Below are 144,179 nucleotides of genomic sequence, written 5' to 3' on the forward strand. Positions count from 1 at the left end.
CCTGGTGGAGGCTGCCCCTGCACTGCTGGGGGGTGGGGGTGGTGGGAGACATGAGTGGGGGCCTGGTGGAGGCTGCCCCTGGTGGCTGGGGGGTGGGGGTGGTGGGAGACATGGGTGGGGGCCTGGTGGAGGCTGCCCCTGCACTGCTGGGGGGTGGGGGTGGTGGGAGACATGAGTGGGGGCCTGGTGGAGGCTGCCCCTGGTGGCTGGGGGGTGGGGGTGGTGGGAGACATGGGTGGGGGCCTGGTGGAGGCTGCCCCTGCACTGCTGGGGGGTGGGGGTGCAGGGGGACATGAATGGGGGCCTGGTGGGGCTGCCCCTGCACTGCTGGGGGGTGGGGGTGGTGGGAGACATGAGTGGGGGCCTGGTGGAGGGTGCCCCTGCACTGCTGGGGTGGGGGTGGTGGGAGACATGAGTGGGGGCCTGGTGGAGGGTGCCCCTGGATGGTGGGGGGTGGGGGTGGTGGGAGACATGAGTGGGGGCCTGGTGGAGGCTGCCCCTGGTGGCTGGGGGGTGGGGGTGGTGGGAGACATGAGTGGGGGCCTGGTGGAGGCTGCCCCTGCACTGCTGGGGGGTGGGGGTGGTGGGAGACATGAGTGGGGGCCTGGTGGAGGGTGCCCCTGGATGCTGGGGGGTGGGGGTGCAGGGGGACATGAGTGGGGGCCTGGTGGTGCTGCCCCTGCACTGCTGGGGGGTGTGGGTGGTGGGAGACATGAGTGGGGGCCTGGTGGAGGGTGCCCCTGCACTGCTGGGGGGTGGGGGTGGTGGGAGACATGAGTGGGGGCCTGGTGGAGGCTGCCCATGGTGGCTGGGGGGTGGGGGTGGTGGGAGACATAAGTGGGGGCCTGGTGGAGGGTGCCCCTGCACTGCTGGGGGGTGGGGGTGGTGGGAGACATGAGTGGGGGCCTGGTGGAGGGTGCCCCTGGATGCTGGGGGGTGGGGGTTGTGGTAGACATGAGTGGGGGCCTGGTGGAGGGTGCCCCTGCACTGCTGGGGGGTGGGGGTGGTGGGAGACATGAGTGGGGGCCTGGTGGAGGGTGCCCCTGGATGCTGGGGGGTGGGGGTGGTGGTAGACATGAGTGGGGGCCTGGTGAAGGGTGCCCCTGGATGGTGGGGGTTGGGGGTGGTGGGAGACATGAGTGGGGGCCTGGTGGAGGGTGCCCCTGGATGCTGGTGGGTGGGGGTGGTGGGAGACATGAGTGGGGGCCTGGTGGAGGGTGCCCCTGGATGCTGGGGGGTGGGGGTGGTGGTAGACATGAGTGGGGGCCTAGTGGAGGGTGCCCCTGGATGGTGGGGGGTGGGGGTGGTGGGAGACATGAGTGGGGGTCTGGTGGAGGGTGCCCATGGATGGTGGGGGGTGGGGGTGGTGGGAGACAAGAGTGGGGGCCTGGTGGAGGGTGCCCCTGCACTGCTGGGGGGTGGGCGTGGTGGGAGACATGAGTGGGGTCCTGGTGGAGGGTGCCCCTGGATGCTGGGGGGTGGGGGTGGTGGTAGACATGAGTGGGGGCCTGGTGGAGGCTGCCCCTGCACTGCTGGGGGGTGGGGTGGTGGGAGACATGAGTGGGGGCCTGGTGGAGGCTGCCCATGGTGGCTGGGGGGTGGGGGTGGTGGGAGACATGAGTGGGGGCCTGGTGGAGGCTGCCCCTGCACTCCTGGGGGGTGGGGGTGGTGGGAGACATGAGTGGGGGCCTGGTGGAGGCTGCCCCTGGTGGCTGGGGGGTGGGGGTGGTGGGAGACATGAGTGGGGGCCTGGTGGAGGCTGCCCCTGGACTGCTGGGGGGTGGGGGTGGTGGGAGACATGAGTGGGGGCCTGGTGGAGGCTGCCCCTGGTGGCTGGGGGGTGGGGGTGGTGGGAGACATGAGTGGGGGCCTGGTGGAGGCTGCCCCTGCACAGCTGGGGGTGGGGGTGCAGGGGGACATGAGTGGGGGCCTGGTGGTGCTGTCCCTGCACTGCTGGGGGGTGGGGGTGGTGGGAGACATGAGTGGGGGCCTGGTGGAGGGTGCCCCTGCACTGCTGGGGGGTGGGGGTGGTGGGAGACATGAGTGGGGGCCTGGTGGAGGGTGCCCCTGGATGGTGGGGGGTGGGGGTGGTGGGAGACATGAGTGGGGGCCTGGTGGAGGCTGCCCCTGGTGGCTGGGGGGTGGGGGTGGTGGGAGACATGAGTGGGGGCCTGGTGGAGGCTGCCCCTGCACTGCTTGGGGGTGGGGGTGGTGGGAGACATGAGTGGGGGCCTGGTGGAGGGTGCCCCTGGATGCTGGGGGGTGGGGGTGCAGGGGGACATGAGTGGGGGCCTGGTGGTGCTGCCCCTGCACTGCTTGGGGGTGGGGGTGGTGGGAGACATGAGTGGGGGCCTGGTGGAGGGTGCCCCTGCACTGCTGGGGTGTGGGGGTGGTGGGAGACATGAGTGGGGGCCTGGTGGAGGCTGCCCATGGTGGCTGGGGGGTGGGGGTGGTGGGAGACATGAGTGGGGGCCTGGTGGAGGCTGCCCATGGTGGCTGGGGGGTGGGGGTGGTGGGAGACATGAGTGGGGGCCTGGTGGAGGGTGCCCCTGCACTGCTGGGGGGTGGGGGTGGTGGGAGACATGAGTGGGGGCCTGGTGGAGGGTGCCCCTGGATGCTGGGGGGTGGGGGTGGTGGTAGACATGAGTGGGGGCCTGGTGGAGGCTGCCCCTGCACTGCTGGGGGGTGGGGGTGGTGGGAGACATGAGTGGGGGCCTGGTGGAGGCTGCCCCTGGTGGCTGGGGGCTGGGGTTGGTGGGAGACATGAGTGGGGGCCTGGTGGAGGCTGCCCCTGCACTGCTGGGGGGTGGGGGTGGTGGGAGACATGAGTGGGGGCCTGGTGGAGGCTGCCCCTGGTGGCTGGGGGGTGGGGGTGGTGGGAGACATGGGTGGGGGCCTGGTGGAGGCTGCCCCTGCACTGCTGGGGGGTGGAGGTGCAGGGGGACATGAATGGGGGCCTGGTGGTGCTGCCCCTGCACTGCTGGGGGGTGGGGGTGGTGGGAGACATGAGTGGGGGCCTGGTGGAGGGTGCCCCTGCACTGCTGGGGGGTGGGGGTGGTGGGAGACATGAGTGGGGGCCTGGTGGAGGCTGCCCATGGTGGCTGGGGGGTGGGGGTGGTGGGAGACATGAGTGGGGTCCTGGTGGAGGGTGCCCCTGGATGCTGGGGGGTGGGGGTGCAGGGGGACATGAGTGGGGGCCTGGTGGTGCTGCCCCTGCACTGCTGGGGGGTGGGGGTTGTGGGAGACATGAGTGGGGGCCTGGTGGAGGGTGCCCCTGCACTGCTGGGGGGTGGGGGTGGTGGGAGACATGAGTGGGGGCCTGGTGGAGGGTGCCCCTGGATGGTGGGGGGTGGGGGTGGTGGGAGACATGAGTGGGGGCCTGGTGGAGGCTGCCCATGGTGGCTGGGCGGTGGGGGTGGTGGGAGACATGAGTGGGGGCCTGGTGGAGGGTGCCCCTGCACTGCTGGGGGGTGGGGGTGGTGGGAGACATGAGTGGGGGCCTGGTGGAGGGTGCCCCTGGATGCTGGGGGGTGGGGGTGGTGGTAGACATGAGTGGGGGCCTGGTGGAGGGTGCCCCTGCACTGCTGGGGGTGGGGGTGGTGGGAGACATGAGTGGGGGCCTGGTGGAGGGTGCCCCTGGATGCTGGGGGGTGGGGGTGGTGGTAGACATGAGTGGGGGCCTGGTGGAGGGTGCCCCTGGATGGTGGGGGGTGGGGGTGGTGGGAGACATGAGTGGGGGCCTGGTGGAGGCTGCCCCTGGTGGCTGGGGGGTGGGGGTGGTGGGAGACATGAGTGGGGGCCTGGTGGAGGCTGCCCCTGCACTTCTGGGGGGTGGGGGTGGTGGGAGACATGAGTGGGGGCCTGGTGGAGGGTGTCCCTGGATGCTGGGGGGTGGGGGTGGTGGGAGACATGAGTGGGGGCCTGGTGGAGGGTGCCCCTGGATGGTGGGGGGTGGGGGTGGTGGGAGACATGAGTGGGGGCCTGGTGGAGGCTGCCCCTGGTGGCTGGGGGGTGGGGGTGGTGGGTGACATGAGTGGGGGCCTGGTGGAGGCTGCCCCTGCACTGCTGGGGGGAGGGGGTGGTGGGAGACATGAGTGGGGGCCTGGTGGAGGGTGCCCCTGGATGCTGGGGGGTGGGGGTGCAGGGGGACATGAGTGGGGGCCTGGTGGTGCTGCCCCTGCACTGCTGGGGGGTGGGGGTGGTGGGAGACATGAGTGGGGGCCTGGTGGGGGATGCCCCTGCACTGCTGGGGGGTGGGGGTGGTGGGAGACATGCATTGTTGATCAGTAGTGCAAGGTGACATGTGGGTTGGCTGCGGGGCATGCCCATGGTGGATGGGCTGCCTGCGGGACATGAGCAGGGGTGCAGGGTAGTCCCCCGTGGTGTGGGCTGCCTGCAGGGGCCTTGGAGGTTGTCGAGCGTACACCTGGGAGGACCCACACAGCCAATTCACGTGTATTACTCCCCAGAACCCCTGGAATTCACATACCCTGCTGGAATCGCATGTGGAACTTCCCGCGCACCCATGGAATACACGTACCCTGCTCGCACTGGGCCAATCGCGTGTGGAACTTCCCGCGCACCCCTGAAATACACGTACCCTGCTGATATCGCGTGTGGAACTTCCCGCGCACCCATGTAATACACGTACCCTGCTCGCACTGGGCCAATCGCGTGTGGAACTTCCCGCGCACCCCTGAAATACACGTACCCTGCTGAAATCGCGTGTGGAACTTCCTGCGCACCCCTGAGATACACGTACCCTGCTGAAATCGCGTGTGGAACTTCCCGCGCACCCCTGAAATACACGTACCCTGCTCGCACTGGGCCAATCGCGTGTGGAACTTCCCGCGCACCCCTGGAATACACGTACCCTGCTGAAATTGCGTGTGGAACTTCCCGCGCACCCCTGAAATACATGTACCCTGCTCGCACTGGGCCAATCGCGTGTGGAACTTCCCGCGCACCCCTGGAATACACGTACCCTGCTGAAATCGCATGTGCAACTTCCCGCGCACCCCTGGAATACACGTACCCTGCTCGCACTGGGCCAATCGCGTGTGGAACTTCCCGCGCACCCCTGGAATACACGTACCCTGCTGAAATCGCGTGTGGAACTTCCCGCGCACCCCTGAAATACACGTACCCTGCTCGCACTGGGCCAATCGTGTGTGGAACTTCCCGTGCACCCCTGAAATACACGTTCCCCGCTTGGCGTTTGCTGTTTGCCAGCCCGGTGAACTGGTCCAGGGTTAGCGCAGCCCTTTGCGATGATTTAGCGATTTTTATGGCTTTTCCTTGCGCGAGGGCGTTCTTGGGGGCGTTACTGGCGCTGCTGCAGGGTCGCTGCGATTCTCTGCGCCACGGCTGGTTTGGGAGCCTAAAATCCATGAATACGCTGTGCGCGGAAATCGGTTTTAGCGCACGTTCCTGGCGCACACAATCGCACGCGGACCCTCTGCGCCAGCCGCTTGCGACACTTTTCGGCGAAATTCTATGAATTACCCTGTAAGTTGTTGAAGGGGTTTTGGTAGTGGATACAATTCCAAATTATTTGTGATAGCACGTGAAGGAGTATGGTTGTTGTCAAGTTTTGTAGTGCAGTAACTACAAAGTATTACGGGGTCAGTTATTTCGTATTTGTTTTCTGCTATAAGGTAGAGAGCTAATTCAAACCATTTAGAATCTATTTTGTATGATAGGTCTACAGTTTTTGTGCTACTTTTATAAAAAGTTCTGCGGCATCATACACACACATGGTTTGGTACTTCAGCTGATGTACTTTTATTCTGTATTTCATTCTGTAAGAGGGTTTCACTTCCAAAATATTTTTTCTGGATATAGTCAATTTCTTCTAGTAGGTGTTTTGCTGTACCATGTAGAAGAATGTTATTTAAATTGGCTAGTGCTAAAGCAGGACTTTTAGCATAGTACAGTTTATAAACTAGATTTCTTATACTTGAATGATGTGTCGATATCCTTTTGATATCATGGAAGGTGGTTTTGCAAGTAGGTCCTGTAATGCAGGCCAATGAATGTCCTTGTAGTCTTGTGTACTTGCATACTGGACAGGTATCCATATTTTGCAGTAGTTTAATTTTGATTTTGTCTTTGCTTGTCATATATTCATAAAGGAATTGGCGTAAAGACTTGAAAAATTGTTTGGGAATGTTACACATTGACGTGCATGGCCATTAGTACACTAGACGTTCTGAATCAGTTGAATGGAGTGGTAATTCTAAGTTTTCAGGGCATATTTTTGTAAGGAGTACTTCTTGTTCCATTATGGTATTATTAACTTTTTCATAACCTCGACCACTGCTATGTATGGCAATTGTATGTGTTTGCTTTTGTTTGTACGCTTCTTCATTAAAGTATTTTTCTGTGCTCATAGTGTGACTCCATTCACCTCTGCAGATACTTAAGAAGTTATTTCTGTTGACATTTCATTTATTGAGAAGTCTTTTTTGTAATTTAGTTATTAGTTTTGTTAGTGGTTTCATTTTGTTTAACACTAAAATAAATAACTTTCTTTTGAAAAGAATTGCATTAATTTCCTACGATAGGTTTGAAGCATTGAACCTGGTTTCTTTCCTGTTTTTATAAGATTTTGAAGGACTTTGTGACGAACATTTTGGCTAAAATACTTTTCTTGGTATGCTTACTTTGAACTGTATCAAGATTTAAAGAAGCAGTTTTATCTGTAGTGATAGCTGATTTTCGGTTTATTGTTTTTTGGTTTGCTTTACATTTTGATAGAGGAGGCAACATTTTTGAACTTGAAACTTTTTTTGTTTCACTAAATGACTGTATTAGCTGTTTTGTTTCAACTTTTTTTTACAAATTGTGCTAGAGATGGATGCTTATGTTGGACACTTTTATTTTCATTAGCTCTACTTCTGCGTTGCTTTCTATGGACTTGATTTTTGGTAGGCATTCTTTAGGGTATGTTGAAAAAAATAAAGAAGGTATGGGTTGGGGTGTTCTGCAATGTATATGTGGTGTGTGCATGAGTGTATGAGTAAGATGATAAAGATGTATGTAATGGTGTGTGATCGTGCATTGGGAACTACAACTAGTAGGGATGGGTATTATTGAATTAATGTGTTACTAAACTGGGGCTCAGAGGACAGAAAAAAGTAAGCTAGTGGTGTGGAGAACTATAAATAGTATATCTAATGCTATACAATTAAAACAGTTGTTTGTTCTATAACATCTAAATTCTAGCGGTTGAGTTGGGTCATTTGTGTGTTGAAAAATAGGAATTTTTGGGTCATTCTGTCTGTAAATCGCTGTTTAAGACATGGGGATTTTTGGACAGAATGGTTCAGAATCTCAATTTTTAGGCACAGAAATAGCATGAATTAACCTTAAAGTGTGTTTGAGTAATAATACAAATATTATGGTGATATTCTACCTACTTTTTTTGTAAAATGTTCTTAGTTGTTCTTTGTACTTCAAATTCGGCTGCTTCTTTTCAGGAGAATGGTCTTCACTGTAATTGTAAAAGAAACAAATTCGTAATTTTTTTTGTATATAGCACTGTTTTTCATTTTTAATTGGCATCCTCAGCGCCTTCCTCAAAACCATTAAAACTATCTTATTTACATAAGATATGTCGGACCAGTTGAATACATATGATATGTTCTTAAAGAACAAATTGTATTGCAATTACTAACTGTAGCAAACAAAATATCTTTACTATGTCTTGTGAAATTCATAATTTAGCACTGAATACCATTATTCCTGTAACTAAGCTCTTCCAAGTAATAGTGCCTCAATGTCATGGGCTGCTTGTCCTATGTAAATGTAAGTAATTAAATAAGTAAAGAAATAACACAAAAATATGTATTATTATTTGAGATTTGAATATAGAGTGTGCATGCAATTTTGTTTGACTATATGTAGTCTATATTTTTCATTTAAAAAATGTTAGTTTAACATGATTTGAGTGTGTGTGTGTACAAAGAAATTAAATAGTATAAAGGTTTGTAAGTGACAGTTGATTTTAGGAGATAAAAAAAGATAGTAGATTCATTTTACAGATTATACAAACTAAAAAAGTCAGTTAGAAAATGTGTTCATGTACTGTACAGAAAATATGCATACCTGTAGTTTGTGTTCATGCATATGGATATGCATGGAGCTGCAAGGAGAAATCTTGGAGACTTGTACAGTATTTCTTGTAGATGGTGCTTGCCAATGATATGACACTTGTACTCAAACAGATTCACAGTACATTTGCAGTGCTGTTCAATGATGATGCAGTTAGATGTAGAGGACTTGAATTTGATTGGTGGATGGTCATGTGACTTCTTAGCTACATCCAATGAGGGAATGGCACAGAGAGTGAAGTGGAAATGGTAGAAGGGCTGTTCATGTTTCGATATGTCCGCGGACATGGCGGTAGTTCGCGGACATCGGGTGTTACATACGGGGATTTTTGGGTTCAGAACGAGAATGAGCACTGAAAGGGATTGGTCAGGAAAGTTTAGTGTGTGTTTTGTGCCAGGAGAGAGTTTCTCAGATACTCTTTTTGCTGAGAGAAGAACATATAGCTATGGCTGTGTGTTTCAGAAAACAGATTGTTTGGATTTTGGAAGACTCGTGGCTACATTGGTTGAAGGTGCATGCAGAAACCTGTGAAGTAGCTGTAGATCTTGGATTCCCACATGTAGAAGTACACTGGCATGGAGTACGTGGAATGAAGTGGTTGAACTTGTTACCTCTCTGTGCTACTTTGGAGACAGAGCAACATCCAGATATAATTATAATTAATTGTGGAGGGAACAGTTTAGGACATATGTCTGGAATTTCTTTGCAATTTGTAATGAAAGAAGGACTTGGGAAGGTCATGGACATGTTTCCAAATTCTCAAGTAATTTTTTCACGGATTGCGCAGAGACACATGTGGCTTTGTTCTTCTTCATTTGGTCCACAAATGGAGAAAGCAAGGCGCAATGTCAATAAGGCTGTTTGTGCCTTTCTAAGAGATTTTGGCATGTCCTCTTTTCACAATGAAAATATTACATTTCGTAGTACATACGTTTTTTGCAGAGATGGAGTACATCTAACTTATGCTGGCAATCAGATTTTTCTAAGAAACATACAAAATGCATTGTGAACTTTTTTAGAATTACAGCATCCATTTTGAAGTAGGTGTTGAGTATTTATAATTTTTGAAACACAAACACCTCCCATAGGCTCTTTTCAGAGCCACCACTTCCGACCAGAGAAAATTGCACTGGTTATGATAGGGTAGCACCCCAAAATTTTAGATGTCCGCGCACTGTCCGCGGACTTCTTAAAAAAATACAAAGGGCCCTGCTTTATTTATTTTCTCTTCTATTTTTTAACTGTGAAAGGCGGTTCTGAAAAGAGCCTTATTTTTTTTTATTTTTGTTATTTTATATTTTTTATGTTTTTTTATACACGACACACTAGGAGAGGAGGGGAAAGGAGGGGAAAGGGGGGACTCCAACCACAGGGATAAGAAAGAGCAAGCTGATAGAGGAAGATGTAGAGTGGGTTTTATTTGGGTAGTGAGCAGGTCTTCTCGTGCTCTGAGACGATAGTCTCAAAAGCACTACGAAGTCGCTCCCCCCTGCAGAGTACTGTGTCGCAGTACATACACACAACTGTGACCCTCGAAAGGTAAGGGTCATCAGCATTATGTATGGCCCGTGAGGCAGCTTGAGGAAGACGCTGTCCCACAGAGGTGTTCCTTGTGGTGACAGGATCGGAAACGGAGGATGAAGTACAGGAAATTAACCTACTACGCTCCTCGCAAGGTACAACCTTGTGAACGGCTCCAGAGTGAAATGACTTGAGGTGTCGCTTCATGGTTGTGGCCCCTAAGCTGTACGAACCATGCCTCCCGCGACTGAGTACCATAGTGCAGGTGACTCGGTTTGCACGAGCCTTAGGACCATTCCCATGAATGGTAAATAACCGCCACACCCAAGACTCATGCCTAGTGCGGGTAGTAGGGATTTCCACTACCTCATTCTCGTCATCTTCTTCCTGCTCGGCATCCTCACTCCTGTTCCCCTCTTCAGGCCCTTGGGGAGGTGGTGGAGGGGGTAGGGGGTAGGGTTGATGCTGAAGCAGGTGCAGCACCAGGTGGCAGTAGTTCAGCCATGGAGGCCATCTCGATGATGGTGTAATCTGCAGGTGGCAGCAAAAATCGCTGTGTTCTGAAGAATAGCCAGAAACACAATGAGAATAATTTCTAGGGCGTGGTCTTTTATAGGGGTGCTGGTACGCGGTTCACAGACATGCGCGCTGTCCGTGGACAGATCGAACACAAAAAAAGGTTCAAAAGGTTTCAAAAAGTATGTAGAAACTCAGGATTAGTATGTGGGACTTGTGCTATGGTGAGTTTTTATTGAGAAGTATTGTGGATTACTTGAAAATGTACTTTTAAATTGTTCGGGGACACAAACAGTGTACGCATTCAGAACACACAATCAGAGTGGGCGCGGTCACATGATCGCTTTGCGAACATGTTCGCGAAGGAAGCGGCTGTCCGCAGGACACCAAATGCACAGACATTGATTTGCGCATGCGCGTTGATGTTCAACTGACACTGTTCAGGTCCTCACTTAATTCAAAGTGCATCACACGTCAAACGAACAGTTACAGACAGTTCTTAGAACAGTTTAACTACCTTGCGAACAATACAGACATACTTAGCGTCCTCAGGACACCTCAATTTTCATTTATTTACGAACATTTCAGAACACCGCTTGTATTCTTAGAACAGTTTCAACTTGCTAGCGAACAGTACGGACAGGTATACTGTTCTTCAGAACACCTCCATTTTTGTTTATTTACAAACATTTCAGGACACCCCTTGTGTTCTTAGAACACTTTCAAGTTGGTAGCGAACAATACGGACAGGTATAGTGTTCTTCAGGACACCTCCATTTTCATTTATTTACGAACATTTCAGGACACCACACGTGTTTTTAGAACAGTTTCAACTTGCTAGCGAACAATACAGACAGGTATTGTGTTCTTCAGGACACCCCCATTTTGTTTATTTACGAACATTTCAGGACATTGCGTGTGTTGTAGAACAGTTTCAAATTGCTAGCGAACACTACGGACAGGTATAGTGTTCTTCAGGACACCTCCATTTCCATTTATTTACGAACATTTCAGGACACCACTTGTGTTCTTAGAACAGTTTCAACTTGCTAGCGAACACTACGGACAGGTATAGTGTTCTTCAGGACACCGCCATTTTCGTTTATTTACGAACATTTCAGGACACTGCGTGTGTTGTGTTCTAGAACAGTTTCAACTTGCTAGCGAACAGTACGGACAGGTATAGTGTTCTTCAGGACACCTCCATTTTTATTTATTTACGAACATTTTAGAACAACCGCACTGTCCGCGGACACCTAAATTGTTTTTTTTATTTTTAAACTGAAACTAATTACAACACAATATAAAAATTTAACTTTATTTAACATATATCAACAATTTATGACGGAGAAGGTGAGGCAGAAACAGAAACAAAAACAGAAAAATTAGGGGTTTCAACATGATTGGCATCAGGTGAAGAAGGGATGGAAGTCTCATCAAAATGTTTTGGGTTATGGAGAGGGTTTGGGGTTAATTGACTGGGATATGGTGAGGGGGACAAGTACATGTGGGACAATGGTATGAGGTTTTTGTTTTAAAATGATCCTCAACAAATGTTTTCAAATTAGTAAAATTGGTCAACAATAAATCTATTTTTTCTTTTATGCTTTCAAGAGTGTTATCCGTAACAGTTTCTTCAGAGGTATTTTCTATTTTGTTATGCGCTGTACAAAAAAAAATATATATATTAAATATATATAAAATAATAATATAATTAAATGGTTTATATTGTAAAGTGTGTACCATTAGCTTCACTATCTTCTGACATTTCCTCATGTGGGAAATGCTCCTCTAGCCATTCCAGAGTACTAGACATTTCTGTAAGAAAAAAAAAAGATAACTTTTTTTAAATCTAATACAGAAAGTTTATAAATATATGAGTAAAATGAAGTACACTAACTATTTCAGGTAAGATATGTTCTGAGTACTCTGTAGGTCTGGTCTTGCTCTTAGTTGTGGAGTGTCTGTGAGGTAATTATGTTGGAAGCCAATTTATCTTCTTTTGGTATATTCCATTTTTAGAACATATTGTATTTAAATGAATGGTTAGTGTGTTACATATATGGGTTACATTTCTTATGTATTACTACATATAATATGTATGTGTGCTACTTTGTGAATTTTTTAAATGTTACTATGTTATGATATAACAATTAAACATACCCCCCAGAGTTTTTAGGTAGTGGTACTGTTGTCCGAACATGTCCGCGTGTAACCATAACGTCCCTTTAACAACGTTTTTTAACTGAATTTCATAGGTTTTTAGTAGCGCACCTTAACCATTATGTCCCTTTAACAACGTTTTTTACTGAATTTCATAAGTTTCTAGTAGCTCAACTTAACCATAACGCCCCTTTAACAAAGTTTTTTCATGGAATATATATAGATTTAGATAGCATGAATTTGATAGGTGTTTAGTAGGATTCCCTTAGTTTAAATACATGTAACATATAATATACTGAACCACCTGTCCTACGCTAGTGGTTCTGTTGTTCGCAGACCGTGTGCATGTCCGCAGACGGATTCGGTCAACATCAACACTATCCAAAAACTCAGGGGGTATCTTACATTGTTATATCATGCAAAAAAAAACACTGAACATGTTAAAAAAAGCAGCACATACATAAATTACATTCAATAGTAAATAGGAAGTGACACTGTATATGTAAGACACCAACAGTCCAATTGCATAGCATGTGCAACATAATGGAACATACCAAAAGAAAATAAATATGCCTCCAGCACAATTACCTCACAGAAACTGTACAGGAAAAATCAACAGCACACCTACGCAGCAGTAACAGCAAAACTAAAAAGACACTAGTAAGTACACTACATTAATTTTATATACTTATAAACTTTCTGTATTAGGTACACTAAAAGTAATTTTTTTTTGTTATGTAGACAGAAATGTCTAGTACTTTGGAATGACTGGAAGAACATTTTCCTCGGGATGAAATGAGTGAAAACTGTGATACTAATGGTAGACACTAGACCTATATAAATGAACCAATTAATAACCATTTCTTTATGTGTACTTAACATATTTTTTTAAACAGACCATACAGACATTAAACATAATACAGAAACAGCCACCATGGAAAATCATTTGCAGCGTGTGGAGCAAAAAATTGATCTATTAATGACAAATTTCATTCTTTTAAAAAACTTTGTGGAGGACCATATAAAGGAAAAAAATGAAATATCACAGTCCCACGTGTACCTGCACCCCTTATCCATATCCCAGCCAACCATCCCCAAAAACTCCCCAGCAAGAAAAACATTATGATGAGACTTCAATCCCTTCCTCTCATACTATCCAGCATGTACAAATCCCTAATTCCCCTGTATTTGTATCAGTTTGTGCTTCCCCCTCTCTTTCATAATTTCTATATTTTTTACAACAAAATGTGTGATATTACTATATTCCTCTGTGTCTTATTTTTTTTTAAAAAGGCAGTTAGAGTGTCTGCAGACAGCACAGGTGTCCGGGATGTTGGCAATTAACCAAAATGGGGGTGTCGTAAGGACACTATAACTGTTCGCACTGTTCGTAATCAAAATGGAGGTGTCCTTAGGACACAGAAGATGTCCGCCTATCCGCAATTTACTGAAATGGGGATGTCCTAAGGACACTATACCTGTTTGCACTGCCCGGAATCAAAATTGAGGTGTCCTTAGGACACACAAGATGTCCGCCTGTCTGCAATTAACTGAAAAGGGGATGTCCTAAGAACACTATACCTGTTCACACTGTTCGTAGTCAAAATGGGGGTGTCCGCAGAACACTAAATCCGTCCGCATGTCCGTAACTATTCAAATGAAGGTGTCCTAAAACCATTCCCCCTGTTCACATTGTCCGCAACCAGAATGTCTGTAGAACACATATCCCGGCCACCTGTCCGCAAAGTTGTGACACACATTTATTTTGTTCGGGGACCTGAACATTGTCTGTAGAACACCCGCGCGCATGTGTATCACACCTTTGGCTTCTACGAACATTGCGCAGGTCTGCAACTGTCCACTGCACGTGTGTCGCACTTTTAATTAGTTTGGGGACAGGAACACTGTCCGTAGAACACCTGCACACATGCGCACAACCGACCCTGCGCATTTGGTGTTCTACGGACAGCCATCCCATTCGCAAACCTGTCTGCGACGTCATCATGTGCCGGCACCCACGCTAATCGTGGGTCCTTATTCGCTAACACCGTCTAGCCTGTTCACACCTAAAAAGTGCTTTTTTGAGCAATCCAAGGTATTTTCCTGTGAAAGTTCACCCTTGCACATGTCCCAGACAATGTCCATAACAATCTACATACTTTTTGGAACTTTTTGAGCTCTTTTTGGTGTTCAAAGTTTTCATGGACAGCGTGGGTGTCCGTGAAGTGCCCCCCAGCACCCTTATAAAAGGCCACACCCCAGAGCTGCTCCTTATTCTGTTTTTGGGCTTCCAGGACAGAGACTGCTCCTTGATGCATTGTTGCATTGGACTGCTCTTGCTCTTTCCTGTGTGCAGACTGCTCACATACAGGTGGTTCCTGACGCCATTGAATATGGCAACCATGGCTGCTGCTGCTCCTGCTGCTCCTACTTCTGCCTCAGCACCACCCCCACCCCCTCCACCACCACCACCTCCGCTTGAGAATGCAGAAGAGAGTGATGAAGAGGATGACGAGGATGAGGTAGTGGAAGTCTCTACTACTAGTTCTCACCGTGAATCTTGGGTGTGGAGGTTGTTTGCCACTCTTGATAGAGTACAGAAAGCTCGTGCAAACAAGGTGCGCTGACTCAGTGCCAGTTGGTACTAAGTCATGGCAAACTGGGTTTATAGAGCTATGGTACTACCTCAATAAAGTGAAACCTAAGGTCGTTCCATGGTGGGGCTACTTGTAAGGTTGTACCTTGCGAGAAACGTTGTAGGTTGAGTTCCCCTGTAGGATCCTCTGTTTCCGCTCCTGCTACCACAAGAGACACTCCTGCAGGGCAGCACATCCCTCCAGCTGCCTTGCAGGCCATACGTGATGCTGATGCCCCTTACCTTTCAATGGTCACAGTATTGTGCATGTACTGCAATGCCGTACTCTGCAGGGGGAGAACCTTTGAAGTGCTTTCGAGACTGCGGTCCGGGAGCATGAGAAGGACTGCGACCTACCTGAATAAAGCCCACCCTACATCTTCCTCTCTCCACCTGCCCTTTCTTATCCCGAGGTTGGTATCCCTTCCTTACCCTCCTTTCCCTTCTTTTCCTTGTGTGTTGTGTTTAAAAAAAAACAAAAAAAATACAAAACAACAAAAAAACCAAAAAAGGATGGTTACAGAGCCGCCTTTCACAGTTTAAAAATAGAAGTGGCAAATAAATAGTGCAGGGCCCTGTGCATTTTTAGAAGCCCCTGGAAGTGCTGCCCTATCAGAACCATTGCACTTTTCTCTGGGAGGAAGTGGTGGCTTTGAAAAGAGCCTTTTTGTGGTGTTTTTTGTGTTTTGAAAACTTCAAATGATCAACACCTACTACAAAATGGATTTCTGTAGTTCCAAAAAGGGACAAAAGCATTTTGTATATTTTGCAGAAAAATCTGATTGCCAGCATAAGTAAAATGTACTCCATCTCTGCGAAAAATGTGTGTACTACGAAACATAATATTTTCATTGTGAAAAGAGGACATGGCAACATCTCTCAAAAAGGCACAAACAGCCTTGTTGACATTGCGCCTCGCTTTCTCCATTTGCGGACCAAATGAAGAAGAACGTAGCAATATTTGTCTATGTGCAATACAAGAAAAAATTACTTGGCACTTTGGAAACATATCCGTGACTGTCCAAGTGCTTCTTTCAAAGAGATTCCAGAGACAAGTCCTAAACTGTTCCCTCCACAATGAACAATAATAATGTCTGGATGACACTGTGTCACCAAAGTAGCACGAAGAGGTACCAAATCCAGCCACTTCATTCCACGCACTCCATGCCAGTGCACTTCCACATGAGGGAATCCAAGATGTGCAGCCACTCCACAGCGATCTGCATGCACCTCCAACCAATTCATCCACGAATCTCCCAAAAGCCAGACAATCTCCTTTCTGAAACACACAGCCATACATATCTGCTCTCCTCTCAGGAAAAATACTTTCTGACAAAGTTTCTCCTTACACATCACACCCAGTAAACCTTATTGACCAATCCATTTCTCTGCTAAGTCTCATTTGCATGCCTTTCAACCTCAAAATCCCTGTATGTAATATGCGCTGTAAATGGACAACCATGTTGTCTGTGGACAAAATAAAAATCTGAGAGAGGGGAATGAAAATGTAATAGTGTGCCCCATTTCTCCTTTGAGGTTGGCTCTGAAAAGAACCTTTTTTTGTTCTTTTTTTAAGATGCTTCAGAAACACCTTTCATTTTGTACTTTTGTTCCTTATTTTCCTCCAAATATCTTCACATTAGCTTCTCCAAAGCAATCCTTATGTTCCAAAACAGCATAGCATTTCCCATAAAAGATAAAGACATTCCATCTGATTTAAAGTAAACAACATTACCAGAATCAATGTTGATATTGTTGCAAAAGAACATGCCCACTCTAATCATAAAAGCAAACATGCCTTTGTTGATTAAACACCTAGCAACATTTTGCTGAGGACAAAAAACAGAACTATTGTCCCATAGTGCTCTGGGTACCAAACCAGACAAAATAAACTTGCCATTTGGAAGTACATTCATTACTGCCTGAACCAAGTTTTCCAGATCTTCTAGGGGCACTGACATAGCCCAAATGCAAAGCACCACAGTGCAGGACAACCACATGTTGTCTGTTAACACTAGCCATATCTTGACAAACTTCTAGCATTGTCTGCAAATTGAAACCAGGGACAGTGCTCCACACCACCTCCACTCCTTTTAAGTCAAAATTGTTAGCCACATTCCTACATTTAGCAAACTGCTCCAAACCATTCACAATATATCTCCAAGCACCAACACCCTGACTTTCTCCACCCCTGCCATCTTCACTACATACAGCCTCTCTCAATACAAAGCAGAACCTCAACACCTGATTGGCTAATCCCTACAGTCCCCTTTCCATGCTGTATTTGCTGAGAAACCCCGGATGTGGAACGCCCTGTCCGCCAACAGCTGTGGCTGTCTGTGGAGCGTGTGATACTGGGGCAGCCCTTCTATGTTTTCCACTTCACTCTCTGCACCATTCCATCATTGGCTACTGTTTAGTAGTTACACATCCATCCACCAATCACATCCAAGAACTCTTCATCTAACTCCATCATCACAGTTCAACACATTAGATGTACTGTTCATCGCTCTGACTACAATTGGGCTGTGATTGCAAAGCACCTACAGCAACTACTACAAAACTCTGCAACATTTCTACCTGCCAATTCATGCACATCCACATGCATGAACACAAACTACAGATATTAATATTTTCTGCACAGTACATGGACGCTCTTGTATAAATGCACATAAACAGAGTAACTGCCACTTACCCTGTATAGCCTGTAAAAACAGCTACTGTCATTTCTCCCATCTGCTATGATCAAGTGTCACTTGCAAACCTGTCTGCTCTCCAAATTTGTATTTATTCATATTACTAACTGTAAAGTGCAAACTATTATTTTGTTCATTCATTCCATCATTTGTGTAACCACTGCCACCTATTTATCCACATTTCAACCATAATAGCATTTCATGCATTATAGTGCATGGGATGTACGTACAATTTCCTTTCTATACATTCTGCATATTTAACATACATTCCATCATTTGTACTTCCTTTAGAAACGATTATAATAGTAATCAGACATAACACACACAGCTATCTAAGAAAGTGTCATTCATGTTAAAAGATGGGACAAATAACAGTATAATTATAGGAGAAGGCTTTCTAATGTGTTATACAATGACACACAGCCATGATGAGTACATGCATCTTTATTCATGCACACAGATAGCCAATATCATTTTAAAGGCTTTCAGCTGAAACAACACCACTGCCTCTACAACTCTTCTTCCAATCTAGACAGCTCTCTCATTCAAGGTGGTTGCCCATTCCATTTTAGAATTTACAACTGCATTCAACTATTCGCAGGTGCAGTCATGTCTATCACATCATGTACAACTATGTACAGTGTTGTAAAGCAAGACATACAACATCTCCCCCTTCCCTTCAGTCTGCAATGCAAGTACCAAATCCTTCATTGCAACCCTTACTTTATTTCAGACTCCTCCATTTCCAAGCACCATAGCATCACCCAGTAGTTTGGTAATCACCTGCTGAGTAATAAGCTGCTGAACCCATCAAATCCTTCAGATTTATTTCCCACACCTTCACAAATGCATACATTGCATGCTTTTCCCTACAGTTCCTGCCATTTACCCTGAACAAATAGCAAAAAAAGCACACAAATATTTCTTCTATCTCCTAACATCCAATAACACTGCCTAGCCAAGTGTGCTCTATGCACTTATTATTGTAATCACTTCTAAAGCACGTTCAACTAACAGATTCTAAGTAAAATATACAGAATGCACATAGGCAAAGGAAAGTGCATGTACATGCTATGCACAGTTATCAGAAAGCACTACTACTGCAAAAACAAAGGTATCCATGTCTACATTAACAACAGTGCTATTAACACAGATATTTATTAACTTCTTTCTTCCACAATTGCAGTGAAGACCTCTCTCCTGAAAAGCAGCAGCCTCTGAAGTACGAACCAGAACTCAGAAGTAACCTACTCTTTCCATCCAAAAAAGTAAGTGCAATACTGCCATAATGTTCTAAATGTTACTCAAACACTGTAGAATTCTAGTATTGTAGAATAAATAATTGTATTAACCCTGCAACATTAGATTCAGTGTTAGTGCTTCCCCTCAACAGCTGCATACTTTGTATTGTCATCTGAACACCAGTATAGTAACACACAAATACAAGAATGGCCTTTCCAACCTGAAGTAGCGGCCCATTGCACAATCACACACCTCTACATACATCCTTACATCATACTCAGACACTCAAGCACAAAACACACATACACTGCACAAGATCCCAACCCACACTTTTCTTTTTTCTCCAACAGACCCCAAAGAATGCCTACCAAAAACTAACTCTGTAGAAAGCAATGCAAAAGTAAACAAAATCAAAATGAGAGTCACCCGAATAAGCATCCAACTCTAGCAGAATTTGTACAAAAAGTTCAAACAAAACAGCTAATGCAGTCATTAAGAGAAACAAAACAAGCTTCCAGGACAAAAATGTGCCTCCTCTTTCAAAATGTTAAACGAAACAGAATGTGATTAACAAGACTGCAGCTACCACTAGTGCTAACACTTCACCTATACAAAAAAAATTCTGCCACAGAATCCTTCAGAACCTTATAAAAACAGGAGATAAATCATGCACAACCTTTAAAACCTAAGGTAGAAAATTAATCCTAGAAGCTCTCATAGACAGTGCAATCCTCAAAAGGAAATTATTTGTTTTAATTTTAAACAGAATGAAATCACTAACAAAACTAAGTACTAAACTACAAAAAAGACTTCTCAATAAAAGTAATATCAACAAAGATAGCTTCACAAACATCTGTGGAGGTGAATGGAGTCACACCACAAGCAAAGAACCATATTTCAATGAAGAAGCATACAAACAAAAGCAAATAAACCCAATTGCCATACATCTAGTGGACGAGGGTATGAAAACTTAATAATACCATTATGGAACAAGAAACGCTGCTCACAAAAATTCCCCAGAAAACTTAGTATCAACTCTCCATTCCACTGAACCAATATGTCCAGTCTACAAATGGCCGTGCACATCAATGTGTAACATAGCCAAAACATATTTCAAGTCTTTTCGTCAGTTCCTCAATCAGTATGTGAAAAGCAAAGACAAATTCAAAATTAAACTACTACAAATATGGACTCCTGTCCAGTGCGCAAATACACAGGACTACAAGGACATTCATTAGCCTGCATTTCTTGACCTATTTGCAAAAGCACCTTTCACCATATCAAAATGATATCAACACACAATTCAACTATAAGAAATCTGGTTCATAAACTGTGCTATGCCAAAAGTCCTGCTTTAGCACTTGCCAATTTAAATAACAATCTTCTACATGGTACATCCAAAGAAGTACTCAAAGAAATAGAGCATATCCAGAGAAAATATTTTGGAAGTGAAAGCCACTTACGAAATTCAATAGCTTTACAACAGACTAGCAACAACTTTACAGATGGCAACCTTCTACTACACACATACAAAAAAGTAGTACTAAAGTTTAAAAGAACATCTGTTGAAGTACCAAACCATGTGTGTGTGTGTGTTGCCGAAGGACCTTTTATAAAAATAGCACAAAAACTGTAGATATAAGATACAAAATAGAAGACAATGAAGATTCTATGTGGTTCCAATTAGCTCTCTATCTTATAGCAGAAAACAAATATGAAATACTGACTCCTTAATACTTTGCAGTTAATGCACTGCAAAACTTGACAACAACCAAACACCTTCACATGCTATCACAAATAACTTGGAATTATGCCCACTACCAAAATCCCTGCAACAACTTAACTTATATGAAAGCATCATAATTCAAACATTGCACCAATTTCAAGCAATAATACGCCTTCAACCAAAAACAGCAAAATGAACTCCCTCTGAATTAGTGAAAGGCATTTGTGGAAATGTAGTTTATTTGCCATTAGATCGCAAAGAAAATGTACACACTCTGGTAGTGCAACGTCCAATAGATCAATCTTTAATTATCTTAGTAAATGGCGTACCTACAAAAGACCAAAAAATGTGGCAACAACTTGTGGACTTACATAAAGTTAGACAAGCCCTGCAATACCTAAAAGACAACAATGAATACTACAAAGACATTGATATTGAGGAAAACCTGAGGGAAACCACTGAAATAATTCAAGACTCATCAGAAACTGGTCAATTTCAACTTCTAGATCCTGCTACAGAATCCAATATTTTAGACCATTATACAATTTACCCATTACACTCTAAAGACACTGTAGATGATGCACTGGAACCCAACCAAATGAGCGTAGCCAAAGGATCTCCAATCAGCATATGGGAAAAAAGTATAGAGTCACGTGCATTTCCTCTACTCTTTCCTACTGGAAAAGGAGGAGGGTATGATGATAGACCCACACAAATTACAGCATCAGAATACTGCTCTTTATGAATGTATTCTGAAGACCCCAGATTCAGAGGAATACATATTCCACCTTCTCTTTGAAAGTGAACTAGCAACTCTATGCTACAGAGTTGCACATACATTGAAATCAAGTACCCATTTTCAAAATATGTCAGCTACACAATTACTACAAAAAGTGCAAGAAGAAGATGAGGTTTTATATACAAGCTTTATAAATATTTTAGCAAACATGCATGGTACAAAAGAATACTGGTTCCGATGTCACGCAGATGTACACTGTATGATAACAAACCCTGGCCCACCCACTTGGTTTGTGACATTAAGTTGTGCAGAATATGCATGGGAAGATTTACACAAATTCCCATGCATAGCAAACAAAAACAAAACAAACATAGATATAAAAACACCAGGAGAACGCTGCTCTCTATATCCTGTAAATGTATCAAGATATTTCCATCATCGTTTCATTGCTATGCTACTCTTCATTTGTAATAAAACTGTTCCTCCCCTCGGAGAAGTGCAACACTTTTTTTTTGAGAAAAGAATACCAAGCCAGAGGAGCACTACACATCCACATGCTTTGGCGGATTAAAGATGCTCCTAAATTTGGTCAGGACAGTGATGCCACTGTTTTGCCGTTCATCCAAAAATATGTCACTTGTGAAACCCCTTCACAAACAAGATGCAGTGATCTTCGCGCAAAATATTTACAATTTCAAAGACACAAATGTGGGAAGTATTGTTGTCGCAAATATGAAAACAAAGGGAAATACTTCACCAAATGCCACTTTGGTTTCCCAAGACCAGTTTCAACAACAACAACTTCATGTCTTCAGTAGGACATAGGGCCTCATTACACGGACGGCGGTAAGGGTTAACGGTCACCGTTAATGGCAACGGTGACCATTAACCCTTACCGCCGTACTACGAGGTCCCTTTGCGGGTTGGAGGATTTAACGCCTGCTTCTTGCAGGCGTTAAAATCCAACCCGCTAAGGGACCTCGGAGCTAATTACGGCACCGCAAAATTGCGGTGGCGTAATTAGCGCCTTCCCCATTTCCATAGAGCCCTATGGGGCAGAAATGGGAATGGGGAAGGGCAATGGCGGAAAGGGGATTTACCGCCCTTCCAACCTTGGAATGGGGCGGTAAATCCCCTTTCCACCAAGGCGGTGCCGGTATTTTACCGGCATGAGCCATGGCGCTAATAGCGCCATGGCTCACCGCCTACCGTGTAATGAGGCCCTCAGTGTCAAAGTTAAATCACCTAACAACACATATTAAATAAAAATAACAGAAGAATCAAAATACATCAATGATTACAATGCAATCGTTGCCCTATGTAGATGCACGATATGTCACAGCCTACTTAATCAAAGCCAGAAAAAACAGAGCTTCAAGACCTCTGGGATGATATATCATCTGACAAAACACTACCACAGAAATTGTACAGCATAGGCATAAACATGCTCTCTCATAGAGAATGTGGCTGCTATGAAGCTGCAGACAGTTTAACCAGTACTGCCTTGTATGGAAAATCTGAACATATAGTATGGCTAAGTCTTGGTCCAGCTAAATCTTGAAAAAGAGTTCTCAAATCATACGAAGACATAGAAACAGTAGCCAAAAAGGATCCCAACAGCCAAGACATTTTGAAAAACAATTTACTAGACAAATTATAGCCAAACAGAAGTACCACTTTGGAAAACATGTGTCTATACCAGGTAGCCCAAAACTTCACATACAAAAATAATATTAAACCAGATGAAAAGAAAGGTAGATACAGAGTGGAAAATTGTAAAGGCAGCTTAGTGAAACTTACCAAACGAAGCTTAATTAATCATATCAAATTGTTATTAAAAACTCCTCAACATAAAGAACTGTATTACATGTCCCTGCTACAATTTTTTAAACCATGATGGAGAAAAGAAAAAGATTTGCTAGATACCTATGACTCCTATGAAGACACTTTCAAAGCAAATGAAAGCACTATAACAGACTTAAACTCTACACAGTACAAAACAATGTTGCACAATGAACAGAAACACGAGGAAGAACTCCAGGCCCAAATAGATGTGGACACTCCTGACAGTAGTCAACCTTCTGTAACAGGAAGCCAAGAATCACTTGGACAGCCACTAATTACAAATGAGGTAGAATTAGCCATGTTAGAAGTAGAAAACAACATGTGTCAGTATAAGCAATCTACAGAAGACTTTGCTGTACTAAAATCACAACTAAACAATGAGCAGCGTTTCATTTTCCAAAAAGTAACAGAACAAATTGAACATTGATGTGCAATATGGAAGTAAAAATGGTATCTGCCAAGACTATAAACCTATACTGCTATATGTGAGTGGTCAAGCTGGTTCAGGCAAAACGTTCTTAATCAAAATCATCAGCAAGTTTCTCCAACAATTGACAAACAACAAACTGTCAGCTGTTGTAACTACCCCCACAGGTTTAGCTGCCTACAACATAGGCGGTGTCACTTTACACCAATTACTCTTCCAGTCTAAGACCAAAACAAATTAGACTATTAAAAACTCTCCAGAAGCTGCAATGGAACTACGCAGAGTTTTCAAACAAATGAAAATGCTGCTACTAGTTGAGGTAAGCATGCTTTCCAATCTAATGTTAGCCTTCATTCACCTCAAATTACAAGAGGTACTGAAAACAGACTATGAAGAATTCTTTGGAGGAAAACACATTATAGTTTTCGGAGAGCTTCTTCAATTAACACCAGTTAAAGGTGAACCTATTTTTAAAACCTTAGGGCACAAACTATGCCTTGAAACTCTTGGCAGCATAGGAAATGTCAACCTTTGGCAACATTTCCAATACAGAGGATTAACTGAAAATATGTGTCAGTCTGCAGATCTCACATACGCCAACATTTTTAAAAGTATTAGAGTTGGTGTACTATCTCAAGAAGCAGAAGCTATATTAAAAACCAGGCACATCCATGTATTCTATGGCCATGACTCATGTGCTACTGATGTCATGGAACAATTAGCACACACAAATGTCAATTGAATGTCCTTGATGCCAACTCTTGCAAGCTGTTCAAAATGTAATGAAACAATGTTAAAAAAAGAAATGCAACCAATAGTTCAAATTTGCTCCACAGACAAACTGGACGTACATCGCATGACACTACCCATGTGTCAACAAGCCACGACAAGGCTAAAAATCTTGGAAAACTCTATTTCTAACACAGCTGGTTTGGAGAAAATATTAAAACTATCTTTAAACTGTAGACTAATTCTTAAATGTAACTTTGACGTGGACCAAGGACTAGTTAATGGAGCACTTGGTACTTTTCTTGGCTTTCAAACATACCCACGGGACAAAAACATTCAGTTTATCAATATTCTCTTTGACAAACTATCAGAAGTTATAAGGATAGGACGCTCAACAGCCCGCTTCTTTCATTTCAAAGACAGGTATGTACGCAGAGAACCATTTTCTCTAACTCTAACATACGCAGTTACCATTTACAAATCACATGGTCTTACTGTAGATAAAGCAATGATATATATTGGTAGCACAGTCTTTAAAGAAGGCATGAGCTATGTAGCACTATCACGCTTACGTACACTTCACAGGCTATTTCTAATTGAAGTAAATGCTGATATTCCTTACATTCTAGAATACAATAGACTGCATTCACTCTACACCGCCATCTAAAAACCTATCCTGTTCCGCAAAAAGCAAAACGTTGTAAAAGAAAACTACTTCAGAATCAAACTATGCAGGATCTCACAGCAATTTCTCCAAAGAAAGTAAAAGAATCTAATACTTCATCAAAGACCACAACCAAAGAAACAGTGTTTCTGGAATAAAGCAGGAATTGGAAGTACTGTGCTGGAATGGTCAAATTCACTATAATCACACAAGAAGATCCACAAGAATTTCTTATGTACTTACTACAAGTGCTAGAAAACAAAAACATACCTATAAATGAAATCTTCCAGATTTCATACATGTGAAAACATACATATTGCACAAGAAGTTGTTCCTAATGAACTCTTTGTATATTTATCCATACCTAACTGTGAATCCATTCCATTTCAGCAACTTGCACAAAATGGAAACCATAGCAGATTATGCACTACCTGCAATTTCGATAATCGCTCCACCTTACAAATACAGACACATAGTAAATGCGTAATAGTAATGCTTTTACGTTACAATGCAGATGGTACCAAAAACAACTGCAAGCTGACTGGATTCACACATGGTCAAGCATCACTTGGTAAGTAAACCTTCACAACAATAGGTATAATGTACTACACAGGAGCCACAAACAATGCAGGTCACTACACTGCATATATAAAAAAGAATTGTGGATGGTTCAAATGTAATGATACTACCATTACTCTAATCAGAGATTACCAGGAAATCTTGTAAACGCTTACTTAATATTCTTAAAACCAAAATGTAATAACTAATCTGTGTTTGAACATAAACAAAACTTCAAAACTATGAACAGTTAGAATACGCCAACAGGTATCTAACTGCCACATGATTCTGCAACAAGCAAACAGATAAATGAATACCACTTAAATGAAACAAGAAATAAAGAGTTAGAATACGCCAACAGGTATCAAACTGCCCCAAAAATCTGCAACAAACCAACAGATAGATGAACACCATGAGACAAGAAATAAACAGTTAGAATGTGCCAACAGGTATCTAACTGCCCCAAAAATCTGCAACAAGCCAACAGATGGATGAATACCACTAAAATGGAAAAAGAAATAAACAAATAGAATACACCGACTGCTATCTAATTGCAACAATGCTACCACCACTTCCAAATAAAAAAAAACATACAACTATTCAATTCCTCCCACTGAAACCAATGAAAGAAATATATTGTACCACATCATAGAAAGGTTTTACTTTAATCCAGCATGGATTTTTTTCCCACAGACCCAATGATTTAATAAACAAACACAGGAACTGAGCAAATTGCACTGTACACTGGTTTGAACTAAAGTACTTCTAAAGTACTAACTATGAGGGTCAACAACATACAGACATGTCTACTATGCAATGCAATAACTCATTATGAACTGCTAGGCTATTCTCCTATGAACAAGAGTACCAACAGCATCCCGTGGTACCCTTGTTCAGAGGAGAATTGCCTAGCATTTCGGTGCTGGACTGCCCCAGGGCAGGACAAAGACTGATATGTTTAGGATATTTCTCCTCTGTGAAAGATAGTGAGCTAAAGACTCTGGGAAAGGCTCTTGTAAACCAGGACTCATGTCTGGTAGAGAGTCTCCCAGGACCCCCCTTGTTATTTGCATCTGTCATAGATGTCCAGTAAAAAATATCATGCTTGCCCCATGGGCCCCCCAGTGCCATTTGCAAACTGTTTGGGAGTGGGTCAATGTGGGAGGATGACCTGGGAGAGGGGTCTTCGGGGAGTGAGGGTGAGACAACCAATGGTTAGATGCAGTATTCCTGCCTTTTTTGTACATCCAACCCCTCCTTATGTTTAGGTTCCAATGCCCCAACTCCCCCTTACCCTTTCTGCACAAACACTAGGCAGAGGAAGAGGGTGACTGAGAGTAACAAGACTCACTCTTATACATCGTACTGAACATGTTCTGCTAATCGGCTCAGGCAAAATCCGGCACTTGACTTCAAGTGCATACATCTGATTCCAATTTGCTCTCCTCACATGGATAAAAGGCGGATCCTAGAGACACACTCTGAGCAAGATAGAACGTGAGCATGAGCAGAACCTCCGGGGCAAAGGCGAACAGAGCAACGACCAGGGGACGAGAGCAGCAAGTCAAAAATCCCAAGAGTTCCCTACAGAAGGTCATTGCCTCCTCAAGATCCCAATATCGAAGACTGCATTGTGTTTCAAGGACGCCCACGACCCTCCTGGGTGAATGACAGAGTTGGGGAGGCAAAGCCAAGCCTGTGGTACTAGTCTTGACTTGTGGATTGAAAATCAAAAAAGCAAGCAAGAACTGCACACAGCCAGTGAGTACGCAGGCTACCTGAGAGACTTGTGTGTTCTAAGAAAGATTTACATTTGCAACAATATATTGCAAGTGTAGGCTGCACATGTGTGGGTGAGATGTGAGGAAAGGCAGACATGTGAATGAACCTTAAGATAAAGGCAGCTGTAGGATCAGTGACACTGAGTAATGGAATGATCCAGTGAAAAGGAGTAGCCCACTCGAAAGTCTCAGTGAAAGGTGCATTGTTTGAGGCGTTAAAAATGAATGAACTGTAAAAGCAAAAGTGAACAAAGTTAACCCCAAGAGGAAGGGAGAGAAAATGCTGAACATTGGATTCTGAGTCGAGGTGATCCTGCGGTGGTCTGTTAATTCAGCCACATTTACTCTGTGTCGAACACTGATTTTCTTTTTATATACATAGGTCCATTACACACTTTTTTGTACAAGACGTAGGTCAGGCATTTGGTTTTGTTTGCATAGACCATTTTGATTTGACACACACGACTAACACTGTTTTCTTTATTATTTGATGGTCAAGACTACTCCCATACTAGTTGTAGGGCCCAGAGCTCTTTTTCATCTTGTGGTGCTCTCTCCTGCATACCCACGATTTCAAGTAATGGGACTGCAGATTTCAGAGCTGGCAACTGTACCTGCTGAGTAACGGTTTCCATGCTCGGGGAATCTGCAAATGGCAAATATGCGACTTCTGTCGTATGCTCATTATCTGGCAAGGCACTCCATCTCAAAAATCATCTTGCCTTGTGTCTTAGGCATCGGACACCTTCCTTAGTGATAGGGCTGGATTGATGCTCAAACCTGCACCACTCTCTGCCTTCATCATCAGTGCCTGAGAGAAGCACCCTCTCCTTTTTAATGACCACTGCTTCCAAAACAATTTTAACAATAGTGCATGGTGCTATCTCCCGAGGAACAGCAGGTTGGATAAAATAAAAATTCAATTGATATCCGTCATGTCCAGTCTCTGACCCAAACCAACACAACCATCACTCCATAAAAGAACAAAGCGTAATGTACAGGCACCTCCTTATCATGCGGTCATTATAACATGCACGCAGAAGCACTGATTTTCTTACTGGATACAAATCTGGAGGCGAGCATACTATACCTTTCACTGTGAATTCAATCGTCATGTTCAATTTACTTAGGAAGTCTCTGCCCAAAAGATTCACTGGAGTCTCTGTGCAATACAACAATGGTGCAGCTACATTTTGTGTACCTACCTTAATACAGAGATCCTCTTTGTAAGAAATCTACAGAATAGCACCAAAGAATCTGTGTGCATCCCTCATTTTGCCTGATAAAGGGAACTTACCTTCCTTGATGCAAGATTTTGCAGCCTTTGCATCAATCAGAAATGAAAGGTTTGATCACCTATCGTTGCATCTATCTGGAGTTCCTCTTCCGGAACGACCTTAACAGACATGACTGGACAATATAGAGATGTCTGTGAACTGGCCCAATCCGGATATATTTTAGTACCTGAGAGAGGGAAAGGATTCCCTCTGAAAACACTCTCTCCAGTGTAATGAGTAGCCGTTTCTTGGGGTAAAGGATTATTTTCCCAAATCTGTACATTTGACTGCGCTGGCAAGGTTCATTGTAGCATATAAGTCTGTACAGCCTCAGATGCCAGGTTGTGTCCAACCCATACCTGAAGTGATTGCACAGAGCCTGGGGCATGTGCCATTGTTGGGGGTTGCATTTGCTGGGATGGAATATATGGGAACATACCTACTGGTCTATTTGGGTTAAAATACTGTGGCATACTCTGACAGTCTCTTGACACATGTCACATCCTCATGCATCACCAACACTGGACCCTGTACAGCCTTCCATATTTACCTTTATTGGCCCACTGCACCAAGTCCTCATTCCTCCAAACCCACCAAATGGCTCACCTCCTACTAGAAATCCTCCTCTTCCCCTTGGAAATCATCCCATATGCCATTGATCGAGAGCATACCCATCCATCAAACCCTGTGCCATACTTGGTTCAGTATGTCCTTGTTGTTCCAATTGTTCCTGCTGTCCATCTGTGAATATAGTAATTACTGCTGCATCTATACACATTTTAGCTGAAAGAAAAAGTAACACTTTTTTTTTCCTCCTCTTGTGCCTGTTCAGTACTCTCCTTTCCCTGTCTGTTTTTACAAAAAAGCACAATGTGAACCTACAATTCTGGCCAACCCTTGGCCACCATTCCCACCACATTGTCCAAACCATGTTGAACTTCTTTGGGAAGTCCATTTATTAATATGTGGTAGAAAATAGCTACATTTGTATCCCATGCTTCTCCCCTTTCTGCTCTTCACATTTTCTGAATCAACTTAATATGTGTGGCAGGGTCATCATCTAGCTTCATTGTTTTAGCCAGAATCAAATTTATGTCTGGTGTATCAGAATACATAACCTGCAGGGCTCCCCATACCCCTGCCCTATAATTAAATTAAAGGGTGACCCATCGTAGGTGTTTGTATTTAACTGGACTCCTGGATACCCTGCTTGCCTCCAAAGTTCATTTGATTGTTCCCCCATTAAAGGCATAAATAAGCTTTTCATGCCCCTGTGGCCAACATAACACCAGCAGTCTGTTTTAGCAATGTATAAATCCACGTCCATGCCCCTGCACTGAGTGAAGGGAGTGTCTTCATCAAATTATTCTGGTCCATGTTCGACCATGAGACATAATATGCTTTCCCTTGTCCCTTCTGGAGCAATGGAAATTGAGGCACTCTCATTTTTACTGGGGCTTTCCCTGTCTTTCCCTAACTGCTAATGTACAGCCATGCGGGAACCACAGCATGTCCTAAGAACCCATGGTGTGTTTTCTGTAGCTGCTGTTGGAGTAGGAGGTGGGGCACTGTTTTCCCTGCTTGGTGTCTGTTTCCCATTCCTACTCCGCGTTCTCTTCCCCTGAAATGACATCCGTAGGCCTTTCCATAGCATGGAATCATGATCTATGCTACCATGGTGTGCCAGTTCCCATTCCCTCTGTTCAAGTCCTGGACCTAAAGCAATACTTTCCTCTTCAAGTTCCACTTGTACATCTTTAATAACTGACCTATCAAACCTAAAAAGGACCTGTTCATACTTCCACCTCTCTCCACCTACATCTTCTACCTGCCTATTCCCTTCTTCCCACTCTATGCTTTTCTGCTGCTGCAACAGCGCTACCTCTTCCTCTTCCTCTGCTAATCTCAATGCTTCTTCAAGATTCCTCCACATTTGATTTCCTCTACCATTCGCAACCTATCCTCTAGTTTAGCGGTGGTGGGGCAGCACCATTTTTTTCTTTTTCACTATAAGCAACACTTCAGCTCCTCTTCCTGTTAATGGTGCTAGCCTCTCTCGCTAATCCATCCTTAATCTCTCTGCTAACCTAGCGGTTGGAGGAGTTATTCTTCTTTTGCCCCCCATTGGCAATATCTCTGTCGTCCTAAACATTGATGGAGTAACCATTCCAGTTTCCTGAGTATCCCATCTTTCAGAGACCCTAGCTGAAGGAGGCATTACACGTCTCTGTCTCACAACCACTGGAGTGGCCGATGGTGATTATGGGGGCTCGTACTCGGGTATTAGTATACCACTCTACAGGCAATAAAGGATGGCACCCTTATGGTGACTGGTGGAAGGAATCTCTGCACTGCTTCTTTTTTCTGTCCTTTTTCCACAATATTAGCACTGCGGACCTTTCCACACTTCTCTTAAATCCTCCATATTCCTAAAATATTTTGACATTTTTCTAACTTTGATCCCTTGTATCTAGTAACTAAAAAAGTATACATGTTCTCCAAAATTCCCCCTTAAAATAAATAACTCCATAAAATTGAAAATGAGTTCACTAATGCAATTATACCTCTGCATATATGTGATAAAGTCACTTTTGTAATTTCTATGTAGGAAAGGGTTTGGCATTACAAGACAGATGTATGATTGTCTAGTGCCGGTAGTGCAAACATAGTATTATAACGATCATGTACTAATAATAACTTGTCTTAGAATATATACACTTTGTGAAAAACATTTTCACAAAACCAATAACGGGTGCACTGTTGCAAATTATTATTATTATTATTATTATTATTATTATTATTATTATTATTATTATTATTATTATTATTAATTATATCCTTTCGGAAAAGTCATAAAGGCCTTATGTATGTAGGTATATTCACCTAATTACTACACATATACACAAGAGATAGCCAAATATTGCTAGTACATCATGAGTGTTCATTTAGCAATAACAAATGGTTGAATCATGGACTATGTTTTCATTCAACAATGAGTAATGATTAATTCTGATGTTATGTGGAGCACATTATCTACCACCTTTTTCCTCATCACCTACACATGTTGTGGAATAAAGAAAAACACCCATTAAGGCATTATCTCATTTTTACATGGTAGCTTCTAGCATTTACCTCGCCTGCTAATCCACCTCCTCAATATGGCGGCCATAGAATGCCTCTTTCATCCAATCTGACAGGACTATTTGAGACTGTGACGACCAACTAAAGTAGGCACATCCCATCTGTTTACACACAGCATTTCTGGGATAATTTGCAGCAAAGGTGGCTGGTCCCAATACCGCGCACAGATAGATATGAAGCAAGTAGAGAATCAATATTCCACAGTATATTTGTAAATAATGCGGGTCCCTGTATAGCATTGTCTTCTGCAAGCTTCTATTTACCTAAATAAACATGTGTGAATATAAAGCCCTCAATCCCAGTGTGTACACTGTGTTGTAAAGGTTAAAATCACACAGGTGTATAAACTGTGTGTTTTTGCCACAGGATCAGACTAACTAAATTTAAATATGTATTTAAGAGTTATATATTCCAACAGTCTGGCCTGTCCTGTTAAATTATTCATCTTTCGTTGCAGAGCAGTAATACACAAAATAAACTCCTCACCATGCCTGTTGTATAACAAAAGGACTGCAACTTTTACTGTCTGTGTTAAGAAAGGACTGTAAAATCAGCTTTAAGCAGAAGCGGGTCCCGGAGAAGGGGTTATGACACACAAGTGTTTTGGTAAGATTACTTACAACATGTAATATGATCTATGAGAATGCAGTATCATACTAACATATAGGCCCTTATTCACAGAGTGATTTTCAATGGGGTTTTGCCATTCTAAAATGCTTCTGTGAATTAGGCCCATAGTGTCTCCCCTAACAATTGTTACCTGTACATGATTCACATGGCACATCTATCAAGTATAGTAGTGAGTAAATGATAGTTTTGCGAATAGCAGAGTGTTCTGTGTGTTGTTCACAGCACCTGTTTGTCTCCACAATAATATCACCTGGTGAAACAAAGAAAAAAAGACGCATGTTTAATCAAAATACTGATGTCCATTTGATGGCACTGTTAGAACTCTTCAGCACCCAAGAGGTACAATCCTAAAACAGTTATTGACCCTGCCTCGTTATTACTGTTGAACAATTGACAGTGACTGTTTTGGCCTGCCCCTATTTATAGTTGTGTTTAATTATGTCCTGCATCCGGAGAACACCACGTTGAGTTTGCACCTCTTACAATTACAACCCCTTGAAGAAAACTCCTTGATCAAAGTCGAGGGTTGTAGTGTAGAGCTAAGAACAAAAAAGGACTTCGGCAACAGGGGTCCACAGTAATAGATAGTATAGACAGACATTGTATAGTAACATTATCTAGCACATATTTAGTTTGAATGTTGTGACTTTTCAATTGTTTATCAATTGTGGAAGTGAAGACATTTGTATATATTTGAGTCAGGGCATGTATGCCCCTTATTGGTTCTGATACTACTTCATCAATGTTAGTAATGTCTTATTGTTTTAAAAAAATTGTATGTAATAATAAAATAGTGAAACTAAGTCAGTACCGCCAAATGTGTTAGAGTATATTTGTTTTCCCAAGGTGTTTTTTGAGCAAAACATACTTTAGGTGACAGACCCCAGACAGAAGGATCACTAGTTATTCATACACCAAAATTCCCTTATCACATGTCCCGTCTTCAGGCCAAGAATGAAACATTTTACCCTTGTTTTCTCATACGCATTCCTAGTGGTACTTCAAAATATTTACCTTATACCCTGGAAGCGCCGACACAGGCAATGAAGTGATAAAGTGGAGTCTTCATACTCCAAACCATCCTAACTCTAACAATCTTATTCCAGAAATAGTTACGCTCACCTGGTCTCCGTGGGGGTATTGGGGTGCGGTTGGAGCCCTCCCTGGACCTGGCTCCCGTGGATCAGCTCTCTCCCACAGCCACTGCGTTATCGAGGACCCAGGATACTGGTTCTGCTCCTGAGAGGGAATGAGAGACAGTGAAAATGGTGTGGTGACGTTGGAATTCCCCTGAACACTTTCGTGCCAGAAGGTTGTGAGCAAGAGTTTGCCCATGCAGGCTCACCTGTTTTGATTGAAAGATGAGCTCTCCATCCTGCTTTCTTCCAGCAGGAGTGCTGTAGATGGACATAGTTGCGTCACTGGACCTTGGCGTGAAAGTCCAGACCGGCTGCGACCATTCCATTGTGAAGTAAGTTGTGTAACTATGATTATAGTTCGTATTGATTGTGTTAATCTTCCTCCATGATTATTGTCAATATCCATATATTATCCTTTCTCTCTCCCTTAGGTATGAAGATGACCCAGGAACGGGCGATGACAAAGTCTACTCCAGAGGAGCTACCAGAGGTAAATGGTCTCTACCTGAAGCTTGCTGCTTAGAGGATGAAAGTCTATGCAAGTGCTAACCTTGTGTTTCCTTTCCCTTTGCAGGTGCTGCTGATCGGTGCTTGATGGGTGGTTTCCGAACTCCTACAGGCGGCCGGAGATGAAGATCCCTGAGGATGGTGCATCGGGAGAAGATCCCGTGTTGATGGAAGTTCGGGACTGGTAAGGATGTCGGGCGGCACTCTCGAGGAACTGCAGATCCAGGTAAGATATGCTCGTGGCTGCAGAAGGGGGAAGCAATAGCAGTGCTTCCAGCGATGGTGCGGCTGATTCAGGTAAGAGCAGCACGTAGTTGCAGAAGTGAAATCATAGCTGCGCTTCCAGCGATGGTGCGGCTGACCCAGGTAAGATGTGTGCGTAGTTGCAGAAGTGAAGCGATTGCGTGGCTGACTCAGGTAAAATGTGTGCATACCTGCAGAAGTGAAGCAATGGTGTGGCTGACCTCAAGTTAAGATGCGCACGTAGCTGCAGAAGTGAAGCGATGGTGGGGCTGACTTCAAGGTAAGATGCTGGAGGGTCCCGGAGTCAGAGGATACACGTGCTGAAACAGGTAAGGTCTTCTGAACGGCGGTAAGCTTTACGCTGCTCTAGCAGACTAACGTGAAGCACCAGCATGCGGGTGGGGCCGGCTTAAATAGCCTGGCCCCAGCCACTCCCTTTAGGCCCCGCCCTGTGGCCCCACCTTGCCTTCTGCACGTGCAGTCCATGCATTGCCAGGGCCCCACCCTGGCCAGATGCACGTGCCTTCAACAGCCTGTGTGCAAAGCAAATTTTATAATGAGCTTGGTTCCAAAGGCACCAGGACTGGGTCCATTGGGACCCTGCAGGATGTGAAGTAACTGGCCAATGACCAGTGGCCATGACAGAAATCAACAATCTAAGCACAAAAGCTGAACCCAAGGCACAAAATGTTTACAAAAGAAAAACACCTGCATTTCTTAAAACCTCCCCACAGTCATTTACCTTATTCACTCTCACCACAATCACCTCACTATCAATTTTTAATAATATTCAGCACTCTTACACAAAAGACAGCATTTTATCAAAAACACAATCCCATGGCCAAAATCCTCTTTACTTTCTCTTCATCACTTTTTCCGATTATGGAAAGATACCCTCCAACTAACCAAGAAAATAAAATAATAAACAAGGTAATAATCTATCTAAAATAAAAAAAGTACTTATAACACATAACAATTCATCAAAAACACTCACACCTTTCAAACAACCTAACTTATCTGACTCCACACATACAAACCTTATTACCCTGCCAGAAAAATGAAAATAAAAAAAAATCCTTTTTCCCCCTACCACCCTCTTAATTATCCTGCAAAAGTGTGCTCAAGTAAGGTTGATGTCTTCCGTTGTGCTCCAAAGCGGTGCTCTTTCAAATTGTCCTGCACAGCTGGGTGACAGCAACATGCCTCAGGGAACAGACAGGCCTTCGACCAATATGGCACCTATACACCTGTCCTTTTAACATGCATGCGAGACTGGTCCCCACAGAGAAGCGCCACATCTGATTTGTGCGGACAGGGAACTCCGAGTGTCTCAGAAAACCTGGAGGTTCCTTCTTGGTCACCAAATGTCGGAACGGAACTCAGATCTCCTTACCCAAAATAAGCCCACCTCTCAATAAGTGAGTGTACATTTGTCAGTAAAGCACATTTATTGTATACAAACAGCCAGGACTGGCTAGACGACTCCTTAGAGACAGAACTAATCTAAATCTCCTCAAACACCAATGTTACACTCTATATACATTGTTGCAACCTTTAATACACTCACACATATTTTGTAACAAAGTCATCCCCTAATATGATTGGCCAACCCTATACATGGAAATCTAATCTCCCTAAATTCCCACGCTCTTGTAGAACACATTACCCTATTCACCATCCCCTTCAACATTCCTATTTGCAAGTACAAACACTTTTGGGCTCTTTCCACAGTTGGTTGTGACATCATCACATGATTACTTCTTCACCTACAACAATTCTAATTTATTACAAGTTCCATCTGGTCGGCGCCCTCTACCCCTGGGTGTGATGCACATGGCTTTTACAAGAACACTTCATCAATGTGAGGAAGGAGAGAAATAAATAAGTTTCCTTTGAACCGGTAATTAACATATTTTCTACCCAGACTTGCTAGCATCCCTGGTATTTTTCTTTTCATGCAAATCTATTGCAACTGCCGTTTCAGCCCACACAGCCTCTAGTTCATCTTACGGAGAACCTAATTGAAACCCATAAACCATTTGCCACCTCTGCCTTTAAGCACCTCTTGCACCTGGTTTATTAACTGGCCCCAGGTAGACCCTGCCTTGTGGCCGGACTTTCCTGCTCACTGAATAACAAGCTCCCATGTACTCAGAAACCTTATATCTCTTATTCACTACAGCACCAAGCCATAAACCTATGACCAACTAGAACTTCATTCAGGTCTGCCCCTGAATTACCATTTGATGCTATCACAGTGGTCAAATGCAGTTACCTGCCTTTCTCCTTCCTTTCACCCCAGCCAACCATCTCTCTAGGTCACACAAAGTTTATGTCACCGACCCAGGCTTCTGCGGCTTACACAAACCCCAGCTATGAGGGACTTGCTGTGTTTTACCTTCCCAAGTATTCACCATGTACCCCCTATTCCCCAAATGTCTCAAACACATTTCCCTTAAACAATCCTGTACTACACAACCTGTGTTAGCGGCTGTGTAGTTATAGTTATGTTGCTCAAAAAATGTATAGGGGCTGCTCTGACAAATTTGATGAGGATTCATCGGGGGGGTCAAAGTTATAAGGGGTCCCACATTTTTTTTTCATATACATAATGGAAAAAAATGTTGCTCATGCCTCGAGCCCAAACCGCTGGATGGTTTATAAACTAATTTGTGGCAGGAGCGGCGGCTTGGCCCGAAAGCATGCTTTTGTAAATTTGGTGTAAATCCATCCAGTAGTTTTTTTTTTTTTAAACGACCAAAATAGGTCCCCAACAATTAGTTATATCTGGCACCGCTCCGTGGACCCATTTCCCTGTTCTTTCCACGGACAGGCATCCGATTGGCTAGAGGGTGCTGTGATATCCACAGACATCGGACACACCCACTGATTTGATGGTGAAAAGCGTGAAGTGTGCCAGATCTTTAGAAATGCCCACCATGTTGGATTCACCGACATCCGCCGGTGTCCGCGGACACTGCAGTAGAAACATATTAAAAAACACAACATTGCACTTGTCAAACTTATCAAACAATCTCTGGGGAGGTGATGGGTGATGAGGATGGAATGGGATATGGCCATAAAAAGCCACAAAACTGGTGTTTTTTACCCCATTCGGGTACGGGTGCAATCCTGTGATGTTCGGGGACACTTCAGATGTTCGGGGACATCTATGCCAATTTCTTCATTACAGGGTTGGAGAAAAACAGTTCTTGGATGGCTTATAACTTTGGCGCCACTCAATGAAACTGCATGAAATGTTTTAATCTTATTCTAGACTTGATTCTAAATGGTTTTAGAAAGTGTGGAGAGGGAACACATTTAGAGGGATGGGTCCCAAAATAGTGTAAAGGCTTATAAATGTGGTGCCATTTGATGTATCTGCACAAATTTTTGTAAAACACTTTTAAATCAAGATATACATGTTTGTGTAAAGTTTGGTGGGATTTTCTCTACAGGGGGCTAAATAAGAGGAGGGGACTCAACATTTTTAGATGGCTTATAACTTTGTTGCCGTCTGATGAATGTGGACAAAAGTTTTCATAAAGACTATAGACCCAACCTTCAATGTTTGTGTAAAGACTTCATGGATTTTGTCAAGTGGGGACTAAGATATATGACTATTGTATGTACATACATTTTGACCATTTTGAAAAAATAAAACATGGGCAGATTTCAAGCAAACTCATGTAAGGAGCAGTGCCAAGGACCTTAAAGCATGGCCATCTTGGAAAAGGATGACAGCGCTTTGGGAACCAGGTGGTGCTAATGGCCTTTATCCCCCATTACAGGGAATGCAATGGAGGATAATTGCCCGGAGCTCTCGTTTATTTATTTATTTTTCTATAACACGCCGAAGCCCGCAGGCATTAGGGCGCACATGGACACACTTCACTTGGGCCGATATCTTGGCTGCCAGGCCATTATCCTCCGTTATGTTCCCTGGAACGGGTGATGAACATCACATTATTCCCATTGGCATATCACAAAATGATAATGGAAACATTGCAAATCGTATTGAGTATATGTACTTTACTGAGAAATGTAAAGTAGATGGAGACTACATGATTTTTATTTAGTTCTACTTTTTTAACTGTGAAAGGTGGTTCCTAAAGAAAGCTTTCATTTGTTGTTTGCAGGAGAGATTAGAACGTAAGGTGAGGAGGGAAATAAGGGAAGAGTTACCAAGCACTAATATGGAGGGGCAGGTGGTCAGGCGAAGATGTTGCGTGTGTGCTACTTCTAAGGTAGTGGGCAGTGTTTCTCATGCTCCTTGATTACAGCTTCAAATGCACGTCAAAATTGCTTCCCCCTGCAGAGTGGCGTGTTGCAGTATATACAGAGGACTGTTGTCTTCCAAAGATATGGATCAACAGCCTCTTTTATTGCTTGCAAGGTAGCTGGTTGGATTTTGGGTCCCACCGAAGTAGGCTGTGTGGTTACAGTATTGGTTGAGGAAGATGATGTGGAGGAAGACAGTCTACTACTTGCTAAGAAAGGAACAATCTTTCTGAGAGCGTTTCAGTAGTTGGATTTGGTGTGGCGGCGCATGGAGGTGGTCCCGTCGGAGTAATGTCTAAGTAGTCCGCGACTGAGTACAAAGTTGCACTCAGTGCATTTTGTTTGGCAGAATCGTGTGCAGTTCCCTTAGGGAGCACTACAGAAGATTAAGACTACTGGTATATGCAATAAATCCCCTTTGTTATCAGTCTGTATCACAAAGATTTAGTTGGTACCTGTGGCTAACAGTCAGACTTATCTCAAGAGGGAGATGAGCAGTATTCAGGGTTTACACATTAGGACTACAATACTATGGAACAAGGAAACACTGACCAAAGCTTTGTATCAAAAATAATATATATATTTATTTTACACACTCTGATGTTTACACACAAATCCCTATTATAAAAGCAAGTTAAATCAGTCAAGAAAAGTGTACACAACTACCTATTTAAATTGTAGACAAGTTTGAGCAAGAGCGAACACTGAGCAAAACGGCACAGTGAATACCAAACAGAAATGGCACTCTAACAATTTTTCAAAAGGGAGGGAAAGGACAAGTTATACAGGGTTATACTCTTAAACACACCAGCAACACTTCCCAAGAAGATTGTGAACAAGTTAGGCAAGGCAGCACTTTAGCATCAACAGTACTTTGGTGAAAACCAAGCAAAATGGCACTTCAGCGTTTTGTAAAGGGGAAGGAAAGGTGGTTATAAGAGTTTTAGGTGCACCAACACATTTCTTGAAGAGAAACAATCTAGAGAAGGCAGTTGTAACAGATTTAGCCAAAGTCAAGAGGCTTGTGCCAGAGTCACTGGTACAAGGCAAAGTGCCTAGGTTCAAAATGTTCTAGTAGCTGCAGTCAAGTCTTTGTTAAATGATTGAAAAGGCGGTTGCAGGATGTAGAAAGATAATGTTAGATGAAAAGGCGGCCAGCCCAGAAGGTAAGTAAAGGATTTAAAACACCTTTAGCAGTACCCAACGAAACAGGAGGCCTGGCGGAACAATGTACCTTAAAAGTGGAAGAGGCTCCTGCGGTGGCGGTAGTTCCTGGCTGTTCCTGCAGTTCGGGAGGTCCAGCAGAGGAAGAGAGGCTCTCGTTGTGGAGGAAGGTTCGAGGTACTGCACTGCCCAGGGATGAAACCAGCCGCAGTGCTGCCAAAACTAATAAAAGGTACACTCCTTTAAATCACGGTCCGGGTGGACGTGTGCCTGGCAATCCGGTCTCCTAGTGCTTGGCACTGGTGATTCAACCAAGGCAGGTCCTGGAAGGTGATTGGCAAACTGGTTGGCCCCACCAGCTCAAGGGAAGAAGACTCTTGCAGGTGGAGATCTTCTCAAGTCGTTGGAGAAAAGTGGTGAGGATCTGCAGCAGGGCTTCACCGGTGGTTCAGTTGTTGCAGATGTCTTTGGCTTCTCTCCTCGTCGGCTTCTTAGTTCCAGTGGCGATGTCTTATCCTCCAGTCCTCAGGCCCCTGCTTTTATGCATCAATGGGAAAATCCCATATGAAAATATTTGCGGTTGAATATTTACAGTAGTAACCACTGCCACCAGCCAGAAACCTTTGAGAGAGGGTACGGTACCTCCTCAAAAATGAACACTAGAGAAAAACTATTAACCCTTTCCAGTACTTCCGTAATAAGATGGTGGTTTGTACTGGTATTGTTCATAAGGATTGACTAGTAAAGTCAATGGGGACTTTACATGCCCTGGGAGACAGTAGTCAGTCCCAGGGTATGGAGTCTATGTTTGGGGGTCGCTATGACACCCCTGTGGTAAGGCACAGAGGGTGCTGTATACCACACATGTAAAAAGATGATTCCTATGATGGTGAGAAAAATCCCATAGACCATAAGCACACAAGATAGCCTAAAATGCACACTAGCAATCTGTCTAAGAGTGCACAAATAGGGTCTCACTCTTAGCAGGAGAAACAAATAAACCCCTCAAATCCAGCAAAGCTGCTGGGGGACTCTATAGGTGAGGGAAATTAGCCATAGAAGAGAATTCTCCCTAACGCATTTCACTTTTGTAGCTTTAGCCTTTGGTACATTCCCAACAGTGGTAAAGAACTGCCATACCCATTATTCTCTCTGGGTACTAGACGTAGGCACTTCCTCTACGTCATCTTCTTGCTCTTCTTCATTGTCTTTGGAAATACAGCGCTTTTTGTTTTTTTGGGTGGCTCCTCCAGCTGATGGTGGTTGTGGCTCTTGGGGAGGAGAGATGGCAATAGCTGATGCCATTTTTAAGATAAATAGCAGCTTTTCTGCTGTTCTTCCAAGTATGTGCTTTGTTCTACATTGTTAATGGATAATCAGTAAGAATAGGTGTAGGAGCTTACAAGGGTACATTTTGAGCTTACAAGTTTCTAGATCAGTAGAAAAAGCAGTTCCAAACTGTCCTCGAAGCAAGGACCTGAACACAAAGTGCAAACGCATTCATGGACACGTCATCATGATGCGCGCAAACGCATGGTCACATGGCACTGTCCGGAAAGTTCAAAATGACGTCAGACGTTCTCGAACGTCGAGGGAAGCAAAAACAGTGGAAAAAGTATAGAAGTGTTAAAAATGATGCTAGAAGGTGGGAAATGGCAGAGTTTTAAGGTGAAAGGTTGGCAGTCTGGAAACAACGGTACTGGTAAGCTTGCCGGTACCGTTGTATCCGGACGGGAAAACTCTGAGTTTTGCTCGTGGGTGCCTTTAATTCCACCAGGCCTGGCCTGGCAGAAGAAAAGGCTCCCACAAGTATAGCAAGCCTTTAGACCGGCACGGTAATGAACCAGAATGGGCCGGAATACCCCGGTAATTGCCCATTCGCGGGTGCCAGATTTTCTTGCCGGTTTGGAGGTAGCTTTGCTGGTTTTACCGGCAAGGCTACCTCCAACCTCATAATGAGGCCCATTGTAAATTGGACCACAACGTTGTTATATTGGGGTGAGTATAACATTAGTAAGTTGTAGGAAAATAGCATGCACTAATAAAAACCTATGAAATTCAATGAAAACACTTTGTTAATGGGACGTTATTGTTAAGTTGCACTAATAAAAACCTATGCAATTCATTGAAAAAATGTTGTTAAAGGGACGTTATGGTTACAAGTAAAACCGAAAAACCTCAGAAATTCACTAGTTTGAGACCAAACATATGACAAGGTTAATGTCTAGACATACAGCACCTTTTGAATTTGTATATTCTGATTGTCAGTGAACAAAACCACCTTGCCCAGATAGTTCAATGAATAAAAACAAGTGGGCCAGATATGTGATGTCATCAGTGAGGTCATCAATGACATTTGTAATGTCATCTTTGATGTCCTAGGTGTTAGCAGTGCACGGTGGTGGCGTGAGTTATAGTTACTTAGCCTACCATAACTGGTGAATTTGTGAGGTTTTTTTCGGTTTTACTTGTAACCATAACATTGCTTTAAGAACGTTTTTTCATTGAATATATATGTTTGTGTACGTGTGTTCAGGACTACCGCATTCCCTCACAGTGTCACCCCTTCTGCGGAGCTCTCCTCTCATGTGTGCACATATAATTCTCGCTTCCCATCTTTAAGCGCTACGTTTCACATCACACAATTACATTGTATTCACATTGCATCTGCATGATTTTCATTGTTGCTACGTTTATGCAATTCTAAAATCTATCAATTAATGCATAGAATAACACTAATCGTAACTCATTCCATTATCATTAACTACACTAGATGCATACCATATTACAACATTGTGCTAACATCACGTCTACCCCAGTCACCAATATGACGCACGCAATGTAAACCTCTTTTCTATATTGAGACCAACATTGATCATCCCAACAGCTTAGAAAATGTATTAGGATAGCCTGTCTATCATGCTTAGAAGACTTGTGAGGGTAGCCTGTGTAGTGCACTTAGAGGATTTTATGAGTAGCCTGTCTATTATACAGACGATTGAATCACAACGATACATCAATGACAAAGCTCCATCTGAGCCGCAAGCTATGTATTAAAGTGGACACCTGTCGCAAGCATGGCTAATCACCCGCATGCACCATAATGCAGCAATGATCTATGACAAAAATGTGGTCTTGCTTGACACATAATGATTCACCTCCATACACTAGACTAAATCACAAAGCACATATCTGACATCAGAATGCACGACAACCTACAACAAAAATGTGGTCTAGCTGGACACATAACAAGTCTCTTACACTCGCACACTCTGCTGACCATCTCAGCACCCATCCACAACATGCCTGTTCTTCATAGGTAGCATACTGGAGTTAGGCCAGCTCACGTAACTCCCTATCTTGGTCAAATGCACACATGCATTCTAATCGTCTGACAGATTTCCATAGTTTGGACTTTGGTTCGCTGAGGGCATTCCCACCACAGGCGCATTGATATTAATAGGATAAAGGCACCATATAAATGACTAACTGCTACTTTTACTAAAACCACCACCTCCCAAACATCTCGATGAATGACCAAAGTTGGATTTGGAAGGTGGGACCCACGTTCCATGCATGGGCCAATAGGAGGTGAAAGTACCTTTGGACAACTTGCACAGGTTCTATCACTGCCAGTGTTCAGGTGGCACTATAAAGGTTGCATTAAGATGCCAGGTCAGGATGCATGTCCAACATGATCTCGACTAGTTCTCAGATGCAAATTCTGCAAGTCTGGTACTTCAAAACTTGTGACATTCAACTCAACTTGTTGACCTGCAGATATAATATTCAATATGCATTATGTTAACTAATTCTGTGTGACGGAGATCAATTCTTCACTTACAAACATCTATATTCCACATGCTGTGTTCCCATTATCTGTCCAGTGGCGTTGTCTAGCTCTCTCAGTCTAAATTCAAATACTTGGCTTTTATAAACATTCCAGGCAGAGGCAACAACATTTGCAGACAGTTCTCAGCTTCATGCAAAGCAATCTGTGGGATCTGCACTGGCTGCCTGCACCACTCACTGTTGTGTGCATGTTTTTAAAAATTAAAATCGAAGTTGCAGAGCAAAGCTTGACCGAGCAGCAGCCCAGCGAGGGTCTTTGAAGGTGCCAAAGCACTAGTGGAAGGTCCCAAGATGCTGATTGCCCTTCAATGCCACCCAAGCTCTGCCACTGCTTCCAAGGCAGCAGAAAGGGTGTGCAGCTTTAGAAATGTATCCTTCTATGACCTGCATATGCATGTCCACACACGTGAGGTTATCAGTGATAGATAAAACCAATCTGAAAAATGACAGACCACAGCCAAGCACATCTGTGACAGAGTAAACGTTGTAGCTAACAAGCTCCAGTCAAGTGAGGGTGTGCAGAAGTGGTAAAACGACATGTCACCTACAATCAGAGGAGGGCGACCATGCAAAGGGAAGGTGGGAACGTGTCATTGTGCCGCCTCTTGAGTTGCTTATCAGGGAGGTGAAGCCCTGGCTGCCCCACTTATAGACAAGAGGTTTGGAGAGAAAATGACGTACCAGGATATTGGCATTTCAGAAGGCATCGGTTTGTCTGTAACTTTACCATAGCTACTTAAGGGATAATGTGTTAACAAGTGTAGTAATTCCGATAGACACATTTAACACTTTACGGAAAAGCCATACCGATGGCATTAGCCACCCTTTGTCCCTTTGCTCGAGGAGTTATTAAGATCCTGCTACGTTTCCTTTGTGTATATGGCTTGTGGTACATGTGTTGCAACTATTTGCATGATGCACATGTGACGTTTTATAGTGTATCATTGCGGACATAACGTAATGATTGTTTAAAAAAAAATGTAAGTTATTTTTTTATAATAATAATGTAACACAATATAAGCGTGACATTTCTCGAACGGTATTCGCCCCATTCTATAACAATTCTAGCATGCCTAATTAGATCTGTCACTACTCCCAAATAAAAGGATGATGCCCTCACTGCATTATAGGTTTGCAGGGTTTTGACATCACCATTCTTTTGTTTCATGAAACAAGTACAGAATGGTCGCCATAGAGGTCATTCGACCAAGTGCCACATAGTACGATATGGGCCGTAGGCTTTCACATTTACATATTCATGAAGGATATTTTCTTTAGCAGAGACTAGTTAAACAATATATTGCTGCTACAGTTTCAAAGGCACAATAGCATCGCTTAAATGTCAAGGGTAGTTCATGCGTGGTTGAGAGCACCGTTCAAGCTTAAAATATCTATACTGTCATTCAGGCGATCTCACGTGTATCACATTGCCATAGAAAAGAGACATAATAAATTCCTGCCTGCCAAGTCGGCTTGTCTGAGGGAAAAGAAAAACATCCCTCCCCAGGCAATGCGAGTCAGTAGGCATCACTCTCCCCTTCTATCGTCCACTGCTAGTGCAGTGTAAGCGTGTAATAGAGTCAGGGAAGGGACTTATGATTGACGTTCCCGACACTGGGGATCCCAGCACAGCGGGATGCCATCGGAATGGAATCTGAAATCCACAACAATATCCTCAGACCTCGAAAGGAATACTGCATGCAGTTGTAATGCTGCTAAAGCTTTATTCACACGACACAGATGTCTTGCCATACACGCTTGTCAGTATAATTGCGAGACATGTGCCATGTCAGCCTGAATTGCTATGGCAAGTTATCATGAATCTTCTGCACCCAATTGTGTGTCTGGATTCCCACTGTTTACCTGTGTTTTTTGACCCAGTAGTCTTGATCATTCCGTGTATTAGACTGTCGTAATCCTTTGCTTTCATTTTCTTAACAGTTTTTTGTGTGCATACAAATGGTACAATGTACGCCCACTGGTGACACGCAGTTTCACAACTCCAAAGTCAATTTCCATCTTTTAAATTAGAGGAATACCAGCTCTGTTTTTGCGTATTATCTTTCAAATGAAGGCGTTTTTTAAAAACATAATACAAAACATATGAGAACATGTGACATAAGGAAACTAGGGCTTTTAGAGGGTGACTTCTGCCATGTTGTCACCTCTTAGCACGTTATCCTACAAAAGAGGGGTGGGGTTTAATTGAGTAGGTTCAAAGGGAAAGCTAAGATGCAAAAGCTGATGTGTTGATTTTTTCACATCAGTAGTACCCAATATCGTTGCTATTGAGACTTTATTTATTGTATCCAGTTTTAATTTAGTTTAGTTGAGTTGGGTTCGAGCATGTGTGGTGTATAGTTGTTATGCTTTGTTGTATACAAGTGAGTTTTGCTCTGGAAGCACAGGTCTGCCTGTGGGGGAGTTGCACAGTGGTGGATTACTTGGCAAAGATAATGTTTGTGAGTATTTGATAGGGCACTGTTGGAAGAGCAGCCAACCTATTTCCCCGTGTGCTTTAGGAAGAAAGAAGGAACATGATGCGTTTGTTTAGTGGGTTTGAAAGTTTGCCACTTGAGGCAAACTTTGTGCTTGATTCCAATGTGGCTGTTGAATTAAGTGGATTCAGAGCTATGTTGTACAGTGTGCAGTTAGGATACTTGATACAAACGATAAGGCATTCTCTTGCTTATAACCTAAAATGGACCGACCATGCCACAATCCCCCTTATCCTATCAAACCTAAAGCTGCCCCACAAAGGCCAGGCTAAGCATCATACGATTGAGTGCCACTCCATCAAGAATTTCCTTCTAGACATACTAGAGGCAACGTTTACGACTTTCCCCGCCACATTGAATGCTACAGCCCTTCTGGATACATTTAACCACTTTGGCAAAGAACTAGTGAATGCCAATGTGCCTACAAAGTCTATTTACATCAAAGTCAAAGTATCCAAACCCTGGTACTCACCAGAGATTGACAATTGCTCAGAGCCCCTGAAAATCGGTGGCATTCGTATATCAGACCAGAGGATGCCATACTTCAAATCCCTGCACAGTATGGTAGGGAGCTGATAATGGGCCCGTAATTTACGGGCCCTACATTGGGGGTCATTACGAGCTTGGAGGTAGCCATGGCGCTATTAGCCCCATGGCTGCCTCCAAACTCGTGTCCGGGTCCGGGTTCTCAGAATGGGGACTTACCGGGTCATTCCAACCTTGGAGGATCCAAGTCCCCATTCTGAAAACCATTCCCCATTCCCATTCGAGCCCCCATAGGGCTCAATGGGAATGGGGAAGGAGCTAATAATGGGCCTGTTATCAGCTCCCTGGTCCCTTAGTGGCTCCCGCTAAGGGCGGCTGGTTTTACCAGCCAGCCTTAGTGGGACCCACAAAGGGACCTCGGAATGCAGCGGTAAGTGGTTAACTTACTGGTGCCATTAACCTCTTACTACCAGCCTTGTAATGAGGCCCATTATCTCAATACATCAGCTTAATAGTCATCCACTGTTGTTGGCATCCTCTAACAGGAGCAAAGGTTTATTCAAGATGTGCTGGTTTTACAAGGGAAATGTGACGGAATCAACACATTCTTCATTGACAAAAATGAAAAGATCAAGTCTCATCAATGACTCAAAAACAGACAGAGCACCACTTAACCATCCCACACCAGTACACTGCCCTCCTGAGCGGATTCACCCTCCTATCCCCTAATGCTCTCTAAGACACAATACCTAAACCTACTACTTACATAAACGTTTTATACACTCTCTCAGTCCAGTTTCATTCATAGGCATATTGAAGATACAGCCCCTTCCCTAAAAAGGATACGCATGGCCCAGAGGAACCAGTCAACTACGGCGCTATCACAACCCTCCTGTTCATCCGGAAGCTTATCAAGAAAGTAGATGCAACCCATCTACTTGCCAAAATCAGCCAGCTTGGCCTGCACCATAATTACTGCTCCAGCTTCCACTAAGACACCAAACATCCAACTGGCGGACAATGCACTATTTACCACTGACGCAGGGGCTCATGCCTCCTAGTTCTTTTACATCTTTTTGCTGCCTTTGACACACATGATCACCTAAAAGAACTCTCAATGCTCACTTACAGGATGGGAATCTCTGTAACTGTCCTAAAATGGTCCTTGGTCAGCCCTGCCTGACCATTAGGGAATTCTATCCTGGCAGAGCCTAAAAATTCACCCACAATCCTCTAGTTCCATAAAGTGCACATATGTGGCTCTCTCAAAAATACCTGCTGATGAAAAGAAATCCCTTCCTCCCTCAGCCAACAGTTCTGTTCTACTGTATTAAATGCCAAGCCCAATGTTGACCCCCTCATGTTGAAAAGCGATCTGCTGCTCTTGAGGTAGGTTTGCTTTATACGCATTAAAATAAACAATACAATATATTGGAGCTCATTTCAAGTTTTGCAGTAAGTATGGCTGTAATTCTGCCAGGCAGAATTACCATTAGTGCCAATGTCATCTGGAATTACTGCCATATTATTAGCCCATGGCCTTGGAAAAGTAGTATTTACTCCTGATACAATACCACCACATGTGCTACTTAGTGGTAATTCTACCTATTTTCATGTGAATTACTATTAACACCACCAGCATTTGGAGAAATTACTGAATCATGCTAGGCGGAAGTAGCCTTATACTCAAAATTGGAAGCTGAAGGGCGTTCATCTTGAAAAATCCAATACAGTGAACGTCAGATTCTATAGCAGCCATCCAAGCCTGAAGGAAAGCAAAACCATGTCAGGGTACAAATCGAAAGGCAAAGTGCCAGAAATGAGGCCGATCTCATCATAGTTTCTGAAGAGGTTCCAGCACATACAGGTATCTGTATGGGGTAAGTAGTCATATGAGACTACACTCCAGCACTAGGCTACGATCTGGTTGATGTGTGTCATAAGGTGGTGACATTTGGGACAGTTCCCAGAGACACTGAATATGTCATAAAGTGTAGGACTGACCTGAAGAATCACAGAGAGACAGCTGCCATAGGAGGAGGCACCACAGAGCCACCAAATCTGACCCCCTGAGAGTAGATGGTCCGAAGCATCCACCACCAGGCAGGGCTGGAGGGTGCCAGATCCTCTGAGGGTGGAGATGGCAGCCAACCTGAACTTGGTAAGTGCATGGTAGTCCTGTAGGGATATATGGCATTGATTCATTATAATTTTAAAAGCAGCCAGTCAAATGGGTATAAATGCAGATGACAGTCTTTCAATAGAAGCAGCCAGCAAAGTGGGTGCAGATGACATTCATTTTAAAAGCAAATGGGTGCAAGTGGGAGCAGCAGATTAGGGATACAGGTTAGCATTTTAGTGGGATTAGTCTAAATGCAGAAAAGAGATGGGAAATTATATGAAGCAGGTAAAATGCCACATTGGTTCATTATAACAGTGAATTAGGCCTAACATGACAAAGCGGAATGCAGAAAAAAGACAATGGACTCAAAGTGCAGAATACAAGCTATGAGCATTCCCATCTGTGTAAAGTTGCATTGAAAGGAATAACTAATTAGTTCTCCTGATTAACATTGCAAAGCAATGTCAATGAACATAGATGGAAATCATGTTTTCGAAAAAAAAAAAAAAATACAATGAGGAATGAATAGCTGTCTTTGGTGCATTCTGAAGCCTCTTTGTCTGTGCAGGAAATAAAGTGATACATGTATGCTTTCATGAGAAAAGTGAGGCAGTTTTGTGGTGATTAACAGGCAACTTAAATAAACAGAGGCTGAACCATAGGGCCAGGCTCTTCTTTCCTGCACTTCTCCTGGGTGCTCCTGCTTTTGCTGCCGGCTGTCGAGGGAATTCAAAGGCCGAAGTCCTAGTCTGCTTAGTAGCCTAAGGCCACTTCAAGGGAGTGCCAGTGACTGTGTAGGGAAGACTTCTCCGCAGACATACAGGAGTAAAAGGGGTCAAGCAGATAAGGCACAGCTACTTCAAGTCATTATGTAAGTGCTTGTGGAATTGAGGAGAGCGTTGGATGGCTGCCAATTATCTCTGTGACTATTTAGACAAGAATAGGTCATTATTTTATTTCGTATACGAAAAAAAAAAAGGTTTTGCCATGCTCGTTTATATCTTGTCTTTTAGATAACCGCGGCGGTGTGGATCTGTTGGTAAGGGCTCAAAAATGTGTTATCATAATGTTTTGTTTCTTGTTTCATAAACAGATGTACTATAGAAATAATAACTGCAATAACATGAAAAAAATGGGTGTCTATTTTATTCCCTCTCATGATGATCGCTGTTTCAATGGGGAAAAGTAATTGGGAAATATCTTGGGGGTTACATCACAGTGGTAAAAGTGTTTATTGCCAGAGGTTAAAAGTAAGAAACAAAAGAGACAATACAAAGACAGCTAGAAAGTTGGTGTGTTGTGTGGATGCATTCAGCCATGCCTGTATGGGCTGAATGGAGTCCTCCAAGGGCATAGGCTGGTGACATAGATAAGTCATTGGCACACGTTATATGCAATTTCTGATCAACTGTGTTCCCTCTAAATGTGCTAAGCCTGGGGAAGGTTTGTCTCATCATATAGGGCAGTGTTATGAAAGGTATGCTCACCACTAAATTACCACCAACATAAGGTAATACCTATTTACCACCAATATACCACAATACTAAAATACTGCCAAGTTAGGTAATAGCCCAAAGACAAAACCTCTTACAGTCCATTGTGTAACATGAGAACTAGTACAGAATTGTAAGGCTTCCCCCTGCATGTTAACTTACTGACTCTGGGGCTGGCAATAAACATGCACAATGGTGTAAATCAATGAGCAGAACCTGGCAGGTCACACACCGGAACACTTGACGTGCAGTGATCAGGACACTTTCAATGTACCAAAACTGTAACATAAAAGGTGCCTCATGTATCCTGAATGGGTCACCAACTCTCCAGTCCATAGACATGCCGTATCACTCATCACACACATTTATCCACAAACATTACATGAAGTGGGCCACACAGACATATGTGGAAGTATGTCACCACCCACACCTCAGCGGCAACATTCAAGGCCTTTTTGTGATGCATTAGCCATCAGTGAAGGTCCACTTCATGAAATGTCACATCAGACCACACTGCTCTGATCACCCCCTGTGCCCACTAACCATTACCTTTAGCCACACAACACCCAGGCATGCATGTAGTTAATGGCATTCACCAGTTGTATGAAACCAGGTTATCAAATCCTAGGGTTCCAATGTGAAATATCAACACCCTTCCAGACAAGAAATGTATTGGGTGGCCTAAAAATCCCTCCAATGCAAAGCATAACCAACCCTTTTTGCACGTAGTATTTTATAGCATGTAACTTATCGCATAACAGGTAACCCCTTGCCCACCACATTGCTGCTCTCTGCTCCAACTTTCAGTGCCATGCGGATGACATTCAGCTAATTTTCAGGCTTCCCTCTGCCACCTCTTCTCCTTCTTTCATCTCTGACTGTCTGTCTGCTATCCAGGAGTGGTGTACTGCCAATGATCTCTTCCTTAATGCTAGTAATATGGAGATTCTCCTCATCGGCACACCTGCACCCTCCTTTCCTGTCACTCTCTGGCCTGCCTTCATTGGCTCCCACCTGCGAGGCTAAGAACCTTGGGGTCATCTTCGACTACACACTCTCATTTTCTCCTCACATCTATCTCTGTAAGAAATCATACTACCAAGTGCACCTCCTCAGAGGTATTCTTCCTTTCCTCTCCTTCCCCCAGAAGCTCACTGTCTCTAGAGCTCTGGTTCTCACTGAGCTGGATTATTGCAACAACTTCTTTCTAAATCTCCACCCTCTGCAACTCATCCAGAAATGGACTGTGTGACATGTCCTTGGCCTCAAGCCCCGGGATCGTATCTCTCCAGCCCGTAAATCTCTTCATTGGCTCCCAGTGGATGCAATTATATTCAAGTCCCTTTGCATTGTCCACAGGGTTTTCTGGGGCCTGGGTCCACAATACCTTCAGCTGTCCCTCTGTAAATATCTTCCTAATCAAGCTCTTCTCTCCTCCACCTCCCACAGGGTCAGTCACTTCTCCAAGCAACAAATTGGGGTAGATCTCTTTCTTCGACTGGGGCCTCCCTATGGAGCAGTCTCCCAGCCTCTGTGAAACTTGAGGAGAACCATCTTCAGTTCTATAAGCATCTCAAAACCTTCCTCTTTGCTTCTGCCCTTGCTCTTCTTCTCCCCTGCTGATCTGTCTGCTTCGACACTGGGCACCTGGTTTATCCCCTGATTTTTGGGCCCAGTTCCATGCCCAACCATCCCCAAACCCACACTGCCTCCCAGCAACCCTTGCACTTGGGTCTATACCTGTAATCCTACAGTACCCCTACCTGCACTTACCTGACACCTGTTGTCTGCGCTTTAACCTTGTACTTGCCAACTTGCTCCATCAGCCTCGGCTGTCAACACAGAAATCACCTGTGACATGCCCCACCCTGGCAGCTGTGACCCTGTGGCCACCACTGCCATCTCAACCACCTCTGATATATGTGCCACCATACAAGCTACAGTTGTGACCATCACTACAGCCTCATGTCTCTCTGAGGTTCTGACCACCACTGTGCTAACTACAACCTCTGGCATAACAGTACCTGTGGAATCCCAGAACATCATTCTGCATACTCGTGTTGTCCCAAAGGGGTTCACCCCATCAACTGGACTATGAGACACTGCTAAGGGCCATCACACTCACTCTGCTGCACATTCATGGCTGACACAACCAGCTCTATTTTGGCCACACCCACAAAGGGATCTCTTCCCAGCACCACATTGAGCTGCATGCCTTCTGATGCACATGTTGTGCAGAATGGCACGCACTGCAGATATTTTCCCAAGTTTGTCTAGCCCCTCCTTAGGGCATCTCCACTATGATGAAGGCTTTGGAACCATATCTTCAACAGGCGAAAGGTACACACAATACAAAGCTTAGTCATGACGTGTGCCTCAGTACATGCCACTTTCTGTGCTTTGTGAGTGTTCCAGACATGTCTCATGAGCCACAGGAGCTGGGTTAGCCAGAGTCACTTGCAAAATAAATGGGGATAGCTGTTGGTTTAGTACAATTGTCGGGGGTAATCAGAGGTTGTGGATTACTGGCCTTATTATGATCATTATTGAAAATTCCAATATTGAAGTCTGTGTCCCTCGGTTCTGTACCTTTTAAGAAACAGACAACATGTAATATGTCATTAGGGAAATCCCCCATTTGTGACATCACAAAACCTACCATAAATAACAGCTATGCACTGTAATTGGACTCTACTGACCATGTTGTTTGTGGATTGTGACTTTCATCTATGTGCTTGGTTGTGCTTTCTGAAATATCCAACTTGTAATAGTGATTTTACATTGAGGAAATACAATGGGGTTCTGCCTTCATTACACTGCTACCTGTGTGTGCTGAAGGAGAGCTGTGCCATGAACTGTCTCCGTATCGATGTCCTATCCATCGTGGGACATGTTTTCCAACCTCAATACATGTGAGACTATGAATTTCTGAAATGGCCTCATGCTGTACTCAAGCGGAGTGTCCTTTTTATGTTTATGTTTTTATGTTCTTATTGAATTTGTGGACCTAGCTTTAGTGCTTCAGAGCTCTGTACAGGGTGTGGGTAGCCAGTGTGTGGGCTGGCATCTTTTAACTATGTCAGTTTGTCCATCCACATGGTGATGTGTTATTGAAAAAAAACACGTTTTGAGAGATTTTTGAAATTGGAGAATGGTAAAATCATTCCGAGCCAATACCAGAATTGAGTTCCAGAGTGTGGGTGTGTGACAAGCGAAGGATCGTTTGTAGACGGGCTGTGATTTAAGCCAGTTGGTCAATTTGCTGCACGAGGTGTCAATGCCACCAGATATGTCGATCTTAGCCATCAGGTATGCTGATGTGATCCTTGTGACTGCTTTGTAGATGGTACATACAATCTTGAACAGTATCCTGGCCTGATTAGGAAGCCAATATAGGTTACTTAGAGCAGGGGCAATTCAGTCATATTTCTGCACACCCACAATAGGACATGCTGTGGTATGGTGGACTGTTTTTAGGGGAACTAAGTAAGTGGCTGTGAGCCACGTCAGAAGGTCATGTTCTCCATTGATGTGCAAGATCACAAGGGCACTGTGGTCCAGGAGCGCTGCCGCTGTATGAATGGTGTTATTTTATGAAGTGTGGAGATTTGGGGCCAGGCCGTTTGGGACTTCTTTGCTATGTTTTCCTGGAAGGTCAGGATGCTGACAATGGTGAAGCCAAAGAAATTTGCTGAATATGAGAGTTGTGGATCACATCGTGCTCATGCACATCATTAAGTCATTGCATTAAGTTGTTGCTTTTCAGGGGGGCTGACAAGGACAAGTTTGGCATTGGTGGGCATGTGATTGATGTAGGTAGTTGACCTACAGGACTGAATAACAGCTAGGTAATCACAGAAACAATGGATGTCTTGTGGACTTTTTACTGTCATGTACAACTGAGTATCATGCAACCTATTAGTGATGGCTGTATTGGGATCATTGAGGGGTGCGGACAGGGTCTCCATGTAAAGTTAAAATGTATTGTTCAGAGAATGGAGTCCTGGGAGACCACTGTAGGTTATAATGCAATATGTCCATCTGGACAGCTGGCGTCTGCCTAAGAGGTAGGAGGCACAACAATTTAGGACAGTGGAAGAGAATCACATCCTTTTCCAAGGAGGGAGAGAAGGATGCAGTGGTTAATTACATCTAATGCAGCTGAGAGTTCAAGTAGAATTAGGAAGCATTAGTCACTATTATCCATGTTTTGGAGGGCATCATACACCACCTGCATCATGGTTGGCTGTATGCTTCATTTGAGGAAGAACTATGACTGATAGTTGTTCAGGAGTTGTAGATGTTTGATTCTGGTTAGAGAATGAGAAAGTTTTTGCTGATACATTGGAGGCTCATAATAAGCTGGTATATGTCTAAGGTCATTTTATTAAACAGTGTTGATATGAGACCTGTCTTGAGGGTGTCCTTGAATGACACTTTAGTGAGGGAGGCATTAATGATAGTGAGAAGTGGTTTAAGCACCAGGCCTGTCGAATTGGGTAATGAAAGTCAGTATGATATTGTTAGAGTGGGAGGTAGGCTTGTTGCAGGCACATGTTTTTAGGAGGTTTGGGGGTGAGAGAAGGGAGAATTTGGTCCAAGGGCACTGTGTGTGCAGAGGCAGATTATACTGTGAGAGGTTGATTTGAAGATCAGTCAGATGTTGTCTATTTTTAAATAAAAAGGTTGTCTATTCTGTCACATTTTTCCAGAGTTACTTGTACCTCAGTGTCAGGTGAAGATTTGGTGCAATGCTTTACTACTTCAAAGGCTGCTTTGTTACTGTTAGAGGCTGCCACAATGGTGGTGAAGTAGTAAGCAGCTTTGGCCTCAGTAATCAGAATGCTAAACTTATCACTGAGAGCTTGGAGGCTGGGGAGATCTCCAGGGTTAGGTTTATGTGCAATGTTTTCGCTAGGACATGAGCTTTTTTGAAGGCGAACTCGGGAGTGTAGCAAGGGGTGTATGGTTTGGTCTTAGCCAGCAGGTCTTTAGAGGGGCATGGGTGTCCAACAGTTTCAGAGCAGAGTTGGTGAAACATTCTTGGAGGACTAAGTCATTCCCTGTGGTGTTGGTGTAGGTCTTCTCATGTAGTGCACCTTAATTAGTACTATTGAAAATTCGGGCTGCAACATGCGATGGAGAATACCCACAGTGTGCAGATAGTTTGCTGTGAAGAAAAAGTACAAACGTCAAAATCTTCAGCAGTTGTGACATTTTGGTTCTTAAGTTGGTTCTGCTTTCAAAATGTGACTATGTCAGGGTAATTCGCTCAGCTATGGTCTTCCTGTTCAGGCTATATGGCGTAATGAGATGGGCATCAGTGAGTTCCCAGAGTAATGGTCTGACCCGGTTAATAGGTGCCCTTATCATACATCTCATCCACTGTGACAGATTGCCATCTGAAAAGGGTGTGGAAGCCCTGGATATTTTTTTTAAAATTAATAAATACAATGATGCAAGTAAACCCATTGCAGAAAGGGTGATCCCTTTTATAGGCTCCATGATGAAAGCATGCTGTACACTTTTGCCCCGCTAAATCAGTATCCGGATATACAGCACCTACTCTCCAGTAGCAGAGAGCAGGTTCATGAGCCACAGGTGCCCTCATGACATCTGCAGTGACAGCATTTAAGCACAGGGGCTGCATTTAAGATATGCACCTGTTCCCAAACCATATTCCTATGAGAGTCACTATCCTAGTATCAGTTGTAAACTTTACATACAAGACATACCTGTGTTTAAGGTATGGTCGCTAGACTAGTATCTTTCAAATTGAATAAAGCCACATCAAAATGATATCACACATGTGTCAGCACTGTGAGCCCAGCTAATTTGTGGAAAGGTTATGTTTGTTCTTATCAGACAGCCTGGCCCTGTCAGCTAGCAGGGCAAGAGACTGAATGACTGGGCCTTTTCCTTTATCCGTTGTGTGGTCTGGTAGCACCTCTTCACAGCAGGACAGTCTACAAGCAGGAGCAGTCTTGGGAAACATGCATCTACAGGCACACCGATACTAGAAGGACTAGACTCATAGCAGGGTATTGCATACCAAAAGGGCCTTTTGATGCTATTGACAAGGGAGGTGGGCAGGGTTAGTGTAGACTGAGAGAGCAGAGCACAGTTGGAGGAAGATTACACCCACTTGTTTCTCTCTTTTTTCTCACCCCCTCCACTTCATTTAGCACAAAGCCCTTTCGGCTTGTCAGAAGACAAAGACCACTTATCTCAAGGACAGATACAAAATCCTTAAAGCAGACTTGCGTTAGTCCACTCACCTTTAGACCTTTGCCTTTAAAAGAAGGGGTCTCCCAGTCTGTATTTGATACACATTTGGACACATACTTGAGGAACACTTAAGAAACAATTATTGGACCTGTGTTGGGAAATTCTACTTCGAAAGCACTCTGCTGGAGATGAAGACTGAGTATCCAAGGTAGAGGCATGCTTTTCTCCCTAACCACTATCCAGGCACATTGGGTGTGACATGCTGCTGGAGCAAGAGCTACCTCTGTGACAGCCACACTAGTACTGATTATTTTAATGCACAGAAAGGATTGCTGTCTTTCCAGCTTGTGTCTTCCCCTATGTATATGTTTCATATGATATGACTGGATCCTAAGGGAATTATTGTAAGAACATACTTGAAGGATAAGTCTACAAATATACTACCATTTCCACTTTTAATTCCTGACTGTTACTGAAGAAAACCATGTGGCCTAGATATGTCAGTAAAGGAAAAAAGGTGGAACCAGACATGTGATGTCATCAGTGATGCCATCAATGACATTTGTGATGTCATCTTTGATGTCCTGGGTGTTAGTCGTAGCAGAGCACGGTGGTGGCGCGAGTTATGGTTGCTTAGCTTACCATAACTGGCAAATTTCAAGGGTTTTTCGGTTTTACTTGGAACCATAACGTCCCTTTAACAAAGTTTTTTCACTGAATTTCATAGGTTTTTAGTAGCGCAACTTAACCATAACGTCCCTTTAACAAAGTTTTTTTCACTCAATTTCATAGGTTTTTAGTAGCGCAACTTAACCATAACTTCCCGTTAACAAAGTTTTTTTCACTGAATTTCATAGGTTTTTAGTAGCGCAACTTAACCATAACGTCCCTTTAACAAAGTTTTTTTCACTGAATTTCATAGGTTTTTAGTAGCAAAACTTAACAATAATGACTTTCACTTTATATACATGTCATATGGACCGCGAAATTATTTAATGTTCGCGGACATGTTCGGAGAACAGTACCACTACCTAAAAACTTTTGGGGGGGGGTATGTTTGATTGTTATATCATAATATAAGAACATTTAACAAATTCAAAAGCAGCACACAAACACATTATATATAGTAATACATAAGAAATGTAACCCATATATGTAACACACTAACCATTCATTTAAATACAATATGTTCTGAAATGGAATATACCACAAGAACATAAATTGGCTTCCAACATAATTACCTCACAGACACAACAGAACTGAGAACAAGACCAGACCCACTGAATACATAGGATTTATCTTACCAGAAATAGTAAGTGTACTTCATGTTACTCATATATTTATAAACTTTCTGTATTAGATTAAAAAATATATTATCTTTTCTTTTTTTTTTCTCACAGAAATGTCTAGTACTCTGGAATGGCTAGAGGACAATTTCCCACATGAAGAAATGTCACAAGATAGTGAAACTACTGGTAAACACTTTATAATATAAACCATTTAAATATTATTATTTTGTATACATTTAACATATATATATATTTTTTATACAGAGCATAACAAAATAGAAACTACCTCTGAAGAAGCTGTTATGGAAAACACGCTTCACAACATAAAAGAAAAAATTGATTTACTGTTGACCAATTTTAATAATTTAAAAACTTTTGTTGAAGATCATTTTAAAACAAAAACGTCATACCATTGCCCCACATGTACTTGTCCCTCCTCACCATATCCCAGTCAATTATCCCCAAACCCTCTCCATAATCCAAAACGTTTTGATGAGATTTCCATCCCTTCCTCACCTAATACCAATCATGTTGAAACCCCAAATTCTCCTGTTTTTGTTTCTGTTTCTGCCTCACCTTCTCTGTCATAAATTATTAATATATGTTAAATAAAGTTTAATTTTTATATTGTATTGTGAACAGTTTCCGTTTTTTTTTTTAAAACAATAAAAGTGTCCGCGGACAGTGCGAGTGTTCGGAAATGTTCGTACATAAACGAAAATGGAGGTGTCCTAAAGAACACCACACCTGTTCGTACTGTTCGCTAGCAAGTTGAAACTGTTCTAAGAACACACGTGGTGTCCTGAAATGTTCGTAAAGAAACAAAAATTAAAGTGTTCTAAAGAACACTATATCTGTCCTTAATGTTCGCTATCAACTTAAAACTGTCCTAAGAACACAATTGCTGTCCTGAAATGTTCCTAAATACACGAAAATGATGTGTCATGAACAACAGTACAACTGTTCGTAGTGTTCGCTACCCAATTGAAAGTGTTCTAAGAACACAATTGGTGTCCGGAAATGTTCCTACATAAACTAAATTACACGTGTCCTGAAGAACACTATATCTGTCCTTACTGTTCGCTACCAAGTTTAAACTGTTCTAAGAACACACGCGGTGTCCTGAAATATTCGTTTCACGTGTGACGCACTTTTAATTACTTCAGAACCCGAACAGTGTCCGTAGGACATCAATGCGCATGCGCTAACCAATCTCTGTGCACTTGGTGTCCTGCGGACAGGCGCTTCCTTCGCAGACTAGTTCGCAAACAGATCATATGACCGCGCCCACGCTCATCGTGTGTCCTGAAATGCGGACACTGTTCGTGTCCCCGAACAATTTAAAAGTACATTTTCAGTTAATCCATAATATTTTTCAATAAAATCTCACCATGCCACAAGTCCCACATAGCAATCTTGACTTTCTATATACGTTTTGAAACTTTCCGGTCCTTTTTTTGTGTTCGATCTGTCTGCGCACAGTGCGCATGTCCGCGGACCGCGCACAAGCACCACTATAAAAGACCACGCCCAAGAGCTTATTCCCATTCTGTTTCTGGCTATTCTTCAGAACACAGTGATTTTTGCTGCCACCTGCAGACTACACCATCATCGACATGGCATCCTTGGCTGCTGAACTGCCACTTGGTGCTGTACCTGCTTCAGCATCACCACCACACCCTCCACCACCACCACCTCCCCAATGGCCTGAAGAGGGGAACAGGAGTGAGGATGCGGAGGAGGAAGAAGAGGATGATGAGAATGAGGTAGAGGAAATCCCTACTACCCGCACTAGGCGTGAGTCTTGGGTGTGGCGGTTATTTACCATTCATGGGAATGGTCCTAAGGCTCGTGCGAACCATGTTACCTGCAATGAGTGCAAAATGATACTCAGTCGCGGGAAGCACGGTAACTACAGCTTTGGAACCACTACTATGAAGCGACACCTGAGGTCATTTCACTCTGGGGCTATTCGCAGGGTTGTACCTTGCGAAGAATGTAGCAGGTTGATTTCCTCTACTTCATCCTCTGTTTCTGATCCTGTCACCACAAGGACCACCTCTGTGGGACAGCGTCTTTCTGAAGCTGCCTCACAGGCCATACAGAATGCTGATGACCCTTACCTTTCGAGGGTCACAGTTGTATGTATGTACTGTGACACAGTACTCTGCAGGGGGGAGCAACTTCGGAGTGCTTTTGAGACTATCGTCTCAGAGCACGAGAAGACCTGCTCACTACCCAAATAAAACCCACTCTACATCTTCCTCTCTCAGCTCGCCCTTTCTTATCCCTGTGGTTGGTGTCCCCCCCTTTACCCTCCTTTACCCTCCTCTCCTACTGTGGCGTGTCTGAAAAACCCAAAAAAATACAAAATTACAAAAATAAGGCTCTTTTCAGTGCCGCCTTTCCCAGTTAAAAAATAGAAGTGAAAATAAATGAAGCAGGGCTCTTTGTATTTTTTAGAAGTCTGCGAACAGTTCGCGAACATTAAAAAAATTGGGTTACTACTCCATCACAAACATTGTAATTTTCTCTGGAAAGAAGTGGTGGCTCTGAAAAGAGCCTTTGGGTGGTGTTTGTAAGTTAAAAATTGTAAATGCTTAACATCTACTTCAATATCGTTGTTGTAATTCCAAAAAAGGTCGCAATTCATTTTCTACATTTCTCAGAAAAATCTGATTGCCAGCATAAGTAAGATGGATTCCATCTCTGCGAAAAATGTATGTACTGCAAAACATAATATTTTCATTGTGAAAAGAAGACATGCCAAAATCTCTTAGAAAGCATCAAACAGCCTTATTAACATTGTGCCTTGCTTTTTCCATTTGTGGACCAAATGAAGAAGAACGAAGCCACATTTGTCTCTGCGCAATCCGTGAAAATATCACTTGCGAATTAGGAAACATGTCCATAACCTTCCTCAGTCCTTCTTTCATAGCAAATTGCAACAAAAATTCCAGTCACATGCCCTCAACTGTTCCCTCCACAATGAATTACAATTATTTCTGGATGTTGCTCTGTCTCCAAAGTAGCACAGAGAGGTAGCAAATCCAACCACTTCATTCCACGTACTCCATGCCAGTGTACTTCCACATGTGGGAATCCAAGATCTACAGCTACTCCACAGCTTTCTGCATGCACCTTCAACCAATGTATCCATGAATCTCCTAAAATCCAAACAATCTGTTTTCTGAAGCACACAGCCATAGCTATCTTTTGTTCTCTCAGCAAAAAGAGTATCTCAAAAAATCTCTCCTGGCACAACACACCCACCAAACTTTCCTGACCAATCCCTTTCAGTGCTTATTCTCATTTGCATGACTTCTGAACCCAAAAATCCCCGGATGTAACTCCGGATGTCCTGGAACTAGCGCCATGTCCACGGACATATCGTAACATGAACAGCCCTTCTACCATTTCCACTACACTCTCTCTGCCATTCCCTCATTGGATGTACCTCAAAAATCACATGACCATGCACCAATCACATTCAAGACCTCTACATCTAACTGCATCATCATAGATCAGCACTGCAAATGTACTCTGAATCTCTCTGAGTACAAGTGTCATATCATTGGCAAGCAGCATCTACCACAAATACTGTACAAGTCTTCAAGATTTCTACTTGCAGCTCCACGCATATCCATATGCATGAACACAAACTTCAGGTATGCATATTTTCTGTATAGTACATGACATAGCTCTCAACCATTTTTGTTTTACAGGCGGGTGAAATCACCCGATTTTGTTTTTAGCGGGTGAGACGCCCATTGGAATGAATGGGCGTGCAGGAGGCTTGGCGGGTGAGTCTGCCCTTTACAAGGCGTGTGACACCCGCCAAAAGCGTGTGAATTGAGAGCTATGGTAGATGAACACATTTTCAAACAGACTTTTACCTTGTAAAATCTGTTAAATGAATTTACTGTACTTTTTTCAATTTCCTAAAATCAACTACCACTTACACACCTTTATACTTTTTACTTTCTTTAAACACACACATTCAAATCATGTTCAACTAACATTTTTAAATGAAATATATAGACTACATATATTCAAACAAAATTGCATGCAAACACAATCTATGTTTAAACCTTTATAAAAATACTTATACAATTTCATATTTTTTGTTTTTATTTATTTATTTACTTAATTACTTTAAATTAGACATCACATTGAGGCACTATTACCTAGAACAGTTTACTTACAGAAATAGTGGTATTCACTAATATATTATAAATTTCACAAGACATAGTAAAGATATTTTATTTTTACTACAGTTAGTCATTCAATACAATTTGTTCATTAAGAACATATCATATACACGGAACCGATGCAATGTAACTCATGTAAATAAATTAGTTTAATAGTTTTACAGAAGGCACTGAGGATTTCAATTAAAAAAAACAATATCTAAATTAAAAACAGTGCTATATACAAACAAAGTTACTAATTTGAAGCTTTCACAGTTGCAGTGAAGACCAGTTTCCTGAAAAGAAGCAGCCGAATTCGAAGAAGAAAGAAAAACTAAGAAGTTACCTGTTAATTTAAAAAAGAAAGTAAGTAAAATATCACCATATTATTTATATTATTAATCAAATATACTATAACATTAATACTAGCTATTTTGGTTTCTTAAAATAGAGATTTTGTACAATTTTGTCCAAAAATTTCCATGTCGTAAACAGCGATTTACAACCAGAATGGCCCACAAATTTCTATTTTTGGACACACAAATTAGCCAACTGAACCACTACAATTTTCATATTATAGAACAAACAACTGTTTTAATTGTATACATTACATTTACTATTTGTACTTTTCCACACCACTAGCTTACTTTTTTTTTGTCATCTGAACCCCAGTTTAGTGACACATAAATTCAAGAATACCTACCCCTACTAGTTTTAGTTCCCAATGCACAATCACACACCATTACATACATCTTTATCATCTTATTCAAACACTCATGCACACAGCACACATACATTCCAGAACACCCCAACCCATATCTTCTTTATTTTTTTCAACAGACCCTAAAGAATGCCTACCAAAAGACAACTCCGTAGAAGCAACGCAAAATTAGAGCAAATGAAAATAAAGGTGTCCAACATAAGCATTGATCTCTAGCAGAATTTGTAAAAAAAAGTTGAAACAAAACAGCTAATACAATCATTTAGTGAAACACAAAAAGTTTCAAGTACAACAACTTTGCTTCCTCTATCAAAATGTAAAACAAACCAAAAAACAATTAACAGAAAATCACCTATCAGTACAGACAAAACTACTTCTTCAAATTTTAATATAGTGCAAAGTAAGCATACCAAGAAAAGTATTTTAGCCAAAATATACCGTCAAAAAGTCCTTCAAAATCTTATAAAAACAGGAGAGAAATCAGGTTCAAAGCTTAAAACCTATCGTAGGAAATTAATCTTAGAAGCATTGATGGACAGTGCAATTCTTCTCAAAAGAAATTTATTTATTTTACTGTTAAACAAAATGAAACCACTAACAAAACTAATAACTAAATTACAAAAAAACTTCTCAATAAGCGAAATGTCAACAGAAAGAACTTCTTAAGTATCTGTGGAGGTGAATGGAATCACACTACGAGCACAGAACTATATTTTAATGAAGAAGCGTACAAACAAAAGCAAACAAATACAATTGCCATAAATAGCAGTGGTCGAGGTTATGAAAAAGTGAATAATACCATAATGGAACAAGAAGTACTCCTTACAAAAATATGCCCTGAAAACTTAGAATTACCCCTCCATTCAACTGAATCAGAACGTCTAGTGTACAAATGGCCATGCACGTCAATGTGTAACATTCCCAAACAATGTTTCAAATCTTTACACCAATTCATCAATACATATGTAAAAAGCAAAGACAAAATCAAAATTAAATTACTGCAAAATATAGATACCTGGCCAGTGCGCAAGTACACAGGACTACAAGGACATTCATTGGCCTGCATTACAGGACCTACTTGTAAAACCACTTTCCATGATATCAAAAGGATATCAACACATCATTCAACTATAAGAAATCTAGTCTATAAACTGTACTATGCTAAAAGTTCTGCTTTAGCACTAGCAAAGTCAAATAACATCCTTCTACATGGTACAGCAAAATACCTACTTGAAGAAATTCACTATATCCAGAAAAAATATTTTGGAAGTGAAAGCCATTTACAGAATGAAATAGCTTTAAACCAATTAAGCAACAATTCTACACATGGCACCTTTTGCTAAACACATACAAAAAAGAAATACAAAAATTTAAAAGTACATCAGCTGAAGTACCAAACCATGTATGTGTATTTTGCCGTAGAATTTTTTTATAAAAGTAACACAAAAACTGTGGACCTATCATCATACAAAATAGAAGACAATGAAGATTCTAAATGGTTTGAATTAGCTCTCTACCTTCTAGCAGAAAACAAATATGAAATAACTGAGCCCTTAATACTTTGCAGTTACTGCACCACAAAACTTGACAACAACCAAACTCCTTCACGTTCTATCACAAATAATTTGGAATTATACCCAGTACCAAAACCTCTACAACAACTTAATTTATATGAGAGCATCATAATTCAAACAGTACACCCATTTCAAGCAATAATACGCCTTCAACCAAAAACAGCAAAATTACCTCCCTCTGAATTGGTAAAAGGCATTCGTGGAAAAGTAGTTTATTTACCATTAAATCTAAAAGAAAATGTGCATACTCTAGGAGTGCAACGTCCAATGCACCAATCTTTAATTATATTAGTAAATGGAGTACCTACAAAAGACAAAAAAATATATAACAGCTGGTAGATTTATATACAGTTAGACAAGCCTTCCAATATCTTAAAGAGAATAATGAATATTACAATAATGAATATTACATCAGGCGCCCTGATGCCTACGGGCCTGCTGGTTTGCGCGTTATAAATAAATAAATACAAATATAAAGAAATTAATATTGAAGAAAACTTGAAAGATACAACTGAAATAATTCAAGAAACACAAGAAGCTGGTCAATTTGAGCTACTAGATCCTGCTTCAATATCAAATGCTTTAGACCAGTATACAATTCATCCTTTGTACTGTAATGACACCGTACAAGATGTACTGGAAACTTACCAAATGCGTCAAACAAAAGGATCGCCAATCAGTATATGGGAAACAAGTATAGAAGCACATGCTTTTCCTCTACTCTTTCCAACTGGCAAAGGAGGAAGATATGATGAAAACCTATTCAAATATCAGCTTCAGAATACCGCTCATTACGGATGTATTCTGAAGATCCCAGATTTAGACAAAATGTGGAATACATATTCCACCTACTCTTTGAAAGTGAACTAGCAACTTTATGTTACAGAGTTGCACACATATTAAAATCAGGATCACACTTTCAAAATATGACAGTTACACAATTATTAGAGAAAGTGCAACAAAAGGATGAGATTTTACAATCAAATATTACAAATCTATTAGCAAATATGCGTGGTACTAAAGAGTACTGGTTTCGACGTCATGGAGATGTACGTTGTATGATCAGAAACCTTGGCCCACCCACTTGGTTTGTTACATTAAGTTGTGCAGAATATGCATGGGAAGATTTACATGATTTCCTATGCATATCAAATAAAAACAAAACAAACATAGATATTCTAACACCTGGAGAACTTTGTTCTTTGGATCCTGTTAATGTTTCAAGATATTTTCACCATCGCTTCATTGCTATGCTACATTTTATTTGTAATAAAACTGTTCCTCCCCTTGGAGAAGTGCAACACTTCTTTTGGAGAAAAGAATACCAAGCCAGAGGAGCACCACATATCCACATGTTTTATGGATTAAAGATGCTCCTTAATTTGGTCAAGACAGTGATGCCACTGTTTTGCAGTTTATTGAAAAAATATGTCACTTGTCAAATTCCATCAAAAGCCACAAATAGTGATCTTTGTGCACAAATTTTACAATTTCAAAGACACAAATGTGGAAAATATTGTCGTCGCAAATACAAAAACAAAGGCAAATACTACACCAAATGCCGATTTGGTTTCCCTAGACCAGTTACAAATACAGGTCAAGTAAACAACCTCATGTCTTCAGTTAGACATATTGTTAAAGGAAAGTCACCTAAAAATACATATTACATAAAAAGAAAAGAAGAAGAAAAATATATCAATTATTATAATGCAATCATTGCCCACTTATGGAATGCAAACATAGATGTGCAGTACATTGCAGACAATTCTACTGCAGTTGCACGATATGTCACAGCATACTTAACTAAAGCAGAAAAGACAGAGCTCCAAGACCTCTGGAATGACCTGTCATCAGATAAAACAGTATCTCAGAAATTATACAGCTTGGGCATAAAAATGCTCACCCATAGAGAATGTGGATCTTATGAAGCAGCTGATCGTTTAACTGGTACTTCATTGTATGGTAAATCTGAAAATATAGTATGGCTAAGTCTTGGTCCAGCTAAATCTAGAAAAAGAGTTCTAAAATCATATGAAGATATAGAAACAATAGCCAAACATGATCCCAACAGCCAAGACATTTTAAAAAACAATTTATTAGACACATACTACCCAAACAGAAGTAATACTTTGGAAAACATGTGTCTGTACCAAATAGCACAAAACTACACATACAAAAATAATATGAAACCCGATGAAAAAAAAGTAAATATAGAGTGACAGACTGTGAAGGCAGCTTAGTTAAACTCACTAAACCAAATTTAATTAATCATATCAAATTGTCATTGAAGACTCCTCAACATAAAGAAGTATATTACATGTCCCTTCTACAACTCTTCAAACCATGGAGAAAAGAAGAACAATTACTAGATAACTATGACTCATATGAGGATGCTTTCAAAGCAAATGAAAGCACTATAACTGATGTGAACATTACACAGTACAAAACAATGTTGCACAATGAACCGCAACATGAAGAAGAACTCCAAGCTCAACTAGATAAGGATACTCCTGACAGTAGTCATCCTTCTGTAACAGGAAGCCAAGAACCACTGGGAGAACCACTAATAACAAATGAGGCAGAATTAGCTATGATAGAAGTAGAAAACACCATGGGGCCGATTCATAGAATTCGGCGCACAAGTGGCGCACGCGGCTGGCGCACAGTGTGCGCGTGCGGTAGTCTGCGCCAGCCGCGTGCGCCGAAACACATTTCCGCGCACAGCGTATTCATGGATTCCAGCCACCAAAACCAGCCGTGGCGCACAGTGGCGCAGCGACCTTGCAGCAGCGCCAGTTACGCCCCCAAGAACGCCTTCCGCGCAGGGAAAAGCCATTAAAATCCCCAATCCAGCGCAAAGGGCTGCGCTAACCCTGTACCAGCACGGCAAGCAGGCTACGTGTATTACAGGGGTTCACGTGAAGTTTCACACGCGATTCCAGCAGGGTACGTGTATTTCAGGGGTGCGCGGGAAGTTCCACACGCGAATAGCCTGGGCGCGTGTATTTCAGGGGTGCGCGGGAAGTTCCACATGCGAATAGCCTGCGCGCGTGTATTTCAGGGGTGCGCGGCAAGTTCCACACGCGAATAGCCTGGGCGCGTGTATTTCAGGGGTTCGCGGGAAGTTTCACACGCGATTTCAGCAGGGTACGTGTATTTCAGGGGTGCGCGGGAAGTTCCACACGCGAATAGCCTGCGCGCGTGTATTTCAGGGGTGCGCGGGAATTTCCACACGCGAATAGCCTGGGCGCGTGTATTTCAGGGGTTCGCGGGAAGTTTCACACGCGATTTCAGCAGGGTACGTGTATTTCAGGGGTGCACGGGAATTTCCACACGCGAATAGCCTGGGCGCGTGTATTTCAGGGGTGCGCGGGAATTTCCACACGCGAATAGCCTGGGCGCGTGTATTTCAGGGGTGCGCGGCAAGTTCCACACGCGAATAGCCTGGGCGCTTGTATTTCAGGGGTGCGCGGCAAGTTCCACACGCGAATAGCCTGGGCGCGTGTTTTTCAGGGGTGCGCGGGAATTTCCACACGCGAATAGCCTGGGCGCGTGTATTTCAGGGGTTCGCGGGAAGTTTCACACGCGATTTCAGCAGGGTACGTGTATTTCAGGGGTGCGCGGGAATTTCCACACGCGAATAGCCTGGGCGCGTGTATTTCAGGGGTGCGCGGGAATTTCCACACGCGAATAGCCTGGGCGCGTGTATTTCAGGGGTGCGCGGCAAGTTCCACACGCGAATAGACTGCACGCGTGTATTTCAGGGGTGCGCGGCAAGTTCCACACGCGAATAGCCTGGGTACGTGGATTTCAGGGGTGCGCGAGAAAGTCTACACGCGATTGGCCTGGGTACGTGGATTTCAGGGGTGCGAGAGAAAGTCTACACGCGATTGGCCTGGGTACGTGTGTTTCGGGGTGCGCGGGTAGTTCCACACGCCATTGGCCTGGGTACGTGTGTTCCGGGGTCCCGTGAACTTTCACACGCGATTGGTTGGGATCCACGTGTGTACTGTCATCACGTGCAATGAGGGATACTCCCTCGCACGTCACGTCACAGACACGCTCACGGCCTTCTGTCCAATGAAAATGCGTATGCGTGCAGACGCGCTTACGCGCTAAGGGCCTTTCCTCGAATTACACGCTGACGTGCAGAATTTTCACGTGCCAAATCACTCCGTGCCAAATCACTCCGTATCAAGCTGGCCACGCGTAAGCACACGGAAGACCACGCTCCTGCCCAGAATGCCGAACTACTGCCCGAACTACTGCCCCCCCAGAGCCCCGAGCACGCTCCCACCTGCCATCTGCTGCTGCCTGACTGCCTGCTGCCCACGTGCCCTGCCATTTGCTGCCTGCACATCAGCCAGGGGTGCTGTTGGTGTGACCACCCCTGCTGGAACCAAAGACTCCCGACTGGGATTCCATCGCTCCACAGCCCAGCTCCAGGACCCAGTTGCCCACCCACTCCTGCCTCTGGGGTTGTCATGTCGGGGCAAACTCCATCTGTGACCACTGACAACCCCCGGCCAGAGAGGCAGAGGGGCACCAGCTTCAGTGCCACCGAAGTTGGTGTCCTGGTGGAGTAAGTCCTGGGGCAGTATGATGCCCTCTTCGGAAGTTGCCGCGCCGACAAGGAAGGACGGACTCGGATCTGGACTGACATCGTGACTGCCATCAACGCGGAGGGGGTGGCAGTCCGCGACTTCCAACATGTCAAGAAGCGCTGGGAGGACTGCAGGTCCAGGACCCTGACCAAGGCCCGGCGCCTCTTGAAGGCAGCGGATGCCAAGGGGCGCCGGGGCCACTTGTCGGAAGAACAGATGAGGGTCCTGGAACACATATCCCCAGCGCTCCACGTCCAGGTCCTTGAGAGGCAGACCCGTCTGGAGTCGAGCGGTGAGTGTACATGCATCCTGATTGTGAGCAGTGCGTGTGGTGATTGTTCAGTAGTGTGCAGGTTGCACATCTGTTTGTATGGGGTCGAGTATGGGTGCGGGTGTACAGGGCCGTGGGGCTGACACATGCGAGGGCTGTAATGTGTGAGACATGGATGGTGTCTGTGTGTGTGGGCTTGCATGCCAAATCCAATTGTGTGGGCACACAAGTTTGTATGAATGTGTATGTGAGTAGACATGTCCGTGATGTCACGCATGTATGTTGTTTTCAGCTGATTGTATCAGCGCTGTGTACATGTGCATGTGTGTGTATTTGACAAGGGTGCAACAGTGATGCAACATGGATGCATGTGACAGCTTTAAGTGGATGCCTGATGGGCAGATGTGACATGGATGCCCGTCTGAACACTGCGACACTTAGCAGAGGTGTACACATGCATGCAAGTGTGGTGGTGTGTGTACATGTGTGGTGCACTTCCTGTGTTGCATGTGATGTCTGGCTCACCTTTGGCTGCTGATGCTGTTGTATGTGTATGGATGGTGTTGGCAGTTGCAACATGGCTGTGGTATGGCTCGTGTGTGCAAGTTGTAATGACATGTGTGTTGGGGATTGTGATGACATGTCAGAGGTTTGCCAATGCCACTCATGTACAACTGTCATGTGTGTATGTGTACATTGTACAGTGCCCTGATGCCTGTGTTTTGTTTCTCCCTGTCTGCAGCGTCAACTGATGAAGAGGGCGGAGAAGGTGCTGTGGAGCACAGCGGCGGGGATCCCACCGCCAGCCGGAGACGCAAGGCCCGGCTCCCCTCCCAGGTTGTCATCTCGTCGGGGAGTGAGGAGTCCGGTGCCGCGTCCCAGGCCGCAGCTGCCGGGGGGAGGTCCAAGAGGCGGAGGTTGCAGTTGGACTCCTCGGCAGCAGAAGGGGCAGCTGGGACCCCACAGGGCCCAACGGGGGAAGATGGCACAGAGTCATCCAGGTTGGTGGGGGGTTTGGTGGAGGAGGAGGCCGTGCAAGCACCGGAGACGGGGTCTGGGGGTGGGGATCCCACTGGTGCTAGTGGTGGAGTGCAGGACCAGGGACAGGAGGCAGCACAGGCCGCCGCGGAGGTGCCTGTGTGCAATCCTGTCCCTGATCCTGTCCCTGCATCATCTTGCACCAGCAGGGATGCCCATGTCCAGACCAGTTTTCAGGCAGGGGATGAGCTGACGTCAACTGGCCTTCCTCTGCCTGCGGACGTGGCTATCCAGGCCCGGGTTGAGCCTGTCCTGGCTGGAGTGGCGTTGCGTCAACGGGCCATGCGAGGTGACCTGCAGTCTTTTCATGAAGAGACTGCACATCATCTCGAATGGCTCGTTGACCACGTCAGCCTGCTGGGACAGGTCACCCAGGCCGGATTCCTCCGTCTGATGGGGCTTGCCACGACCCCCTCCTCAGCTGGACCCCCTACGCGCCAGTCGTCCTCTGTGCCATCTTCCCACCCATCAGTCACCTGGGTGCCCTGTGGAGCTGCCTCTGACGGTGCGGCCAGGCTGGTGGAGGAGGCATCCCTGCCACAGTCGGGAGTCGGACGTCCAGCAGGGGTGGCCACGTCAACGACTGCACCCCAGCCGGCGGAGGATGTGCAGGCAGCAGGAGGCAGTGCAGGGGCAGAGGCACAGCAGCAGCAGCACCATGGTGGGAGCCATGAAGGCTCGGGGCCTTCGACATCGGAGGGGCAGGCATCGGCCGGAGGGCAGGAGGACCCAGGACAAAAAGTGTCTTCCGTGTGGCAGCGGTTGGGCCACGCCATAGATGCGGAGCGGCAGCGGGCGGAAGAGGCACGGCTCTCAATGGTCAGGGCGGAGAACTCCATGCAGAGGGCCCTGAGGCGGGTCGAGTGCCTCGAGGCAATCCGCAGGGCTTTGGAGGTGGACACGTCGACGGCCCTGCGGACCCTCGGGGCCATGGAGGAGGACCGCCTCCGGGACATTGAGGAGGAGTTCGATGATGCCCTGGCCCGGCACATCCAGAAGTGAGCCGTGGAACTAGCCCGCTGCCCTTGTACATAGTTATGTAGGTAGTGTTAAGTTTCATTTTTGTTTTTATTTCATTTGGACCTTTTGGACATTGGCCACATTTTTGTATATAGTTTTTTTTATTAGTTAGTGTAGTTAGTTAGGTTTCCTTTATTTTGTTGGGATGATGGACCCTGGCTTCTTGCATTGTACATAGTTGTGGACTTGTACATACTTTCTTTTTTAACATTATCCATGGATCAATGGCTTATAATTTTTTTTTCACATTGGATTTTGTTTGGTGGACATTGACTTTGTACTACATTACTTTGGATTTCTATATTCTTTAATTTTTTTTTTATTTTGAACGGACATGCTTCTTTTCATTTTTTTCCATTCACATTTCTGTTTCTTCATTTTTGTTTCTATTCATCTTTCCTTTAATACATTATTTATTTGTTGCACTTCAATGTGTGGTGTCTCATTGTTTTCATGCATTTCATGTTATGTGTTTTGAGAATCACTGACACCCATTGGGTGTATGTGAGGGACATGTGTTTGTTTTGGAACTTGCAATTGGTGTTCTGTGATGTAATTGCAGAATATGAGTGGGTGGATGCAATACTCGGGTGGGTGTTTTGCATTTGGGGGCTGACCATAGAGACCAGGGATCTGGACTGTGATGACATGTTGGGTGGGGAACATGAGTTGGACATGGGTGGGGGCCTGCTGGAGGCTGCCCCTGGTGGCTGGGGGGTGGGGGTGGTGGGAGACATGGGTGGGGGCCTGGTGGAGGGTGCCCCTGGTGGCTGGGGGGTGGGGGTGGTGGGAGACATGAGTGGGGGCCTGGTGGAGGGTGCCCCTGGATGCTGGGTGGTGGGGGTGGTGGGAGACATGAGTGGGGGCCTGGTGGAGGGTGCCCTGCACAGCTGGGGGGTGGGGGTGATGGGAGACATGAGTGGGGGCCTGGTGGAGGCTGCCCCTGGTGGCTGGGGGGTGGGGGTGGTGGGAGACATGAGTGGGGGCCTGGTGGAGGCTGCCCCTGGTGGCTGGGGGGTGGGGGTGGTGGGAGACATGGGTGGGGGCCTGGTGGAGGCTGCCCCTGGTGGCTGGGGGGTGGGGGTGGTGGAAGACATGAGTGGGGGCCTGGTGGAGGGTGCCCCTGGATGCTGGGGGGTGAGGGTGCAGGGGGACATGCGTTGGTGGGCAGTAGTGCTAGTTGATATGTGGGTTGGCTGGTGGGCATGGCCATGGTGGATGGGGTGCCTGCAGGACATGTGCTGGGTAGGCCCCTGTGGTGTGAGCCACCTGCAGGGGCCGTGGAGGGTGTAGAGGGTACACCTGGGAGGACCCACACGTGCAATTCACGTGTGCTGCTCCCCGCGCACCCCCGGAATCCACGTACCCGGCCAAATCGCGTGTGGAACTTCCCGCGCACCCCTGGAATCCACGTACCCGGCCAAATCGCGTGTGGAACTTCCCGCGCACCCCCGGAATACACGTACCCCGCTCAATCGCGTGTGGAACTTCCCGCGCACCCCTGAAATCCACGTACCCGGGCAAATCGCGTGTGGAACTTCCCGCGCACCCCTGAAATCCACGTACCCGGCCAAATCGCGTGTGGAACTTCCCGCGCACCCCTGGAATCCACGTACCCGGCCAAATCGCGTGTGGAACTTCCCGCGCACCCCTGGAATCCACGTACCCGGCCAAATCGCGTGTGGAACTTCCCGCGCACCCCCGAAATACACGTACCCCGCTCAATCGCGTGTGGAATTTCCCGCGCACCCCTGAAATCCACGTACCCGGCCAAATCGCGTGTGGAACTTCCCGCGCACCCCCGAAATACACGTACCCCGCTCAATCGCGTGTGGAACTTCCCGCGCACCCCTGAAATCCACGTACCCGGCCAAATCGCGTGTGGAACTTCCCGCGCACCCCCAAAATACACGTACCCCGCTCAATCGCGTGTGGAACTTCCCGCGCACCCCTGAAATCCACGTACCCGGCCAAATCGCGTGTGGAACTTCCCGCGCACCCCTGGAATCCACGTACCCGGCCAAATCGCGTGTGGAACTTCCCGCGCACCCCTGAAATCCACGTACCCGGCCAAATCGCGTGTGGAACTTCCCGCGCACCCCCGAAATACACGTACCCCGCTCAATCGCGTGTGGAACTTCCCGCGCACCCCTGAAATCCACGTACCCGGCCAAATCGCGTGTGGAACTTCCCGCGCACCCCCGAAATAGACGTACCCCGCTCAATCGCGTGTGGAACTTCCCGCGCACTCCTGAAATCCACGTACCCGGCCAAGTCGCGTGTGTCACTTCCCGCGCACACCCGGAATACACGTACCCCGCTCAATCGCGTATTTTACTTCCCGCGGTGCCACTTTTTTGATGCGCTGGGACTCTACCGCCTGCCTTCGTGTGGCGGACGTGTTTCAGCTTGTGCGCGGCTTTGGCTGTGCGTGGGTTTGCCCTTTTCCATTCCATGAATACGTGTGGTTCGTGTGCGTGTGGGCGTTACCTCTGCTTCCGTGCAGTGCATCCCCAGTTACGCCCTTATTTTCACGTGTTGTTCCCCATTCCGCGCGTTACGCCCCATGTCCCGCCCACTTTCTGCTGTGTGCGCTGAGGTTGTGCGCTTTCACTGTGCGCGTCGCGCACCGTCGCGCACGCCTTTCGCGATGTTGCAGTGACTTGTGCGCCAGGCACGGGTTTGGCGCACATCCCGCGGTGAACACGCGCAGGGACTTCCATGAATCGCACGCGTGCGCGTGCGCCTGTTTTTTTCCGCTTGCGCATGCTTGCGCATGCTTGCGCCTAGATTTTCGGCGCACGTTGGTTCCATGAATCGGCCCCCATGTGTCAGTATGAAGATAAGGAAGACTTAACTATACTACAATCAAAACTAAACAATGAGCAAAGTAGCATTTTTCAAGAAGTAACAAAACAAATTGCACATGGTGTAAAACATGAAAATAAAGAATGTTCCTGCCATAATTATAAACCTATACTACTGTACGTCAGTGGTGAAGCTGGTTCTGGCAAAACATTCCTAATCAAAATCATTAGTAAGTTCCTTCAACAATTGACAAACAACAAACTGTCAGCTGTTGTCACTGCCCCACAGGTTTAGCTGCCTACAACATAGGTGGTGTTACATTACACCGATTACTACTATTACCAGTAGAACACCAGAACAAATTAGACTATTACAAACTTTCTGCAGAAGCTGCAATGGAATTACGCAGAGTATTGAAACAAATGAAAATGCTACTAATAGATGAAGTGAGCATGGTCTCCAACCTGATGTTAGCTTTGATTCACCTCAGATTACAAGAAGTACTCAAAACAGACTATGAAGAGCTCTTTGCAGGAAAACACATTATTGTTTTTGGAGATCTGCTTCAATTAACACCAGTAAAAGGTGAACCTATTTTTAAAACATTAGGGCACAAACTCTGCCGTAAAACTGTTGGCAGCATTAGAAATGTCAACCTTTGGCAACATTTCCAATACAGAGAATTAACAGAAAACATGTGCCAATCTGCAGATCTCACTTATGCCAACATTTTAAAAAGTTTGAGAGTTGGTATACTTTCTAAAGAAGCAGAAGCAACATTGAAAACCTGGCACATTAATGCACTTTATGGCGATAATGCATGTGCTACAGATGTTATGGAACAATTAGCCCACAAAAATGTCAATTGTATGGCCTTAATGCCAACTCTTGCAAGCTGTTTCAAATTCAATGAAATCATGCTAAGTAAAGAAATGCAACCAATAATGGAAATTAGCGCCACAGACAAACTAGATGTACATGGTATGACAATACCCATTTGTGACCAAGCCACAACAAGACTAAATAATTTAGAAAAATCAATCTCAAACACAGCAGGCTTAGAAAAGATGTTAAAGTTATCCTTAAATTGCAGAGTAATGCTTAAACGTAACCTTGACGTGGACCAAGGACTAGTTAATGGAGCACTGGGTACAGTTGTTGGCTTTCAAACATACCCACGTGACAACAAAATTCAGTTTGTCAATATACTCTTTGACAAACTTTCAGAAGTAAAACGGATAGGACGCTCAACAGATAGATTCCTTCTCTTCAAAGATATGTATGTACGCAGAGAACAATTTTCTCTAACTCTTGCATACGCAGTCACAATTCATAAATCACAAGGTCTTACCCTAGACAAAGCAATGATAGATATTGGTAACACAGTCTTTAAAGAAGGCATGAGCTAAGTAGCACTATCACGCTTACGTACACTTGACGGTCTATTTCTAATCAACTTTGATGCAAGTAAAGTAAACGCTGATATTCCTTGCATTTTAGAATATAATAGACTTCGCTCACTATACACTCCCCATCTAAACACATATTCTGTTCCACAAAAACTAAAACGTTGTAAAAGAAAACTAAATCAAACTGAAATGCAACAGGACGTCACTGGAAATCCTCCAAAGAGAGTAAAAGAAACTAATACTCCATCAAGTACCACAAACAAAGAAGAATCAATTAGAGAAAGTAAACCAGGTACTTCTTTAAAGAAGGAAGACAAACTTCAAAAAAAGCAGTTAGATACAGAACTACCTGGACCATTTAAATTCTCAAATATAGTTGGTGTAAGTTGCTATGCAAATGTAGCAATGAATATTCTATTTCAATTACCACCAATTGTTGACAACATTTACTCACACAGTACAAACCCATTGTGTTTGCAAATGTTAGTACTTCACAGAAATGCAGCAAACAATCCTGACAACACATATAGTGTTTTTGGAATAAGACGACAATTGGATTACTGTGCTGGAATGGTGAAATTCACTATAAACTCACAGGAAGATCCACAAGAATTTCTAATGTACTTACTACAAGTACTGGAAAACAAAAACATACCTATAAATGAAATCTTTCAGATTTCATACATGTGGAAACATACATGCACTCTCTGCAACAATGTGACACAAGAAGAAATCCCCAATGAACGCTTCATATATATATCAATACCAAATTGTGAATCCATTCCATTTCAGCAACTTGTACAAAATGCAAACCATGGTAGATTATGCTCTACCTGCAATTCAGATAATCGCTCCACGTTAGTAATACAAACACATAGTAAATACGTAATACTAATGCTTCTACGTTACAATGCAGATGGTACCAAAAACAACTGCAAGCTGACTGGATTCACACATGGTCAAATATCACTTGGTAAGAAAACCTTCACAACAATAGGTATAATCTACCACGCAGGAGCCACAACCAATTCAGGGCACTACACTGCATACATAAAAAAGAAATGTGGATGGTTTGAATGTAATGATAGTACCATTACTCTAAAGCAGAGATTACCAGCAAATCTTACAAATGCTTATTTGATGTTCTTAAAACCAAAATTTGATAAATAAACTGTATTTAAACCTTTAACTAAATATGTGTTACAAAAATATAAACTGTTAGAATACTCCAAAAGCTATCTAACTGCTCAAAGATTCTACAACAACTAATCAGATAAATGAATACCACTAAATTAGACCAAAAAATACACAGTTAGAATACGCCAATTGGTATCTAACTGTCCCAAAATTATAAATGTGTGTTAAAGTAATATAAACTGTTAGAATACTCCAAAAGCTATCTAACAGCTCAAAGATTCTACAACAACTAATCAGATAAATGAATACCAATAAATTAGGCCAAAAAATACACAGTTAGAATACGCCAATTGGTATCTAACTGTCCCAAAATTTAACAATATCCAAATAGGTAAATGAAAAGCACTACAATATATTAAAAAAATAGACAGTTAGAATACGCCAATTGGTATCTAACTGCTCCAAAATTTTATAATATCAAAACAAATGAAGAATCTGTTACTGTTCCAAAAGAAATACAACAAAGCAAAGTATAAAGCATTAGACAGAAACAACAAGTGAACACTGAAAACAAACAAACAAATACACTGTAGCATAACAGAAAAAGGGTTTTTTTGAAATCCAACATGGATTTTTTTTTCTCCCACAGACCCAATGATTTTAGCAACAAATACAGAAACTGAGCAAATTGCACAGTACTCTGATTTGTACTCTACTAAATATGAGGGTCGAAAAAAAATAAAAGTATATTGCTTATACAATGTAATAAGTCATTACAAAATACTAATACTAACATGCTATTTTCTTTTATCACAGAAATGAAGAAAAAAAACATGGACTCCCATTACTAGACCAAACAGTAAGTATACAATAATAAGGACAACCATAGCAGCACATCACATCCATAGTATCTAATACATTTGTTCCTTATACATTTGTTTTTCACCCAAAGTTATAAACAAATATGAATGTGATATGCTGCGGTGGTTGTTGCCAGGGCATAGAGTCTTGGGTGCATGGCCAAATGGCCATGCACCCAAGACTCTATGCCCTGGCAACAACCACCGCAGCATATCACATCCATAGAGTCAAACATTTCAACTATGATCTATGGGAAACTTTTAATGTCCGCAAACAATGTGAGTGTTCTTAGAACACTTTGAGCTTGCCAGCGAACAATACGGACACCGTTTTCAGGACACCCCCTACAAACATTTCAGAACAACGCGATAGTTCTTAGAACACTTTCAACTTAACAACGAACAATGCGGACACCGTCCTAAGGACACCCTCTACGAACATTCCAGGACACCGGGAGTGTTCTCAAAAACGTCTTCAGAACACCCCCATCTTGTTTATTTGCAAAAAATTCAGGACACCGCGAGTGTTCTTAGGACACATTCAACTTGACAGAGAACAATACGGACAGCGTCCTCAGGACACCCCTACGAACATTCCAGGACACAGTGAGTGTTCTCAAAAACGTCTTCAGAACACCCCCATCTTGTTTATTTGCGAACATTTCAGGACACCGCGAGTGTTCTTAGGACACATTCAACTTGACAAAGAACAATACGGACAGCGTCCTCAGGACACCCCCTACGAACACTCCCCGGACACCGCAAGTGTTCTTAGAAGCGTCTTCAGAACACCCCCATTTTGTTTATTTGCGAACATTTCAGGACACCGCAAGTGTTCTTAGGACAGACTCAACTTGACAGAGAACAATACAGACAGCCTCCTCAGGACACCCCCTACGAACACACCCCGGACACAGCGAGTGTTCTTAGAAGCGTCTTCATAACACCCCCATTTTGTTTATTTGCAAACATTTCAGGACACCGCGCGTGTTCTTAGAACACATTCAACTTGACAGAGAACAATACGGACAGCGTCCTCAGGACACCACCTACGAACACTCCCCAGACACCGCGAGTGTTCTTAGAACAGTTTCACTTTGCTTGCGAACAAAACGGACACATTTTGACTACTTAGAACACCCCCTAGTCAGTTTATTTAGAAAATTTCATAACACCCGTGATGTCCGCAAACAAATCGAACACAAAAAGAACGTCTAACACATAAAAAACACAACTTTCATCCTATCTCACACACTCCCACCCTCCCCAAACACTCCTACACACCAACACACTCTACAAAATACACATTTTGAACAAAGTTTCACCGCGCTGTCCGGGGACGTCCGCGAATCCAATATGGCGGGCACTACCGAAAAATCTGACGCGCTTCACGCTCCACGCCGTCCAATCAGCGAACACTTTGCATGTCCGCGAACATCACGCAAGACGATTGGCCAATCAGGAAACTTTCGGCGGAGCGGACAGGGAAGTGTATCCGCAAACCGAACACAGATATCACTAATTTTTTTTGACCTACTTTTTGGTCATTTTAAAAAAAAAACTACTGGACGAATTTTCACCAAATTTGCAAAAGCACGCTTTCGGGACCAAGCCGCTGCTCCTGGTCCAAATTTGGTGGAAATCCGTCCAGCAGTTTGGGCTGTCGACCCATTCACTCTATGGAGAGTGACTATAATGTATACAAATATGAGCATATAGAGGGAAGGTAGAGTAATAAAAATAAAACTATGACAAAGTGCTGATACCATAATGATTATCTTCATGCACAGAAAAGATTCCTCTCTTTCAAGCCTGTATCTTCCGCTACGTACATGTTTCTTATATGATGTGACAGAAACCCAAGTCTACAAATATAGTACCTTTCCAATTTTTACTTCCTGACTGTTACTGTAGAAAACTATGTAGCTTCGATATGTCAGTAAAGGATAAAAAGGGAGAGCCAGCCATGTGATGTCATCAGTTATGTCACAATGACATTTGTGATGTCATCTTTGATGTCCTGGGTGTTAGTGTTAGCAGTGCACGGTGGTGCGAGTTATGGTTGCTTATGTTACCATAACTGGCGAATTTCAAGGTTTTTTCGGTTTTACTTGGAACCATAACGTCCCTTTAACAAAGTTTTTTCACTGAATTTCATAGGTTTTTAGTAACACAACTTAACCATAATATCCCTGACATGTAACATAGAACATACTAACCCCCTCGTAGTGATTTTCATGTCCGCGGACTACCGCCATGTCCGTGGACACATCAAAAATCTGAGTGTGGTGAATGTAAATTTAAATAGTGTGCCCTATTTCCCCTTTGAAGTTGGCTCTAAAAAGAGCCGTTTTTTTTTTTTATTTTTACAGATGCTTGACAGACACCTGTTATTTTATATTTTTTTTCTTGTTTTTTTTCTTTGTTTTTTTTTCTTACTTTACTCCTAAAATCTTCACATAACCTTCTCCAAAGCAACCCTTACATTCCAAAATAAAAAGGCATTTCCAGTAAAAGATAAAGAAATGCCACCTTCTTTAAAATTAACAGCATTACTGGCATCAATATTCTCATTGTTACAGAAGAACATACCAGCTCTAAGCATGAAGGCACACATGCCTCGGTTGATGACACACCTAGCAATGTTTTGCTGAGGACATAAAACTGAACTATTGTCCCATATTGCCCTAGGTAGTAATCCAGAAAAAATTACTTTCGCATTTGGAAAATTACCACATGCGGACTGTTCATCGTGGCCATATCCGCACAAACTTGTACAATTCCCTGTACATTGCAATCAGGCACAGTGCTCCACACCACCTCCACTCCTTTGACATCAAAGTTCTTTGCAACATGCCTGCATTCAGCGTACTGCTGTAAACCATGCACAAACATATCTCCGAGCACCAACACCCTGACTTTCTCCACTTCTGCCATCTTCACCACACACAGTGTCTTTCAACACAAATCCACAACCTCGACATCTGATTGGCTGATCCGTACAGTCTTCTTTCCATGTTCGATTTCCTGGAAAAACCCGGATTTACCACGCCCTGTCCACGAACAGCCGCGGTGTCCGCGGACGGCGTCCACTTTACTCTCTGTACCATTCCCTCATTGCATACAGCTAAGCAATCACACAATACGAATAACGTCCTCAGAACACCCCCATTTTGTGCATTTTCCAACATTTCAGGACAATTATCATTTCATTATTCTACATATTAACATTACAAATATTATACTTTTTTCTTGTACTCTGCACACAATGCTATCTTTCTCCATTAGCAGCTCAGTATACTACATAGAATCCCATAATACAATGCTATTTATTGATATAAATGCATCGTTCAAAGCACTAATAACGGTATGATATTTATTGCAATATCCTTGACACAAATTCCATGAAAAGTACATACACATGTGATGTCATCAGTGATTTCATCAATGACATTTGCGATGTCATCTTTGATGTCCTGGGTGTTAGTCTTAGCAGTGCATGGTGTTGGCGTGAGTTATTTTTCATAGCTTACCATAACTTGCTATTTTCAGGTGTCTTTCGGCTGTACTTAGAACCATAACGTCCTTTAAACAAACTTTTTTTAATATCACGCAAACAATATACAAACATGGCGTGCAAAAACCAACTTTTACAGATGGCTTTACACAGAATGTTGCAAAGTAAGAATTTATGCTCGTTCACAGTGAAGGTCAGCTGCTTCATTTTTTTCTAGGGCCCCGGAGAGGCTCACGAAGCAGACTATAAGGTTGTACTGTGTTTTGACCTTGACAGACAGAGATTGTGATGAAAGACTTCTCTTGAAGGAGTGTTGCTAAAACGTAAGAGAACATAAAGATGAAATTTCGGAAACGAAACCACTTTTACATAATTTATCACTATGCGAAAGATAGTTGGCACACGCGGAGTCGTATTTTTGGACTGCACCACTCGTAGACAATGGAAATTGCAATTGTACTGTAAGTAACCCTTTACATTACTTTATACCAAATATAATTACAATAGCGTAGCATTAAAGACCGCTGAAGTTGAACTTGTTCGTTGAAAGTGGCATAATGTTTTCTACCGCGTACTATCACCGCCGAATTGATCCCCTGTCGTTTAGAGGGCTCTGAAAAAGGCAGACGACACAGAGTGGGTTAATAGAAATAATTTAACCGGTCTATAGGCGGTCAAGCGCTCTACTCGCTGTGCCACTTTACTGTAGCCTGTCAAGGGGCACAGCGAGTACAGCGCTCGCTTTGACATCCGTGCACAGCTTGCTAATGCAAGTTCGAGTCCCGGAAAGCCCAAACTCAGCCTTTCATCCTTCCGTGGTCGATAAATGAGCACCACACACAGTGGTTAATAATAAGCACCGCTTAGATACCTCACAGTTCTTAGCGCTATATGAATGGGAAAATATTATTGTTTTATTATTAACATACTCTGTTGCACTATCTTCGATAGCAAATAGTTTCATGCCCTAATAAATAAAATGATGATTTTTAATGAAGATCGGCTGGTGAGACTAATTTATGTTTTTTAAAACAAGTACGTGGCCCCGTTTTGTCTATGTCACGATTTACAGACTCCAGCGGATGGGGTCTTCAACTGCAAGGTGCAAGTCCAAATATGCAACTTCATGACCCTCACCATTTTATGGGACAATCGCCAAGGACCAATATGCCCTTACGCAGTACTAGCGGCTACAAACAACATACCAACCAATACAGTGGCCTAATGGATCGTTGTTGGACCAACCTTCCGATTATCAGAGAGACCATTTACTGCTTTTATCATAAACCAACAGCCTATCTACCGCAAAGGAACAACGCGCGGCTCCAAATAAACTTTTGCTGATCGACAGCAGAGACAATAGCAAATCGCTGAATATTCACTAAACATTTCATGTGAAATAAATGTACTTTACCAAATGTACAATCCTGCTGTTTACTTTTAAACCACAGTTTCATATTCCGAATTGTGGCGCACTGTGTTGTAACCTGATCTAACACTCTCTGTACCGCAAAGAAACATTGCGTGTCTCAACATGAACTTTTGCGGATCGACAACAAAGACAAATGCAAATTGCTGAATATTCTCTAAACATTTGATGTCAAATAAATGTACTTTACAACATTTACAATCTTGCTCTTTGCTTTTAAATCACAGTTTCATATTCTGAATTGTGGCGCGCTGTGTTGTGACATAATGTGTGTTGTCTTCCGGGTTCTGTGTAAAGTTGCGTAGTACTGGAGACGACTGGGCGCGTTTCATTACGCACCCTGTAACGTCATGGAGAGAGGCGGGGAATATGAATGCTTTGATAATATCAGGCTTAGTGGCGGGAGATAGGATTTAGTGTCGCAAAAGCAAGTCAGCCAGGTCAATAGCGCCAGTCATAGGATTATCACATAATGTCGACGCACACCAGCCGGATTTGTCGTTTCTTTAGTGGACAAAAAGTCGGTTGACGCCCCTAGGAAATTGTACTATTAGCGGACAAAAGGAGTGCTCTTAAAACACTTTCACCCTGACAACGAACAATACAAACAACGTTCTCAGAACACCCCCATTTTGTGTAATTGCAACCATTTCGGGACACTGCGAGTGTTCTTAGAACACATTCAACTAGACAGATTACAATACGGACAGCGTCCTGAGGACACCCCCAGTTTGTGTATTTACGAACAATTAAGTACACCGCGAGTGTTCATAGCTCATTTTTACCTTCCTTGCGAACAAAAATGACACATACTCCGTCCTCTAAACACCCCACCATTTAGTTTATTTACAAAATGTCAGAACAGCCGTGTTCTCCGCGGACAAATCGAATGCAACAAAAACGTCTAGCACATAAAAAAACAAAGCATTGAACCTCATACTCCCCCACCCTCCCCAAACACTCTTACACAGCAACACACGGCACTAAATACAATTTTTTATCCACGTTTCACTGCGCTGTACGCAGTGGACTGCAAATACAAGATGGCGGGTGCCACAGAAAATCTGACGCGCTCCACGCCCCTCGCTGTCCAATCAGCGAACACGTCGCATGTCCGTGGGCCAATCGGGGTGCTGTCCGCGGAGCGAACAGGGAAGTCTGTCCGCGAAGCGAACGCAGATATCACTAATTTTTTTGCCTTACATTTTAGTCATTTTTAAAAAAACTACTGGACAGATTTACACCAAATTTACAAAAGCACGCTTTTGGGACCAGGCCGCCACTCCTGCCGCAAATTTGGTGTAAATCCGTCCAGCGGTTCGGGCTGTAGCCGTGCGCAAAGTTTTTTCCCATTCAGTCTATGGGGAAAAAAAAAGTTTTGGGACCCCCCCTATAACTTTGCCCCCCCTGGACGAATCCTCACCAAACTTTGCAGAAAAATTCAGAGTGACCCAACTACTTTTTTTGCAAAGCTTGGTGAGGATCCGTCCAGGGAGAGCGAAGTTATAAGCCGCCCAAAAAGTGCTCTTCCTATGGAAACAGCAACTTAACCATATATATTTGTTCTCTCTTTCCTGTTCTCAAGATGGATAGAACCAGAGATTTTAAGCAGACAGGGTTCGCCAACACACTGGTGATACATGTCAAAACCGCCCATCTTTGATAAAGACTGGCGAAAGGTCGTAACATGTGTTGACACTTGCTTTTTTTTAGAAAATTGAATGATATGGAATAAATAGTTTCACTGACATGTTCTAAAACGAATGAGGACTTCAGTGATTAGATATCATTCTCTGGCTGCAAACTCACCTTTTCAATTCAGGTTAATCTAGAGCTATTGAGCCACTAATAGCCAAGGACTTGCGCACCAAACTAAGGTGTGTTTTTCTCTTTAATATCATGTCTACAGGCGGGGGTGAAGCTTGTTTTAAGTATCCAAGCAGCAATCCACACAGCAATGTTACCCAGAGCACAGCCTCAGTCAGTTTGCCCCCTACCCTGTATTTGATTACCTACATCAACTGCAACTACATTGATAGGAATAATCTTAGATTTACTTTGTGTGACAGTCCTGAGTATTGCCCAAAAACCAACACATCTTCCTTAACAGGTGCCACATTCCTATTTGAAGGGATATTAGTACCATGTGTGAATGAAACCTTGAACCCCTAGCCACATGAATTTCCCACATCTCGACCCTGAGAGTATGCACTGCTAAGCAAATAACATGGGGAAAGGCACACATCCATAGCATACATCTCTTACCATCTGGAGCAAGTCCCAAGTCTTCCCAAGACTAAACACCCTCACACGTGGATTACCATGCATCAGTGAAACCAACGAGACAAGGTAGCCACCCAGCACCATTCTTTGGAGCACTGAACACATGAAATGACAATAGAGGATTGAATACCTTTTGCCATTGATAAGAAATGCCATGGTATGGGGTGTTGGCGCCACCTAATGCAAAAAACTAAACAAACTAATGTGGACCACTCCAGAACAAGGCTGACTTCATTGGGCGAGACCGATAACTGCATCATTTATTGAAGCTGAGTGGTTTGTGATCACCTGTGCTAGTATCATATAACCAAAATCAATAAATGGCATAGCCTGGTCCAAATCACAATCCTGTGGAAGCTTACCACACTTTAGAATAAGTGTTACCAGTACCTCTTTGGCCATAGCTGGCAATGAACCTATCTCAATCACCTCCTCATATATGGCCATCAGATTATTACCCAATTAATGCAATGACAAAGGAAGTTCACTACTCGAAGGATGTCAGACGACAATCAACATTGCTTAATATATTAATATTCATATAATTAATAAAGAATCTGTTTGAATTTTAAAAAAACAACAATTCAGCCCCTAATGTGTTGCAGAAAAGTAGTTTTAGCAGTTTATTAAAATACGACGAAATTCTTTTCATGTTTGGGTTCTAAAATAATAGAAAGCTGCATATTCCTTGATCACTGGGATTTCTACGTGAACATGTTATGTACGATTGAAATATATCAAATGATAGGTGCATCTGTTTAGAAAACTGGTTTGAAATATGTTTAAATGTGTCTACTATAAATACTAATAACGAGATACCTAAGAGGGAAGGGAATGTATGCAATCCCAACTTCTTTTCTGTGCAGGGGCTGCAATGTGCATTGTTTTCAGCTGATGGTGATTGATGAGTTATTCATCCAAAAGTTGCTGTATTTAGAACAGATACAACCAAATAAGCCTATTCCAATTGTCACATTTCATTAGTTATCTGCCCGTGTGCAGATGACACTCAGCTCATTTTCAGGCTCCCTTCTGCCAACTCTTCTCCTTCTCTCAACTCTGACTGTCTGTCTGCTATCCAGGAGTGGTGTGCCGCCAAACGATCTATGCCTTAATGTCAGTAAGACAGAGATTCTCCTCATTGGCACACCTGCTCCCTCCTTTCCTGTCACTCTCTGGCCTGCCTCCCTTGGCCCTCTTCCTGCTCCCACCTTTGAGGCAAAACAACCTTGGGGTCATCTTCAACTCCACACTCTCCTTCGATCCACACATCTTTGACGTCTCTAAGAAGTCACATTATCAGCTACACCTCCTCAGAGGTATTCTTCCTTTCCTCTTTCCCCCAGAAGCTCACTGTCTCCAGAGCTCTGGTTCTCTCTATGCTGGACCATTGAAACAGCCTCTTTCTAAATCTGTCTGCAACTCATCCAGAACAGGACTGCGAGACTTGTCCTTGGTCTCAAGCCCTGGGATCGTATCTCTCCAGGACTAAAATCTCTGCACTGGCTCCCAGTGGTTGCGAGGATTAAGTTCAAAACCCTCTGCATTGTCCTCAAGGCCTTCTGGGGCGGGTGGCCCTAATACCTTCAACTCTCTCTTCCCAAATATCTTCCTTCTTGAACTATTTGCTCATCCGCCTCCAACTCCCTCAGGATCAGTTGCTTCTCCAAGTAACGAGTTGGCAGTAGATCTCTTTCTTCGGCTGGGGCCCCCCTCTGGAACAGCCTCCCTGTCTCTCTGAAACTTGAGGAGAACCATCTCCGGTTCCAGAAGAACCTCAAAAGCTTTCTCTCCTCCTCTCCCCTGCTGGCTTAGTCTTGAACTGCACTGACTACCTGGCCACCCTCTGATCTCGGGCACAAGTCCATCCCCCGCCAGTCACAATCACTTGCACTGCCTGCCTGGCAACCCCGCACTTGAAGACTGTCTCTGTATCCCTACAGTCCCGCTACCAGCACTTCACACCTGATCCCACACTTACCTTTGCACTTGCCACTTGCTGGACGATACCTTACTTATTGTATTTATTTTCTTTTCCATGTAATGCACTATCCCCGCACTTTCCACTTTCCCCCTTCCCATGCACTTGCACGATCTGAATGATACCTGGCCTAGTAGGATCGGTGTCTGTCCTCCCATTGTTCCCCCTCACTTGTCGAGTTGCGCCTTGAAACACTTGTGTATAGGCGCGTTATGAATGCCATATCATATCATCATAAAAACCTCAGGGTCATCTTTGACTCTGCACTCTCCTTTTCTCCTCACATCACTGGTGTCTCTAAGAAGTCACACTACCATCAGCACCTCCTCAGAGGTATACTTCCTTTCCTCTCCTTCCCCCAGAAGCTCACTGTATCCAGAGCTCTGGTTCTCTATAGGCTGTACTATTGCAACAGCTTCTTTCTAAATCTGCCTGCTTCTACTCTCCACCCTCTGCAACTGATCCAGAACAGGACTGCAAGACTTGTCCTTGGCCTCAAGCCCAGAGATCGGATCTCTGTAGCACTGAAATTGCTGCACAAACTCCCAGTGGCTGTGAGGATTAAGTTCAAGACCCTCTGCATTGTCCACAAGACCTTCTAGGGCCTGGGGCCTCAATACCTCCAACTCTCTTCGTAAATATCTTCCTACTTAAGCTCTTCGCTCCTCTGCCTCCAACTCCCTCAGGGTCAGTCGTTTCTCCAAGCAATGAGTTGGTGGTAGATCTCTTTCTTCAGCTGGGACCTCCCTCTGGAACAGCCTCACTGCCTCTCTGAAACTTGAGGGGAAGCATCTCTGGTTCTGGAAGCACCTCAGGACTTTCCTCTTTGCTTTTGCCTTCTCTCCTCATCTCCCCTGCTGAATTCCTGGCTGAAACGGAAACTGCACTGGTCACCTGGCTACCCTCTGATCTCGGACCCAGGTCCCCTCCCCGCCAGTTGCACACCTGCACTGCCCCCTGGCAACTCGTGCACTTGTATCTGTAACCCTACAGTCCCCCTACCTGCATTTTGGACACCTGCTGTCTGCACTTACCCTTGCACTTGCCTCCAGCTGGCGGCACTTCTTTTATTGTTTGATCTCATGTACTGCAATGCCCCTCCCCTTTACCCTTGCCCTTTTCCCCTCCACTCTCCCTTGCACTTACTTGCGTAATCTCAATGTCACCTGGCCTAGTAAGGTCGTTGTCTCTGTCTTCACTTTGTTCCCCCTCCCTTGCCTCGTCGTGCCTTGAAACACTTCCATATGGGCACATTATAAATGCCATATCATATCATAAATCATATGGAGTTGCTGTGGTTTGAGTAAGAGGGTTCCTTAATCTCCTTTATATACCTCCCCCTTTTGCCTGGAATCCACTATACATACTGGCTAACAGTAGGAGATTGAAAGAGTACTGAAATATGTGTCTTTGCTTATGAAAGGTATGACACAAAGGAAGTTGCCAATTATCATAAAGAATGGATTTTCCACTTTGAGAGAAGGGAAATAGCCCTGTTTAAATGTGAGATGACTAGGGCCTGCACGACTATTTGAAAATCCTGGGGCAGGAAGGAGGGCTTGATTTTTCAGAGTGGAGTTGATGGATGGATAGATTGCTGTCCTCAATGAAGCTAAGGAATATTTCTAAGTAGGTTAAGTGAGGGCTGAATCAGTAAATATCCCCCAGCACGGAAGGGGGAGATAGACTTAGATAGATCCAAAGGGGTCTGTCATCTCTCAGGGCCAGATACACTGAATGTGATGTGTGGATCCTAGAAAACGGGATGTGAAGAGATTATGTTTTTCACACTATTGTGCATGATACTTATTCAAGAATTGACCTAGTTCTAACCCTAAAGCAGGGTTATGCTGAATTTGTATAATGCAGACAGTGGCAGTATCCTTATATATGATCATGCTGCAATTAGCATTCCAATGCTCTGAACTATGAGCTTGAACTGCCCTTTAATCAGATGCTTAAAATATTCATAGAAAAAGAAAGATGCAATGAATATCATGGAGGAAGCTGTGTCATTAAATAAAATGAATCTCAATGGTATTATCTCAGACACAATATCCTGGTTGGTCTTTGAGTGCAATGGGAAAGGGTTTGTGATTCAACCAACATCCTGAAGGAAGGATAGGAAATAATTTGTTGTCGTGCCGGTAAAAGAGATGAACATTTGGAAGTGGATTATGCTGCCTGTTAATCGACCACCAGATGTACAAGCTGTAGAAGAACATGTCTGATAAAAGTGAGTATGCACAATTCAAACTAAAGCAAATGAATTATGAAAGGCAGGAGAGAGATAAACCTGACTAATAGTGCACACCATTGCTGTAGAGAGTGAGAAGCATGCAAGTGGTAGAGCGTACACTGTGAACAAGAGAAAGTAAACCAACAGTTTAGAGACTATTGGAGGCATGCTCCTTTGAGGTGAAGTAAGTTGAAAACGTCCGACATTAACTTGCTTTTCACCTCTTATTGATTGGGGTTTCCAGTGGTTTAGAAAGGACGTTTCAAGGGAAGAACTCCTGGAAGCAATTAGCAACACCAACGTGGCTAAGGTGTGTACACGTGAATGTTTAATCATTGAACTTTGTAACATTGTATGCAAAAAAGGTGCACTATTTAGAATGCTACTTCCTAGTTTGATTTATAATATGAAACAAGAAAGCATCTTGCCACTTAACGTTTACAACATCACTTCCTTCATGGATGCTAAAAGCTATTTGAAGAGTGTAGTATCTTGAAGTATTTTGCTCTTGGCACACAGTATCCGTTTTTCAGTTCACAGGATTAGTCTAAAAACATGCAAATACAGTTTGTCTTCATCTAGGAAGCTTTCTTTAATTGGCTGTTATTTTTTTTACTTTTTTACTTTTTCTTTTTGTGTCTCACATAAGCAGTACAATAAATGTACAAACAATTTGTGTTCTTTGTTCGTAAGATACAAGCATACACAGGAAAACAGAAGTCAACATGTAATACTCAATGCAAAACAGACACAACCTTGTAGAATGTGGGGACCGTCAATTCAAATTGAAAAAGGTCAAATTGTGCATTGTTCACATTTGTAAATATAGTACACCAAAACCTATTAAGAGAATGGTCAGGCATATACCTATTGGCATGCTCTAATTACTGATTCTGTGCCACAAAGGATCAGTGGCTACGCATGTGTCCTTGTTTAAAACCTAACATAGTTTGAATAACAAAAGAAAGTGACCAATTATCTAAGGATTGGTAATTTGTTTTTGTTATTCAACCTATGTTAGGTTTTGAACAAGCAAAAACAATGGGGATTTTGGGAGTTCAGTCCTGCTGAGTAGGTTTGCTCAGATGACTGAAAGATATTTTTATTCTGAAAGGGAATTCGAAAGAGAGCCATCTGTCTTCATCGACTCCCCCTGTCTCCCTTGCGGTAGTGCAGCGGGAAGTGTTTCACACACAGTGATACTTGAAGTCAAACCGACAGGCACCCAACAGACAGCGGTGAGTCTCTGTGGATTTTCTTTCATTTTTGAAAATCAATAGACATTATTAAGAATCTGCAGGACGCCTGTATATACTGTGAGAGATAATACTTTACCTTCCTCAGATACCTATTTATGATGCCTCTCCCCCATGTATACCTCCACTTAGTGAAGTGAGTCTGCCATGTTTATTGGAAAGTAGTGGCCATCTACAGCAATTACCTTGTAACTCATTTGTAGAACACGGAAGACGCAGTGATATTGGGCTTCAAACCTGTTCTAAACTTTACTTAAGAATACTGAGATACCTCTATAACCACCCATTCTAGTACAAGCTGATGAAAATGCATGGTTTTCACAGCCTCTCAAAAAGGACAGACTAAACCATCCATGAACAAATGTTGCAAATGGCGAGAGAACGGTAGTTCTGATATCGCTGCAAGAGGAGGAAAGTCATGAGCTTTCCTCTAGCCTACATCCCTGACATAAGTGGGGCCTCAATTTCGGCAGGGGAGAGGAAGAGAGAAGGCAGAAGCAAAGAGGAAAGTCCTGAGGTGCTTCCAGAATCAGAGATGCTTCCCCTCAAGTTTCAGAGAGGCAGAGAGGCTGTTCCAGAGGGAGATCCCAGCTGAAGAAAGAGATCTACCACCAACTCATTGCTTGGAGAAGCGACTGACCCTGAGGGAGTTGGAGGCGGAGGAGCAAAGAGCTTGAGTAGGAAGATATTTACGAAGAGAGAGTTGGAGTTATTGAGGCCCCAGGCCCTGGAAAGTCTTGTGGACAATGCAGAGGGTCTTGAATTTAATCCTCACTGCCACTGGGAGTTAGTGCAGCAATTTCAGTGCTAGAGAGATCCGATCTCTGGGCTTGAGATCAAGGACAAGTCTTGCAGTCCTGTTCTGGATGAGTTGCAGAGGGCGGAGAGTAGAAGCAGGCAGATTTAGAAATAAGCTGTTGCAGTAGTACAGCCTAGAGAGAACCAGAGCTCTGGATACAGTGAGCTTCTGGGGGAAGGAGAGGAAAGGAAGTATACCTCTGACGGGGTGCTGTTGGTAGTGTGACTTCTTAGAGATGCCAGTGATGTGAGGAGAAAAGGAGAGTGCAGAGTCAAAGATGACCCTGAGGTTTTTATGATGATATGATATGGCATTCATAACGCGCCTATAAACAAGTGTTTCAAGGCGCGACTCGGCAAGGGATGGGGAACAACGGGAAGACAGACAACAATCCTACTAGGCCAGGTATCATTCAGATCATGCAAGTGCATGGTAAGGGGGAAAGTGTAAAGTGCGGGGATAGTGCATTACATGGAAAATAAAATAAATACAATAAGTAAGATATTGTCCAGCAAGTGGCAAGTGCAAAGGTAAGTGTGGGATCAGGTGTGAGTGCTGGTAGTGGGACTGTAGGGATACAGAGACAGTCTTCAAGTACGGGGCTGCCAGGCAGGCAGTGCAGGTGATTGTGACTGGTGGGGGAGGGACCTGGGCCCGAGATCAGACGGTGGCCAGGTATTCAGTGCAGTTCAAGATTAAGCAAGGAGGTCAGCAGGGGAGAGGAGGAGAGAAATCTGAAGCAAAGAGAAAGGTTTTGAGGTGCTTCTGGAACCGGATATGGTTCTCCTCAAGTTTTAGGGAGGCAGGGAGGCTCTTCCAATTGGAGGCCCCAGCCGAAGAAAGAGATCTACCACCAACTCTCACTTAATAAATCTGCTATTTTATTGTTTTTTTTCGGAAAATTAATATTTGAGCACAATCACTTCAAAATGTATTGAACGTGTTGAGTTCATAGATCATGATTTCACAAATGTTGCACTTGTTAGCTTTGAATCAAGTGTAGTCTATGAACTGGTAATGAGAGAGGCAATTATACAGAGACAGATCGGATTCCTGGTAGCATCCGATCAGGATGGCGCTATTGGGATCCGTTTGGTTAGTCATAATAAAAAGATCCCACATGAAAGTAAATCTTTAGAGGTTTCTTTGGGAGGGCAGAAGAATTATTCAAGGAGTGTATTTTACAGGAGGTGGAAAGTTAACGGGTGATTACGAACAAGACTGGTCTTGGGTAGCAAGATCATTAATCAACCAGAGAAGTCTGGAGACTTGATTTACTGTCATGGAATATGAGAGACCAATCTCATCTATTTTTAAATGCCGAGCTGGGCGCCACCATGCATACATTTTATTTTACATGATTACAGGAGTTATGGAGGATGGACTGCCCAGCATGTGATGGATATATTTCTTGTTTTCAGTCCTCTAAGAAGGGCAAGCTGGGGCACACCTATAGAGGCTTGGTTACCATGTTTAGAACTGAATGTGTTTTTTTTTTGTTGCTAGACAAGGTAACCGTGTTAAGGTGCCGTAGCCGTTGAATTCAATTCACTCTTCAGGTGAATGGTAAAAATTGCCACTTTTTAATAATTAATATCTACTGGCATATTGGCATCTGTTCTATTGAGGTGATGGTGGCTAACATCACCCATTGGTGTGTAAAATTGTTGTGCTTGAATCCAGATGGTCATGCATTAGTTGTTGGTGACCTGAAATCCACCTGTTTCAGTGATGAAGAGGAGGAGTCTATGTCATGTAGCACAGCTGGGCCTACCTCTTCCATTCAAAAATTTAGCGATGGCGAACAGTGGAAAAATTAGCTTAGCAATTTAGGTCTGGTTATGTCAAATGCAGTAACAGACGGGAATCAGCTAGGCCAAACGACCTGATATAAAGGCCAGAAATGTTCAATGCTAGATTTTGTTTTTTGTAAATGTATTTTCGTTTGAAAAGTGTCAAAAATTAATGGTTGTGAAACCTTCCTGGAGTGATCACCGAATGCCCCTATACTTGTTAAACCTTGATGTATGCTCACTCTTAGCCAATTATTATCTAGAAAGAATTCCAAATGCACCAGAAAATAGTTTATTGGAATGTATTGAATGTCATCAAAGTGAAAGGTGCTTTAGTAAAAAGTGGTGGATGACACTGGTTATGACTGGAGATTTTGGAAATTGACTGTAGAAAGCTTCATTGAAATCTTGTCTGAAACTCTAAATTCTGCCTTGGGAAAAGAACTATGAGGGACGAAGAACCAGAGAGCAATTATTAGAAAGATCCACAAATTCAATCCGAGTGTGGCCAAAAGGACAAGGGAAATGAGAGTTGAAATTAGGAGTATTAAAGGATTAAAGCATTAAACAACACACACAATGAAAAAGAGTTGTGTAAAACAAGTTTAAGCAACATTTTCAGAAGTGAATCAAAGGACACTAAGTTAACCTATTGCAGGTGGATGCTGAAGCATTGTTGATGTGCTTAAAATACATAACACTGCTACCTTTTGGCAAACTATTAAGTCTTTGAATGTAGGGTTTGTTGAATCTTTTGCCAACGCAGTATCAGAATCCCACTGGATTTCCCATGTTGAGGGTCTATATGTTAGAAGACACCCCTTAGGTAGTGACCTTCTGGGACTAGCCGACTCCAGATCATTTGAAATCTCAGTTTCCTTTGAGATGGAGTATTTACACAGAACTAGCAGTTGTACCCGTGATTTGCACGGTAGTTCTAACAAAAAAGTAGACAAAGGTATAATTATATTTTATACTTTTTAGATTGTCTACACCATGGAACCTACCCACATGCCAAATTTCAGGTTTGTAGCATGTTGGAAAGCATGCTGGACATTTCGAACACACACACACACACAGACACACACACACACACACCCACACCAACACACACACACACACACATCCAAGCACTGCAGACTGCTTATAAAAAACTGAGTAAAAATAAATAAAAAGAAACATGTATATTTTACACTTTTTTACAATGTAAAGCTTTTTACATTGTCTACATCATGGAACCTGCCTACATGCCAAATTCCATGTTTGTAGCATTTTGAGAATCATGCTGAACATTTCAAACAGACACACACACATATCCACACATTTCCTCTAAAACCATAATTAGACAAATGGATATTTTTATTTTATACTATTATACATTGCCTACACCATGGAACCTACACGCACATATCCACAAAAGTCCATTTTATCTATAGAGAGATAATAATGAATGCTAGTAAATACATTGCCCTGGGACCCAACCAGCTCTCAAATACATTATTCAAAGCTGATCCAAGCTGTTGGGCCAAGATTTGGACATTTCTGTTTGATGATATTATTAAAAGGGGGCAGTTCACGGTATCGTGGCAGACCTCATACATAATCCCTATATTTAAGCAGGGCCCGAGATCAGAGACTAATAATTATCGCCCAGTCACAATTCTGGATGCCGCCAGCAACGTTTTTTGCAACTATTTTGCTGCGGCATCTGGAGGTTTGGGCGATTACATTTGGAAGAATACAGAAAGCCCAAACCGGGTTTAGGAAGGGTCATGGGACAAGTCTGAATACCTTTATAAATAAAATGCTTACAGGATTTAGTCCATGGGAAATAATATGAAATGATCCACCTGGCTGTGTTCGATTTATCGTCTGCTTTCGACCTTGTAGACTGAAATCGTCCACGGTATAAACTAACTAGCTGGAGGACCCCCAAGGGCTTGTTAAATTTGCTTTTACAACGCCATAACAATTCTAATGTTCAGGTGTGACTAAACCAGGTAGGGCTCTTTGTCAAAAGATACCTGCCCAGAATGGGCCTAGGTAAGGGTGCATTTTGGCTCCCTGCCTTTTTAACCTGTATGTATCAGATGTGGGGCGATGCCTTAATTCAGTAGCTTTTGCCACATAGGATTGCAACATTGATTGTAAAGTGGTAAGCCTCTGCTGATGATATTAGTATATTGTGCTAGTATTGAGCTCCAGAAACCTTTTTCTGCCTTTAAGAATTATGCTGTGGAGAATCATTTAAATATTAATTCAGAAATAACAAAACTTATTTCACTTTCAAATTAAAGAAATGGGAAGTAAGACATGAGTTCTTAATTATGTCGCACTAGAGAAAGTTAAACACTTTTTTTTTACTTTTATTTTCAGTTAACAAAATATATATACAGTATACAGTACCACACAAACCTAAAGCATATTAATCAAGAAGCAACAATTATGAAACTATGTACACCCCCACCATCCCCACAAATAAGTGACATCAACTAAAAAAGTGAAAGGAACTTTCCCAGATTTTGTCAAACAAACCACTCTTCCCCTCTCTCCGGTACAGTACCCTTTCCAATTCTGCCAAGTCATGCGTTTCACTTAACCTCGACTCAATGTTCAAGGTCAAAGTAGTTTTCCAGTTGCGCAAGAATATCTTCTTACCCATCATGGTCCCCCTGAATAACCACTTCTTCTGAGACTGTGTAAGATCATCCACATTTTCATCACTTCCCAAAATCACCATACTGAAATCCAAGGTTGGCAACCCCACTATCACCCTATCACACACTTGACCAACCTCATTCCAAAACAGCCTCACCAACCTACAATCCCACAGCAAATGTTCCAACGTACCCATTTCATGTATACATCTCAACAATCCGAACTTCCCAACATCTCTCTTCTTCAATTTTTTTCAGGTGACCAATACATCTGGTTAAGGATTTTAATTTGTCTCGATCTCTCCGCAAGACTCAAAGTGCAAAGCTTAACATTCATACACATTTAGTGCCACAAATCCACTGAGATATCCAAACCAATCCTTCTACTCCAGTTTGCCCTCAGTACTTCATAACCTATGTAATGCGAAACAGTCGCCACATAAACTCTGCGGGTCAATCGACACACCCCTCCAATTATTTTCATCTTAGTTTTCCTGGGTTACCTTATTTCCAGTAATTCCGATAAAGCTTATATTAAGGACCTTTGCAAGCATAAATTAGAGGGTACAATAGAGCAGATGGTCTTTGGTATTCCTAATGCGGTTCCCACCTCCACGATTAGGTATGAGCTTAGGCTTAATTCACTCAATATTATGGACCATTGGAGGCTATTGTCATTATATCGGAAAATGATTTGCTCTGCGCCTAACACATTTTATAAGCATCTGGGCACCTTAACGTAGAAAGAGTTATTGACAGTGCTAAGAGACTTTAAAATGAAATGTAATAAAGTAATGGTGAGTTGTAATTTGAGTAAATCAGACCTAATACTGTAACCAATGAGGGTGCAATAGATGCTCTGTCCGTCTGATTGGTGTAGAACGATTACTGCATTTCATGGGTATGTGAGTTTGAGACACCTTGCGGATGAACATAAGAGGTTTCGAGATCTAGCCTCTTATTTTAAATTGTCTTCATGCCCTAAGGTTAGGGGGAAGTTCATGAGGTTCCGGTGCAATTTCCTCCCAATGGCCGAAGTATATTTTAGACATAAGGAGCTCTGAGGAAGAGGCAAAGATTTTGTAAAGATGGAAAAAACCTTAGAGACTCTCAAGCATCTTTTAGCCTCTTGTCCTTTGTTGAGTCTTTGGAGGCTAATCCATTTTAGAAAACTATTTGCTAATGGGATCACAATGGACAGGGATGTTTTGGGGATTAAGTGCTTAAGTGGACAACCTATCTCGATTGGCATTGCAGTGGTAAACTTTATTAGAAGTCTTCATTTAGACCAAATGGAGATCAGCGGCTCTTTGGTTTCGGAGCAATTGTTGATAGCTTTGAGCCCTGTGCACATTTTAATAAGATTAAATAACTATGCTGTTTTACACACATTTACATTATTGCACTGCTCAAGTATTTTCACATGATAAGGTAATTTGGAAGGTACTGTATTTGCATGTTGTGCACCTTTCTTATATTGTAGTAGCTTTCTCTTTGCATAATTTAATGGCACTTGGGATACACTGAATGTGAACTAGAACAGTTTGATATTAATTGAAATTGATAATGGTGGGTTATAGGGTGAGAGATGGTCATGTTTTGTATTGTGTGGATTTTAAGTGTGATATATAGAATGTTATTTTTAATGAAATGCTTTGTCTTTTAATAGATGGATGATTTATAATGGTGTGTATTGTCGTAATACATTGTTAAGGTTGAATCAGTAATTTAACCAATATACAATAAAAACTAAAAAAAAAGATAAGACTTTTCAAAACCTATTGTACAATACTGGTCAAGGTTCGATTTAAGAGATTAGAATAAATCATTACTAACCTAACACAACCCAACCAAGCATGTTGTGTTAAGGCGACATTTGCGGCTGGTAATATGCAGACTTTTACCTTGATCATCACATACGGGAGGCACATAACAACACTGGCTACATCCTTCAGCCATATTGAATGGAATTCTCTCTTGGAAGGTGTTGAGCTTTGGACAGAACTGTGTAGCCCTAGTATAACCTCTTTGCAGAACCTCTTACACATCATTATTCTCAAAGTGCCTAGGCTATTGGCGATTCAACCTGCAGAGGATAATCAGAGGTGGGTCTTGGTTTTCCCAGATGTTAGTGATTCTAAAAATAGAAATGGATGTTATTTGGAAACAAGATGATGTAAATAGTAAAGGTGTGCATTGTGGAGGAATGGACAGATGCTTTGATGAAACACTTGTGTATAGGCGCGTTACAAATGCCATATCATATCATTTCATTACAAGCATATGACCTCCTGCTGGCTCTGAAATACATCAATTCCACTATGCTGTTAATTCTGGAAAATATTTAATCTTTCAAACACATCTTGGCATAAAAAGTTAAGTGCGGCAAGTGAGAAGCAATGCCTGCATCAGAGATCTGCATGCAACTTATGCTCCAAGATTGGAACTTCAGATGATGCCCAACTAGCCTCCAGCATTTCAATTAGTGCACAGATTTAAAATATCATGAACATGGATATGATTGAGCTGCTGGACAAATGGACAAATCTCTGTCACTTTCAATAGTACAATGTGAATTCAATCACAGTGACAGCAACACCTTCAATTACATGTGGTTGAAGTTACCACTATCTGTAAACCAGAGAGAATTCATGAATTAGATGGGATGCTACTATTTTTCATCTGGGATATATAGCCACTAATTGCCATTGTACAGTAGAGGCACAGTGTTAAGTTGATCAGCAAAGCAATGGTGGATAGGTCAGCGCTGAAGTGATGAAGACTGGCACATTGGATAGAATTGTGTTAATCTCAAAATGTTCTAAACAAAGTAACAATAGATCCCTGCAAGTGAAAAGTATGGGAGATTGTTGAGTGAAGGTTGCCAATAAAGAACAAGTTTGCCACTGACCTCTTCTGAAATGGCACAATCTTATTAAATCTCTCTATGAAAAAACAGTGGAAAAATGCTCCTCTTGACAACTGTGTTTGTTTGTGGAGTAAAATATGTGGGTTACCTGATCAAGGAGGAGGGGTGCAAACCATGTCATACAAAGTGGAGAAACAACGTGATGGGCTGCATGTTTGCAGTATACCCACAATGTAGATAAATAATTAACAGAAACATTGAATTTGTTGGGTGAACACTGAGCTACTGCACACTGCTCAACCATATCAGGCACATTCGAAGCCTACATCACATCACTTTTGAGATATGTAGAATGCTGAATGATTTTCTCCATCCCAAAGGCACATTTTTTTGTGCATGGTCCCAGGCTCTTGAACATGGCATAGAAACGCTATATGGCAAATCTGCTATCAGAATATACTGATATCCTAAGTTTGTGGTGTGTAGGCATGTGGCAAAGAAATCCTGAATATGGTGTATTGGACACAAGATTGGTTACATTGGAGGGGACTTTGTGAGTGGACTACGCGACTCAGCAGAATGTAAGGGCCTCAGCAACACGTTTGGTACTTAAGGTCACATCTTAAGGGACTGTCACCAAAAATGCTCATCCTCGGAGAGTGCAATTGCCACAACCAAATGTGGCCCTTAGTCAAGTAATGCAAATTTGCTTTCCCATTTTATTTTATATTGGACTCTCTGGCTTGCATTTTTCATTTTTCAGTTCTTTTAAGAAAAGCATTGGCTATGTTGAGTCTGCTATAGCTTCCAAACAACAGATCCTGAGTTGGTTGAAGTCCATACCTCACCAATCTACTTGCAATGTTACATGTTTTCTTCTGACAGTGTTTGAATAAAAATAACAAGATGTGAGACTGAGCCATTTAAGCGTCCTTCCCTCCGTTGCTGTTCAACCAATTAAACATCCTCATTCTCCGATCTTTTTCTACTGGTGTTTTTAAAATTTGTCAATCAGGAAATTATTGAAACTGTTCATTGCTTTCAGAATTGCTCAATGAGCTTCATATTTCAGAACATATCAGAACAAAGATATGTACGATTCTACAACTTGATACAACCTAACAGGAAACGGATTGTCCTCCACAAATTCAATACATTTGAATAATGTTGACTTACCTCTCAGTGGTGTATATTGCTATGTGATGTACTCTTTAATTACTATCTTACAATAAATAATATCAGAACAAATATTTTGCCTAAACCTATGAAAGACGTGCAACCAAAACCAAGCCAGATGTTGATTACCAAGCTGTTTACTTTTAAATTCAAGACTTCAAACTTCTGCTACTTTCCTAGAAAACTAAGCACATCGGTGTATGTGTTATACAGATTGAGGACTGCATATAACAGAAGTGCTCTGACCCAGGATTCTACGGTGCATGTCGGTAGATATAATATTACAAAAGGAGATCACTATACTCTATTGCCAGGGTCTCCAAACAGTAGATTGTGAGCCACTGGTAGCTCGCCTGAGGCTTCCCTGTAGCTCATTGCATCAGACACCAACATGAGAACGGCCTATTTATTTGGGTGTCTGAAGTCCCTGGGCCTCTTCCCCTGCTCCCTCTCTCTTCAGTTCCTGCAAAGCAAACAGTCAAAACCAGTGTTCACAGTCATAGGAGAGGCTGCATCTGGGCCTGTAGGGCTTGGGGCAGTATCCCAACAAGTTGTTAACTGTCAATAACTAAAGTGAATGGGAAATGGGTGTTTTGGCTATTGCCACCAACAGATGCAACTGATAGCTGATTAGAAAGGGAAGGGGTGCATAAATGTCCATGCCGTATGAAACACAGCTGGGTCTGCGATAGTTACAGTCTTACTGCCTTTCTTTAGATTTATTTTGGTTAGCATTACAAAGCATTACTTTGGTTACCATTGCTGGTGATTGTAGGTTTTCTACCGGAATGGGGAAAATAAGGCTACAGCTGTAATCAATTTTTGATCAGCATGTGTGTAGAAAAAAGACAATCCCTGTAGTTCCTAGCCTGCAAATAAAAAGGTACATCGAGCGGTATGTGTTGCTGTTTATGGTAAATCTTTGAATACATTGTCTACCATTTTAAGGCAGCAGTACCCCAATTGTATTCAAGGTTAATATGGAATTTGATGTGATATGGAGTGTGGGAAACTACTGCAGTGCATTCTGGTGCTTGTCCACTTACATTTACAACACTAAACCGGAATTTAAAATGACACGTGCCATCAATGCCAGGACCTAACATGATTTGATAGTTCTGCTTCAGCCTGTGTTTTGCATATGAATTAAGCTATTAGGTCAGAAAAGTGAGCAGTTGTCTGTATGTATATAATGTGATAGGTATAGGATTAATTTAGCTTCAACCTAGTTGCTAAGTAACAGAGCACTGCACACAAAATGGTGGTGAATACAGGGAGAGAACACTGAGCAGAGCAATGGGATTCATATGGTTCATCCCCTTTAGCTATGATCACAAATCCGGAGAACTACATAGATCAGTGGTAACTTGCTTGCACACGTTCAAATTCTGGCAGGACATTTGCAGCCTTTAAATACTCGTTTGAAATGGTGCAATTTATGAGCACTGTTTTTGATTTTAAAAAAAATTGGTCAAAACACCATACAATTTACAAGTCATTCTCCAACAGATGAAAAATTCCAAGAGATGCTTTGTCACCAAAAGTACATGGGATGTACCGCTATTACCACTGTAAAACACTTGTTGATGCCATTGCAAACAATATGTCATAATTGTCCTTTTAAACAAATTTTGTGATGCTGGAGCCCTCATTATGTCTGAGAGAGCTGTACGTGCAAGCCAGGCAAGGCCCATTAGTCATGCTCCAGAATGTCCTGCATGATTCCTGCAGAGAGAGACAGTAATCCTGTGAGCTGGTGTGATGCTGTAAATGCATTGGAGGGACAGAGCCTCCATGTCCTTGTCCTGTTCTCCCTTATCATGTGCGTTCTGTGTTGTTTTCTGCACATGCGTCCAGTTGGGACTCCTGGCAGTGCAGCTCTTCCTCTTTTTGGTTGTGGCAGTGTAGCTCTTCCTCTTTTTGGTTGTGGTGAACAGACCCTTGGGATACCCTTATGGCACCCATGGGTCGGGGTATAACCCTGTACCCCTAGTGTATGTTTTTGGCACCTGGTTGTGTGGCCCACAGAGCTGGGTATGGGCTGGTGGCAGCTCTATGCTCAATTTGACAGGTGCTCTGAGTGTCCTCCATTTTAGCATACCCAGGCCCTACCATAGGAATCAGTGGATTCCTGATAGGAGGCAAAATGGCCCCTACGGCCTCTTGGTTTCTATTACCTGTTACCTTGTTTTCCCAAAGTCCTGGGGAGCCCTGACTCTGTCCCTTCCCTGACCAGCTGTTGGGTGGAAGAACTGTATATGGTATTGTGGGGAAGTACAGGCCAGACTGGCTGGAGCCTTCCCAGTGACTGTATGCTGTGGGTACACCCTTGGGGTGGGACCTGGGTGAATAGAGTGTGTGACCAATATGCATTCCATGTTATAGGTGTCTGGTATCTGTGTGTGTGACACAAAGAATGAGATAGTCCTGCCGGAAACTAACAAGAATGCAGTGTGATGTGATGAAAGGCTTGGTGCTTGCCCCAATCCACATTCCTTGTTATGGGTGTGTGGATCGAAGAAAATGGTCTGAATGCACTTCGAGCCTGATTGGCTGCCTGCCTGCATGAATGCCCTTCTGAATGATTTTCTGCCTGAGCTTGGCTCAGCAGTGTGAATGAGAGACAGAACAGTATATCTGGGGACCTCTTACTTTCCAGAATTGTTAAGAAGCTGAAGTCGAAACTTAATGCTTAACCTTGAAGCACACCTGGAAGAAGAATGTTTTGCTGCTGCTTGCCGTCAACGGAATACAAAAGCTGTTGTGTCTGTCAAGGCTTAATCCAAGTAAGGACCTGGCTAGGAGACCTCTTCCCGAGCTGCGAGGGAACATTGTGCAGTGCAGAAAGCTAATCTTCACCAAGGCACCCTGGAAGCCAGTCACGAAAGACTGTCGACCGGAGACGGAGACTGCAAGGAATCCTGAAGTGAATCACTTGGACATCAAAGTCCATCATCATCAACCAGGGTTCGGAAGACCGCCGTAACCGCTGAAAGCCCTTCGAGTCATGTTGCCCAGAAGCGGGGACAGCAATTTGCTGTGCTGCCGACGACCGGAGCTACAACACTCCACCTTTGTTTAAGAGATTTAAAATCGAAGGACTCCCTTGCCATCACTGTCCACCGCTTTGTCCCGCTGGAGAAAGTCGAGGTTGTCGAAGAGCTGAGGACAATCTGCAGTGGGTTTCCCACCACCCGAAGTCCACAAAGACACAGACCAAGGAAGATCTGAAAGCCAGCCACGGTGGAGTCCCGACCGTCAATGCCAACGCTGACACCTTGACAGCCTTAGCCGATGCTTAGTTCTTCAACAATCTGCTTTGCGCCATCAAACTCTTGTCATCGAGGTGCACTGCATGCCTCATCTTCATAGGACATGCACGACCGATCGTCGACAAGCACTGCACATTTTCTTCCAGAAATCTCACACACTGTGGCTCCTGCTTTAAAGGGAGATCACCGATGAGGGATCCGTCGATGAACCGTCAAAGAAACTCTGCCAAACCAGGTGCATTGGGGTAGTAGAAGATTAGCAGGAAACAAGACTATTTTAAACATACATGGACTGGGCTTGTTTATACACTTTATTTACAGGCTGCCCAGGTGGGGGGATCTTCACACAGAACTGCTTCTTGGTAGTAGGTGAAAGCATTATGTAATTGTTTAACCTAACTTGCCTTCCTTCCTATGTCTGATGCTGATACACATTACTGTTTGATTTATATGCCATTTGAACTGTCAGCAGTTGGTGCATTTTAAAGGAGTGAAGAGTTAACTTTGATACCACACAGACATTGTACATATATATCATATTAGAATTGCCAAAGCACAACATGTGTCATTGATTGTGTATATTGTGTATATAGTCTGAACCTTATTTATATAAAGAACTGTGTTATCACATAACATAGTGTATGGGCATTCCTTTGTGGGGGCTTAGGCACTATACTATGCTCGCCCATTGCTACCAACAATAGGGAACCTTGGCTGGGGTGCTCTGTGCTTCTACTCTGCCATATAGAGGGCAGGAGTACAGAAACCCCCCTCCAGTCTTTACAGCAGTTCTCTGTGATGCTGCTTCCTTCAGAAAGGACAAGCTGGTGTCAGGTCACCACCCATTAGGAATAAGTTGGCCCTTGCTACAATCATACTCTGTTTGCTCAAACTACTAATATCTACTCTGTTTGCTCAAACTACTAATATAACAATTCATATAATGTCAGGTTGGGTTGTTTTTTTATTTGTGCATGTTTTAAGTCAACGCTTTTTTAGCCCTGCAATTTAGACTTTCTTTCCACATGTTATTTTTTTCAATTGTGCCAATTATTTTGACATAAGATCTTTTAAGGGTAGTCAACAAAATAGGATTTGGCTTACTTTTCTTTGTCTGAATTCTGTGATCTGACATGTGAGCAATTTGCATGAATTTGGGATATGCTTAACTGAGAGTGGATTTTATTTTTTGACAAAGCAGAACGTGGTACATGATGACCATTTTAAAAATGTATATAATGTTGAATGAAATACTCCTCAGATTTATTTTGCACATGAAGCCCCAAAAGAAACAAATTACACTTGTTGAAATCCAGGATACAGTGGTAGAGGCACCATATGGCAAAAGGCAAAAGATGTATGATTTCCATCCAGAGTGGGAAACCATTTTTTTTCTTCCAGGATAAAAAGAAAATGTGCATCTTTAATCCACAGTGCCCAATTTACAGTGGGAAAAAAGAGTAATGCATTGAGGGGCATTTTGCAAAAATACACACAAATTATGAAAATGTAGTTCCCAAAGAAAGCTGCCTGCAATTCTAATAAGTAGATTAACTAAATGCAGCAATGCAAATGCTGCTACAGAGGCCTCCATTAAAGTTGCTAATTATTTGATAAAAATTGTGTGTACTTTTTCAGATGGTGCAATTATAAAAGGTGCAGTGACTCTTGTGGCAGAGTCTGCTGTAAGAGAGTTTAAAAACTCTCCTGAATGTATGTCTGCCTTGTCAGATGTGCAGTTAGGTGCAAACACTATGACAAGGAGGTATCTCCACTGTCAGCCAATGTAATTGCCAAACTCTGCAAACCTGCCTTTTTCAAACATGCATATGTTATTCCTTTATTATATGGAGAGCAAATAAACCACCCACAATCTTGGCCCAAATTCTCATACTCATTGACATCACCACCCTAGCAGCTCCTGTTTATTGGCTATTAACTACAAGTAGCTCTGCCAACGTAAAGGTTGGAGAACCCTGCCCTAAAGGGTGGGACAAACAGGTCAACAGTCACACCAAAACTCTTGCAATGGACCCTGGCCCATGGGCAGACACATGCAGTGAAACGTGTTGCTTCACCAGTCACTATTGAAAGATGCAAGCACTCTTCTGAGAAAGAGGCAGCAAAAGGAATCAAGGAATAACTATGAACAAGAAACAAATACAAAGGATTCATTCCTCCTCTACCACTAAATATAGCCTTACCGGCAGAAGGAGGGATAATTAACGCAGAATAATGACTTGTCTGCAAGTCATGACCCGAGGCAAAGCCGAGGGCCATTTATTGTGAAAACATCACTATCCCAAGTGATAATGTCCCTCCCAAGGTCTATAAGGCTATTGGCACATAGTGGTTGCAACATTATGTATTTTGAAGTTTAGGTGGTGTGGTAAAAAATGTTATTTTAATATTGGGTAAAATACATAGGCAACTGAGTTAGAAATGGAGGTTTTATTTTGTAATATTGAAATAACGTAGTTGTTCTCACAAAGTAAGCATTTAAATTGCAAACTTGGTTCAACTGAAACAGATTTAGCATAAGCATGCATTGCATTTGGTGTCTTGTAAACTGTTTATGCTTTCTCTTTCGTGTTATAAATAGGATGTTGCAGCAAAAAATAAGTCTTCTCAGAGGTGGTGTCCTGTTGAAAGAAATCATGCTTGCATGTTGTTCCCCTGTCTGCTTTTGAAGGCAGAGGAGCTCATGTTTGCCAAAAGTGTTATTTGGTGGCAGAAAGCCATTAAGTGTTGACATACACGTAGACGGCTCCTCGCTGTCAAATTTTAGTTTTTTCCGTGGTGGAGTTCAATAGTACAGGGCAAAAGGAGGCATACATGTGTGTACCCCGCCTCTTGCCCTGCACTTTTGCGCTCCACCATGTAAAGTAAGTAAACTCTGGCTGGCATGCCATGCAGTGATTACTTTTAATTGTGAGTGCCACTTGGCATGTAATTAAACCCTGTCAAGCAGGGTTTCATTTCAGTTGTGAGCACACCTTACCATGAGGACATGGTAAGCAGTGTTCAAAATTAAAATGAAACCCTGCTGTTGCATAAAGCCGTCGGACCCCATAGGGATCTCCATCATATGTGCTTGAATGGAAATCCATGCCAGCACAAATACTGGAACATTTGTATGGATGAGAGGAAGTTCTGCCACTCCTCTAGGCCATACAAATTAATAAAATGGGGTTGGGGGGTAACTGTATTTATTTATTTCTTTATTAGCATTTATAGAGCTCAGAGCAGCCCTTAGGCATCATGTCACTGTTACAGGAAGACTTGCTGGTTACAATAAAAGTGGTGTGTATAATAGTTACAAGGCAGCCGCTTAGCTTAGTGGTTACAGGCAGCTTAGCTTAGTGGTTACAAGGACATCATATGCATAGTGGTTACAATGGATACAGTAGCAGTTAGTTACATGCTTAGCTTAGTGGTTACCTGTGAAGCAAATGGGCAGAGTTTCAGATTTTGTTTGGTGAGCCTGAGGATTTAGTTGAACAGAGTGGTTTTGAGGGTTTTGCAAAAGATGTGGAGGGGTGGCTCTGCTCTATGTTCGCTGGGGAGTGTGTTCCATAATTTGGGAGCTATGCCAAGCCACCAGCGTTATCTCTTTTGAAGAGTGGGACTTGCAGTTGGTTGGTATGGTGACTTCTTTTAGGAGGGGTAGAGATGACCCTGTTGATGGTTTCAGTTAGATAGGATGGTGCTGCGAGACTCATGCATGTGTGCGTGATGGTTAGGATTTTGAAGCTGACATGTTCCTTAACGGGCAGCCAGTGAGCAGCTCGCCTAGCCTGCGTGATTTGTACTCTTTTGGGTATGCTGAGAGCTGCACGTAGCGCATTGTTCTGCACTATTTGGAGACTGTTGACATTTTTGGCTGAGGTGGCTGCAAGGATGGCCTTGCAGTAGTCCAGCTTAGCTCCGATAGTAGCACGGGCGATGGAAAGGCAGTTTTGGGGGGATTGAGAAAGGTTTAATTGCATGTATGAGTTTGGTGGTGTGGGCCGAGGCTATGGCGATGTTGCTGACTTGTCGAGTCATGGAAAGGGTCGAGTCAAGGTAGACTCCAAGGGTTTTTACGGAGGTGGAGATTGGGATATTGGTGTTGTCGATAGTGAAATTGTCATAATTTTTGTTAAGTTTGGGCAAGATTTCTTTGGGACCAAGGAGTATGATCTTGTTGTTGTCCCCGTTGAGTTAAAGACCATTGATTGCCATCCACGTTTGGATGGTGATGTAGATTTGGAGGAGGGCTGCTGTGTCTTGGTCATAGTCACCAGTGAGGGGGAGCAGTATTTGTGTGTCATCGCCATAGTTCGTGTATTCTATGCCGAGCAAGTCCAGTAAGTCAAATAGTGGCTTGGTGAATAGGTTGTAGAGGGTGGGGGCAGTGCATGATCCTTGGGTCACTCCACAGTGAATGGTGTCAGGGGCTGCGTTAGCCTGGTCATAGTAGTCTTTCATCGCTCTACCTTCTAAGAAGGAGGTTATCCAGGAGGTTTCTTCTTTAGAGAAATGGGCTGCGATGGAGAGGTGGGAAGTCAGAATGTTGTGATCTACAAGATCAAATGAGGCTGAGAGATCTAGGAGAAGCAGACGGGCTGGTTTGCCCTTGTCTATGATGTTGGTGATTTGGGTTTTGAGATCCAATAGGGCGGTTTCTGTGCTGTGACCTTTAAGGAAGCCTGATTGTCTATTGCCCAGGACGGTGTTGGATTCCAGATAGTGTTGGATTTGGGTGTGGGTGGATTTGTCAAGAATTTTGAGGAGGAATGGGACTGTCGTGATGGGGCGGTAGTTGTTGGTACATGTGGGATTAAGGGAAGGCTTCTTTTAGGCTCTGGGGCACAATTCCTGAGGAGAGGTATGCATAGATGAACGCAGTTATAATGGGGGTTAGAGTGTCGGTGCACTCTTTGATGACAGAAGGAGGGCAGATGTGTCCTTTACAAGTGGAGGGTTTGATGTGTTGCAGGAGATTAGTGACATCCTTTTCTCCTTTTCTGTGACGTCTCTGAATGAGAAGAGAGGGCTATCGGGAAGATGAGAGGGGGGATGAACGGAGGCAGGTTTCCCTGGTAAGGTAAGGGCTTGCATTGAGTTTGGATTTTTTCTTGAAGAAGCTTCATTTTGTTAAGGAGGGCTGCTTGAATGGTCGAGCACCAGACTTCACCTTTAGATATTTCATCTAATTTAGCGGTTGGGGTGATAAGATCTTTGAAGATTGAAAACATTTCTTCTGTTTTGGAGTTGGCATTGGTTATTCTGAGATTAAATGATTCAGATTTAGCTTTGAAAATTGCTTTTTGTACGTAGAGGAGCTGGTTTTAAATTCTGCCAGGGTGGAGGGGTTGGCTGAGGATTGCCACTTAGCTAAGGAAAGGCGTTTGGTGTTGCGTAGAGCTGCTAGCTCGTCAGTGAACCTGGAGTTGGAGTGCATGGATTTTTTTTCTTTCTTATCCTCGAAGGGAGCTATGGTCTTAATTGCATTGGTAAGAGTGAGGGAGTAGGCGTTGGCGAGTACCATGGGGTTGTTGGTAAAGGGCAGTTTGAATTCAGGAATGTCAAGAAAGGGAAGGAGGTTGTCTTTGTTAGGATTTTTGGAGCTTCTGACTTTGGCCGGTGGGGCGTATGAGAGTACTGTGGTGGTGGGTTTAGTGGGAATAGAGAATTGTATGCAATGGTGGTCTGTCCACGGGAAGGCTGAAATCTTGATGATGGCAACTGAGCAATTATGGTCAGCGACCCAATCAATGGAGCGACCTGTGTAGTGCGTAGGCTCTGAGACTTTATAGGAGAATCCAACATCAGTGAGGTCTTTGGCAAATGAAGTGGCTGATATGTCATTATGGTCATGAAGGCCTAGATTGAGGTCTCCGAGTAGGAGGGTTTTGGTGGAGCTTTTTAGGTTGTTTCCAACAGTTTGCAGGAAGACCTTTTGGTAGTCACGGGCTGTGCCAGGTGGTCTATCTGTGATAAGGATATTTATAGTACAGTTAGGGGAAAGCGTGAGTTTAGCATAAATAAACTCAGCGTTATTTTCCCAGTGTTGGTTGCATAGTCTGATGGAGAGGGACTCCTTGGTGATGAGAGCTACGCCACCATCTTTGGTGGTCTTGCGGTCCAGTCTAAGAATGGTGTATCCTGGTGGTAGAATGAGAGAGATGGCTGTGCCTGAGGCTTCATGTAGCCAGGTTTCTGTGAATGCCAGCAGATCAAGGTCTAGAGAGTTGATGAGGTCATTAATTTCTAGAGTGTGTGGAGGGAGAGAGGGAGCGTTGACTAGAGCACATTTGAGGGTGGTGGTACATATGGACTAGCTGATGGTAGGGGAGGGTGAGTTGGTGTCTGAGGAGAGCTTGTGGTTGGCAGTGGTGAGTAGGGGGTGCTGGGCCAGGAGGGGATGTGAGCAGGCTTGTGAGTTGGTGGGTTTGTGTTGTAGGTGGGCTGATGTGATGGGTTTGCAGGGGCTAAGTCTGAGGTTTCTAAGGAGAGTAGTGAGCGAGATGTGGGGGTACATGCTAGGCTCTGAGCGAGCCATAAGCCTAGAGATTCTGGTGAATAGAGTGATGTGATCAAAAGGATTGGTAGTGATTTGGCTGTGGAGTGAGGCTAGCATAGTGGTTGTTGAGGATTGGTGCGGAGGAGCTAGAGGTGAAGTGCAAGAGTGAGTAGGGAGCATGGTGTAGGTGAGCCAGGGTGTGGTTGAGAGGAATGTCTGTGCAAGGAGGATGAGAAGAGTGGTGGTGGAGGGTGACAATTGGTATGAGTGCTGGTGAGCAGGGTTGTGGGTTGAGAGGTGATGCATTTGTTGTAAGGGGGACAAGCAATTAATGTAATTGCATTCAATAGAAGTACTGACTTGAGGATGCGCACAATAGGGTACAACTAATAAGTAGGACAGTACTTGCTGTGCAATCAAGGTACAATTGAGGAGGGCACCATTTAGGCAATACAGTATGTGCAAAGAATTCAATGGTACAGATTAATGGAAGGGCACAATTTAGCTATTACAATTCGTGGAGTGCAGTCAAGGTAAAAATGGAGGGCACAGTTTTGGCAATATAGTATGTGCAAGGCAATCAATGGTATAGATTAATGGAAGGGCACAGTGTAGCTAATACAGTTCATGGAGTGCAGTCAAGGTACAAACAGAGGGCACGTTTTGGCAATATAGTATGTGCAAGGCATTCATTGGTAGAGATTCATGGAAGGGCACAGTTTAGCTAATAGAATTCGTGGAGTACAGTCAAGGTACAAATGGAGGGCACAGTTTTGGCAATATACTATGTGCAAGGCATTCAATGGTACAAATTAAAGGAGGGTCACAGTTTAAGCGGAACAATGCATGCAAAGCGGGCAAGTGCAAAACCGGAAGAAGAGTACAATTTAGTCAGGGCAATCAGTGGCACAAGGAGGAGCGCCGTTAGGGCAGTAAAAACAATATGGTGTAATGGAGGATGAGTGCAGATTGGATAGTCTAGACAGTGTCAAGCTGTTAAGTTGTAGAACATTGCATGTGAAATGTTAGTGGAGGTCACAGGAAGCGGGCAGTGAGTAAACAGTGACCGAATGTCGCAGGGGACCAAGCTGGTCAATGCAATGAAAAATGTTTGTGGATTGCAGTTATTAGGTCTGTGGGTAAGTATCCAACCAGGTGTGGAAAAGAGGCCGGTTGGGTGATGCGCCAGACGACAAGTGTTCTGTGAGACTTACCCTAAAGGCTGGATTGCCTGGAGGGGTAGCGCACATCAGCACTCCTACAGGCGCAAACAGGGCCTTACCTCAAGTGGGCCTTCCCACGAGAGGGCCGGCTTCTGACTACCGGCGGATATGCTCACATAATATGAAGCGTGTTACTTAGCAACATAACAAACAAAATGAAGAGGTGGCCATTTTCAGTCAGTCATCGCGCAGTGGAGGCAGTGTGGCTCAGCTGAAATGGACCCCGAAATGGCCATGGTGCCTTGCAATTAAATATCAGGCAGAAAGTACCAGTAGCAGGATGCACACGGTTCGTGCTCATCTAAGGGCACCGCTTAATTCTGCAGATCTGCACGTCGGGTCAGTCGGAGCGGCATGATCAGCTGTTGAACGTTCTGGATGCAGGTGAGGTGGGAGAAGGGCTCCTGCCCTCTCCTAAGGATCTGTTGATGTGAGGCAACAGGCGCAAACAGGGCCTTACCTCTCGTGGGCCTTCCCACGAGAGGGCCGGCTTCCGCCTACCGGCGGATATGCTCACCTAATATGTAACTCATTGCTTAGCAACGTAACAAACAAAATGAGGAGGCGGCCATTTTCGGTCAGTCGTTGCACGGTGGAGGCAGTGTGGCTCAGCTGAAATGGAGCCAGAAATGGCTGTGGTGCCTTGCAATTAAACATTAGGCAGAAAGTACCAGTAGCAGGATTCACAAGGTTCGTGCTCACCTATGGGCACCGTGTAATTCTGCAGATCTGCACGTCGGGTCAATCAGAGTGGGCAGGATCAGCTGTTGAACGTTCTGGATGCAAGTGAGGTGGGAGAAGGGCTCCTGCCCTCTCCTGAGTATCCGTTGATGTTTAATTAATGATAGGCAAAAAGCGTTGCACAAAGGCGTTTACACCTTCTATTAACGTTATGCCTGCATAGAAGATGAGCTCCAGAAAGTTCAGAGTGCAGTCAATATCAGTAGGTATTGACTGTACTGTAAACATTCTGATTGAAGAGGAGGTCAATAATGTTCTCCATGTGCTAATAACAATGAATGCACTCCAAACCCATAAATTACATACATGGCTCACAGTGTGGGCAGATCAAAAGTTATGCTTTGCAAACAATATTTACCCATTGTAAATTGATTGTGTTTGGGTGCTAAATATAACTCCTTTGCACTGCGTCACCTTCAGGTCCATGCAATGGTTAATACATCTGGGCATCGGTATTCAATTGATGAACAAGTATATAACAGAGGTCTTTAATAGTATATTAAGACCCTGTTGTGTGTGATGTTAGAAACCATGTCAACATCAATGGCAGTGTTGCCCGGGAATATAAATAGTGAGAAAGTAATTTCCTTTGCTGTCTGATGTGGTCTGCTACTTGCATTTTGCAGCCTGCTCCTTACTTTCAGCTTTATATTAGAATCATGTCAGCAGGGTCAGGCATGCTCTTTTTGCTGCCTAGAGCTAAAAGGAAAATTTCACACTTGAACTGCAGTCTTCAAAATTAAACTTTTTTTTCCTGCTGAAAATGCTCTTTCAGCTGCATTCAAGTAGAGCAATAACGATTCCAGTGACCAGTTGGGTTAATCACAGGTGTGTATTCCCTGTGGCTATCTCAGTGGAGATACATCAGACCATGTTTTCCAATTCGAAGGCAGTCAAAGCAGATTCATTTTTTTGATTACCCTATCTATCGCTTGTGTGTGAATGGATTCTAAGATAAGCAGTCTTTGTGAGAAACTGATAGCAAGCCCCATTGTCTTAGCTGTACACCATATTGCATAAGCGCAAATGAACACAAAGAGTTGTCAGCAATCCGCATGTAATGTGAAGAGCCTGTCCAAGGTCAGTGAGAGAATTTCTTCAACACGTTTACAAAATAACTGGGGAGCATGTATTAAAGTTATTGCTGCGAGAATTCGTTGGGCAGGTGTTTCACAAAGGTAAACCCACATATGAACATGCACATTTGTAATTGAAGCATCGATTTACGAGACGAGGTGTAAGCAGTGATCCCGCCATGATTTTTCTCAACTGGGAGGCAGTGGCAACATCCGAATGAGAGTTCAGCATTGCATCCTCGGCTCAGAGGCATCTCATGTGGCGGACGTTCTTTTGCCAGGCGTGGAACATGCCATGCGCTTCTCAAATGCTATGTAGGGAGCAGGATGGGGTCTACCCCAGAGACAAACCAGTAGGGGCAGACTTTGAGAAATGTTTGGAAATTGGTTGTCCCCCCACCAACCACTAAATTGAAGCATACATTTTGTCAAATCTCACATGTCTAAAATAATGTTTTGTCCTGGGAATACCATCAAAACACCACAGTAGTATGTTTCTTGTAGAGAATTTGTATTACTGTACTGGTATATAGATTTTGGTCTTCCCATTCATCGGTAAAACAGGGTGGAAGGATAGGCTTTCCTTTTTCTTAGTTCTATCTCTTTGTTCCGATCCATTTTAGGTTGTTGTAAAGTATCTAGGTATGGAACTATTGGCATAATGCATAGTATCTGTTGATTTTGCAACGTTGTGCATGCGCCACGTTGATTGTACCTCGTTTCTTAATCAGTGGAGGCTACTGAATTTTTGACAGCAGGGGCAGCATTGTATGCACCTGAAATGTGGTAGCGAATGAGCCCAGCGAGGCTGCCTGAACCAAACAAGGCAGTTCGCAAGGATTCTCTGCCAAAAACATGAGTTAAATAATGGGTTAAAATGGTGCATTTTACAGCACTTTATGTGAAATTTGTGGAAAAGCCACACAGTCTGCAATCAATGTTGTATGGTAGCACGTGAAAAAACAAATAGATGCAAGTCACCAACAGTGCACAGAACCCTTTAACGAGACATTTTCATAATGTATTTGCCAATATGATATGCCAGTATAAAAAAAGTGTAAATTCTTCTGGGTGTGCCGATATATGCCCAAGCATGCTGCACCAAATTACGACAGTATTACCATATACGTCCTTCCAGCCAGCAAACAATGACATGCAACAGACAGAAAGTGTATCCAGACTGAGTACAGAAAGATAGGCCAGTGTACCATGCAATCACACTTTGGCCTATGGTGCAAAGTACAAAAATGCCATGACACAGAAATGTAAGCCAGTCTACCTATGTGATAACACTCATCACATTTGATTTACTATTGTGCACAGTAAATGCTAGATGGGCCTACATTCATGTACACATTTTGGTTCTCTAGTTCCTTTTTTCCCAGTAGCATAGAATCGTTCTGTTTGTTTCTCTCATCCCTTTGTTTCTGTTCTTCTAAAGCCACTCTTGTTTCCTCTAGGATGTACCTTTCTTCTGGGTCTGCTCCAAGGTGGTTCCCCAGGACCTAGCAGAAGTGTGTGACCATCCCAAATTATGGGCCTGACTTTGAGACCCATGAGAGATTAGACTAGCTGATCTCCAAGTGGAAATGTGGGAAGTGTAAACTCTGTCACTCTCCCCATCTACTTCAATGCCCTCCAGAGAAATAAGAACCTGATCTGTAGAATCAGTACTGACCTCCTGGTAATCCTCTTCCCCTTGGCTTCCTCAGAGGCTCTTCAACAGTTCAGCTTTCTTAACCATACAGCCATAGATTCCTTACTTCACAGTGCTCCTGCAGTTCACCTACTGACTAGGTGGCTACTAAGCTAATGTCAAGGTCCATTGTAGCACTTAAAAAATATACCTTGGGACTGAAATTAATGTTAAATGAACACTCATATTTTGGATGACTAGGCTGTAGGAACAGTCTGTTCTAAACCCCAACTGCTGCCACCAATGTGACGAATTGACTTCTGCCCAGTAGGAGTACACGAATGAGTAGAGTTTCTCAGCGGTCACACTTCTACAAAGCCAAAGGCAACACACCCATAAAGGGAAAACAGGCACAATTAAGAGATGTGCTTCCTTCGCCTTTTGCGGTAACGTGTGCTGAGGGAAGGCTATGCTCTCAAGAGGGGTGTGAATGTGGTTCAGTAGCAACCCAAACAGCAAAGTATAAACCTCCATAATAAAGGAATGTCCAAACAAGGTTCTATTAAAAAAAGATATACTTTAATCAAACACAACTTGTACAATAACTAACTAGACTCATATGCTGTCTGATGTAGCCCCCATAACATGATGTTAGGCTTTGCCTGTCTGTGCCAGTCTGTGTAACTGTACCTATTTGACTCGTATGCAGTCTGATGGTGCCCCCTGTACATGAGGTGACACTTCGCCAGTTTGTGTGCACACACCATGTTTGTCTGTATCCTTATGATTACTTTTGCACTTCACCAATGTACCATGCATTTCTGTAACTAGAGCCAGGTGCTTGAGGGCTTTGTGTGTTGAAATAAATGCACAAATAAATAAACAAACACTGTAACAACCCACCCCCAAACACAGAATATGCAGAGATAGAATAGAGGCAGCATTCTGGGTTATGAGACAGGTGGAGAAAAGGCAAATAAAATCGCAATGTTCAAATAATATGTTCTTGAGGTTGCAAAAGGGAATGAAATAACCAATCCAGTCTCTAAGACCCAAAGATGGACCAAGGGGCAGTCAATTGTACCTTTTGCCATTTCTTAGTTGTCTTTGCCATTTCCCTTTTACATTGTAATGTTGGTTGTCTATTACCTCACATTATAACATAGATTATCTATTACGCTGCACTCTGTAATTCTAGCCAGTCACTGCCATGAATATTGTAATGTTGGTTGCCTATTGCACTGACAATTCTACTATTGGTAAATTTTTACCATGCATAATGGAATTTTGGTTACCTACATGACACGGTAGTGCTACTTCATCGAGAACTGATCCATTCCCTTATGCAGCCTATGCCCACAACATGCACATTGGCACTCTTGCCCTTATTTTCACTAGCCGCTGCCTACTATTATTATGCATGATCATGTCACCCCTTCTCTTTACCCTTCAAACTTAACCACAACCATACTTCTCATCTCTCACAGAATAAACCCTGGCCTGTTCTCCTGCTCTGTCTTTATTCAACCCATTCACATCCACCTCTTCTGATCTTCTTCTCTCCTGTCCCATCCCAGGTACTCCTCTCCTGCAGCACTCAATCTCTGTTAATTAAGATTGACTTTCTTACTGATCAGTTGGACTCTCATAGTCCCATGTTTGCAGCCATAACTATAAAAAGATGTTGTTCACCTCCTATGATACAGAAACCCTCACTGCCCAACACAATGAAATTGCTGGTTTCTTACAACCTTTTAAGCAAGGAGGAAGAGCGACTCTTCTCAATAAGATTAAACAATCTGCCACTTTCCCCTTTTTGGACCTTTATGATATGATATGATATGGTATTTATAACGCGCCTATACACAAGTGTTTCAAGGCGCGACGAGGCAAGGGAAGGGGAACAAGGGGAAGACAGACAACGATCCTACTAGGCCAGGTGACATTCAGATCGTGCAAGTGCATGGGAAGGGGAAAGGGAGAAGTGTGGGGGGGAATGGAGAGGGGGGAAGTGCAGTACAAGGGATAGTACAATAAAATAAGATAAATAAAATGGCCAGCAGGTGGCAGTGTATGGTAAGCGTAGAACATAAGTGTTGGTAAGGGGGGCTGTAGGTATACAGAATAAACAGTCCCCAGGTGCAGGGGTTGCCAGGGAGGCAGTGCAGGTGGGCAACTGGCGGGCCTGGCCTAAGATCAGAAGGGAGGCCAGGTATCCAGTGCAGTATCTGTCAGGAAAATCAACAGGGGAGAGGGTGAGTGAAAGCAGAAGCAAAGAGGAAGGTTTTGAGGTGCTTCTGGAACCGGAGATGGTTCGCCTCAAGTTTCGGGGAGGCAGGAAGGCTGTTCCAGAGGGAGGCCCCTGCCGAAGAGAGAGATCTACCACCAACTCGTTGCTTGGAGAAGTGACTGACCCTGAGGGAGTTGGAGCAGGAAGAGTGGAGAGGTCGAGAAGGAAGATATTTAGGAAGAAAGAGTTGAAGGTATTCCGGCCCCAGGCCCCCGAAGGCCTTGTGGACAATGCAGAGGGTTTTGAACTTAATCCTCGCAGCCACTGAGAGCCAGTGCAGAGATTTCAGTCCTGGAGAGATACAATCCCTGGGCTTGAGACCAAGGACAAGTCTTGCAGTCCTGTTTTGGATAAGTTGCAGAGGGAGGAGAGTAGAAGCAGGCAGATTTAGATAGAGGCTGTTACAATAGTCCAGCTTAGAGAGAACCAGGGCTCTGGAGGCAGTGAGCTTTTGGGGGAAGGAGAGGAAAGGAAGAATACCTCTGAGGTGGTGCAGCTGGTAATTAGACTTCTTAGAGACATCATTGATGTGAGGAGAGAAGGAGAGTGTGGAATCGAAGATGATACCGAGGTTTTTAGCCATGCAGGTGGGAGCGGGAAGAGGGCCAAGGGAGGCCAGCCAGAGAGCTGCAGGGAAGGAGGGAGTGGATGTGCCGATAAGCAGAATCTCCATCTTACTGGCATTAAGGCAGATGTCATTGGCGGCACACCACTCCTGGATGGCAGACAGACAGTCAGAGATGAGGGAAGGAGAGGCGGAGGCCGAGGGTAGCCTGAAAATTAGCTGAGTATCATCCGCATAGCACTGAAAGTTGGGGCAGAGAGCGGCAATGTGGTGGACAAGGAGTGCCAGGTATTGGTTGAACAACCAGGGAGAGAGGTTAGATCCCTGGGGGACACCACAGGTAGAGACAAAGATATCGGAGAGGAAAGACCCCAGCTGAACCTGGGAGGGTTGGTCGGAGAGGAAGGAAGTCAGCCACGCCAGAGCCTAACCAGTGATACCCAGGTTATCACGTAGACAGTTGAACAGGATGGCATGGTTGACAATGTCAAAGGCAGAGGAGAGATCAAGTAATATGAGAACACAAGGGGTGTTAGAGTCAAGGTTGGAGAGCAGGTCTTCACAGATGTTCAGGAGAGCAGTTTCCGTGCTTCTGGCAGCTCTGAAGCCAGACTGATGGTCATGATTCCCACTTATCTCAATACACTGAAACCCAGATACAGTCTCCTAACCTCTCACCATCATTGCCATATACAGACCTCACAGATTCATTGTCCCCAATTATGATCTGCTTCTGTATGCCATTCGCACTGAGGATAAAACAGCCTGCCTATTTGAACCTTTCAAAAATATCTTCCTCATATCAACTACAACTTGAGCTTCATTCCAAACAGATCACTCCCTGACTGCACTTCATGACCACACCATCCTTATTTAGAGTAAACTCTGTGATATTTATTTTCTTTCATCCAACCCTCTTCATCCAACCTCTCCATTGATCACTCTCTTTCTTATCATCCACTCATCATTTTAATGTTATGGTCTCATCCCAACCTTTCCCCCCTGCACATTGCCTCTGCACTTTTCCACCTACCTTGCTTGCTACCTTGGAGACCGTGTAATGACTAATCAATTTGCCCCACAACCAGTAAAAGCTCTAGTTACACACACCCGCAATGCCTTCAATCATATCATCAATTAAAACAACATTGAAACATTTGGGTGCACCCCGCCATCTAGATTCATAACCAATATACCAGGTTATCATCGCTCAATGATATGCCCAATTTCCTAAAAGTATCCATCAAAGGTGTAATGGCACTCTCTGACAATGGGAATCCACACTGAAGTGCTCTATAGTGTACCTCTGAAAACAAACTTTCACAATATTTGGGAACTCATATACATCTGACTTCACCCCTTCTCAGTTGGTGTACCCAAGGTTTGTAGCTTAGAACCCATATTTGCCACCCTCTCCACATCATTTCTGGGCAAATTCTTCTTCCCTTTGTTTTCTACTACTATCTTTTCTCAGAGGATAATGATATCTGTTTCTTCTTTCCCAGCTTTACTGATAAGCTGCTATCAGCAAACAGGTGTATTTTGATTACCTCCAATGTTGGGGTGGTCTTAAGGTCTCAATAGGAAAGAGGGGTTTGCGCACGCCATATTGGTGATTCAGGTGACAGCGATGTTTATGCGATGTTGTGACTTAGCATTTATCTAGTGTAGTTAATAAAAATGAAACAAATGTTACTATTTGTGTTACTTTGTGTATGGCTGATACAAATATGAGAGTTACACATGCCTAGCAACATGATGACAAATCTGCTTGTGCAATCTGAGAAAAGATGTAGTTGCATGGCTTGCCACGCAGTGCCTAAAGATGGGAAGTGAGGAGCTTCATATGTGCATGCAAGAAAGCCAAGTCATGCTGGCCAACTTTTATGGGCTCTCCCGCTTCTCCTTTATCTGAAGCCAGAAACCTTGGAGTCATCTCCTCTCTCTCCTTCCTCCCTCATATTCTGGATCTTGCCAAGAAGTCTCACTTTCAACTCTACCTCCTCAAATGAATTTTTAATTTCCTCACTTTCTGCCAGAATATTAATATGTCTAGAGCTCTGGTTCTCTCTAGGCTAGACTACTGCAATAGTTTTTTCCTTAATTTACCCACTTCGTCACTTCGAACCCTCCAGCTAATCCAGAAAAGGGCTGCAGGATTTATCCTTGGACTCAAGCCCAGGGACAGCATCTCTCCAGCCCTAAAAACTCTCCAATACATCATGGTTGCTGTAAGGGTCAAATTCAAATCCCTTTGCCTCATCAATAACGTTGTCTGGGGCCGGGGACCACCCTATCTACAACTTGCTCTCACTAAATATGGTCCCTCCAGATCTATGCGTTCCTCCGGCACTAACTCTCTGTGTTTTAAGCGCTTTGCTAAACAGCACGCAGATGGCTGATCTCTTTCCTTGGCAGGCTCCCTCCAATGGAACAACCTCCCCCTTCCTCTATGCCTTGAGCTGCATCTCCTCAAATTCAGGAAGCTCCTCAAGACATTACTTTTCACTTCCTCCTTCCCTTCACCCATCCTCTGCTAAAAATCGCCTCAGTTGATGAGGTTGTTGACCATGGCCCTTATGTATCCTCTTTGGTCCTGACCTCTCATACCCAATTGCCTTCAGCCTCCACCCGCTCCCAGCACTTACCTCGCTCCCATGGCCTAAAACCCACAGGCATGCACTTATTTTATTTTTACCTCGATGCGATCAATAGCCATGACTGACAGATCATGAATGTCCATATACATTCTTATCCAGGAACACCCGTGGATTCAAACACCTATTCAATGATTTTAACATCCCTTTGGAAAATGTGTTTATAATCTGTTTACAGGAAACATGGTTATGCAAAGCTCCAATGTGCGATGGGTTCACTTCTTTATGAAATCCTGCCGAAAAAAATGTCAAAGGTCGTCCAAGCTCTGGTCTATTAACAATGGTGAGAATAACTTGAATATTGACGGCTCCAGTTTCAGTTAATCCAAATCCATTTGTGCAAGGCACAATCATCCATGCAATGGAAAAAAGCACTCAGTCTTGGAAGTATTTGTTGATTGTGAATGGATATTGGAATCCAGCTAAAATCAGTACAAAAGACTTTGTAAATGCAATTACACAGCTAATTGATGAATCTATGTTAGCTAATAACAACTTGTCTCTTATCTGTTGCAGAGACTTAAACTGTTCCTGGTTCCAGTTTGACCAAAATGTGCAGGCTTATAAGTGGTTGCCAGAGGAGCTCATTGATGTAAGAGGTCAGAGATGGCAAAACGCCATGCGTACGCATGACCTCTCAATGTTAAATGGCACTGCAAAAGGGGATGTTCCTGCAAAAGCTACATGGCATCATGAAAAGTCCCATAGTATCCTTGATTACAAATGGGTTTCCAGAAACACCGAATTAAAGACCATTAACTTACAAATCCAAGAAATTAAATACAGTGACCATAGCCTTTTGAAATTTGGCTGCATGATGGATTTGATTCCACCTGGTGCTGTATATAAAAAGTCTATAGAAGTAAATTCTGGTGGAAATTGTCTCAGATTGAATGGAAACCAGATACAATGCCTTGGTACTAAGCTTATGAATATTCCAGCTATACAGGGAATTCATTATATTCCATTATTGACGGATTACATGACTGATGCAAATCATCTATGCATTATGGGCGGTCCCATCAACATCTATGCAGTAATGTGATGCACGAAGCAAAAAAGGCAATGCAGAAAGATCCGAGAGCGATAAGAAAAGGCCTGCCGAGAAAAGATGTGCAGGAAGCGGTAAAAGCAAGACGCACGCTTTATCGAAACTGGGTAAAATCTCATGCCATTATCGTTGATCAGGATTGTGCTGAATTAATGTTAAATTTACTAGTGACAAAGAACACACAAGAAATCTGGCAGATTTTGAATATGGACCTTTTAAAATGTATACCAACGCCAATAAACACAATCTCAGGAGATGTTTGGGACCTGCATTTTTCCACGGTTCTCAAGAAACCATTAATTGAGTCAGAGATAATGATCTATGTGGAGGAAACCCAATGGGCCGTAGAAATGTCACATGATGAGATTGTATGAGCCATAACAGCCTTAAAAAACTTGTGTGCCACAGGGCCTGATTTGATCTCAAATGTGGCACTTAAAAAACATCCAAATGATTGGGCACACTTTATCGGAAATTTGTTCTCAAACATTGCAGTGTCAAGAAAGCTGCCTGAATCATGGACTACTGCAATAGTGGTTCCTATCCACAAGAAGGGTAGTTGGGACGATCCTAACAACTATCGCCCAATTGCCCTACTTGATACGATTGGGAACGTTTTTGGGTCACATTTATGCCAAAATCTCGCGAAATGGGCCGAGGCGTCTCAGATAACAGATATTCGCCAAACTGGTTTCACAAAGGGTGTTGGGGTTGACGTCAACCTGATAATTCTTACCATCTTGAAATTGGAAACGTTAAAGGCAAATGGCAAAATCCACTTTGCGTTTATAAACATGAAACAGGCATTCGATAGCGTAAATCGTGGACTTCTTTGGGCAAAATTGTCAATATGGCGATGTCCGGCAAACATTCTTGAACCAATTATGGCCCTTCATGATCAAACCTCTATCAGAGTAAGATTAAATAACCGTGGAGATCTATCAGACACCATATCGACGCTTAAAGGCGTCAAACAAGGGTGCCCTCTTGCGGCTGAGCTCTTCAAACTATTTTAGGCTGACTTGCTGAAACGTCTAGAACAAGCTCACTGTTTTCCACCAATGGTAAATCGGATACCGCTTAGATGCATCATATATGCAGATGATTTGGTGCTGATGGACAGAACCCAAATAGGACTTCAGCGCCTACTTGCGAGCCTGCACGAGTACATGGTTAGCAATGAGCTAACGATAAACACATGAAAACCAAAATTGGAAATATAAAAACAAGAAAGATACATCTTTTAGGTAGATGGTTGCTGGAGAACATATTACTTCTGTAGAAACCATGAGATATCTAGGGATCCAATTTAACAATTCCATTTGTGAATACCAATGGGTTAATGAACTAAAATCAAAAATGATGAAGCTTGCCCTTCAAGGAGCAAAAATTAACAATAATTATGGAAAGTTTTCATTGGAGCCAGTCCTTAGATTCTATTTGCAAAAGGTTACACCAATTATAATCTTTGGTGCAGGGGTGGGGTGGAATGTTAATGAACAAATCTGGCACATGTTGGAAGGGCGATTTTGGCGCTATGTGCTGAAGTTTCCACAATCGACATCTATGACGTTATTGAGACATGAATTATCAATACATTTGCTGCATACAAGAGTGATATGGAACTCAATCGGGACAATGCGAAAGTGTCTCTTAAGTCACTGTCACCGGCATACCAAATATTAGGCAATGAGTATGATCCTAATAGTCAAAATCTACTTAGTCTATGGTTTTGCAGATTACCATCATTCTTGACGGCAGCTGACATAACCAATCAAGAGATTTTAAACAGCCCTCAATGTGCCAAGAAGAAATTTGAAAATTGGGCCTGGATTGTAAATCAGGAAACTAGACATAAGATGGATTCAATCAAATTCCTCGGATGCGAACATAAAAAACGAAATGCACAGCCACGATACTTACTCCATTGTCCATCCCGTCATCATCGAGAACAATTTCTCAGGTTTCGGCTAAACATCTTGAAAACAAAGGAAACCCTTTGGAAAAGAAAGGACAAGGCTGTGAAAGTTAATTTTTGCTGCTTTTGTGGTATGGCTATCGAGACTTTAAAATATCTGTTAATTGAGTGCGAACAGACAGTAAATCAACGCTCACTCCACCTTGGAATGTTTGCTCCTTCAGATGAAGACATGAAAGGGTGGTGGTCTAGGAGTATTTGAGGGAATAATATAAAACTTGTTTGTGCAATTGTAAACTACATGGACATGATTTTGAAAGTGGATGTCTAACGGAACCCAATGTGTTAAAGTTGTTGCACACTTGTGACCTTTTTATTGGTCGAATGATTATGATATGAATGAATACAGTGAGACGTGTAACGTCAATGTTATGAAACTTGAGTGTGAATGTTAAGAATTTTGTATTGCAATGTTTTGGGCTGCGAAAGGATTTTCTTTTGTTTCTTTAAACAAAAGTTTGTTCCTTGTGTTTAAACTGCAGTTTTCTTCTAATAAAAAAAGTAATTGTTATTTATTATTGAAGTCATATTTATTTATTTTATTTTTAGGCAGCTGAACACACATCTATGCACAAATTCTTACTCCATAGCACTACCTCCCTGGTTACACCTTGCACTTATCCCCCACCCCTCAGCCCTTCTCCATCTTTATGCACTTGCACGTTCTTAATGCTCGCAAGGCATAGAAGGTTCGCCTCTATCGCTCATTGCTATATTTGATTTAATTACCATGTTCCCTCCTTGTTGTCCTAGAGACTCTTTGAAACACAATTAACTTGCTGTATAAGCACTTTACAAATGCACAATAACTAAATAAATAAAAGGAGATTCAGGGCTGAAGACGTCACTGTGAGCGGACACAGTAGTCTTGAACATAAATGCACAGACATACATACACAGCGTTTTCAGTGAGATGTCTTTGGGACAGTTTGGGAAAAAGGGGTTACATGTTGAATACACAAATCGGTATACTGTGGGTCCCCTCATATCTAAGACTTGTGTAGGCTGCAGAAACCTGAGATGGCAAGATAAACTTTGTGTGACACAGGAAGCTGGTTGAATGAGGTTGAAGACTGGGGGAAGGCAGCTAACTGTAATTGGGCAGCTGCAATAATATCAAAAAGATCATCTGCGGCCAGGCAAGGGTTTTACCACCTGGTACTATTGTGCAGAGGAGATTTGTAGGGTAATTCATGGAATAAATGTGCGCCGAAAAGGGGAGCACAAGCATGAAAATCGCAGCGCACGTGTGCTAAAGCCGTGCACGCAGCCGTTCGGCGATTCGTGGAATGCGCAGCGTGTGTAAACCTTGGGATGTGGACCAAATCCGTGGGTGGCGCACACTGGCGCATATGTCACTAAACACTGTGCGCGACACACACAGCGAAAGCGCACAACGTGTAGCGCACACAAGAAAAGGGGACGGCACACAGGGTGTAACATGCGGAATGGGCAACAACGCGTGAAAATGTGGGCGTTATGGGGGAAGTACCGCAGGTAAATGCTCGCAACGTCCACACGTGCGCTAACAACACGTATTCATGGAATCGAACAGGGGAAACCCGTGCGCCAAAAAAGACAAGCTAATCCGGAAACACGTACGCCAGCAGGAAGCAGGCGCAAGCGCCCCCGCGCAGCATAATAGTGCCCCGCGCAGCATAAAAATGTGCACAAACAACAAACAAGCTCATATGCTACGATGAATATACCGTTCCTCGCAGAAGTGGTCGTGGGACACCGCAGGAGAAGGAGGATAGCCAGGCCCCGCATTTTGTTACCCAGGACCTGGGATGCCTGATGAGGCCTATGGGAGGTACAGGTTTCCACCACTAATAATCCTAGAACTAGTCAGGGAGTGGGAGGATGACCTCACATCACCCACCCTCTGCTACCAAGCACTGAGCCCCTTGGAAAAGGTGCTCAATGTACTGCATTTCATGGCTACTGGGTCATTTCAGCGGACAAGTGCCATAGTTGGCGGTGTCTCACAGGCCACGCAGTCACGCTGCCTACAGCAGGTGTTGGCAATCATGACTGCACGCCTCTCAGTCCGCAGGCACATATACATGCCCAGAACACCTGCAGAAAGGCAGGCCCTTGCCCAGGACATTTATGGGGTGGCACACTTCCCAAAGTGCTAGGCGCCATGTATTGCACCCATGTGGCTCTACGTCCTCCCAGGGCCACTGAGCCAATCTATCGAAACCACAAGCACTGGCATTCCATCAACGTGCAGGTTGTATGTGTTGCCAAGGGAATCATCACCTCAGTATATGCCAACTATCCGGGGTCCAGCCATGATAGTTTCATATTCCGAATGTCACCCCAAACCGGAACCTGGAAGCTGGGAGGCATGGCGACAGATGGCTTATTGGTGAGTACAAATGCCTCTGCACATGCATGCATGTCAGACACTGAGAAATAGGAAACACAACTAATGACAACCATTATCACCTCCCCAGGGGACAGTGCCTACCCTCTGAGCACCTACATTATGACGCCAATACGGAACCTCACCACACCACCCGAGGTAAGATACAACACAGCCCATATTGCAACTCGGGCCATAGTGGAGCGCACATTCCGAGTGCTGAAGTCACGCTTTCGCTCCCTTGACCACTCTGGTGGGCAGCTGCTATATGCGCCCCCAGTAGTGTGCAGGATCATAGTGGCAGCAGGTGTCCTGCACAAAGTTGGAAACCGGCGGGGCATGCCGGTGGACATGGTGGTGCCCCCATATCCCCTACCACATGCACGGCTGCTGCGCATGGGAGGTGAAAGGGCACGTGGTGAGTTAGCCCGTACCCAGCTTGTTGCAAATTTCTTCACCTAAAATTCCACCCCTGCAGAATGCACACAGGCCTTGCACATACCAGCTGATAGACAGTCAACTGTCACAACCATACCACCCTGAGATTGTTTACCTGGAAGTGCTACATTGTGTGCATCCCTAGATACTTAAACACACCCAATGCTATGTAAGAAAAAGGCACACATTCATGCAGCATGAAGGACTACCCCCTTGCAAAATACTACAACCAAATAGTGGCATGTCACCCAACCCCTCCCTAACCCCATCTCAGCTACCCAACACACCATGGCATGGCATGCTATGTGAAAGCAACCAAATGAATGCACAACACATGACACACATGTCATAAAGTGCACTGTCCCAAATGGAAGCAGGCCAGAGACAAGTTCCTCTAACTAATGAAAAAGAAACAGCACACATGAACAAATACTTACCAGCAAGACAAAACATTAGTACAGGATTCAACAGTGGCAACGTATGGCAGCAAAAAATGAAAGTAGTGCAAGTGTCACAACCTGACAAAGGCAGCACATCAACCCCTTCCAACTGCAGTGTGTTGCTGGTAGGCAAATGTGGCAGTGTACTGCATCCAGCATGAACTGCATCTGCAATGGAACCGGGCTTGTTAAGACATGAAGAAGCTACATGTATATGTGCAAAAAGTCCTGTATGTAATAATATATACAGATCAACCATGCAGTGGAGAAATCAACCCCAATCCCCACTAGGGATGTATACACAGTTTGGACTACAGACTGCCCACACAACACATGGGAGCCCAATTCCTCTGTGTAAGTTACTGTCACTTGGTCACACCCTTTGCGAGCCCATGGAAAGGGTAAGCAGGAGGTGTGTGTGTGTCAGAGAACCGTGAGACAACATAAAACAAAAATACATGGAACACAATTTTCAAAAATACAAATATCAATTTGCATGTCAAAACTGAATTAAGCTCATCATTAACTTGAGGTGGTGTTAGTACAACAAGGTGACTTCCAAGCATATATATTATAGTTGATTTGTCAAGGAGGACCCCTTAGAAAATTGTGTTCCATGTATTTTTGTTTTATGTTGTCTCATATGTGAAAATATTTTTTTTAAATCAAGAATGGCCTATTATATGTCCTTCTTTTTATGATGTACCAGAAAATAAAACTCAATATATTTTTTTGTAAAACCAGCCTTGTTCATATCTTGTGATAGATGTTTCACACAGGATTTTGACCTATAGCTACCTCACACCATCCTGAATCTCCAATCTAAATGTAGACATCTATAGATAGCTTGTTTTGGGAACCTTCTACTGTCCATGTATTCCTGACCACATCCCACAAGCCCCTAACAAAAAAGTGGTCTCTTTGTGCTCACGTAGCATTGTTCTTCTTACACGAGACACACCATATAGAAAAAAAGGATTCAGTGCTTTGCATGGCTTTGACCCATAGTTTTACATGAAAGGGGATGTTATTACTCGCGCTTTATATCCACAGTTCAGCAGATTAAGCACAGTTTCAAAGTTCAACAAGTGAAGCCAAGTGCAAGGGCTTGTTGATGACATTATGCACGAGCCGCTTTTTGCTTTTCATATATATGTTGTGCTGTATTATTTTCTCTGGCATAGTGGGACCTTTGCCTTTTTCGCAGTGTATTGACCCTTACGCAAACAATTTGTAATTCTTCAAAAAGACTCTATTGGACACATCTGATTTAAGACACATTTGAGATTTCTAGAGGATGCATGAGTGTCCACATTGGTGAAAGTGGGTACATCATGAACAATATAGCTCCATATGTGGAAATCCAACCTATATATGATGCACTCAGGAAGGGGATGAAAGTGGAGGAATTGATATAGAGTGCAGTCAGATAGACAGAGAGTGAGATGCACAGACATGTGTGGACAAAGCTCAAACGTTGAAACCCTATACTGGGGGATTGTAAAATAAGCTTTAAGACAAACACAACTAGACTTAATCGTAAGTGCAGGATTATACCTAATTACCCTAAAATGATGTTTGCTAATATGACCATACTTGCACGCTTTCATAATCTCCACATCACAACACCAGGCTCAGAAATAATTAATCTCCTGGAAAAACAGGGACGTTTAAGCATTCACCTCAATGAGTGCTCATTAGTTGGTGTCTGTGTTTCTGGTTGGTGGTTGCTTCACAAACAGCCCTTCACTTCAGAAGAGACCACGACACTTTGCAGTACGAAAGCTGCAGCTAGGGCACTGCAAAGTATATGCAGGCAGGGAAGATAAAGAACACTGTTGGATTGTGCTCAGAAATTCATGAAGGGATGTTGTACTGTCAGTCCTGGCATGTCTAAGGCTGATAGGTGTTAGGTAGAGACAGTTATGGGTATGTTTTAAATGAGCCTGTTGGACACCATAACCATTTATATTGAAAATGGGGATAGAAAAAACAGTCAGGCTCATGTTCAATAATTGTATTTGGAAAATGAATCAGGGTGTTGGTCACATTTCCAGTATTGGCTCTAAGATACTTATCAGACTGAAATAGAGCAGGCCATTTGCCAGGATAACCACTTAGTGAGATTGGTGGTTGTACAGGCATCCATGTGTTTGGCTTCTGATTTAGAAGGCCAGTAGGGAGGGGGAATAAACACTTAGTAGGGCCTTTTCATTGCAAAGACTCATGTGGAAATGATGGGATCCATGGAGAGGTAAGGGATGGGGAGGATGGGGATAGGGGGAATATGTAGTAATGGGTAAAAAAGCAATGCTTCTTTTCTGATGTTGGCAGACAATGACATATTTGGGCACTAGCGTTTATGTGCGCTGCCATGTACAGACTACAGCAGTCAGTCGACAGAACAATTGTTTTACAAATGAAAATAATGTGTCCTTTTGTTGGCTTAGAACGTTTAAATTGGGAGCTTTTGGTGTACCCTTAGTCCGCATGAGTAAAACATTTATTGTTTTGGTGCATGGAAGCTGCCTGTCTTGTAAAGAAAACAAAGAAAACATCAACATGCAGATACTCACAGTGGAGAGTCATATACTCACTCTTCATTTACAAAGTTGATTAAAAATGTACTTGACAGAGAGTACACATGCAGTAATCACCAGAATTGTACTTACATTTCCATCTCCATCAAAAAGGATATCGAGACAATTGGCCTTTTTAAACAGTTTCTTCAGAGCGTCAACACCCATAAAATATCACAGTTGTGGAAGGCATATCCGCCAATATCCATGTGGTACCAATAAGACATTTTAAAAAAGGAAGTAGTAAATCACTAAACTCGCTAAATTCATAAACACCTGACAAGTCGCATACCCACTTGTCAATTATCAATGAAAACTATTTTTGGAAACAATAATTACTGCTTTCAAACTCTTTTTTTGTAAAACTATGAAGACAACTATTTATTCTCCTCTTGAACAGAATGTAATAACTAACAAATGTAGTACAAAGAAACCCCATTTAAAATAAACATAGAAACATGCACAGTTTAAACACAGCTTCTTCTACGTTTGTGGGGTGATTGGTGCCATACTGCCAACACATCAACTACCATAAAGGAGCCACATAGCAGGAACAAAAAATGCCAATTTCATTGGACATCAATGGTAGAAACTATGAAATGGTCAAAGGTAATATTATGAAAAGAGAATTTAGTTTCGAATCCTTCTGTAACAAATATTCACCCCAACGCGTCTATTCCCCAGGCAGCACATCTGGTAAACAAATTGTCATTTTTTTATTTATTTAGACATTTGTATAGCGCACATAACCCAAAGGCATCTAGGTGGTTAATGCACCTCAATCTGCAATTCGTGACCACATTTGTTCAAATCCTTATGACAATTTCTGAAACAATGCATACAGGCAAAAGACAAAAGTATAATAAACTCCTCACAACATGAGCTCCTGTCCTGCATGCATCAACACTGTATTATGTGGACATACTTGTGTCTGCATCTCAGGAGCATCTTTCAAGAAAGGTTTTTAGTCATGTGAAAATACTGGAAACTCAGCACTCAATGTGCAAACTCTACATTGCTGAAATGTCAAATATGTCTAAATCTAAACAAAACTTCGCTAATCAGTAGGGCACAAGAAGTCCCTACAAAAACAAATGGACTACACAATAAATACGTTGATGCATATTTTGAGGAAGAAGATAGTATCAATCCAAAAACATTCAAAGCATTTAAAAGTGCATAAGCAGTAACTTCCTTGATAAAGCTTCAAAACAACTTTACTGGAATGTTGAATAAAGTGTGTGCCTGCTGTAATCAAACGGTTTACATAATGCAAGAATGGACTTATACAGCACATGCCCTAACAAGCCATTGATAACCATTAAGGGGCCGATTCATGGAACAAACGTGCGCCAAAAATCCATGCGCAAGCAGGCGCCAGGGAGCGCAAACGCGAGAAAAGCAGCGCACGCGCACGTGTGCGATTCAAGGAAGACGCTGCGCGTGTTTCCCGCTGTCTGTGCCCCCAATCCAGCCATGGCGCACGCAGGCATACACGGCGTGCGCTACGCGCACAGCAAAAGCGCACATAGCGCGGCGCACACAACCAAAGTGGGCGTAACAGTGGGCATAACACGCGGAATGGGGAATAACGCGTGAAAAAGAAGGTGTAACTGGGGAAGTACTGGAGGGAACTACACGGAACGCCCACACGCATGCAAACAACCCGTATTCATGGATCCGAATACGGGAAACCCACGCACGGCAAAAGACGCACACAGGCGTCAACGCGTCCCCCACACGAAGGCAGGCAGAAGCGTCCCCGCGCACAGTACAAAAGTGCGCGCAAACAACAAACACGCATATACAGCTACGATGAATGCCCCATTTGTCGCAGCACTGATCGTGGGACACCGCAGGAGGAGGAGAATAGCCAGGGCACGCATTTTCGCACCACGGACAAGCCTTTTTGGGATGCCTGATAACCAGGTCTATGGCAGGTATAGGTTTCCACCCCACATCATCCTAGACCTGGTCAGGGAGTGGGAAGATGACCTTACATCCCCCACCCTTTGCTCCCAAGCATTGAGCCCCTTGGAGAAGGTGCTCAATGTCCTGCATTTTTTGGCCACTGGGTCATTTCAGCTGACTACTGCCATAGGGGGGGGTCTCACAGGCCACACAGTCACGCTGCCTACACCAGGTACTGGCAATCATGACAGTGCGCCCCTCAGTCCGCAGGCACATATACATGCCCAGAACACCCGCAGAAAGGCAGGCTGTTGTCCTGGATTTTTTCAGGGTGGCACACTTCCCCAAAGTGCTCGGTGCCATAGATTGCACCCATGTGGCCCTACGTCCACCTAGGGCCACTGAGCACATCTACCGAAACCGCAAGCACTGGCATTCCATCAATGTACAGGTGGTATGCGATGCAAAGGGAATCATCACCTCTGTCTATGCAAACTACCCTGGCTCCACCCATGACAGTTTCATATACAGAATGTCCGCCTTGAGCCGGGCCCTGGAAGCTGGGCAGCATGGCGACACCTGCCTCCTAGGTGAGTACAAATGCCCTTGCACATGCATGCAAGTCACACACAGACAAATACCCAAACCCTAATAATCTCAACTATCATCACCTCCCCAGGGGACAGTGCCTACCCTCTGAGCAACCACATGATGACGCCAATCCGGAACCCCACCACACCACCCCAGGTAAGATACAACGCCGCCCATATTGCAACCAGGGCCATAGTGGAGCGCACATTCGGAGTGCTCAAGTCACGTTTCCGCTCCCTTGACCGCTCTGGCGGGCAGCTACTCTATGCACCACCAGTAGTGTGCAGGATCATTGGGGCAGCATGTGTCCTGCACAATGTTGCAACACGGCAGGGCGTCCCGGTGGACATGGTGGTGCCCCACATCCCCAACCACAGGCACAGGCGCTGCCCATGGGAGGGGACAGGGCACGTGGCGAGGAAGCCCGGACCCAGTTTGTGGCCACATTTTTCACCTAAACTCCCACCCCTGCGGAGTGCACACAGGCCTGGCACATACCAGGTGACAATCGATGATGACAAAGAGACAGTCAACTGTCACAACCCTACCACCCTGAGATAGTTGCCATGGAAGTGCCACATTGTCTGCATCCCTAGCTACTTAAACACAAGCTATCCTGTGTGACCAAAAGGCACACATATGACATATGACATATGACATGATATGGCCTATACACAAGTATTTCAAGGTGCGATGAGCCAGGGAGGGGAGAACAAGGGAAGACAGACAACGGTACTACTAGGCCAGGTGTCATTTAGATTGTGCAAGTGCAGGGGTAGGGGGAAGGGAAAAGTGCAAGGGGAAGGGGAGGGGGGGAGTGCAGTACAGGGGAAGTAGACCGAAAAACAAGTGCTGGGAAGGGGGGGCTGTAGGGATAGAGAGACAGTACCGCAAAGCAGGGGTTGCCAGGGAGGCAGTGCAAGTGGAGAGTGGCTGGGCCAGGGACCGAGGTCGGTGAGAGTGGCCCAGTTGCAGATCCAGTGCAGTTCCAGTGAAGAATTCCGCAAGGGAGAGGCAGAGAGAAAGCAGAAGAAAAGAGGAAGGTCTTGAGGTGCTTCCCAAACCGGAGATGGTTCCCCTCAAGTTCAAGTGAGGCAGGAAGGCTGTCCCAGAGGGAGGGCCCTGCCGCAGAGAGAGATCTACCCCCAGCTAGTTGCTCTGAGAAGCGGATGACCCTGACATGCAACAGGCATTGATCAGCAGAACACAACATGTACATAGGATACCACCATTACAATGTCAGAGTTCCCATCACACTGCAGGGCAAGGCAACTATCAACAACAACCCCCCGCTCCCTCACAAATGACCATGACCCACTGAACAACTGCACCTGGGTCATGGAGCCTTCAACCCTCAATTCCACCTGGCCACAGGATCACCTTTACACTTCGTCACCATCTCCCACCTTGTGTGTAAAAAGGTGCGTGCACCCTCAGAATCCACACTCATTTCCAAAATCACAAAATCCAAGGCATAAAAACAAACCAGAACACCCTCCAGTAGATGACTTGACGTAGCAGTACCTCACAAAGGCCAAGTACTACCACAAAGATGCAACAACCAAGGTAGCACAGTAAAACAATGTCACAACAGGATGTGAACCATGTGTGGTACATAACATAGGATGATGCACCATGAACGGATGTGTACTGTCACAGGTCCCATGAACAGGTGCAGGAGTGTCACGAAACAACCACCCCCACTGTGTCCCGGGTGCCTACAAGGTCAAACTCACACAGGCCCCTGAGACCCTGGTGGGGAAGGAGGGTCAGGGATATGCAGTCGGGACAGGTGTTGGCACACTGGATAACTGGAATGAGTGGCAGGAGAGGGGAGGAGGAATGACACATGAAAGTAGGGAATGCACGAAAATGTACTACCTGCATGAACACATACACAATCCAAACAAACTTGGACATCATTGTCATGGCCTTCTGTAGTCCAGGCTTAGGAGTGGTACGAACGAACCACCCCCTCTAGGGTTTTGGCGCATGCAAGTTCGGGGCTTACACAGGCATCCCCAACCCCAGTGGGGAAAGAGGGTTAGGGAACGTTGCTTGGATAGGTACGGGAAGCAGGAACACCGGGTAGAGGGTACAGGGTTCAAAATTGCATAGGATTCTGGGTGATTAGGGGGAAAAAAACATACCAAATTGAATCACACATACATCCATGCATTAGTGCACCCCCCAGCAAGCCTATGCAGAGCAGTTTGAAAGAAAAACAACAAGACACTTAGCTCTGGTTTTGAGTGCTGGCCTCCTGCCTGCGCACTCTCAGGTCGGGTTACAGGAGCACTGCAATGCTGCAAAGAGAGTCACAGTCAACAACCTGTACGTGCCAATTACACAAAAACACACCACCAAACATGCCCCATAGCAACAAACTACTCTACAAACAGGCAATCTGTTGTAGATGCTTCGTAACCATATATAACATTACCCCTGTGACGGGTCATACACAGTCAATGCAGTAAGTCAGCTGCCGGTGGGTGCGTGGCAAATGGAACAACAATATGTCACAATTCACACAACATGCAATGTTCACTGGGTAAGCAGACAGACCCATATAGCATGCCATGACTTCAGAGCAAGTTGCGTACCACCATGACCACCATGACCGAAACAAAGTTGGCAGTGCATTCATCATAAAGTACATGGAAATGAAATGCACTGCACCCGAGTATGTCCCTTGCTGTATGTCCCTGTGAGCTGCCCCTTTCCATGTCTCTGAAGGCTACATGGTTGATACAAGTGCCTCGATGGACCTTGGTGTACCGGAGGGTATGTGCCACTGCCCCTGCAGGTATCCCAGACAACCTTACAATCAACAGCCATCAGTCCACCAACACATTTGAGCTGCATTGTGTGCTTCAACATCAATATCCGTCCAAGCTCACCCCCAGTGCTGTGACTAAGCCTGCATGTGCAACTCGCCTGGTGCAAGCTTTGCTGTGTTGTGGCCCCCCTGTGCTGCTCACCTTGCCTGGAGTTCCTTGGAACACGTCAGCAGTTCTAGGATGTAGGTCTGCAATCCCTGTGCCTCTGCTTGTGCACACATGTGCATGTGGGCACCAACAAACGTGTCCAGAATTCCGTCATCCAATGGGCCATGTCTGCTGGCAAAGGTGCTCTGGAGGCTCATCCCCCTGCAGAAAGGGCATGAAACACATGATTAATGCTTCAAAGTCATCTTTGTGTGTCTCTTCAGGCATCTCATTACTTGACCATGTCAGAGAGTCACACCATAAATCACACCATCAGTCAGTCTTTCACATCCAAAGTGTGGAACACTATCTACAGCATGAATTGCAACAAGCACCTGTACAGTAAAGATAAGAAACATACTACACAATGCATAGAAATTAATGTACACATTAATCATGAAACACCCCATCTAGCAAAGCTTAACAGTGGACAATAACACCAAAATCATCGCCACTAGGGGTGTAAACACAAGTCACACAGCACCAGACATGCCACAGATATGACAGTCCAAAGCCCTTGTGTAAAAGTTTGTGACACCGAACCATCCTTGCGAGCCCATGGATAAGGGAGGCAGGAGTGGCATATGTGAGTCAAGGACCCCAAGCACCAAACACATACACAAGACAAGCCTGAATGGCCCAGCTGGAACAGACAGTGGATGCCTTCAAAAGCCACAAAGCACCGCACCGTCACATGAACGCACAATAGACAAGCAATTTTAAACTATATTAACTAATTACACTAACTATGGAAAACCTACATTACCTAATTAAACTAACTATCAAACAGAAATTTAACTAACTAAGCTAAAAGAAAAATCAAAAATGGCCACATACGACCCGGGGGGAGGGGAGGAACCCAGGAGGGGGGAGTACAGGGTGCTGCTCAACATCCACATGCGATGATGCTGAGCCAAAAAAAAAAACCTCCATGGGCTCAACGCCAACACAGCCCGACCTATGTGGGAGATAGATGGTCGTCTGAGTCTGGCTCATCCTGGAAAGGAGGACGTGGCACAGTAGCCTGGCCACGCCTAGCCGCAGCTTGCCCCTCATCGGCAGCAAGTCTGCCGGACGGGTGAGCCTGGTTCTGTGTGGCGATGTGACGTAGGTCTGCATGCAGAAACTCACGTGATACACGTGCTTCCTCTTGCAAGGTAGCACGTGTAACATGGAGTTCCTCCTGCAAGGCCTGGCTGGACAACCGCTGCACCTCCCGACAAGCCTGTAGCTCAGCCGAGATGGTACGCTCAAGCTGTGCAAACCTCTCCGCTGCCTGCTGCCTCTGGGACATCATAAGGACACCCAGAGTGGATCTGATGGAAGCATACTCCTCCCTCAGGGCATCCATGTGCGCCTCTGCGTGAGCAGCAATTGCTTGACGCAGAGATGACATTTCAGCCTGACGTGCCCTGTCTGAGGCCGCCATGCCCAGTCTGAGCGAGCGGGCCGTGGACCGTGCCGCCTGCTGCTGGAGAAGCACCTGCCTAGCAGGGGGGAGCACAGATCGGGCCACACGCTCCATGCTCTCAGCGATGTTCTCCATTGCTGCCCCCTGCCGTTCTGAATTGGCAGTCATGTCTTGCTCCCACTCAGTATACTGCGGTTGCGCGCGGTGACCGCGTTGCCGGGCTTGACCCCTGCGGGACCCAAGGACCGTGGATCCTCGCTGTGTTGGCACCGCCCGCGGCTGCACGACTACATGCCCCCGTCGACGTGATGTCCCAGGCACATCAGTGACTGGTGTGGAGGGTGACCCAGCGTCCCGATCCACCACGGGCGGAGGAACCAAGACTGTCTGAACCCTCAGTGCAGGGGTCGCAGACAGAGGAGTGTCCACATCAGAATCACTCACCCCTGACACATGGATTTGATGCTCATCCAACTCAACATGGACGTCAGAGTCGTCATCAAGGCTGGACTCATAGGCAGCCAGAGACAAGATGGACTTGATGTAGTGGTAACAACCCTGTGTCCGGCATGACAACACCATCCTCCGCCTCCATTGCATCATCACCTGAAAAATAGAGAGAAAAAAGGTCACTACACATGTCAGAAGCACACAACACACACACACACACACACACACCAACAGCAAAAGCATCAGGCAGACATGTGACACACAACATATAACCTGGCATGCATGCTGGGTCAACTTTGAATTGCTTCTGTGATAAGACCTGTTGAAAGGTGGCAGTTTCCATGGAAGTGGGTCTATGCAGTGCAGAAAATGTGTACGCCACTCACTACCTACATGTACAAGGACTCCATGGTGTGTGCCAGGAAATGTGAAGGCAGTGCAATGTCAAATTCAGACATCAAGTGCATTGTGCATTCAATGTGTACCATATCTAGAAGCCAAGCACCCCTCCACCCCAGTACCAAAGCAGGGATGCCTAGCATGGTATCAAAAGGCTGACCATACACCTGTGTATTGACAGGCAGTGTTGACTGGCATCAACAGCTTAATGTGATTCAAGTGACAACACTGCAAATGATGCTGGGACAGTAAGCAGGACACAAGATGAAAACTCTGGATTCCGCTCATGTGTGAAGAAGACACAACAACAGTTGGACAGAGTCATTGGCCATTGACAAGGCTGAGGCCTGTGAGCCACACAGATTGTCAGACCCTAAACATGTGTGCAGCGCAGGACTGAGCCACAGTTGATATGGGAAGGCTGATGAGATGGCAGGCAATGTATGTAACCAAGGACTTGTATTACAGTGATCATCCAGTCAAGGACACATAGGGGCATGCGTGCAATGCACATGGAGCATGAATGGGCACTCATGTCCCTGCGGGACATCTGACCTATGCACAGTACAAGTGAGATACACTGCATCAAGTACTAAGGCTGTACCACACAGCATATGTTTGGCAGATTCTACGCTGGAAGTGAGCATCTACACCCGATGCATGAACAAGAAAGTACACATTGGCAAGATTGAAGGTGGAACTGGGGTGCAGCGTGGCGGAGGAGGGGCAAGGGAGCATGCCTACATGGAGTCCCCGCATGCAGGCAGAGGAGACATGCATGACGGAAGCATTGCATTACTTACACATCAGAACCATGTACACGTCACATGTAGAGGCAATCATGCACAACACATCCCACAAGTGAAACACACACGTCCTCAACAAACACGCATCAACACTCACTGGACTGGGCATCAAAGTCCAGCATCTCTCCCACTCCTTTGACCAATTCAGGTGGTATGAACTCCGCAACGAGTGCCTCATGTGGAGTGAGCTCTTCCTCCTCTGGTGCAGGCCCACCGCCAGTCACCAGAGTCAAGTTGTAATTAGAGGCACGCTTAGCCTTAGTGCTGCGTTTGATGTCATTCCAACGCTTTTTGTACTCTTGCGCCGTGCGCACCTCATGGCCGAATTAACTGACATGTGCCGCAACATGCTTCCAGTGGGTGTCACGTTGGGCAGCCGTAGTCTGACTATTGGCACCCACTAGCATGTCACGGCTGTGGCCCCGCACCTAGTCCACGAGGAAGTCCAGTTCCTGCTTACAGAAAGGCTTCTTCCTCGACGTGCAGGAGGTCGTGGCTGTGTGTGGGGTCCCAGCCTGTGCTGCTGGTGCAAACTTCCTCCTCTTGGACTGTGGCACAGACCCTGGCTGGCTAATGCCGCCCTGACCAGTATGGCCAGTGGGTTCGGTGGATTGAGCCAAGGGAGTGGCAGGTGGAGGGATGACCAAAGGCCTGACTTGTGTCAGTGGCAGCTGGGTGCCCACTAATGGACCCTGCGCAGCAACATCAGCTGTGGCAGGGTCATTGACCGCAACGGTCCTGGTTGGCAGACTCACAACCGGGGTGCTGTTGGGTGCATCTGCCCCTGCACTTGCCAACACCCGGCTGTTCGGGGCAGCAGATGACATGACTGCCCCAGGGACACGTGTCTTGGTCTGAGCAGCCCGGCCTGCCCCTACGGTTTCCCCCCTGGCCTGTTGGAGATCTACCAAGGGCTCCTCAAGTGCCAAAGCAGCCTGCGCTGGCAGACCCCGAGCCTGGGTGGCGGTGTCCACAGATGCAACTGCAGCTACCACTACCCTTGGGCCCGTGGCAGTCGATGGAACGGACTGCCGGGTCACACAGGCGCCAGTTCCAGATGCAGAAGCTGCATCCCCCGGAACCACAGGGGGTGGTGGCATGACTGCACCGACACATGGTACAACATTGTGCTCAAGTGGTGCACCCCTGCCTCTTCCCCCTCTGTGGCCGCCCTGGACACCCTGGAGTCCCCCTACTCCCTGGTCACCACGGCCACGTCCTCGACCACGTCCGCCACGAGGAGTACGCCCAGCTGAGGCGCCCCTCACCTTTGGTGGCCTCCCAACCATGGCACAGGTGTAGTAGTGCCGGCACAGATGGAGTGGTGCCAATGGGAGGTGTACACCACAATTGACCTGGGCAATTGGGGTGAAGGGGGTGGGAAGCAAGATGTTAACAGCCCCCCTGTACCTGCAAGGCTGCATGTGACCCCGGTGATGTAGTGACGGGTCATGCAACGCTCAGGCACCCCAAAACTGCAGTAAAACCGTGCACGCAACCCTGCAGCCTACGTGCGTGGATTCAACCTCCCGCAGTACGCGGTGGCACCCAGTAACACGAATAACGCGTACGCGTGGGACACGCAGGCTACTATGACATCGAAAATGGGTGCAATACACAGGGGCACCCGCAGTAGGAAAAAGAGCGTGTGCGACTCACCGTCTGACTAGCGCGATGCAGAAAAACACGCGTAGCCAATACCCCCGCCAAAAGAAGAGATACGTCCTTGATAGCTGTGAAGTTGTGATGGCGCACGAAACAACAGGAAGCAGCAACACACGTCGGTCTCCACGAATGGCACGTACAGCGAACTGCTGGGCCCACTCACCTTTAACCCGTGCTGAGGGAAAGGCACGCGCGCGTCACGTCACTTACGCGCATGGCCCCTTTCCTCGTATTACACGCGGACGTGCAGTTTTTCACGCGCGCTGAAATGCCCATGCTCGCCTGTGCGCACCACGTCACAGGGGCGCTTGCGCTTGAGGGGCCTTCTGTCCAATGAAATTGCGTATGCGTGCAGACGTGCTTACGCGCTAAGGGCCTTTCCTCGAATTACACGCTGACGTGCCGAATTTTCACGTGCCAAATCACTCCGTATCAAGCTGGCCACGCGTAAGCACACGGAAGACCACGCTCCTGCCCAGAAGGCCGAATTACTGCCCCCCAGAGCCCTGAGCACACTCCCACCTGCCATCTGCTGCTGCCTGACTGCCTGCTGCCCACGTGCCCTGCCATTTGCTGGCTGCACATCAGCCAGGGGTGCTGTTGCTGTGACCACCCCTGCTGGAACCGAAGACTCCCGACTGGGATTCCATCGCTCCACAGCCCAGCCCCAGGACCCAGTTGCCCACCCACTCCTGCCTCTGCGGTTGTCATGTCGGGCACTGCAACATCTGGCACCACTGACAACCCCCGGCCGGAGAGACAGAGGGGCACCAGCAAGTCCTGGGGCAGTATGATGCCCTCTTCGGAAGTTCCCGCACCGACAAGGAAGGACGGACTCGGATCTGGACTGACAACGTGACTGCCATCAACGCGGAGGGGGTGGCAGTCCGCGACTTACAACATGTCAAGAAGCGCTGGGAGGACTTCAGGTCCAGGACCCTGAACAAGGCCCGGCACCTCTAGAAGGCAGCGGATGCCAAGGGGCGCCAGGGCCACTTGTCAGAAGACCAGATGAGGGTCCTGGAACGCATATCCCCAGTGCTCCACGTCCAGGTCCTTGAGTGGCAGACCCATCTGGAGTCGAGCGGTAAGTGTACATTCATCCTGATTTTGAGCTGTGCGTGTGGTGATGTTTCAGTAGTGTACAGGTTGCACATGTTTGTATGGGGTCGAGTATTGGTGGGGGTGTACAGGGCCGTGAGGCTAACACATGCGAGGGCTGTAATGTGTGAGACATGGATGGTGCTTGTGTGTGTAGGCTTGCATGCCAAATGCAGTTGTGTGGGCACACATGTTTGGATGAATGTGTATGTAAGTAGCCATGTTCGTGATGTCACGCATGTATGTTGTTTTCAGCTGCATGTATCAGCACTGTGTACATGTGCATTTGTGTGTATTTGACAAGGGTGCAACAGTGATGCAACATGGATGCATGTGACAGCAGGATGTGGAAGCCTGATTGGCAGATGTAACAAATCTGAACACTGCGACACTTGGCAGAGGTGTACACATGCATGCAAGTGTGGTGGTGTGTGTACATGTGTAGTGCACTTCCTGTGTTGCATGTGATGTCTGGCTCAGCTTTGCCTGCTCATGCTGTTGTATGTGTATGGATGGTGCTGGCAGTTGCGATATGGCTGTGGTATGGCTCATGTGTGCGAGTTGAAATGACATGTGTGTTGGGGATGTCTGAGGTTTGCCAATGCCACTCATGTACAACTGTCATGTGTGTATGTGTCCATTGTACAGTGCCCTGATGCTTGTGTTTCATTTCTCCCTGTCTGCAGCATCAACTGATGAAGAGGGCAGAGAAGGTGCTGTGGAGCACAGCAGCGAGGATCCCACCGCCAGCCGGCAGAAGGGGCAGCTGTGACCCCACAGGGCCCAACGGGGGAAGATGGCATGGAGTCATCCAGGTTGGTGGGGGGTTGGTGGAGGAGGAGGCCGTGCAAGCAACAGAGATGGGGTCTGGAGGTGGGGATCCCACTGGTGCTAGTGGTGCAGTGCATGACCAGGGACAGGAGGCAGCACAGGCCGCCGCAGAGGTGCCTGTGTGCAATCCTGTCCCTGATCCTGTCCCTGCATCATCTTGCACCAGCAGGGATGCCTACGTCCAGACCCGTTTTCAGGCAGGGGATGAGCTCTAGACAACTGGCCTTCCTCTGCCTGCGGACGTGGCTATCCGGGTCCGGGTTGAGCCTGTCCTGACTGGTGTGGCGTTGCGTCAACGGGCCATGCGAGGTGACCTGCAGTCTTTTCATGAGGAGACTGCACGTCATCTCGAATGGCTCGTTGACCACGTCAGCCTACTGGGACAGGTCACCCAGGCCGGATTCCTCCGTTTGATGGGGCTTGCTACGACCCCCTCCTCAACTACGCACCAGTCGTCCTCCGTGCCATCTTCCCACCCATCAGTCACCTGGGTGCCCTGTGGAGCTGCCTCTGACGGTGCGGCCAGGCTGGTGGAGGAGGCATCCCTGCCACAGTCAGGAGTCGGACGTCCAGCAGGGGTGGCCACATCAACGACTGCACCCGAGCCGGTAGAGGATGTGCAGGCAGCAGGAGGCAGTGCACGGGCAGAGGCACAGCAGAAGCAGCAACGTGGTGGGAGCCATGAAGGCTCAGGGCCTTCAACATCGGAGGGGCAGGCATCGGCCGGAGGGCAGGAGGACCCAGGACAGAGAGTGTCTTCCGTGTGGCAGCGGTTGGGCCACGCCATAGATGCGGAGCGGCAGAGGGCGGAAGAGGCACAGCTCACAATGGTCAGGGCGGAGAACTCCATGCGGAGGGCCCTGAGGCGGGCCGAGTGCCTCGAGGCAATCCGCAGGGGGCCATGGAGGAGGACCGCCTCCGTGACATTGAGCAGGAGTTCGATGATGCCCTGGCCCGGGACATCCAAAAGTGCGCCGTCACACTAGCCCGCTGCCCTTGTACATAGTTATGTAGTATCATCTCATTGGTTTCATGCATATCATGATATGGGTTTTGAGCTTCACTGACACCCATTGGGTGTATGTGAGGGACATGTGTTTGTTTCGAAACTTGCAATTGGTGTTCTGTCATGTAATTGCCATTTCTGAGTGGGTGGATGCAATACTCGGGTGGGTGTTTTGCATTTGGAGGCTGACCATAGGGACCAGGGATCTAGATTGTGATGGCATGTTGGCTGGGGAACATGAGTTGGACTGGGGGGTGGGAGTGATGGGAGACATGGGTGGGGGCCTGGTGGAGGCTGCCCCTGCACTGCTGGGGGTGGGGGTGGTGGGAGACATGGGTGGGGGCCTGCTGGCAAGTGCCCCACAGTGCTGGGGGGTGGGGGTGGTGGAGAACATGAGTTGGACATGGGTGGGGGCCTGCTGGCAGGTGCCCCACAGTGCTGGGGGTTGGGGGTGGTGGGGAACATGAGTTGGACATGGGTGGGGGCCTGCTGGCAGGTGCCCCACAGTGCTGGTGGGTGGGGTGGTGGGGAACATGAGTTGGACATGGGTGGGGGCCTGCTGGCAGGTGCCCCACAGTGCTGGGGGGTGGGGGTGATGGAGAACATGAGTTGGACATGAGTGGGGGCCTGCTGGCAGGTACCCCACAGTGCTCGGGGGTGGGGTGGTGGGGAACATGAGTTGGACATGGGTGGGGGCCTGGTGGAGGCTGCCCCTGCACTGCTGGGGGGTGGGGGTGATGGGAGACATGGGTGGGGGCCAGGTGGAGGCTGCCCCTGCACTGCTGGGGAGTGGGGGTGGTGGGGAACATGAGTTGGACATGGGTGGGGGCCTGCTGGCAGGTGCCCCACAGTGCTGGGGGGTGGGGGTGGTGGGGAACATGAGTTGGACATGGGTGGGGGCCTGGTGGAGGATGCCCCTGCACTGCTGGGGGGTGGGGGTGGTGGGAGACATGGGTGGGGGCCTGCTGGCAGGAGCCCCACAGTGCTGGGGGGTGGGGGTGGTGGGAACATGAGTTGGACATGGGTGGGGGCCTGGTGGAGGCTGCCCCTGCACTGCTGGGGGGTGGGGGTGATGGGAGACATGGGTGGGGGCCTGGTGGAGGCTGCCCCTGCACTGCTGGGGGGTGGGGGTGGTGGGAGACATGGGTGGGGGCCTGCTGGCAGGTGCCCCACAGTGCTGGGGGGTGAGGGTGGTGGGGAACATGAGTTGGACATGGGTGGGGGCCTGCTGGCAGGTGCCCCACAGTGCTGGGGGGTGGGTGTGGTGGGGAGCATGAGTTGGACATGGGTGGGGGCCTGGTGGAGGCTGCCCCTGCACTGCTGGGGGGTGGGGGTGATGGGAGACATGGGTGGGGGCCTGGTAGAGGCTGCCCCTGCACTGCTGGGGGGTGGGGCTGGTGGGGAACATGAGTTGGACATGGGTGGGGGCCTGCTGGCAGGTGCCCCACAGTGCTGGGGGGTGGGGGTGGTGGAGAACATGAGTTGGACATGGGTGGGGGCCTGCTGGCAGGTGCCCCACAGTGCTGGGGGGTGGGTGTGGTGGGGAACATGAGTTGGACATGGGTGGGGGCCTGCTGGCAGGTACCCCACAGTGCTAGGGGGTGGGGGTGGTGGGGAACATGAGTTGGACATGGGTGGGGGCCTGATGGAGGCTGCCCCTGGTGGCTGGGGGTGCAGGGGGACATGCGTTGGTGGGCAGTAGTGCAAGTTGACATGTGGGTTGGCTGGGGGGCATGGCCATGGTGGATGGGGTGCCTGCAGGACATGTGCAGGGTAGGCCCCTGTGGTGTGAGCCACCTGCAGGGGCCGTGGAGGGTGTAGAGGGAACACCTGGGAGGACCCACACATGCAATTCACATGTGGTGCTCCCCGCGCACCCCTGGAATACACGTACCCTGATGGAATCGCGTGTGGAACATCCTGCGCACCCCTGATATACATGTACCCTGCTGACTTTGCGTGTGAAACTTCCCGTGCACCCCAAGATACACGTAGCCAGCACATTCGCGTGTGGAACTTCCCGCGCACCCCAGTAATACACGTACCCTGCTGATATCACGTGTGAGACTTCCCGCGCACCCGGAAATACACGTAGCCAGGACATTCGCATGTGGAACTTCCCGCGCACCCCTGATATACATGTACCCTGCTGACTTCGCGTGTGAAACTTCCCGCGCACCCCAAGATACACGTAGCCAGGACATTCGCGTGTGGAACTTCCCGCGCACCCCAGTAATACACGTACCCTGCTGATATCGCATGTGAAACTTCCCGCGCACCCCGAAATACACGTAGCCAGGACATTTGCAAGTGGAACTTCCCGCGCACCCCTGATATACATGTACCCTGTTGACTTTGCGTGTGAAACTTCCCACGCACCGCAAGATACACGTAGCCAGGAGATTCGCGTGTGAAACTTCCCGCGCACCCCAAAATACACTTAGCCAGGACATTCGCGTGTGGAACTTCCTGCGCACCCCAGTAATACACGTACCCTGCTGATATGGCATGTGAAACTTCCCGTGCACCCCGAAATACACGTAGCCAGGACATTCGCGTGTGTAACTTCCCGCGCACCCCTGATATACATGTACCCTGCTGACTTTGCGTATGAAACTTCCAGCGCACCCCAAGATACACGTAGCCAGGACATTCGCGTGTGGAACTTCCCGCACACCCCAGTAATACACGTACCCTGCTGATATCGCATGTGAAACTTCCCGCGCACCCCGAAATACACGTAGCCAGGACATTCGCTTGTGGAACTTCCTGCGCACCCCTGATATACATGTACCCTGCTGACTTTGCGTGTGAAACTTCCCACGCACCCCAAGATACACGTGGCCAGGAGATTTGCG

Source organism: Ambystoma mexicanum, chromosome 2p, assembly GCF_040938575.1.
Source record: "Ambystoma mexicanum isolate Mex_15411 chromosome 2p, UKY_AmexF1_1, whole genome shotgun sequence".
In the NCBI taxonomy this organism is placed as follows: Eukaryota; Metazoa; Chordata; class Amphibia; order Caudata; family Ambystomatidae; genus Ambystoma; species Ambystoma mexicanum.